Raw genomic sequence first — 135315 nt, forward strand, 5'->3', positions numbered from 1 at the left:
TTTGGCGTCTATAGTTTTCCAGGAATCAGGGCTTGGTGACATAATATGTTTAGTTTTTGTTTGGGTTAATAGTCAAATACATGTAAGGCATCTTGCCTAAATGCTAGTAATTTAATTAATTTATTATGTTTAAAATAACACAAAATTATTCTTTTTGAGCCATTCAGTTCTTCTTCCCCAAGAAAATGAAGTTCCTCAAGTTCTCTCTTCTATCTGCATATGACACCGACTTTGACCAAATTAAGCTAATTAATTACCAATTGCATTTGAAATATTGCATGCATGGTCTAAACCATACGGCCGTCTTTGATTAGTACAATTGCAGCCACCTAAAAGAAAAGGAGGTTTTTGAAAGGGGTGGCAGATTTTGCCTAACTGTTGAAATTCTCCCTTTGCGTTTCTTGCACGACGACTTACAAAGTTTGAACTGCTATTGCCTTGCATTTTTTAGCATGTTGGTGAATTACAAGTTGACATAAGTTGGGTCGCCATGTATGCCGAGCCATAGTTCATGGCAAAACTGCAAGAGGCAACGAGATCGAAATCGGTTTATTAGCCATGCATAGTAGGAATTAATTTTTGGATGTGATAATGAAATTTATCCCGGCGACATTATGGTGCACATTATAATTAGACCACCGCCGATATTCAGGGATGGTGGCAACTAATTAATTCACAAATAGAATAATAATAAGCTTGCTAGCTATCAAGTCACATAAAGTTGCGCAACCGCGTAGAATTCCGGCAGGTTCCATATATAAGGCGGGCAAAAGAGAGCAAAGAAAGCGACTATATAAAACAGTGAAAGTGAAGGCTTTCTGAGTTTTCTTTTATGTTTGTTTTATGGAATTAATGTCAGCTTTTCTGAAGAAGAAGAAGAATCCAATGGCTATTGAATTGAGATCATATCTCAAAGCCCATGATTTTCCAAGAAGGTGCCAACCCTTAACCCCCAAGAGTGCATTCAAGCTGTCTAACTTTTCTGGCACAAATAAGAAATTACATATATGCACATATATATATATATATACACATATACAAACATACTAAGCCTCATAGCAATGTTTGAGATTTGATTAAGAGAGTTTGGCATGCCCTTTACTTCTATAGGCATGCACGAGATCTCTCTTTTGCCTTTATCTTGTTCTCAATTTCACTATTTTATTCGAAAATCGGTATTATAAGTACCCACCCTTGGCTTATTTTAGAGAATAAAGATAACTTGGAACAATTTAATAGTAGTCAATGCACCGTTAGGTCGACCAAAGTACGGTCATGGGACCAACGTGGATTGGGTTTAAATGATTCGGTACTTGTTCCTCTTAAATAAGGTCACGGGTTCGAGTCTTGTAAATGGAGAAAATCCACGCTGGGAGAGTTTTATCCTTCAGTGATTGACCCGGCTCAACCGGATTAATTGGGACCCATTGGGCTTTCAGATACCATGGTACACTCCAAAAAGAGTGGTCACGGGATTATATAATACACATGCATATGGACATGTGTCAGGTTAGTACAAGACATAAGATTGGTCGATATCGAATAAATTTTCGGCTTGGCCACGGCTCTGATGAACTTTCCTAGACGGTTCTAGAAAGAGGTCTTCTCTTCACACTATACCCGGTAAATAGAATTACCTTCCAGCATACTATAACCTGTTCGTTCATTGGCAACAAAGTTAATCACAGTAAGCTAACTCCGACACGCCCACGCCCCTATAACTTTTTATTTTTCTCGGATTAATTCTATCATCCTGTGGAAGTTAATTGGGAAATTCATTGTCCCCTGACAACGAGAGATAACGAGCTGAGGTAGATGCAGGGTAGTTGCACCATCTCGAACATGTCCCAAGAAGGAACCTTGCTGGGCCTATATTCGCAATTCCCTCCAGTAGCCTTTGATCATAATATTGTTTTCACCTCATTATTAGAATGTTGCATTGCTATATTCATTATGCATTAGCACCCATGAGGTCCAAGCAGGTGCACTCGCCTTCATTCCACTCTACTCCACTTTGGTTGAGCGCTGCCAATACAGACGTATCGTGTTGGTGGCTGGGGTAACGATATCCCAGCCACCAGTAATGCCAACTGTGCTAGTAATGTTGTTCGGGAGCGTGTAGGAGGGAATAACGCAGTTACGCAGCTAGGGTTTTGCGCTGATGGGTGAAGCAGGCTGGGCTTCATTCCTTGAATATTTGGAGGGTTTGTTTTGTTGCCTTTCTAAGATTATGGTTGTGGAGTTTCGGCCGATATAAGATTGTGGAGTCCCCTGACATGTTCCGATTATAATCTTTTGGTGGTAGTTCGAGCTCTGATTATGAGTGATAAACCTGGACAAGGGCTTTTCAATGGTTCAGTTCAGCTTCTGATTCCAGAACCTGCAAGTTCAAATGAAACCAAACATACTATAAAAATGGAACTAAATGAACTCGTTGTGGTTTCATATCTCGATTTTATCTTTGACCAGTTCTGTGCTCATACCTTTTTTACTAAATGGGGCCGGCTCTGAATTGAGTTTGTTTATGTTTTAAGAATTTCAAATCGGAGAACTCATTACTTGAACGATCCACTTCGAGCCACAATCATATTACACCTGCGAGCTTGAATTTCATTCTTAAGTAGTTTTTTTTTTTTAACCCCTCTTGGCCATGCTTGGCAGGGTGGAATGGCTATTGAATATGGAATTGAGTCAATATATAGTCATATATACGACCATTGTTTTCTTTTCGGTTACATATGCGATCATTGTTTTACTGTGACGGTCCTATATATTCTATTTTTCGTCATACCAATTATTCACTTATTCAGATACACCAGAGAGACTATAGTCAGTTTGTATGTAATCAATATAGCTCCAAAAGTACAACGTACAATGTAAAGAGAAGGCGTCCGCCTACGGCAGAGGATTTCGGACCGATACAATTTCTTCCATGTCCATCATGAAGGTATATAGAGCTTTATTATTTTTCACTTTATTTCACAGCATAACACAGCAGATAGAAGTGGTACGGTTGATCTATCCTCAGATGATGAATACATATATATCAAGAACAACGCTGCAACACAGCGCTTGAATTAAATGTCAATCGACCTTTTATAAGTCGATGTGATGGAAATAAATAATTCACTAGACAAACTCATACTTGGAGCTCAGCAAGTAAGAAAGCAGATCAGTGATACTGATACATAGCAGATGTATCTTAGAAGAGAGATCAAACTATTTATCTCAAGGCTCTTGGGTTTCATGGAACTTCTTGATGAAATCAGTGGCTTTCTGGTTGATACGAGGCTCGATGACCCACCTGAACTCGTCCTCCCCAACAAGGCGAGCCCTCCCCCTATTCACGGCGCCATCATCCTCCTCAGACCAGTCATATATCGAGTCGTATGACCTCCAGCAACCTCGGAACATGTTCAAGAAGGAGAAGCATGAACACTTCTTCTCTTTGCCTTGTTTTCTGCCACCTCCTCCCATACAATGGATATTTGTTTGGTGATGAAGATGATGTTCTGATAACAAGGAATTAGCTAGGGTTCATGTGTTATATAGAAATGAAAGTTGTCTTTCTTAGATGTTGCCAATCATGGGACGGAGACAGAGAATCTTTTTTTTTCCTTTTTTTCTGGTTTTTTAGCATTTGCAATGAATAAAAAAGATGCTTATATATACCAATATGTTAAATTCAAGCGATTCAGTATTTGTTTCTTTTTAAAAGGGTCTTATATTCATCCACCGAAAAAAAGAGGTCTCATGTTTTTCGTGAATAGAGAAAATCCATTATTGGGAAGAACTTTGTCTATTGGTGAACCGACCCATTTTGAATTGGATTGGACGAGACTAGTTGGGGTTTTGGATACTAAAGTCTATATTGAAAAAAGAAATGCTTATATAAGCCGGTACCAATGAGGACTTGAATAAAGGGGCAAGGTGTTTGTAATAGCGAATAGGTAGATATAGATTTCGATCTAGGAGAGGCGATTATATATAATTTCATAAATGATTAAAAATTTTATCTAATTTTTTTATTGTCCTACACGGAAAAATTGAGAAATAAACCACAAACTTATGAGACTTGGGTCCAACAACCAATTAGCTTAATTTTTGAATTGCAGATGGACTCAAATCCGTATAGGTCTAAGTGTACATGGTATCAGAGCAAGTTACACTTTCGTGCACACGTGTAGGCTCACATCACGCCGGATTTGGTTTCGAAAAAATCAAGAGTGCACCTCATGTCAGTCAAGCCCGATAGTGGTTTAAAGGCACGTGCTGGATCGCCTTTCTTAATCCCCCATGGTCCATCTCTCTATATAAACACAAACATTGTATAAGGGATATAATATATTCAAGTTCCAGAATAACTTTTATTCATTTTTTCAGTATTATAATAATTATAAGCTTGCGAATGACGATCCAATACTATTAATTAATCAGTAGTTATTACGTGGACCATCCTATAATAACTAAAGAAAAAGCATAAACCTTAGCTTAGCCATAGCAATACGGCTTAGCTACCACCGTCCAGCACGATGATCTCAATCGAAACTGACGAAGCGGAAGCTAACGTTACATCTGAGAAAAAATCGAAGCATTTTATGGTGGAAATGAATGCTTCGATCTGTAGGTTATGTCATATGATGAGCCTTGCTTGAAAATGATTATTAGAATATTGCGATATTCGACGATAAAGATGATGAGGAAGATGGACACAATATGATAGCAAGATGTTGCAGGCCCAGTGGGTGGGCATTCGGCCCAAGCCCATTAACTCTATGGTCCATCAATTCCAATTTTTTTGGTATTAAACCGTCATACACTGCTAAAATTGTCTTGATTATCGAGGAAAAAATCCCTTAGTAACTTACCGTCGCATATCCACCGGTAAGCCATCAAAAAGGCATGGGAAAAAGTTATCGACGATTTACGTAGGGAAAAAGTCGCAGCTAAGTTACCGAGGTCCTCGATAACTCCTCCATAAATTCATTATAAAAAAAAAAAAAAAAAGGAATGTGTTGATGGATTTTTTCTCTCAAAGGAAAAAAAAATCCCTCGATATTTTACATTTTTATTTCTTTTAATTTTTTTCGAATTTACTGAGGGAATGGAACCCTCGGTGCACAGCCGGAAATCTTTTCCGACGGCATACCGAGGAAATCTTCCCTCAATACTTAAAAAAAAAAAAAAATCAATTTCAATCAAATTGACCGTTAGCCTCGTATCCTTCTCAGAGCATGCCTTCTCTGCTCTGTTCTCTCTGTCCCTGTGCTCTCTCAAAATCCGATGCCCTCGTCTCTGATTCGTGCCTTCTCTGTCTCTGGTCTATTTAGATCTCCGCCCGGCTGCTCTTGTTTCCTCTAGGTGCTTGCAGCTCCGACGACAAGAGCGCTCTTGTCTCGTCTCCTCTCTGGTCTTTGCAGGTCCAACGAGAGGATGGTTGTAGCTCCCTCGACAAGAGCACTCTTGCTCCCATCTCATCTCCGTGCATTACAGCTCCGCGCTAGCTGCCATCTCCTCTCCGATCTCATCTCATCTCCAATGACGACTCTACTCAGGACGTCTCTGCTCTTCACGACTCTGCTCTCTCTTTGACGTCGATAGCAGGGCGCTCTCGTATTGTCTCCACAAGCTCTCTAGATCTGCACTTGCCACTCTTGTCTCCCAACTATTGAGATCTGCAGCCCCCTAGCGGCAGCCATACGCTCTTTCGAGCTGCCCACTTGTAGCCGCGGCCAGCCATGCACCCATCCCGAGCTGCCCCCTAGCTAGCTAGCCAGTCGTGGCCAGAACCCTGCTTCCGACCACAATCGAGATATATATACTAATCTGCGATATATATATATATTAATTATATATACCTTTATATATATATATATATATTTTATTTTTTTTTTGTTGAATATATATGTAATTCATATATGAATATGCATGTTGAATATTATTTGGAATAATTGTTAATATCAAAATATGAATGTATTTAAAATTTTGATTTTTTACAATTAGTTATAATTTAAATCTAATTTTAAAATTACTTTTAAATTTAAAATGAATTTTTCATGTAATAATTTTAGGGTTTTAGGTATTGAAAGAAATGAAAACAATGGAACTACCCTGGCTAGCTTAGGTCCTATGATCCTTATTAATATTTGATTGGGCTTTTCAATTCGGCTCGAGAAGTCTATACATATCTCGAGAATCAGTTTGACTCGGGTAACATATCATCGAACTGTATAATTAGAAAAACTCCAAAAGGTAAGAGCTATATGCTACACCACCTGAATCAGCTTGGCCGAATTCTCTTGCAAGTGGAAGTTATATATGAGTTCTTAAAACGGAAACGATCGGAGGGACATCTTCAGCATTTTTGGAGGAAATTGTGAATTTCGTAATGTAGAAAAGAAACATGTTATCAGTGCCCCAAAATAAGCTTCAGTGTGAAAAAGAACCAAAAATAAATAACAATTTTTTATGTTGAAGAAATTTAACATGCTTTAAAAAAAAAAATAACAACATGAAACATAAGAATAGGTGAGATCGCCCATTGAAAGAATCATCTGAGCGGGCAGGTGCCATGTAAAATTACATTGATATTATTACGTCCTCATACTTATAAATATATATACATATATTTATGTAATATATTCATATTTAAATTCAATTAAACTTATTAGGTGCATCCTTATAATAATAAGTGCAAACATGTTATTTACAAATTATACTATGGAAAGAAACAACTGAAGAATTATATAGTAATTGTGAATTTCTTTTATAATCATAGCTAGTTATAAAAAGCCCACGGCAATGCCACGACTTGTTTTTTTCTCCTTCTATGCTACAAAACTTGTTTAACTAAGTAATATACTATGTTTTCTTTTTTAAAATAGGAAAAAAAAGAGTTTGACATGTATAGGAATTATAATATGTCCCATGAACTTGTGGGGTATTCATGAAAGTTGTGGTGAATAGTCGGTTAAAACTCAAACACCCTTCATTATGTAAAAAAAAAGGTGTATACTCGAATTATAATTTGTCCCATCATGAACTTTGTAGGGAGTTCATGAGAATCATGGAAAATAGTCGAACACCCAATAGTCACCAACTCAAGGACGTCAAAAATCCTATATATAGTAAACATGTATCTCTCTTACTGCTAATGAAGAAAGATTCTACCAAAAACAAAAACAAAGAGGATCTACTACTATTAGTAATTGGAGACTTATTATTGTGAGATTGCCTCGGCTTTTCTACCAAAAACATAGAGGATCTAGTAGTAACAAAATTCTACATAATTTTAAAATAGTCACATGACATTTTTTTAACTTATAAAAAATCTATTACTATAATTTCAAAAATAAAAAATATATATTTTTAAAATAAAAAAAAATATTTTTGAAATTAAAATAATAATCTTTTAAATTTCAAAAATGCCATGTGTGCATTTTTATTGGAATTTGAGGGGTAGAAGTATAAGAAACAAAACTTTTAAAATTAAGAAAAATTGAACCAAAAGAAACTAGGATAAAAAAATAAATTTTAAAAAGGTTAAGGACCAAAGTTTAAATATTCTCTAATAAAAAATTGAATAAAAGGATGAAAATAGAAAACTAATTAAAGGTATTGGATGAAAACGAACAAAAAAAAAGAAAAAAATTGAAATAGAAAAGTATTGAAAGGTGTATGATTTAAACGATAAAAAGTTATATAAAAAAACTAAATTAGAAAGTATCCAAACCTGAAAAACCAGATGTTTAGTTTTTTCCCCAAAAAAAATACTAGGTATTTTGTAATAAGGATACAATCAATGTTGATAAGAATTGGTCTCAATTACTTACCTAGAAATATATTGTGATATTACCATTGAAAACTAAAATTTAATATATGTCTGATACTAAGATAAAACAAACCGATTCTACCGGAAAAAAAAAAGTAGAAGATAAAACAAACCGATAAAAGAAACTAAGGACCCATTTGATTTCACATAATTTTTTAACTCTACTCCACTTATCTTCAATTCAACAACACAATTATTACTTTTCTCTTTTTCTTCAATTTATTTAACTATTCAATTCAAATTTTAATATTAAATTTTCTCAACTATTCATTACTTTTTTCACAATTCAACAATACGATCATTATTTTCTTTTAACTATTCATTACTTTTTACACAATTTAACAATACAATTATTACTTTCTCTCAACTATTCATTATTTTTTTATATTTTTTTCTCATAATTCAATAACACAATCATTACAAACCCATTAAAACCAAAATTCAACTCTAAAACCAAACACAACCTAAGAGTTTTATATTGTTCCATATCAATTTCACCTCGTATTTTTTCTAATGAAAATCTTGAATTATGTTCTAACAAACAAAATACATTAAGAAAATGAGGAATAGTTCTTAAAAATTAACACTAGAATAACTTCAAGCGTTTGGTTTCGTAATTATGTGAATCTCCTAAGTCGAGCGTGCGTAGCATACTAATGACTCAACCAAACAGAATGGTGAACTTGCGCAGATGCATGGCTCGAAATACTTGCAAGTTGACCCAATGGTTACATGATCGCAGGTTAAAAACAAAAAGAAAAAGAAACAGAAAAACCTCCGTGGAATGGTTGCCCAGCCAATCATAAAATGTATGCACAAATCTATTTTTTCCATTAGCTATCAAGTAATTCTCCTGGGTTGCTATCAGATAATTCGACTCCTGTCTCCTTAATTAAATAAGATATTGGATTCGAATTTTATTAATGAACCGATCGGTTTTGAATCTAGATTGATCGGAACTTATTAAATTTTTCGAATGTAAAGTGAACACTGAAAAAAGGTTAAACCCCCTCTTTCTCTCCCTCCCTCTCATCAGACGAAGGAAGCGGGAAAGAAACTGCTCTCTGCTCTGCCCACTCCTCTCCTATCCTCTCCTCTTCTACAAATTTCTGCAAAATTACCAGAAGCAGAGAGATTAATGGAGGGCACATCATCACCATCTCCTCTGTCTGAAATCTTCGATGTCCCGCTGAGTGCCATCGGGTTCAACTTCGAGGAGGTATCGCCGCACAGGGTCACCAGCAGCCTCCTCGTCACCGAGAAGTGTGTCCAGGTCAGGTTTATCACCACGACGACCTCCCCCATCGCCCTAAAATTAGTATAGCACTTTAGGTCACGCCGATGTGGCAAATGGCACTGACATTATTAATATGTGGATGATGAGGTCCATACGTTTGGCTTTATGAAGTGCTAGGAAAATGTTAATTTCTATACATGGAATGGCATGGCATGGAGCATTCCTAATGTCCCACCGGGTTCTCTCTCTCTCTTTCTTTCTTTTTTTAATTTACTGGGGCGAAGCGTTTATTCCAATGTTTTCTTGCGGAATGAGGCGACATATAACCTCTGTTTTCGATGCAGCCGTTCAAGGTGCTACATGTAGGGGTGTCCGCGTTGATAGCAGAGGCCGGCGGGCCTTGGGTTGGGGCTCACTTGCTGACCGGCTACAAAAGGGTGGCAGGGATTCAACTCAGCATCAACCATGTCAAGAGCGTTCTCCTGGGGAAGTCATCAGGATCTCGATCCAACTCTTAAGATTTTACGATTCTACGATTCAGGGGCAAGTCTCAGATCCTGATCCTAGTATGAGGATCTAAACTGCAAGATCTTAGTGAAATCTTATGCCAACTCTTACGATCGTACGATCCTGTATAAGATCCTCCGATCCTAGCGATCTTACAACATATGAAAATTTTAAAAAATTGACCTAAGTATTAGTTGATATGTCAAGTCCATTGATTGACCACATCATTGATTAATGTGATTAGCTTCTGTATTTTTATTGGTTATTTGATACTTCTATTTGATAATATCATTTGTTAACTTTGAGTTGTTTATAGATAACTTGTGTATGATGCCTTCTGTTTTTCTATAACTTGTTATTTGATGGTTGATCTTTTCAGAATTTAAAATCATATGAATAGGAATTGATACTTTATGATAGATAAAAAATCTAATGATAAAAGAGTACGATGAACAGAAAAGCATGAACTAATACTTCTACATATATATATTTTTAATTATAGGCGGGATCTTACAATCCTTTATTCGATCCTACAGTTCTCGATCCCATGACCCCCTTCCGATTCCAAGTAGGATCGCGATCCTGACAACCTTGATCCATGCTGAAGCGACACCAGTCAATCGAGGCAATCCATCTAGGTAATTAAAACCCGGAATACCGTAATCCGCTTGAATTTGGTCTAGCTAGGAAAAATTGGATCGTCTCAAGATATGGACGTCAGTGCCTTCCTCATGGGAGCCAATTACGATCGACGGCAATGAACGCAATGCAAACATCGACTTATAGTTTCTTACATTTATAATCATATCCATAGACTAATTGGCTCATGTATCTCCTATTCGGTAGTCGGTAGTCTAAAAACATAGCTTGGCAACTTTGTGCATCAGTCAGTCGAGTCGATATACATAAACGCCTAGCCCAATGCCATAATCCATTCAGTACCAGGATTCCCCCCCCCCCCCCCCCCCCCCCCCCCCCCACACAAAAAAAAAAAAAGAGCTTCTCGCACCGATGAGTTCAACAAAAGCTTAAGTTGATCACATGATGAGAATGTCTTTCTTCGCACTCACCATCCAATTTGCAGGTTTGGGAGGTTCACCTGTGGAAGGCCAATCCCCGGAATACTCAGGAAAGATTGCCGGTCTCGTCATCCCGGTTGACCCTGCTGTGCAACATGCCTTTGCCCGAGCACATGAAAGGCCGTGTGGACAAGATTATCAAGAACTGCGCCAAGTTATGAAGTCATGAGGCAAGCAGCTGTTCTTTTTTCTGATCAAGTTTAAAATGAGTGGTCTTCTCATCCTCCCGTTGGATGCTTCGTCTTGTCTCTGCTCACCGAGTTGACAAAAGATGTTGCAGTAAGCTGCAATGTATATTCGGATAATAAACGATGATCTTATGGCAACTGACCGACCCGATGATAACCTTATGTGTGAGAGAAAATCCAAGCATGTTATGGTCAAGATGAATGCATCGATCTGTAGGTGACGTCAGCTTCGAAATGATTGTTAGAAGGAAATTTCTATGATACATAAACTTGAAATGCACATATACATATATTTACTTGAAAATTGTCAAGTAATTTACTTATAACTCAAGTACATTATGTAAAAAGCAAGTTTCTTTCTTAAAAAAGAAAAAAAGCAAGGAAATTACTTGAAGTCAAGTAATTTATTTGAAAAAATACAAGTAACTTACTTGCATCTACTATACAAATGTTCTCAACCTTATGTATTTTAGGCCAACCCTTGTTAGAATGATACGATATTTGACGATGAGATGTTAAATGGACTGGGCCCGAGATTGGGAATTGGGCCCGGAAGTAAAATTCTCAATGGGCCGGCCCAATAACAAAGAAAAGGCCTGAGGCCCCTTACTTCGGAAAAAGGTCCTACCACGGGCTGTGACTGTAAATAGAAGCTTTCTCTATGAGAAAAGACACTTAACGCTCCGTTTGAATTCAAAGTTAAAATTTTAAAATTTTAACTTTAACTTTAACTCAACACACTACACAACTAAAACACATATTTCTCAAGTAAAAAATTTTAACTTTTAACTTTAATTCAACACACCACATAATAAAAACACATATTTCCCAAGTCAAATTTATAATCTTATCTCATTTGTCATTTTTCACAATCAAAATCACAGTTACTTTAACTCTGAAACCAAACGCACAGTTAACTATTTTTCGGCTAAGCAACCCCCTTCTCCCCTCAGCTCTCTCTCTCCCCATCCCTCGTCGGAAACCACTGCACCACCGCCCCGAACTGCCATTATCACCGCGATGCAGAGCTCCGTGACTATTGAGATGAGAAGGAAGATGGTTTACTGCATGATAGCTAAGCAGTGCAGGCCCATACTAGTGGGTGGGGTGAGGGCCCAAGCCCATGAACTCTAGGGTCCACCATTTTCGGCTTTTCTTTGTAAGAAACCATTACATAATAGACCCAGGCCCAAAATTGTGCCAAGAATACGGGAAGAATCGGGGGGACATCTTTCGAGCATTTTGGGAGGAAAGAAAAATGTCATCAATGGCCCACACGTTCCTCCAGCCTTCGTTATCGAAATCATTGATTGGTTGGTGCAAAATAAGATCAACATGAAACGGAACCGACGATAAATACTAATCTTTTTAGTGTTGAAGAAATGAAATAAAATTTTAAAAAGAAAATGTGTAGCATGAGACAATGAGATCATCCGTCGAAATTTCCAAGACTCGTATAATCTGAAGAGGCGAGTGCCGTGTCAAATCACATAAGTATAATTACTTCCTCATGTGTCATGTTAAGTCTTGTAATCTGTCTATATTATAAGGGCATAAGTTAGAAAATTTTTATATATAAATATTTTATATTATATATACACATTCAATTAATAAACATTAAATATATGTGTATCACTATAATAAGTACAATTAATTTACTTATAAATAATAATATGCAGGGAATGATGGAGGGGGACTAGGGGTGGTAGTGGCCTCTTAAAATTTTGATGTTATATGAAAAATTGTAAGATTTTTTTTCTTTTCTTTTTGTAAAATTACTTATATTCGTCACCTAACTCAACAAAGATACTTTTCATTTTGCCCTCTCCCCCGACCAAAATCCTGGATGCGTCTCTGATAATATGGAAAGGAACAATCCACTAGTCAATTTCACTCTTGAATTCGGTTTAGGAGGATTTACTATTTTTTTCATTTCGACAATAATCTCATGTGCAGTAGCAAAGAACCATGTGGAAATTTGGGTTTCCAAAACATGTATCATGCTGGTCGTTTGAGAACGACACCCATTATTTCTAATAAAATTTTCATGCCAATCGAAGTATAATTAAAGGCAATCTCAATTTAAATTCTAGTAATTTTTATAAATTTTTATTAGGATTATACGGAATTGAGACAATATGCAATGAAGAAATTTCAATATTGGGTTGAATATGAGACAAACGTGACATGCATAAGCTCATGGAAAATTTTACAACATCGATCGTACTTGACTATGCTCAATGATCATATTCTGGAGATAACGTAAACAATTGACAACTCCATCTCCTTAATACATTTTTTGCAACACTTATGTGCTTACCCAAGACCGACTGCCATTATATAAAAACCTTAAAATCTTAATGGGCATTGTATTAGGAATCCCATCTTCGAGTTTGACAACCTTATTCCTAATGATTTTATTATTATATTTTTCTCATAGAAAAGATATTAAGAAAGCAGGGCATGGTGCATGCATGTCGGTGTGGTTACTCGCACTATTTCGTTAAAATGACTCATCGGCAACATATAACCTTCCCGCAAAAACGTTGGAAAGATAAAACATCCATTACAAAAGTATTGGACTTAAAACACGTCCTTTGTATAGTTGAACCAGTTTGTGGGGACTTAGGACACATATTTGATATTGTTAAATAATGTTATCAAGAGAGAGGAGGCGTAGTCAAAGTTGTCATCGACTTTGAACCAAAGTGTTTTTGTAGTCGAGTCTCAATAAGAGGAGGCTTTTACATTGGAAGATCTAATATGTAATTACTTTACGATTATACTATTTAAAATTTTAGTAAATTATTTTAAAATCAAAGTAGAACATATGTATTTCGAGTCAGGTATATATATTTTAAGAAATTGATTGGGGTAAATTATTGTCTCATCTTGTTTGGATATAAAGGGGTGGAGGTTTGGGGAAGGGAGGAAAGGCAAGGATGAGGAGTGAGGAAGGATAGTAAAACCCATGTTTGGAAAATAAAATATAAAGGTCGATGGGGAGGGTTGGGACAAGATAACACATCTATTATATGTATAGAAAATTTAAATGGTTGGTGGGAATGATAACTTTAATAGAAATATTTTTTTCCCTTATATCTTTGTAAAAGTGGGTAAAGAGGGAAGAATATATTAGTCTTTTCAAAATAAAATACTAATTTCACTGATTCGGTGGATAGCTAATCCCTTGTTGCCACGAAGCGAATGAATTCCTTCTAACTCTTCATTCTTCCAAAATGAATACCTACCTATAAGTTAAATAATTCCACTTTTTCAATCCCTAAATCCAAACATATTATAGGTAATTAGGATTAAGAAAAAATTTAACGTAGGTCATAACTAAATCATCTAGATTTTTAATGAATTTTACTAAAATATTTAATAGACTATTTGAGTGCATCATACCACCATTTTTGAAAACGTCATCGTAGAATTTCTCTCTAGGAAAATGATCATTTTTCCCGGTTCGAATGATGATGTGGCATGCCTACTCCCTCGCAATAATTTATTACCCTCGATATTGTTAATAATTACAAAATTATCACTTGTTTCTATTCGCACCATTTTTAGGAGGATTGACTTGGAATTGAATAACATTGTTCTTTCCCTTTATTATCATTATATTTTTTATCAATATTTTTAGAAGGTCTCTAGATATTTTTCTTAAAAAAGAAAAACAAATAAGGCATATCTTTTGTTGAATTAAGGCATATCCTTTGTTGCCGGAATTGGTGAAAAGGGTATATAAATAAAAAGAGCAGAGGTAGATAGGGAAGTCGTTGGCGAGAACAAACAAATCGAAAGGAAACCAAAGGAGACGAATTCTTCTCGTAACCGACAAAAAAAAAAAAACTTCTATCTGGCCATATCATCCCCTCGTTGTGTGGGCTTATTCGATTTGTATTTTAAATTGATTTTTCTTATGAATTTGTTAATATTATCCTGTTTACAAAAATAAAATTGACATAAATAATATTCTCGAAGACATTCAATTAGATTAATACATTGTGGAAATTTGAAAATTAGTTATAAAAATTTTTAAAAAATAAATTGAGGTAAATATTGAGGGTGAGACTTGAAGGGACAATAAACCATAAGTTTATGGTTTATCTAAAACCCTTATATGTAAGACTCCTCACATTCGAGGTGGAATTCCTTGAGTGTAGGAATAGGCATATGAAGAGACATTCCATGATGAGCCGAGAAAATAGTAAAAAATATGACGTGACAAGTTATTATCGAACGAACGGATATCTATCATTGTTCGGTCCAGAAAGTCAGCTTTAATGTAATATAAATAAATTGTATCAAAGAGGGTTGTAGCGTGGTGGCGCATACTCTCACCTAGTAACCTAAATGTTCCAGATTCGATACTCGATAAAATTACATGTACCCCTTTATTTAGCTATTAAGATTTATATTTCATATACTAGATTCATGAGCCTCTCTTATAGTCGAAAATAGATTGTCACAAAAACGAATTCTCTTAATTGTCAAACAATAATATTATTCAATATAAAAGAATAGAAGCCAACTATGATAATATAATAAAAGTGCTTTCTATTTTTGTTTTCGAAAAATTACAAGAAGTTTGAGATTAATTTTCGTTTGAATATTAACGTGATTTTGACCATAAAGACTTTGAGTATGTTTGAAATCAATAGATGATAGATGACGCCCGATCATATGGAGCGGAATCTGGCAATCGCCCTGCACCTTGCAGTTATAGGTAGTTCCTATTTAGGATCGAACCTATATCACCTCGAAGTTTGTTTCAAAAAGTAAAATAAATTAAGATAACGTGGAATAGTTTTTCTTTAATGGAATTAATTAATTATCTAAAATATTTTTGGATAAATCACAATAGTAATAATTAAATAAATAACTCCGTGGAATGGTTGGGCCCAACCAAACCAACCACGCACACACAGATCTTCTTCTACCATTCGGTACCTAACCCCTTTCTCTCATATCATCAGACGCAGTTAGCGGAAAAGCTCTGCAGCTCTGCTCTCTGTCCTGTCCTTTGAATTCATGCATTAATCTTATTAATTCCCAGAAGCCCGTTGAGTTTTTGGGATGATCCATACACACCACGGCTGATTCCCATATTGATCGTGTCATCGTTATCGCCGTCACGGCCAATCCGAGGAGAGTTCTAGCATCCCGCCACTGTAGGAGAAGACCCGAAGAGTCTGGATTAGCCTGAATTGGTATCTTGGACTTGGAGGGGACAGGGATCAATGGAGGGCCCACCGTCGTCTTCTTCCTCTTCTCCTTCGAAGACTGAGCTCCTTGACGCCCCGCTGAGTACCATCGGGTTCGTCATTGGGGAGGTGTCGCCGCGCAGGGTCACTGGCAGTCTTTCCGTCAACGAGAAGTGCGTCCAGGTCAGGTCCACCATCCCCTTGTTGCCCCATAATTAATGAGTGACGCTTTCGGCCTAACCGATATGGCAAATTCGCAGTTTCCGGGCCATTCCGCCATTAATATTTGAGTAGTCGACATAGGATGAGGTCCACATATTTGGCTATAAACTGATAGGAAAATGTATATGTATATGGCTATAAGGAATGGCATGGCATACCCGAAGAATAAGGGAAATTTTAGGGAAGTTCGTAGGTCCTACTCAAATTGCATCTCCAATGGGCTGCGATCGCATCATTTTTTTTTTTTTGGCGGAAGTGTTTAGGCCAATGCTTTTCCCAAGGGATCGGTTCCTGAGCCTCCAATGATGGTGATATAGAACCTCTGTTTCCCGTGCAGCCGTTCAAGGTCCTACATGGAGGGGTGTCGGCGATGATAGCGGAGGGGCTGGCAAGCCTGGGGGCTCACATGGCGAGTGGCTACAAGAGGGTTGCTGGGATTCATCTCAGCATCAACCATGTCAAGAGTGCTCTCCTGGGAGAAGTTGTCCATGCCGAAGCCACCCCCGTCAGTCGAGGCAATACCATCCAGGTAAAACCCGCATCCATATCACAAAACATCCAGTAAAGATGCATGCTGGAGGGGGCTAGCTGACCCTGGTGACAATTCACGTCCACCAACAATATCGTAATCCCTGAATTTGGCATAGGCAAAATGGATTGTCTCAGGATATCGACATTACTGCCTTCCTCATGGAAGCTCTTACGATGCAGAATACTGCCGACATTGAATGCAACGGGATGTTGTTGACAATGAACAACATTAGCCTATATTCTTGCAATAATGATATCTATAGACTACTAGGCTTATATTTCTCCCATTCAATAGTCTAAACGACTGCTTGGGAACTTTTCAATCATGGGGATATATATGGTCAGTTCAATTCCATAATCCATAGTCAGTATTAAGATTCAAAAAAACTGCTTCCCGTGCTGATGGATCTGACAAAAGCTTAGGTCGATCTCATGATGGGAATTTCTTTCTTTGCACTGTCCAAGCAGGTGTGGGAGGTTCAGCTGTGGAAGGCTAATCCTCAGAACCCCAAGGAAAGGTTGCTGGTCTCCTCTTCCCGCGTGACTCTGCTGTGCAACATGCCCGTGCCCGAGCGCGCAAAAGACGTGGACAAGATTATCAAGAAATACGCCAAGTTGTGAAGTCTCAAGGCTGCTGTTCTTTCTTTCAAGTTTGAAATGAGTGTCTTCCTCGTCCTCCCACTGTTTGCTTCTTCTTGTCTGCTCAGGGTATGTGTATTCAAGTGAATCCCAACCGGAAAAAGAAGTGGCAATGAGTTGCGTTGTGTATTCATATAACAGACAGATTTGAGCTTCAGCTCATAATGTATAAAATGTAATTCGCATCTGATTGTCAATAGTGGAAAAGTTTCTCCTCGGTTAATGTCATGCAACCATAATGCTCAGTGTAATTGCCATTTACGTTACCTCGACTTGAACTGCAGAGACTATCAGTAGAAACACACCAACTGTTGGATTTTTTAATGGATGAAAATTCCAACATTGGGTGACATGGGACAGATTAGATCGTATACACAGGTACGTATCTAATGTGCATTTTGACAGCATGGAAGAATCTAATTACTATGCGAAGAACAGGATCTTTGTTGGACCAGACAAATCTCAGGAGTTAGTCGGCAACGCATTCATTCTTCTTGACCCTTCCTTTCTTCCTGCGACTCCCCGGAATCTTTTGCCTTCAAAAGGCCAAACACCAGAATTGTCACCATAACTGGTTGCAATCAGTACTTGAGATTTGCGGAGCTGAGAAACATCATACCTGAGATTGCTGAGCTGCCGGGTCAGTTCATTGACCTCGAGCATGGAGAGCCTGAGAGAGGACAAGGTACCGGGCAACTCCTCAGAGGCCACCTTGGAAAGGTCCTCCATTGAAGCTGCCAATCTTCTGAAAGCCTAACAGTTGCAGAAGACGGTCACTTCAATTGCCAAAAGCTCGTTTAAGCATTTTGTCGAACAGGTAGCGGTCGGTTACTCACTGTCATGGTCGGGATAGAAACAATGGCCATGCAGAAAATTGAGCCGATTGCCTGTCGAGGAGTTGTCAAGAATCAGAACTTGGCAAAAAGACACTAAAATAAGAATCGACATATTCACATCGACCAAGTTTTCCGCACTTTCTCGTTCATCAAAATCACATTCTTTCCGGATTCTGCAAGGGGTAACCTTCTCAAACACGTATATCCTTACCATTGAGAGCACGAACAAGAGAGAGAGAAGACCCAGTTCAGGAGAAGGCCGAAAGGTTCGAGCTTTCACCCCGTCCATGCGCGGAGGAGCTGAGGAAACCAGACATGTGTAAGTGGACGAGACAGCTTCTGGTTTCGGAATCTTCTTGGCGAAATAAACCGGCGGAGCTGAGGTCCCGCCCTCGGAGATGGAGGAAGCTGAAGGGGCGGCTCTCAGGGGAACTGTGGACGCCGACGGCGGGCGTGGCCTCGCCGGCCGCAGAGGAAAGGGACTGGCGAGAAACGCGTACGTAAAGTTCCGCATCGGGACACCGCTCTGCTTTGGAGGGAAAAAATTAAACAAGAAAAAAAAAAAATTCTCCCTTCTTTTTTTCCTTTTTCGTTTTTTTTAAGTGAATAGAGTCAAACCGATATCCGAACGAAAAATAACTTTAGTAATAGTACGAGAAAACCGTAAGTGCTGAATATTAGCCTAACCGTAAGTGTTGAGCAGGATTTGGATTCTTAATAAATAATTCTCTTCGATCTTTTTAAATATAATGTCCTAATTGTCCCCAAACATTGGATATGAATTGGAGAAATTCTATCATGCCATATATTGAATCGACCAAACCCATTCCTAAATTACGTTAGAGCTGGAGAGAGATGGGACAAGGTTTTAGGGGAGGAGAGATGTGCTTGTTCCGATAAGGCATTTGGCCATAAAAGGAAGGTAACAATTGAGCACTTACCAGGCTGCATTCATTTCATTCACCGGAAAACAAAAAAAAAAAAATTCATTTCTCTTTTTATTTTTTCAGTGGAGTTCATTTCCCATATTTTTACTTTGAATACCAAACCCTAGACATTACATTATCTTTCATAGTTTTAGAAATTTAATATACTTTTCAAACACGATAATTTCATATTTTCACCCATATTCCAATGATCCCGACATTCTTTATGTTACTAGTAGTCTAACAATATTCGAATCAAACGGCCTAGGGGAAAAGTGATCTCACCGAAAATTAAAGGGCTAAAGGTGGGCAAGAAAAGAGAATGAAATAGGAAACTTCTTGAGGCCTCTGCCTTTATCGGTTTCCCATGTGGAATACGCGTTTTCCCATCTTCCTGGTCAACAAAAGTCGGTTATAATCATGAAAGGAGATATACCAGATTAAAAAATTTTAAGTTTTATATTTATATGAAATTATCCGTACCTTTCTATTAGATATTTGAAAATTTTATTTCGTTGTACTAAATTATGTCGTAATCGAATAAAAGAACGATATTTAAGGAAAGATTCCCTCGTCCTTTGGTACTCAACGTCACCGAGAAGGGACAAATTGTGGAAGAAGAATCAAGACCCACATTGTATTTAAATAATCCACCTACTCAATTTTATATTTGTCTATACATATCACATGGAAAAGGAAGATAATGATCCAATCGTGAATCGTGATCTGCTGATACAGTGGAGATTCCCCTGCCAGCACACCGCCCACTCATACGCACCCCAGATCTCTCCAGTCAAGTACTAATTAGCAATTACTCCCACAACCTTAAATCTCAATCGTCTAACCATTCTCATCTCTTATGTAATTAAACCCGAGCGAGCGCGTCAACTTTGAGACGTATATCACTTGTTAGGCTCACATCATATCGGAACCGACCCACCGAAATGACAGAATTGGGCATCACATGTTCGTTTTTGTTCATTGATGCGATTAATCCGAAACCCGAAAAGGAGAATGGAACAAGCATAGATCTTCCACGTGAGAAACGTAACTTATAATTGACTTTTTTTTTTGGGGGTGAATTAGGAATTGACTCTCCCGATCAGAGGAGCACAAGAAAGAACACAACCCTCCAAGAAAAATGGTACTTTTTTGTCGGTTCCGGCGATCGTTGCATTATAAAAAGCAGCAACCGCTGCGCACCGTTCGTATGATTCAGAGAACGACACTGTATCCAACTCCGTTGCTGGTCCTGTCCGATCTTGAAGCTGATTGCCTGGGGGCTTTGCGTGGACCCTTCTTCTCTGCCTTTTGTACGTACCCATCAAGAAAGCTGCTTCCTTTCTTTCAATTTCATCCACTACCTCCCTCCCTCTCCCCCTCTCTCTTATATACGTGTTTGTGATCCAAAGGACAGCCATCAATTTCGATTTCCCTTCTGTACTTGCACTGCTAACGTAGTCGAAGGGTTGCCCATTTGCAGGATAACGTCGTTTGGATCCGCTTTCGGAATCGATTCTTGGGTTCTCCCGTCTTCTTGGGCCCATCAGCATGGAGGAGGCTAAGGGTAAGCGTCCCCCACCCCCGCCCCCCCTCTCTCTCTAGCTTTTTGTGCAAGTTTGGATCTTCCATCATGTCGTGGAAAAGCGATGGGTTGTGTTGATTCTCGTAAAAGGGGGATCGAATCTTCTTTCTTTGAAATATGATTCTGGGTAGTCCATTCTGTTCATTGGGGATTCATGTGGGCATCTCTTTTTCCGGCGATTCCAATCAGCTTCTGTCTTGTCAATGATGCGTGCGGGCATGGTTGTTGTTCGAAGGCCTCTAGTCAAATGATTCTACTGATGAGTGTGTGCAAAAACTGTGTTTTGATTGGTTCTTTCATTGGGTGAATGCATGCAGTTCTTTGTGATATTGCAGGACAGGACTAATCAATCAAACAGCAAATTTAACTGTGTGTTTTGATTGGTTTTTCATAATTCTTGTGTTTGACCATAAATTCATGACTGATATTGGTATTGTTTCCAGTTCTCGAAACCAAGGATGGGACCATTTCTGTAGCTTCTGCATTTGCCGGTCATCAGGAAGGTAATTCAGCACTGAGTTCTCTCTCTCTCTATACTATTTTTGTGGAAGGTACAGTGTCCTGTAAAGTATATACAATTATAGAATCGATATTGATCTTTTCTCGGAATGTGTTCTATCAATTACGCATAACACTCTAGTGTTGTGCTGGGATTTGAAAGCGGTGGGAGTATTAGTTGGTCACAATTATTAAATAGCAATTTAGGTTCGCGAAAATTTGGTACCGGTCGTATGATTCTCTGGTCAACCCTTGGAATTAATCTCTGCTTCTGGTATAAATAAAAGACTGCTTTTTGTTGTGAACGTATTGGAGGCAATCTTGTTGATCTGCTAAGACTTTTGATAGTAGGAGTTATTGTTGTCTTATCAACTTCCCGACCGTTACGGCTTTGTGTATAAAGTCTCTGTATGTTTTGTGGACCAGTTGTACAGGACAGGGATCACAAGTTTTTAACCAAAGCAGTTGAGGAAGCATACAAGGGTGTAGATTGTGGGGATGGAGGCCCTTTTGGTGCTGTTGTCGTATGCAATGATGAAGTCGTTGTCAGCTGTCACAACATGGTTCTGAAGCACACTGACCCAACCGCCCATGCAGAGGTTACTGCCATTAGAGAGGTTTGTGAACAAAAATTTAGCTCATTGAATTAAACTGTATATTGGTGTCAACTTAGTCTCTCATTTGGTTGAAGGCCTTCTCTGGAGTATCGTTACAAACATATATAAGAGCTAAGATAAGAGTCTGTGATAGAACAGGAAGCAAACTTTTGATGTTTGAGTAGATTGGTGGATCAAGTTGATGTAAGTATGCCCTGCATGGTCACATGGTGAAGTAAATGAAATAAAAATAGCAGTTTTGAGGATGCAATGATGGAGGTTAGCAGACTCACCAAACTGTAGATCATGTTGTCAGTGGTTCCCTAGTCGACTCCTTGGAGTTGATAGGAACCACTAGACCCGCACATATCGATCATTTTCACTTTTACGGTCCATATTTAGAGAGAATATGTCTTTTGTTCTGTTGATCATTTCTTTATGCTAGAGCAGACAAAAATGTGACAACTTTGCTTAGATTCGAGTCTTCTTGCTCCACATCATATGGTTTAGCCACCCACTTTGGCTACATAAAAGGAGTCTGGACATACATGCATCCATGAGCTTAATGGGTGTTAAAGGCCTGTGGGATGATCTTTTAATTTTTAACTGATCTGATGATTTTTCGTATTAGGCCTGCAAAAAGCTGAACCGAATTGAGCTCTCAGACTGTGAGATCTATGCCTCTTGTGAGCCCTGCCCCATGTGTTTTGGTGCCATCCACCTCTCAAGAGCTAAGGTCAGCATTCCCTCTATGTCTCTCTAGTGTTTATTTGTACTGGTTAAAGTTTCAGCATTGGCTTATTTACAAGGTAACGCATTACTGAAAGTTCCCTTCCATCGCAGAGGCTGGTCTACGGAGCCAAAGCCGAAGCAGCCATCGCGATCGGGTTCGATGACTTCATTGCCGATGCACTTAGAGGCACTGGCTTCTACCAGAAGGCTTCCTTGGAGATCAAGCGGGCTGATGGGAACCAGGCCATGATTGCAGAGCAAGTCTTCGAGAAGACCAAGGCAAAGTTCCAAATGTACTGATATTGGCATCTCTTCATTCAGTTACCGTTTAGCTGATTCCCTGTAACAACAAAACTGTTCCTACTCATTTTAAAGGGTTCGATCAGTTCTCGTGTTGCTATCGTTTAATAAATTCACCGGCAACTCTACGGAATCAAGATTTGTGAATGGTTTCTCACTAGGCCCGTGCGGGTCTAGATACTTTTTTTTTTTCACGATATTCGAACCATACCCAATAAGGGACATGTTTCAAGATTTTGAAATTGGACCTTACCATGTTGAGTCATGAAATCGGAACCTCCTTGGAATCTGTATTAATCACATATTTTAGGTACCCTGTTAAAACCTGTAAATAGCACACCACAAACCACACAATAAGATGCATGCAATCGAATTGAACCTCAAAGAGAAGCAACAGTCGGCATCAGCCACACCATACCACAGATCACACCACACACAAATCACAACACCAGCCTCTAATCGAACCTTAAAGCGAATAGTAGCCGGCACCACACCCGAGGAGAAGAAACCAACAGCCATTCGAAGCTCAAAATCCAGCGAATAAGCAAACGGAGAAGTAGCAATTGTCACCGTCGATTGAAAATTTGGAACGGAAGGGAATGAGAGAAGGAGAAAGGAAGGAGAGTCATACCGTACTCGTTGTCGTCGGAAGGAGAATGATGGAATTGAGTCAAGGACAATCCCAGGGGAGCCGTGCAGCTAGTGCTCGTTGGAAGGAGAATGATGGAGTCGAGAAAGGGGGAAGAGAATGGAGAAGACTGAAGAGACAGAGAGAAGAACGATAGGATAGGGTTAGGTTTCACATTTTCTTTAATGTATATAGTGATTGTAGTATTCGAGTTCGGGTATCAGTTCCAGTTTCGATTCTGGGTACCCTATATGCAAGAACCGAAACTGGAATCGATTTTCACTGGTTTTTTATTTCAATACCCGGACCCTATCATGTTTTCAATACGAGCTACCCGGACCCTATCATGTCTTCAATACGAGCTACCCGGACCCAATCCTAACGGGTAGGTTCCGAGTATATCGGTATTCATGCACACCCCTATAATTCTCACCATTACAGTGTCAAGTTTAGGCTTATGAACATTATCTTTTGCTGTTTTTTTCCTGCCGTTCTACTCAGTTTTTGCTCAGATTTGTACTGCTGCTCCGCTAAATCATTCGATCATCTGAACTGTATTGAAGCTTAAGGTTCACGATAATCAGTTTTTCGAGGGCGGAGGATGGCATTAGCCGCGAGAGAATATGGGAAGAAATCGATCGAATCAAATGTACTGATTCCATCCCATTATCTTGTACCCATCACGAACCGAATGATCGGACCGTTCGGAAACCTCAAGCCCATTCAAATGGGCTCTAAACTGTATGGCCCAAAGAGTCATGGAGTTTCTCCTGCCCTACACATACAAAACGGTCTCCTTCAGTTCCAGATCAGGTCATTAATGAAGTAGCATGCCTCACAAGCAGGCTAAAAATCAAACCCGTGACAAGGTGTCGCGATGATCGTTATCGGGGGGGGGTAAGGAAGAGCAAGACTCGAGCGAGACCACAGATTGGTGCACAGACTTCCCAAATTTATCTCGCTGCTCCCACTTGAATACCGAATGTCACATTTTGATAGTTCCTTTATTATACAAGAATATTACGTCGATTGGTTTAGCTAAGCAACACGAGTATATATCCGGGCACGTGATCATCTAGAAAAGAAGAGTATAATACGAGTAAGTCGAGCCGAAGATGACACGCGCTTCAAATTCTGTGCAAGTCTTCTCACGACTCCAATAATTTGCCCATTTGCGACAATACGCGTCCCTCTAGAGATTCAAGAATATTATACAACCATTAACACCTGGTCAAGAGGGAATCAAAGAAGAGAAAATGGACTTTCTAGGACTAGTTTGAAGCCAGATGATCGATGAATTGTCTTCTTGTATAATACGTTCATTTTATTTTTCTTTTTATAGATAATTTTTGCATAGATTATTATGGCCATAGGAGATGGTGCAGCTGATCGATCAATTCGGGAGGAATTGTCTGGGGCCATTTCCGTGGGTAGACGGGAGTCCAAGTCAACGGCATGGAGAAAAACGCAGACACTAATCGGAATATCCTTTTTTTTCTTTCACAATTTGCACCACTCCATTTAAAAGTTTTATTAAAGTGGGCTGATTCAATTAATTCAGACATTTATTTCAAGATTTTTGGTTCAAATCTAATCTCTATTGGGAGCTTTTACCTCTTAGAGAATCGACCGGACTCGAATTAGATTAATCGGAACACATTGAACTTCTAGATATCAAGATGCACACCCAAAAACAAAATGGAAAAGAAAGTTAATTTTTTTTAACTTATTATTTTTTTAATAATGCCATTGAAAATGTACATAATTAAAATTCATTAGCTTTCTAATGAGAAGTTCAACAGCAAACATGTAACTTTAACTTCTTTTTAAACTGCTCTCTCAATTTCTTCTACAATTCTCTATCCCCTTCTCTCTCCAATTTCCAACATTCCCATTTAATCTCTCTTCTTTCTCTATCATCACCACACCAATTAATATACCATAATTGTTTTCTTTAAATATTTTTTCTATGAATTCCTTGCAATTTTTGGATATCAAACTGACCTCCCCAGAAGGTAATTAATATTTTTATCATAAAACTTCAACATTTATAATTTAGACAAGTCAATATATGTTGCTTTATATTATAAAGTATTATCTTTAAATTCACCCGAAAAGAGTAATAATATCTTTAAAATATAAAACGACTAATTTTACAAAATATATTGAAATTAGTATGCATGTAATTTTTAAACTGAAATTCGTGTAACTCTACGCATAATGCAGGTCGCGCTTTAATCATTTTATAGCAGAATAAAGTGCATATATATTCATGCATATAGATATATATTCATATGCCTCTTAGCAAAAAATATTTTTCTTTCGATGTAAATTCTGATATCTTGAAGTGCAATTGGACCGCGACTAATTCAGTCGAGCCGGATTGAGTCACTAAGAGATAAAACTTTCTCAGAGTAAATTTTTCACATTTACAAGGATTCGAATTTGAAATCTAAGGAAAAAAATATTATAATTATCTATGTGTGTGTGTGTTTGTTCTTATGAATTTCTTGGCATGTCATCATGTTATCTCTTTAACAGACTTTGAAGCGCCGCCGCGGGCGCCGCTTTCTTTTACCGACTTTCCAAGTTTGGTTTCCCTAATTTCAATCTACGTTCTCTCTTGCCATATCATCAATTGATTTCTTTCCTGATCACTTTTGATTTTGACTCCCAAGTAAGCCTTTATATACTAAGATGATCATAACATAATGTGTATGTGCATGTGACAAATCTCTGTCCTAAAAGAAATTCTTAAATGATCATACCTCATAACAATATAGTCGTCCAAGATTTGATGAGAGGTATATGAATATACCTAAACAAATTATCGTTCTTCAAATTCTTATTAATTGAATGACCGGGGCTGGATAAGGAATAGCAAGCTAGAAATGGTCTGAAATGTGAAAGGAATATTAGAAGAAAATATGCTCAAGATAGCTATAGCTATAGCTAGCGCACACGCATACATCTTTGAAAACTTACAATTTATAATAAATTGTGTTTTAACAGATAATTAATTGAAGCATCAGACCTATAAGATGCACATTTGCTGATCTTTCAACCCCAGGGAAGACAAAAGTTGTATACTTGCAGGTCGCACATTCGCAATTCCACGAGAGATCTCTTTCATCGTCGATGTCGGGAAATTACCGGGTTTGTTCCTAACTAATTTTTCTAAGAGCGCATCAGAAAATTTGCAGCATTAGTTTGATGATTTTAGCTAAGACGAAGAAGAGTAATCCGACGACAAGTCCTGACAGTATTATTGCAGGGCGGGTGCTAGCGGGTCAATGTTCGCGTCACCCCGTTTCAACACTGCATTGATGGAGGACGATCGAGAACACATATATACAATGACCAAAGAGAAAGCCCTAGCTAATTTCCTTCCCCCATTACTTAGGCATTTCTTTGGAGCAAGAATTTCAGCATGTTTTGAATTCTATGACACCTCATAGGGAGCCTGAATAAACGCGTAGAACGGTTAATTTACCGTCAGATTATTAATTTATGCAGTATGCACATGTAGATATGACAATTTTTTTTCTCCGGTTACGATGGAGTTCTATGGAATTAATACAATGAAATAGAAATTCTATATATCTAATAAAAGAGCACAAATAATCTCATTTAAGTATTGAATTGGGAGTCTCGTGAAAAAAATCCTAAATAACTAATAAAGGGACGTGGGTAGTCCTACAAGGTATTGAGCATGTGACATTTAGGTCAACGAGTGAGGGCGTGCACCACTGCGATACACCGTTTTTTTTTTTTGACAAATTTTATATATTGAAGAAGAGAGGAGAGAAATAAAACCGCACGCGATTGGTGGCCCATAGACATATAGGTATAGGCCGGGTTTAAAAGACCAATTTAACTATTTTATAAGCTTGGTGGTTAGAGAAAATATGAAACCATAAAAATTACAAATGCACCAGATATTTAAATCTCTAATGTATAAACGGTAAAGTTCGGCGATGTCCCTATATTTGTTTAATATCGAACAGATTAATTTTTCTAATAACAATAAATTAAAATCTCAAATAATGTATATCTATATATACGGAGCATAGTCATATTTATAGAGGGATAAATCTTTAATGAAGAAGTCGCAGTTAGTGGTGTTATAATACAACAGAAAAATTGGTTTTTGCAGACGTTTTATCCCAACGCGATCACAAATATCGGGAAAAATTAGCCGAAATTGTTATATCCCTACATTTTGAAAAATGTCGGATTGATCACCTTTTAGCCGACATTTTGGAAAGCATCGGATTTTGTTAATCATATGCCATCGTTTTTAAGTTTAGCTGATGCAAAAAAAAAAAACATTGCCTTTTGTTTAGCCTATTCCGACGCTTGTAGAACTTTTCCCAACGTTTCAAATGTCGGCCTATTCATGGGTGTTGTTAAAGTCTACCAACAGATTGTCATTTCGCCACTGAATGTTATCAAAAGTGTAAGAAGAAATGCGTTGTCACCATATTATACAATTTGTCGTCGTTGGTATTCGAGGCTAATAATTGAAAGGGTAATGTGTTATTTCCTTATGAAAATACTAGGTTGTTGAACCCGTGCTTTTCACTGATTTTGTTCAAAAATTTTCATAATAATTGATATGTATTAGAGAGTTTGAATAGAATAAATTTTAAATATTACAATGAAAACTCGGTTCATGTCTTCTTTGACCGAGATGATTCAAGCCATAACTCAACATCTTGATACTCTTTCATGTTTAATTACATGAAAGAAGAAAATTAATTCACATGAATATGAAAAGCATGAAGTCAATTAAAACTCAATTAGCAATGGTGAAATTGAGTTGTAAGAGACTTGTTTATCCCAAACTTGACTGGATCACACCCAAAGTTAGAACACACCAAGGTGATTGGCCGCATTCCGATCATACAACACTTTTGAAGTCCTCATGTATAAATTTCCAAAAAATCGAAAAGAAAAACAACCCCGAGAAGTATAATCACATATTACATAGCTTAAGCAGTCTTCATTGTAGTCTCCACAGCCTTTGATAAGGGTTGGTCAAAATTTGAATTGACAGCAATCTACTTGTCGAGGCAATCTCCAACCCCTAAAATAAAGTCTCCTTAGGAAGTTAGATCTCTTATTTTGGATATTTTTCATTTTTTTTTTCTCATTTTTTGAATTGGAATTGTTCTAGAAGAGAATTTTCCTGCCAAAAACTTTGGCCAATTTGGTTTCATGTCAAATTTTGATGCTCTTTGCATGTATCGATGTTATCATTGTACTTCGAACTCTAGTTTCTTATTAATGCATGAACTTTTGTTTACTAAGACATTAGTTTGGTCCCTTGCCACATCAATAAGGTTCTGCAGTTAAGTATGAATGATGACGGTGATAAATGCTGGAAATTGTTATATCAATTTGGTCCTCTAAAAGAGTGCTGAGAAGAGGATTTGGAGAGTTTCCCTATCTCAACTTGGAGCCAAGACTATAGATTGAGGGCATTGAGCAGTGTCTTTTTATAAGATTCAAAGGGAAAGAATGTCCTCATGGGGCACAAGAGATGGAACAACTCCCAAATCTCCATAATAAATACACTGGGGGTTTCTCTCAGCACAAAGAATCAATCAAAACAACCCTAGAAATGGAGAAAAATTCTCCTCCCTCCACCCCACACTGGAAAAAAAATAACAAAAAACAAAAAATTTACTGAATTTTATACTCTCAGCTGCTTCTACCCGATGAAAATGATCTAACCCCAGATAGAATGATCCAACCCCATATAGAATTAGGGCTTAACTATCCTTCCTAACCTTAAAGAAACCGAACTTTACGCAGAAATCTACAGCAATTCCAAGCAATTGAGGGGGCCACGAATGGAATTGAACCTACGAGGAGCTGAACGATTAGCAGCAGAACAAGAAAATGGCCCAATACCCACCAATAGTTTGCGCGAGATCTCTACCAAACCCACATTATACCCTCCGAATCTACTCAAGATGTAACAGTTCAAAAGTCGATGACCAAACTGATGTAACCAAAATATTGGGGATTAAATTGATATAAATCGCGAAAGTCATAGACGAAATTGCCTATTTACTCTTCTACAAAAGTAAGAACGTGAATTTATTGAATAGACCGCATTTTAAAACGTCTTCTTTGCCCGATGAGTCCGGCAATTTAATAATCTCTTCTAACTGGCATCCATTGCGGACAGTAAATGTATATCTTTCCATGGGCATGGAAAGAAGATATATATATATATAAGCTTTTTTTTTTTTTTGGGTAGAGGCTATGAAATGTTTTGATCTTTTTCAGGATATGTTTATATTTTTTCCTTTAATACACTTGGACTTCGGCGCCTCGTAATTCATCCAGAAAAAAAAATGTTGGATTTATTATTACTACTATATATTACATATATATAATACATATACGTACATATTAAGAAGAAAGATTATATAATCTTTGGCGATTATAAAATATTCCATTTCAGCATGAATGCAGCTTAATTACTTACGGTCTCTATGATTTTCTCTCCTAAATAATCTAAGATATCTAAAGGTGATAAAATTATTCGGGGGAGGACTGAAAGGTCAATTAATATGAGCTGGTTAATATACGTAGTCGTCGTGTAGTAACACTTTCACCATATATATTATATTCTAAAGAATTAGGTTCGTTAAAGTAAACCTTTCAATTTGAAATAAACCGCCGTTTATCTTAATTCAGACTTCTGTTTTGTTCCCTTGCTTGTTTTTGTCCTTGCATGTAATATCGATATTAAAACTCAGAGAAAATGGGTGCGCAATGACGCGGACTCTCGATCGTTTGATAAATAAGAGGTTTAGATTTCATTCTCGTCATGGGAATAATTTTATTTTTTTGTTAAATTTTCTATTCCAAGTTAGGGACATGCCTCTAATTTCTTATAACCATAAAAAATAATATTTAGAACTTACACATGAAAATATGATGTATTATAAAACGACTTAGAGTAGACTAGCCCTAGCCCTAGTCACCCTAACTTGTTCCACTAAAATACGGCACAGCTTCAACACACTGCTTGCACTGTCTTTTGATATATCTAGTTTAATACACCTAACAAATGAGATTGAAAGAAAGAAGTTTAGTTTATGTCCATACCCTTTTGTCGGATTACGCAATTATATAAACACGGAAGACTCAATTTTACCAGAAATACACATGAACCATAGTCTACTGAATCAATATATAACATTGTGATATACATATATATTCATGCTAAGAAAATTATGGTATGCCAAGTTTAGGAAAATATGCAAATCTATAACCAAGAGAGACCTTCCTCCAAAGAAAAAGAGAGAGAAAAAAAGGTTAATTTTCTATGTCTATCTTATTATTCAGAAGTCAAACGGATCATGTCTAGTCTAATTCGAGTTGATCAGTTTACTAAGAGAGTAAAAATCTCATAACATAATATTTCTTCATTTATAAAAATTTAAATTCGAGATTTTATTTAAGAAAAATAACAAGAGTCCAGAACGGCTAAATTTAAAAGGAACGTAGGCAATTGGGGTTGACCTCGAGGAGACGCACACGTGCACTCCTGTCATCCAATAGGAGCCCTTGCAACCGCAACGGCGTCGTTTTGGGTGTCGTTCTGTTCCGTTAGAGCGCGCCAGCAGGCAGATGGGCCCACGTCACCGTTCTGTCACCAGTGTTTTACCGCGAGAAAGGCGGGCTGGTCTTGGTCCTCTCTTACGACATCATGAAACCTACGTCGATGACTTCCCCCCGCCCCAGCAACCCCATTTTCCATTTTTTCGTCCTTCCCCATTATTCTATATCTATATCTATATATAAAGAGTAAAGGGAAACACTATAACACCAAGAAGGCTACAGGTTTTGATCTCCCGAACATCGGAGAAATGACAACGCATCTCACTGGCGACGACGACCAGCCTGAGTATCAGCAGGTGGATGAGAAGCGTGACATCCGAGAGTTTGTAGACTTCTTCTCGGGTGAACGTCACGGCCGTCCCGATGATTCAGCTCCTGATGTTGATCTGCCAAAGGAGAGCTCCATCACCGAGGTAATACTACTAGCTATATATTCAGCTTAATCAAACAATTAACTCGTTTTGCCGATACCTGTTCTATACTGGTGGATCGGCCGTGCTTACTTTGACAAACTTGCAGAGCAGCATCAATCAACGTCTCACCCTAAATACGGGCTGGCTAACTGAAGAAGAAGATCGAACCGTGACCAAGCCTAGTTTGCACCAAGTGAGTATCCGTTTGTCAATTTCCAGCCGTTAGTTTTCTGGGAAAAATGAGAATATGCCAGTTATTAAAATTAGTTTATTAAATTAATTCCTTTTAATAAAAAAAAGGGTAATTAATTACTAATGTTATCTTTTAAACAATAAGTAGTTAATGAACTCGAATCTGAGGGTAAAGCTGGGGGAGTTGAAGGACGAAAACCAAAATCTCAGAAGAATGTTAGACCGTGTCACCAAAAGTTACGCTGGCCTTCAAACTCAGCTTGCTTTATTGAAGCAGGTACTTATACATCATCGATATCATCATCATCTTTTTTCATGAGTGCTATTCAAATTAATATATGTGTGTATATATATATATTATACTAATCATGCCTCAAGTCAATTTTCACTCGGATTAACCTCTCATATTCGCGGTAACTAAGAAATGACATCGACTAGCTTGCAATTAATCGTTGAACCTGACTTCATATGAACGTATATATATATTGGTCTTTTTTGATGAATATGAACATACATATTGATCTTGGTTGATCCACAGACATCACGGTAAAAGTGTCACAAAACCTAGTTTAAGGTGGAAGTTATGTTCGAGCTTTTAGCATCTAAACCATAAAGAATACAAGGCATTATACATTCATGGCATAAGCATAGATATGATCTTGGTATACTGGTACCATTCTTGTCAAGTTAGCTCTCGGGTTTAATGAATAATGTCGCGAATAATGTAGATGAAGTATTTTGACCTGACTAGATAGCACAATAATGCTTAAGTTAGTTAATTTGATCTTTTACCTCTTCTGGTCAAACTGATTGTTTGAATTGATCCAATTGGTTATGCGATGACTGAAGGATGAGGTACTCAAACTTGCAAATGCCACTTACTGTGCTGGTGATGATTCGCAAGAAAGGGCGATGATCTCTCCTCCAAGAAAAGTCAAGCCCGCATTGTTTTCGGAACTAGAAGCTGGTGAAGGTAGCAGCACCATTAAGACAGAAGGAGACGATGGTACCAACAATTCCATTGTTGATAATCAAATGCCTCCATGTCATGGAACCCTAAAGAGCATGACAATGCCAATGGCACAGGGAAAAGCCGGCTCCATGGAAGAAGACGTGCCTGAGGGTTCTCTCCGGAGGGCACGGGTATCAATAAGAGCTCGATCGGATGCTCCCATGGTTCGTGTTTCACTTCCCATATAGCTAATTCAGCTGATTTCTTGCGAATGGAATATTCAATATTGTACTTCTTGCTATATGTATACACAAGGGAGGATTTCAATCAAACTGCTTCTTCAAATCTAAGTCTCTGGAATGATCGCCCAAAATATTAATCTTATACAATGTGTAAAGATTAAGCTTTATAATTTTTTTTTTTGGATTATTTAATTACATGTGGTTTTTTATGCCCAGATAAGTGATGGGTGCCAGTGGAGGAAGTACGGTCAGAAGCTCGCCAAGGGAAATCCTTGCCCTCGAGCTTACTATCGTTGCACAATGGCAGTTGGATGCCCTGTTCGTAAACAGGTATATAGTTGTTGTTGACAACTTCATTAGTCCGAAGATCTGAATATTATCCGATGAACTCAAAAAGTTATGAAATGTGATCCTTCGTGTATATATACTCTCTTGGCAGGTGCAAAGATACGCACAAGACAAGGCGATTCTTGTGACAACGTACGAAGGGAGCCACAACCACCCCCTTCCAGCCGCAGCAGCCGCCTTGGCTGCCACTACATCGGCAGCAGCTGCCATGCTGCTCTCTGGCTCAACCATCAGCAGCGGTCCTACCCCTTTCCTTCCACCATTTGTTTCTCCTCATCATCAATATGCCACATCAATGGCTTCCTATTCTCCTTCTTCTCCCTACCCGACCATCACCCTTGATCTGTCCCACTCTCCTCTTCTTTCTGGGCCGAATATAATTCACTGGCCACCAATGCCTCCACCGCCAATATTTGATACTTACGTTTCCTCCGATTCCCATGTCCTTCCTGGATCATTACTCGGGCATCCTCAAAATAGCCATTCCTTTACACAAACAGTTAGGGCAGCCATTAGCGCCGACCCAGCCTAACTTCAGCTGCCCTTGCCGTGGCCATCTCTTCAGTTCTCGGAGCAAATCAAAGCTCATGATATCTGTACATGTCAACTTTATTTTCGACTAGCTGTCAATCTTGTGAGTCGAACAAGCTACATACAGCCAGAGACTCTTTAACGTTCATGTAATATATATATATATATGAGATTTTTCTGTGGTGACATTACTATTGTTAATACTTTCTTTAAAAGTTGTAATACTTCCTTTGAAAAGTATATAGTATTTTATTTGAAGTGGTCAATACAACGATGAATTGTCAAAATCACTAAGCATTTGAATAGAAATACTAACCTTATAGCAGTGACATCTTATAAAATCCCATATATATATATATGTGTGTGTGTGTATTGAGTCACTGCATTTCTTCCCCCAATTATATGCATATTAGTGGAGAGACCATTTTGTTATTTTCATCTTTGTATGTATATATACAGAAAGAAGAAAATACTAAATGGTCATTGCATGAAATCCATTTGTAGCATATATATCAAATCTATCTACATAAATTAAATGCAGCGATGGATCCAAAAGTTCAATCAAGCCAGCTTCCTACACTAACGCAACAAGGAAACACCACATAAGCATTTCCTTGGTACCCTAAGCTCGGGGATAATGATTAAAATCAATTATTTTACTGGAAAATTAACAAACTTTTCGATTCTCAAAAAAATAATAAATATTTCTTTTAAATAATAAAAAGTTTTAATCATAAATAAATATAAAAAACAACATTAAAAAACTTTATAGAAAAGTACAAAGATTTTCCATACGCCGCGTAAAACGTTTCATTAAAATTTTTGGTATTCGTGCGACATGCAGGCTTGTTCTTAGTTCTTCATAATTGTGATGTCATGATCAACCAATAAAAAAAGATGCTCCAAAGAGTTAAGGTTTAGAAATCCTAATTTTCAGAAATATTAAAATTAACGACCTAATATACCGTTAACAGTCGAGTGTAAGAGCTATTGGAAGCCCCCTGTGATAAGGAGAAAGCCAACGCAGAAGTCAGAATCGGTTTCAATCAATATGCTGAGACTACCTTGTACTCTCACGAAAATTCTATGGTACATACAAGCATTTGCTTGAAAATTTTCAAGTAAATTACTTATAACTCAACTAAATTATATAAAAAGTAAGTAAATTTTGGTAATCTAGAAAGATAGACAAATGTCTACTTCATCGAATTTTTAACCAGTGGTCTAGTGGTAGAATAGTACCCTGCCAAGGAGGTACAGACCCGGGTTCGATTCTAGAAAGTGACAAATGTGTCCTCATCGAAGCACCAGTGGTCATTGTCATTTTTTTATTTTTTCAAGTTCGGTCGGCTAAACTTGTCTCTTTTTGGTTAATCTAGAAACTAATTTTCATTGTCAATCCAGATAACACTACAATACTGATGACAGTTTTTGCCGGTGAAAGATATCACAATACTCTCACTGGGCGGCTTCTGCAAATCCAATCCGCAGATTCCCGAAGTCGAACACTGTGTGGTACACTTCCATGAATATATCTCCTAGGATCCTGCAGGTAACACGTGACATGACTCCTAGATATAGCAACTCTTAGATGTAGTGAGTTAGAAAATGACGCGATGATTCTCATGTGCAATCGACCAAAGTTCTAGAAGAGATGTACCAGAGGGGTCCTTGAGGCGTAGGCACATCTAGAGGCACAAATCCACTGATGCAGATGGTGGACGACCCTCGTACGACTTTTACTATGTACTGATTGAACAATGAGAAATAAAGCATTAGGCAGCACGCAACAACCAACAGTTAATTGAGAAGAAATCGGTCCTCTCACTTACCTGTTGAGGAGTGAGATGGAACGACCTCTTTCCGATAATGAAAGAAACTGGTGGAAAGTCCCCGATGTTATTGCAGTCTACAACTAATTCTCTGGCGGGATTGGGCAGATTGTCACACAGCTTCAACAAGGTAAACTCATGTTGGTTAGGATTTATTGATGAGACGAAATACAAGAATGCGAGGAGTAAGAAGTTCGCTAACTCTACCTTGTTCACGTATTCGAATATTATTTCCTTTGTAGTGTTCTGTAGCAGCTTCTTGTGTATCCACATGAGCATCATCTCACAAGTGGAACAGAGGATACCTCCGTGAACTCCAAATTTATCCTCGGGTTTTTTTTCAATCACTTCCTTAATTATCTCACTGAAATCACATGTACATTTGGATCTTTAGTATTGGAGAGTCCGCAAACGATCTAGTGTACTTGGAGAAAACTAAAAGAAGGATCATGTTTACGAACCCCGAATTGTGTGTTCCATTATAAGAACAGAGCCCGAGACTCGAACACACCTTTTCTGGCTTCAACTGCAAGGAAAAACAGGACTTGATCTTAATGGAATCAGACATTATTTTCTCTGCATCTGTCTAATCAAGACGAGTTTCAAACGAATGTAGATGTATCTACGTAATCTAACCCCGGAAATCAGGAGCTGCCACATAAGGTCCCCGTACTGAGATACAGCTTGCTTGCACTCCATGCTCATTAATCCTCTTGCTCCAATTTCGCGGTTTATGTCGGTCAGAATATCCTGAAGTTTATCAGATGCAGCGCGACATCACCTGAATGGACCGAATGAAGAAATACACATACCAGTGTACATTATAGCATCATGCAAATATATATGTACCTCAGGTCCCGCGATTAAAGACGTGCCTGAGTCCACAATAGCAGCACAGCCACCGGCACAGACACCTGAAACTCGATTCCATGATTTTCTTGGCTTCTGGTACAATTTGGTATAGCATCTAAAGAGCATGTTTCCAGTTTGTTCTGTTCAACTGATATCACTACCTGAAGATTGGTTTCTGACAAGAAAATCTTCAAGTCGAATCTGCAAGATATGACAGCTGAAGGCTTCATTTCATTTTCGTTGAGGATGTCCGCTTGACACAATGGAGACCAGAGAAGAAATTGATGTACCTGCCAATATCCATTTCGTGTGATCTGTGTATAAGTGTGATTGCCCTTGAAGTGTTTGGGATTGATACCTCCGAAAATGATCTCGCCTCCCTGGGCCGAACCTGAGCCTCGATTCAGCCAGAATGAGAAGACCTTCTGGCTCACGAGACCTTGCAGCACCATGTTATACCTGCGAAAACGGCAAAGAGAATGAAAATCACTCTCTGTAATGAAATGACGGACAGTACTATATTATGAAAGAGAAGTATATATTTTACCAAAATGGCAAAGTTCTCCCAGCAGAAATGTCTTGGAAGCCAAGCCCGAGTATTCCGTCGAACTGTGCCAACGATAGGCTTAGACAACCTTCAACTATAGCTTCGATGAACATCTGAAGAAATAACAAGAAATGGGATCACGGAGATTATGAGATGAGAACATCAAGGAGTGAAGTTCGATTCGGGCAGGGATGGGCTGTACCTGGTTCTTGACAACAAGGTTTCCTACTTGCACATCATCTTTGCTGAAGTAGCCCAATATTGAGCCTGACCCGTAATGTAGATTGCAAGGTTCTCCTGAAGAAGAAGCATGACAAAATTTCAAGAAAAATCTTGCAGAAGAAGTAAATAATTTCTGAAATTTTTTTATGTGAGTACCGATTGGAGTGTGCGTGGTGGACTTGCTAGCATTGTACCTCGAATGGAGATAACAGGCAATCTGCAGTAATTTTGGACAAACAAAACTTCATGTCTGAGTTAATTTATTTCCTTTTAAAATCTTAAAGGCATATGATATTACTCACAGAAAGGAAGTAGCAGTTTGATGACGGCACCCAAAGGTTGGAGCTTCCAGTGTCGAAGATGACTGTGAAGTTCTGTGGGGGAGAACCGATGCTGATCTCCCCAAAGTACTGTGCATCCAAATAGCTTCTCTCCTGCAAGGCCAAATTATCAGAGTCAATGCTGCTGCTCGGTATTCCCTTGCTTCTATGGTCCTGAGCTGTGGCATAGGTTCGAGCTGCACTGGCACTGATGACATTGAACGTTCGCTTTATCAAAGGGACTCGAAGTAAATTCCCCGAGGAAGGAGGAGTTGCAGAAAGGAGGATCAGAGTCCACAGGGAGCAGGCCGCAGGCAGAATCATCTTCCCCATATTCACACTGCCTCAAAAAGATTAATAACACATCAGGCTCGGGTTTTCAGCAGAAGAAGATATCAACGTTCGAGAATGAATCTGCTCACCTGACTGGCGATGACTGGGGAGTAAGAAGAAAGTGAAACTGAGGTCGGAAAGTTCGTAGGACAACCAAAAGTTGGCTGTTTTATAAGAGCAGTAGTTGCATTAATATGGCTCATGTCCTGACAACAGAAACGGACACAACATCTTCCTTCTAGGAACATTGCAGGAAGCTTCCTTCTTACACCATCAAACTTTCTGCATCATTTCAAATATGGCCTCTTGCACATTAACAATTGAGAATCCGCTGCTTCTTACTTACTCGTAGTGTCACCTTAAGAACATAATTGTGTGTAAGGACAGTTGAGGAGGGTAAGCAGTATTCGTGGCTCTCCTGTACGTATCAGAAGTGATCGAGGTGCTGGAGCCAATTGTACCTTCAGAGACTATTTGAAATGTCATTTTTGTCTCGGTACGATGATCATCACGCTGCAGTACTAAATTAATGATCGGGAAAGTTTCCAGTATGAATCCCTTAAGCACAGAGTACTGTTGTTTCTTAAAGGCCTTGAAAGATGGAGGATAAAGAGGAAGACATGGGACTATTGAGTGGGGAGGATTTCAATGAAGTCGAGCCGGACAAGGACTGTACCAGATTTGATGCATTGACAGAGGCTTGCTCTGCCATGTTTTAAAAGCTCAAAAAAGAGAAGGGAAAAAAAAGGGCAACAGAAAATTGGAGAAGCCAGTTGTAGCTCTTGAGAAGAAACAGCCTATTGAAACCGGAACAGGAGGTTAAAGCTCGAACGTTCTTCAGGTCTCAAGAAAACCGAGGAATCAGCCGAAGAAGGCTAAACCTTCCTCCTCCAATGCCCAAGAGGAACATAATCCATTTCCAAGGTTCCTGGGACATCTGGTCAGAAAGAGAGTGGTCACCTGGTCGAGGAACCAGGCAAAGATGGATATAGAAAAGGACCAACACCAGGGTGTCCTGCTCCAAGGTCTGAGGGATCATTCCTGACATGCCTCTCGGACTCATGGCTCACATGAAAGTTCATCTTTGAGTAGAGCCTCTATGAAAGCGACGCAACTGATAACGATAATGGCTCCCGATTCCAAGGAAGCGGGTCAGGGAGTTGTCCTTGTTCCTGACGACGAGGAGGATCTGAGGTCACAACAGCATAAGGGACAACAAGCGCAAGGAGGAGATCATAGTGACCCTGGTCGACCCAGTATTCTTGACAGCCCATCTTTGTCTCAGTAGACTCTTTCAGTGGCATGTTTCGGCCCTCTTCTCCATTACTTAGAAAAAGTGAGCCACCGATTCAGGTAATGACTCTAAATTCATAAATGATTTTTGGATTTGAAAAGAGATTCTTTAACCAGAAAGAATTCAGTTCAGATGTGGGGTACCTATCTAGAAGTTTTCGCAACTCCATCATGTATACCATTTCGAGCTCTATCTGTAACTCGCTATAGGTTCGGGAAACAAAGAGAAATGTGTACGAATGAGATATCGAGCAACAAGTCCATTGGATATTAACCATAAGATAAGTGGAGAATAGAAAGCAAAGGATTCTTTGTCTTCTTAGTCTTCGATAAGTAAGGGAATTTTGCACATTCCTTTCTTGTGTCGACATAACAGTAGTTTTTGTTCTCGTTCCTCAAAGATTACTACTCTTAAAGATTACTGTTCTTAAAGATTACTGTTCTCTTCTTTGTTTCGATTTTTTATTTGTTCTGGACCATTAGTTGAATTCCTCGTCGTTGAAAGAGTGCCCAATAAGCTTTAGGAGGGGGGACACGCCGAAGCCGAACAAGCCTGCATCTGTGAACTTCATTCTGGCAGGTTCATGGTATAAAATGGCGAGGCCATAATCTAAATTTCGCCTCGACAGTCTTGATCAGGCAGACCCCGGCAAATTGGTTAGAGGAGGGCCCCATCGCTCAGCGAGAGGAGTGCAATCGCCGAACAAGATGACCGCAAGCACCGGGACATGCGATTCGTTATTTAATGGTACCAATGACCGGTATGTAATGTTTCATCGCTCTCGAGCTGTTCTCGACTAAGATTATCTGTTCCGACATCGGTTTCCCCCTGTATAAAATACTTTGATGTTCATCAATGCATACAGAAAACTAACAAATAGTTTATTGATCATTTAATTAATAAACTCAATTAAGAGTGAGTATTAGTGACGATTAAAAAGATAATTCAGAGAAAGTGGTGTAGTGCAGTGACTAACATTCTCACCTGTTAATCTAGAGGTTCCAAGTTCGATTTTCATCAATAAGACTATCCTTCCTCATTTATTTAGATTTTCTTTTCATTTTCTTGTACCATCCTCTTATTCTAATAAAAAAAATTCAAATTGGATTTGTGGATTTGAAAGATTATTCATTGACAGGAAAAAAAGAAAAAGAAAAACATCCCATCGCACTTTCTTTCTCCCCGCAAGAAGACGGAGGAAAACGGAAAACCCAGAGAGAATTTTGAACAGAAGAGTTGAAAGCTCAGTCTCGAAGAAGAACAGAGCAGTGGCAAGAAGAAGAAGAAGTAGAGAAAATGGCGTTGGAGGATGACGACTGGGATTTGAGCGCGGAGGACTTGGATTTTATCGAGCGAAACGCGCTCCATCAGCTCTCTCAAGCCCGCAGCAACCCTTCCCCTCCTTCTCCGTCTCCTTCGCCCTCTTCCTCTCTCCCGAATTCCGGTCAGAACCCACAAAAGCGGGCCCTCCTCGACAGCGTCGTACGTGGTTCTGTGCCCGCTCCGGCAGGTTCTTGCCCCAACCAGGTAGGACTCTCCGGCGTTTTCGAGGGTTGATGATTGTTGTTGGGTCGGTGCTGGTTTCAGGGTTTTTGGTTGTTCTGTGGTTTAACTCTGAGCCCTTCTGCAACTTTACTCTTTCGGTAGATAATGATTTCCCGAGCCAAAAAGAGTTATTTTTGAGTTGCTTGGAACCATACCAGAGACAACAGGACAACTACATTGTGTTCTTGAATTGTGATCGTCATTGTTGATCTGATTCCTCGGGATGACACTCTAGAGCATACTAATTTGAAATTCATTCTTGGGATTGGGAAGTACATGGATAGCATTCATCATGTCATACATGATCTTCTATATCGAGATTACCAAGAGTTCATGTTATTTCGTTTTCCTTGAAGGGACAAGATTTATCAGCAGAAACTAGAGCAAGTAGCGGTAATAATCTGATTCTTTCGATTTTAGCTTTAGATGCTGTTAGTTTCTCAATTTGGTTATGCCCAGGTTGCAATTCTGGTTCATCCAATTCTAATTTGCTATCCTTTGTATTAGTATAGATAAACCTTCAGTGGAGTTGCAGAAGTCCCCTGTCACTTTTTCACTTCATTCGAGTGGAAATATTGCTGCGAAATTTGCTTATGATCAGGTACTGTGATTATCTAGTAGAAGAAGTTGTGTGCACCATTACCAAGAGCCTTATGACGTTCCTTTATTGTTTCCTGATTATATTGGACCAGGTAATAGTTGGTGCTTTTCGCAAGATCCCAAAAGCTACATGGAATGCTAAAGAAAGGTATTCTATCTCTTGAACTGTATAGGTGCACTGCCTACAACAAAATTCTTGGATGCTATTAAATAGCACAGGCCCATACTTTTTATCATGAATGACTGGTTTATCGAATCTGCAGAGTTTGGATGTTCCCTGTATCTTCTTTGTCAGCAGCTGAAAAAGTTCTCAGTGAAATATGTGGTTCAAGTGTTGAGGTTGAACTTTGTAACTTTTGCTCTTTCATCGAACATTCTTAGTGCTATCAATCTTCCACGTTTAAGCATTATAGTTTTGAAAGAACCAACTTCAGTGTTACTGAGCCAAACCATTGCCTTAAAAAGGGAGGAGAAAAGAGAGAGAGAGAGAGAGAGAAATTTAGGGTGTAGCTGCCATTTTCTCTTCCTTTGAGGGGCTGACATGATCTTTATTCTTTCCTCTAATATGTGACCGACACATTGTTCTGGCTAAGTATGTGACTAGGACAATTGTCATAACATGATCATGCTTTTTGAAATACATGGTTTTTGTGAAGTTGCATTATTCTATTGATCTTTGGCCACTTATCATTATTTTATTTGGCTTCATAGATAGTCAATTTAGATCCATTGGTTCGTCGTGCAATTGCTGCTGCCTCGTCACTACCAGACCTCCAAGGTAAAAGGGTTGATGAGCATACAAAGTGTGCCCTACAGCATGATGAGCACTGGCCTTTCATTGTTTGGTCATTTACTTTCTAGAAATAGACCTGCTTATGTCCGCTTTACTTGTCTTATTTCTTGATTTTATCCTGATTTCTTTGTCTACTTTGTTCCAAATCAGATCGCTATGAGAGAATTCCGAATGATGTTGAGTTGAAGCTTCTTCCTTTTCAACGGGATGGTGTTAGGTGAGTAAGAAGTGACCTCTTGATTGAGAATCACATTTTGACTTTTGTCTGGTCTATAAACTTTTGCTATTGAGGTATCTTATCCTCGCTATTTATCTAATACTATGTAACGAAAATTTTGCCTCTTCAGGTTTGTGTTGCAGCATGGCTTACGTGTACTTATAGCAGATGAAATGGGACTGGGGAAGACATTGCAGGCACTAATCATTCAATTTAATATGTGCCTGTTTATCTTTTTAATGATAAATTTTTTGATATGGAACTTTAATAGACAGGAATACATATCAAGAAGGTATATCCAGTTATTCCAGCATTTGATGATCTTGGTGATTTATGCAGGCTATTGCTGTTGCTGCATGTGTTCGTGATTCTTGGCCTGTTCTTGTTCTCTCGCCATCTTCCTTGCGTTTGCATTGGGCTTCAGTGAGTTTTCTGTATGATATTTATTTCTCCTTTAAAATGCAAATTTTTGCCCAACAAGTTGTTCTTCTCTCTGCAGATGATTCAACAGTGGCTGAATATTCCACCCTCAAATATACTTGTATGTATTCTTAAACTTAAAGATGCTCTTTGGACTCTTTATCTCTCTCTCAATACCTACTTTGACCTTTCCTTTTTCCTCTGAACAATAATTGTCAGTAGGTTCTTTTGTCTCAAGGTGGTGGGTCCAATAGAGGAGGATTTAGGATAGTTTACTCTAACAACAAGCACGGTGTACATCTTGATGGGTTATTCAATGTAATTTCTTACGATGCTGTCCCCAAGATTCAAAATGCCCTGCTATCCTCTGACTTCAAGGTATTAGCCTTCAAGATCCTGTTCTCAGAAGTTGCAGCAGATTTACCACTTTCTTTGTGTCAGAATATTTATGCACTCATATGAACTGTGTTTTGTTTCAGGTTGTGATTGCAGATGAATCACATTTTCTGAAAAATGCACAAGCTAAGAGGACAACAGCCTCACTTCCTGTCATTAAGGTTTTATTTAAGCTTGCTAATTAATGCGGTTCAAATCTTCGAGCTTTTATTTTATGGTTATAGTATATCATTCAGTTCTCGAGTTAGCTTTACAAGTTAAACAGACTGAAAATAGATTTAGATGGGATTTTCCATATCACTGAATTATCAAATTGATATTGTGGACGGTGGACTCCTTGTGGAGTCATGTTCCTTGGGTTTCATGACTTGTTTGATCTTTTTGAATCAACAACCGCAGAAAGCTCAATATGCAATTTTGCTAAGTGGAACCCCTGCCTTGTCAAGACCAATAGAGCTTTTCAAACAGGTGCTTGTTTTTCTTCATAAATCATATACTTAAAATATACATATAAGAGAATAATGTATAGCTAATCTGGTGCGAATGTTTATACCATTGCAGCTCGAAGCGTTGTATCCTGAGGTTTATAAGAACGTGCATGAATACGGCAATAGATATTGCAAAGGGGTGCGTGTTTTTTATTCCTTGTAAAATCCATGCTTCTCTTGAGCATCTAGTCCTAAGGATCAATTTATGTTCATATATTCGTGGCCATCGAATTCTGCAGGGCATTTTTGGCGTTTATCAGGGTGCAAGTAACCACGAAGAGTTGCACAATTTGATGAAGGCAACTGTCATGATTCGGAGGCTTAAAAAGGATGTTCTTAACCAACTTCCAGTAAAACGGAGGCAACAGGTAGATAATAGTGGAATTTATCAGTTTTGACTTTAGGATTTTGGCACCTCCATGCATATGTTCTCATTCCTTTCCTAGTACTGTGGTTGATAAATTTCATTTCTGTTTTCAGGTTTTCCTGGACTTGGCCGAAAAGGACATGAGAAAGATCAATGCTCTCTTTCGTGAGGTAATAGTGCATTGGTTTTCTAATGACTGAAAATAGTTCCTTATCTATGCAGTCTAACGTATATGACGATATGGTGCTGCTACTTTATGTGACAATATGCAGTTAAAGACTATAAAAGAGAAAATCAAAGCCTGCACATCCAAAGAGGAGGCTGAATCACTTAAGTTTACTGAGAAGAACCTTATCACAAAGGTAATTCTCTCTGAGATATAAAACTTCGGAGTATCCAATAAATAGTAGGGAGAAATGTACTTAAATTGTCAATTGCTTTACCTCCAGATATATACCGATTCTGCTGAAGCCAAGATTCCCGCGGTGATAGAATATCTTGAAACTGTGGTTGAGGTAATGAAACTGTAAACACTTGACATATCCCTTAGAGTCACTTGAAGATACAAGTATCTAACAGTAGAGATGCTTTGTAGCAAAATAAGACAATAATATCGTAAAATTCTTGCAGGCAGGTTGCAAATTTCTTATCTTTGCACATCATCAGTCCATGATTGGTGCGATACATCACTTTCTTCTTGTAAGACCACTACTAATATTTGTTTAGCTGTACTTTCTTTTTATATTTTTATTTATTCTCAAGTCATCTTTATGACAACTGCAAACTTCCAGAAGAAGAAGGTGGGATGCATACGAATTGATGGGAGCACCCCTGCAGTGGCAAGGCAATCCTTTGTTACAGATTTTCAGGAAAAAGATACAATAAAGGCAGCAGTGGTAATGACAACTTTTTATTTACGTTTTAGTTAATTTTTTTGATATATTTATTACTTGTGCTATTACAATTTTCCTTAAGCAGTCATTTCTTTCCTTCCTTATTTACAAGCCCTATTTGTTATTGACCTTCTCTTACTTTGCAGCTGTCCATCAGAGCTGGAGGAGTTGGCCTCACTTTAACAGCTGCAAGCACTGTTATATTTGCGGAGCTTTCATGGACTCCAGGTGACCTGATTCAAGCGGAAGATCGTGCTCACAGGATTGGTCAGGTAGATAATATAAACATTGCTGATCGAGAACTTCCTGCACTTATATTATGTATGTAAAAATGGTATTCGAAGTCCAGAATGATAATAAGCCTCCACTCTCCCCGTGACTTCCTTCAAAAGAATATTTTTGCTTATGTTGCAAGCCTTGATTAAGTTACGAGGTCTTTTCTCATGGTAGGTTTCATCAGTCAATGTATACTACCTTCTAGCAAACGACACTGTAGACGACATAATATGGTATGCAGCCTCCTCTCAAGTCTTAGTTGGACGATTTGATTATGATCCTTTTAATGATTACTAACAGGTTATTGTCTTTGTTGTAACGCATTTTATTCCAGGGACGTTGTCCAGAGCAAGTTAGAAAATTTGGGTCAGGTAGTTTGCCCTACCATTCTGCTGTTCCATTCCATTGTTGTTCTTCGAAGGGACGGAAATCTCTTTCTTTTCCCATATAAAGGATTGCTCCAAGTCTTGGCTGTGAATTGTTCTTATCTGTAAACTCTCTTTTCCCTTTTTGGTTATTAGATGCTCGATGGCCGTGAGAATACCTTGGAAGTTTCTGCAAGCCATCAGAGTAGCACCAGTCCTGCAAAGCAGAAAACTCTCGATTCATTCTTGAAGCGCTGCAGTAATGATGAGAATTCTGAGCACCAGTCAAAGCTAAAATATCCGAGACATTGATTTGCAAGAGTTTCAAGAGGTAGGGTCTCTTTTATGAAATGATGCATGCTGATGCTTTCAAATATGGCATCCGAAGTAATGAGGTCAATCACTTCTCTCTTTTGTTCCGCAGAAATGCAAGATAGGATATTGTATTTTTCGCTAGAAGATGAATAGCAAATTGTGAAGCGGAAGTGCTCTCGGAGATCTTGCCTAACATTAACGTTTCTAACCGTTGAAGGTCATGAGACAAACAACAATAACCGAAAAGGGAGAGCATGAAAACTCCTCCAAAGCCTTGAGATAATAGAGAATGTATTACGCATGGAATCGCTATTCATGACGGGTCTGTAAAGTGTAATGTGCAACATGACCAACCCACTGCCGGAAGGGTCAGAGAAAAGCAAGAATGTACCACATGTTGATATTCAACATGAAGTTGGAGCTTCTCGTGTGCTTTTAGAAGAGACTTTTTTTCTCCTACTTCCATAAAGGAAGAAAAATGTGACGGATACCGGATAGTAGGGCCTCAAGCAGTCCTTGCCTTGTAGATACTTCTGCTGCATATGATGTTATGGGCACACATTGTCCTATCAAACTCTCTCGGTGATGTCGTATAGCACGCCCCGTGCATCAATCTGTATGATCGTTATTGTGAATATATATCATTGTCCTAGTAGATAAGTACTTGCTTCCCAAGTCACTTCCATGAGTTAAGCAGTAAGATCAAAGCTATATCAATGAGCATATGGCGACTCCTCCAAGATTCGATTGCCGCAACATACATTGAACGCATGATAGATAGTATAAAGCGCAAAGGAGAAGAAAATTTGTACTTCAATGCAATGTGAAGCCATCTCTTTGCTATTTACATTAAAGAACTGTCTCAGAAACCTTAATTGAGTTCCCTAAGCTGCTGGCGACAAACCTACATCTAAATCACTCTGTTCAATCCCCAAGAAATTAGAGACAATGACACCTACATCCTCCAATCCAACTCCAATGCAAAGAGGGTTCACAGGAGGAGCAACCCTAACAGAAGTGTCACCTTCAACTTCCCTTTGGGCTCGAGCCCCATTGCAGACCCGAACATTCGGACCGTCCCTGCACTTCCCCATGCACTTGCAGCCCACGACCGCCCCTTCTATCCCGACCGCTCTCTGCAGCTCCTCCAACAAAGCTGCCCCTCCCGACTTCCTGCACTTCCCACCCATACACACCTCTATCTTCTTCGCCGGTTCACTGCTCGCATTACTCGAAGAACTGGGAGTCTCAATTGCAGTAAGCTGGCTAGTGCTCGGCTGGCTTGGAGCAGCTACTCCTTGGGTAATGGACAGGGACTGTTCCACTGGTTTCTGTGTCAGGGATTCGATTCTCATCCGGCTCATATCAATAACATCACCGGTTTCGCTGTCGCTTGACTCGGATGAGGAGGAGGTCATCACGCGCTTCATCCTTTTAGCCTTAAGCTTGGCTCTCTCTTCTTTTCTCCTCCTCTTCATCTCCTTCTCCTCTGCTTTCAGCTGTTCGAGCTGCACGAGCAGAACTTCCGCTGCTTCCTGCACAGCGACCCGCAAAACAGATTCAGACGGATAGAACTAATCAAACAACCATGCGTACAAACCCACAACAATGAATGCCCATTCAAGAATAATGGTTGCTTAGCAAGAAAATCACGGGAAAAGAGGCATTTTTCGGTGAATTTGATCAAGAAAATTCAGAAAGGAATTTCATTTATGATCCCATGAACAGAAACTGCCATTCACCGCCACAGTAAATTCCAAATCAAGAATTGCACAGATTCATCATTCAAGAACTCACCGACATCCGCGTCCCCTCTCCGGCACTTTCGTCCATCCCGAATCCCATCCGGGAAAACATGTACAGCTCCTTGTACAAACCCTTCACCAATTTCAGCTTCTTCTTCGCATTCTTCTCCGCTTCCTTCTCCACCTTCCCGCCACCGCTGCCGCACCTCGCTCCCTCAATGTAATACTTCACATGCCCGTCGTCACGGAACCCGCACCTCATCGAAACCCCGCCGAAGTTCCCACGCAGCCCGATGCGCGGTCTCGCGCGGGCGCTGCCCACTAGGCAGGGGATTCTCCGGGGGACGACGCCGGAGGAGAGCTCCATCATCCAGCGCCGGAGGAGTGCTCAGACGAAGACGAAGAAGAACAGAGGGCGGGGAAGAGGCTTTGCACAGTGAGAGGGGATCACAGAGACGAGGCTTAGAAAGAGACCGATTAAGCTTTTCCGGGGTTCAGATCGTTTGACGGAGCGGTTATTTATAGCGGGAGCTCGGAGGTGGGGTCGGCCAGGACTCGTGGGCGTCCCCGATTGGGTGGGATTCATGAGGATCCGACGTGTCAGGGCGTGTGACAGGTTTCGGTTAGCCATGATTTTTGCGCGGGAAGACATGCGCCGGCGGTCGGTGTGGGCGGTCGGATGGTCTGGTGGTAGATGGACAGTTGGAGATCCATCCACGTGGACGCCACGTAGACTGAGTGGCTCGGTGACTGAGCTTGGAATGACTCTTATGCCCTTGGCTTGGCTTTTTTTGGGATGAGCACTACTCGGTCTCAGCTTGTGTTACCAATCCTATCCGATTTGGAGATGATTAGGAGATTGTTCATCGATTCGAATTTAGATTATCGCATTAGAGGTCTAAATTGTCCGTACATTGAAAAGCTACCATCGAGTCCAAAACAATTTCATTTTAACATAAAAATATTCTAAATTACAGAGCGAATATAATTTCACATACACGAATGACTAAATCGATATATGAATCGTTCTAGCTATTAGCTTTTAAGGTAACAAACATATTACATGGGAAAGCCAGCTACAACTACCTTTTGTTTCGAATATTATTCGAGATACAACTTTCGAAGAAGCATGACTCCCTAACTCTTGGCAAATAAAGGCGTACTTTCGTATAAGCTACTCTACTTCCTTCTCGATAAACAGATGAACCTGTCTTCCAACTCGCGTAAATCATCCATCCGGCTGGTGGCCTCCACCTGCAGATCGGTTCATAAGATACTTTCACGATGTCTGATAACACTCATGTTAGTGTCTACTCGCGATGATTCTCGGGAAAACCGTTCCAGCAAATTGTATATTACGGGCGATGTTATTAGGATGATGGAATTCCTGCGAGCAACCCTTGGGATCCTCCCAGGTGCCTCGGGACCCGCTGTCTGATCTCCTCCAGGGCGCACAGCGTCTCCGAGTCGAGTCCTCCCACAAACTGCATCATTAGAATTCTCATTGAGGAGCTTGAACTTACTGGGATACGGTAATGTTAACTCAACTTATACCAAAATATATCTCATCCAACATAGCCATGTGATCACCTGATGAGCTCTGTACGCAAAATGAACACCCTGGAGCAGAAGAGCTTCTTGAGATGCCTCTTTGTCGGATTTCCGAACTGATTCAAACTCCAGAGTCACTCTTTATAAACCAACCGATATTCAGCACAGTAAAACGATTAAAAAAATTTCAGCAAGATGCAGCACCAATTGCTTGTATCGTCAACTTAGATATGCTCAGCAAACGTACCTTATTTACGATACCAGAGTCGAGCATCCAATCAGTCGGGATCTTGTGTTCTTGATAAGATTGCAAAACAGAACTCCGCAGTTTAATCAGCCTTTGGATGCTTCTCTCCGACCTAGCATGGTAAGAGGAGGAACCAAACTCATCAGTCTGAATCCTGAAGACCAACAAAAACTCGATTGATTTGCTACATCACCAATACTTACTTGTCCAGTAAGTTTGCCATCTTCTTCAAGGCAGTCCCACAGGGAACGATGGGATTGTCCTTAAATGAAGATATCTCAGTTTCCAACAACTTTAGGCTTCGATACTCAACTGCAGCTTCTCTCATGGCATCTGCTTTCCTCTCAGGCCAGTTAAAATGTTTCAGAACAGCACGCTCATCAGCCTATCGAACAAACAACTATGTTCAAATCTGCTGTCTTATTAAAATAAGTCATCAAAAGGAACTCCAACAGATGCAACAACTGTAGCATAAATCTTGAATGACACCAATTTACCAGTGTAGAAAGTTCACGGTCGAGCCAGTTCACCAAGTTTAGGACATCCTCAATATCAGTGTAAGCAGCAGCAAGGATCTTTCGGATAAGGCCATTGATAAAATCTCCTTTCGTCTCAATGTCTGCTTTAATCTGCAAAGCACCATCCATTAAACAGTTTAGAATCTGAAAGAGATCAACTAGCCGTGATATTGAGGAGTCTCGGCACTTACAGCCAAGAGATGAGCAGAGCGATTCTGAATTTCTCCGACTATGCTGCTGTGGGCACTAGTGGTGGCAGGCATCGGTTTACTTGTATTTCCAGGACAGGATCGATCCCTTTTCCCTTCTTGCTTTGTCAAGAATTGATAAAACTCAACGATTGCAGGAGCCTTCTGAGTTGGAGCCCCAGCTCGAGCACGAGGCCGTGATGCGGGCAGAGGTGGTGGAGGAGGCGGCGGTGGAAAAGAAGGGCACGGTGGTGGAGACTTTCTCACCGAACTGTCGGGAACTCTAGCAATTGGACTCACAGGCAATTCGGATCGGATAGTGGCCTTGATGGTCACCTCGTTCGGTCCCTCCTTCATCACCTTCGGGTTCTCGAGCTTGCTCGCAATCAGTTTCTGGATATCTTTAAACTTGGGGCTCTGGTATTCCCGATTCAACTCCTTCTCCCTCTTCATTAAGAAGAAAAACAAGTAGAACACACCCAATGAGAAAGGCAAATGACATCGAAAGTCCGAAAATCCCAACAATGAAGGATACCGACAGAAATCCTATCAGAAATGATGGCAATTCATAGTTGATATCATCATCATCATCCCATAAATGAAATCTTCAAGAAATCCAAGAAAAAAGCAGAAGAATATTCACCTGCAATTCACGGCTAGAAAGAGCAGCAATCTTGTTCTCCGCAGCGGCAAGATCCTCGGAGAGCTTCTGGTTTTTCGACTCAAGCTCCGAGTTCAAACTCCGAGCCTTCTCCAGCTGCATCCTCAACCCCGAAACCTCACATTCCAAGTTCTTGATCAGGTTCTCGCTCATCTCCACCTTCTCCTTCATCTCCCTCCGCCACTTCTCCTCCGCCCCCTCAACGGCCCTCACCCGCCTCGGCCGAGCGAACTGCTCCGCCGTTGCGGCCGCCCGGGTCGGCCCCGCCCGAGCTGCCACAGTCACCGCTGCCACAACCCGAGGCTCCTCGGCCTCCCTGCTTTTCTGGGGCCCACTATGACCGTCCCCAGATTTCGGCCTCCCGAACAAAAGTCTCCGGACCACCTTGGAGCTGCTGTTCTTGATGTCGGGCGGCACCGACCGGGCCCTATCCTTGGGCAAGTCCTTGACTTTTGAGGTGGGTCTGATGAGTTTCGGCGGGTTAGTTGTCGCCGGCGGCGGGGTGGTCTCCTGTTTCATGGTTCACCCGACAATGCCACGGACAAGGAATCTGACCAGATGGGTCTGCGAAAAATGAAACAGAAACCTGGGGAGCTTCACGGGAGAAGTGGTTGCTGTCTGTGTGCAATTCATTGACCAACCAAAATGAGACAAAAAGAAGGCATCATTGCAAAAATCTTGGGGGTCACCACTGAAGAAAGCAAAGGGGGAGGACCCAAGAAGGCAAGCAAAGCAAGCGGCGCCCTTTCTGTCCCGTGGAGGAGTCCAAGTCTACGGTCGGGCCATGGAGATGATAATTAGCTTAAAAGGGAAGATGCTTCCTTATTAATTGACCTCAAACATTGAGTTTTTTTCTTTAATTCTCCATTAAAAGCTCTGGACAATGGACATGGAAGTACACTACTTCCCCTCTGGTTCTACCAATTCTAGTATACTTCATTAAATTCCGTCCTCATACCGTACCGGTGAGACCCGGTTCGAGATAACACTTGCACAAAGACACAAGCAAACGCACCGTACACTTAGCATAGCATGAGCCTGCATATTGCGATCAGATTGAAGATCATTGTGTTAATCGGGTGCACAAATACGACTATGCGAGTTAATGTTTTCAAAAGCATGCCGTGGTGTGTGTGTGGTGGTCTGATGGCAAATGATAAGGTGGGCCACCGAGATTATATGTGGGACAAGCACACGTTACCCTTTGGAGGATTAGAAAGTGACAGGTTACTGAGAGGAAATATGGAGCCTTTGAAGAGAATTTATCTGAACAATAATTCCGGTATTTGATTATATATCAATGCCAAGGAATTATAGGTACATTGATGCCTTTGATTGCTTTTTCGATACATTGTTGGTTCTAAGCAACGTAAAGGGTCATCTAGGGTCTTGACTCAAAACAATCTACTTATAATCTCTCTTGTTCTCTCTCTTTACAAATTTAAAGTTCGTCTCAGAATGCAATGGGAAATTTCATAACACTTTTTTACCGATTCTTAAACAAAAGTGATGTTTGGTGAGGAATTTTGAAACCAAAAGTTTTAGTTGAATGGGATGGTTATAAGCACGATTTACTCTAGTAGATTAATTTGTGTTAATAAAAAATTGTTTTTACTTATTCATTATTTTAAGTATAGATATTAATTAATCATTAATTTTTATTTTAGTAGTTCTAAGTTAGTATCTTCTTGTCGACATTAGCCATCTAACATCGACGACTATCTTTTAGCAATTTTTTTTAGGAAAAAAAAACTAGCAATTTTATTTTAGTGTTTTCTTATTCGCAACAACATCTAACTTGGTTTGCGGTTATCAGGTTGTTTACATGAAGAGCGAATATCATTCATGTTCAACGAGCATTGAGTTAAACCTCATTGGACAATTTTATAAGCTCTTAATAATGGAAGTTTACGTCTATCGACTTGAGAAATCGAAGAAAAAAAAATACAAATCCTAACTACATCGGGGTTTTCTCATTAATATAGTTCAAAGGAATAGTAATGGAAGATCCTCATTAAATTATCTAAATCTGTCTAAGTGTGACTATAGATTGCTCTATCTCTACGAAATTTAGAAAATATTGTACATGATTTATAATTCGATTTTTAATGTGCTACCCAAGAACATGAACTAACACAAGAAACGGAAACCTGTCTGAAGAATTCCATAATAATGAAAAAGCAGAATTACTTAATAATAATAAAAGGGCAAAAAAATGGGTCCCCCCTTTGATAATATCATAATTAATCAACAATGTCAAATCAACTTTGATTCTAATGGAGGGATCTTATCAAATTCTATGTCGTGTCTTTCAAGGAAAACCAGACAAGGGAGTTTATTCCTTTACAATAAAGACAGCCACTATATAGCACATAAAGAAAACGTTAGATACTGATTACAATAATTTGTCACTGAAAATAATTAGTAGTGTAAAGAATTTAGTCAATTATTTCACCAAAATTTTATTTCCTAGTTGAACATGACTTCCCGAATGCGCAAAAACATTCTTCCTGATAAAATAAAAAAAGCACTAATTAAAATATTTGGCTAAATTACATTTGTAGGAAGGGATACAAACGATTGCATGAATCATTTCACTGCTAAATTACTATCAGATTAATTTTTTAATTGAGGCAAGTGCTTAAAGAACGATTTAAACCGTTCTCTATAAAGACCGATCCCTTATAGTTTTAATGGTAGGGTTAAATTTAAGAGATATCAAGACCCCACAACTGATTATTCAATTCGATCAGAAAACATTGAAATTGGAATATCTTGTTACCTCCGAGACATAAACATCTAATTATTTTACCTTATAATTTTGAGATATTATTTTTCAACTTTCTTAGATTCTTCTTCTTCTTCTTCTTTTTTGCATAAAAGGTATTTATAAAAAGTGAACAAAAGCAAAAGGAGGTGCTCATCAAGAATCTACCATTCCCTCTCTGAAATTCTATTCTGCGTGGTTTCCATCTGTAAGCTGTGAGAAGCTGCAAAGTTTGGATTCATCCCAATGTCCTGACCCCATGAATTGCATTCAGTTTTCCTAAAGGTTCAAAAGAGACCTGTCATCACGTGGAGATCAAGTTGTTGGAATTTTCCTCCTTCTGCAGTTACTGCAAAAGGGGACTCTGTTCACATTTGGGTGCGTTTCTCTTTCCTAGCTAAGCTAGTCAATCGATACATTCAATGCGAAGATATATGGACCACCTTCACGCGCGGATAGGATGTTTTACCCATCTGATCGGTAACATTATTCATCAGCTGTCAGATGTGTACCATGACAAAATTGAATGTGATCGAATAGCCTCTAGCTCATGTTTCTTCCTTTCGGTAGTTAGCCCTATATCCACTTTGTAGAAATGCTTTCCGCTTTGCCTGTCCTAAACCATAATCAATAGCTATGGAAAAGGAAAAGAGAGAAAGCTATCACGTCTAATCATTCGGTCATTCACCTAACCATTTAAGGATGAGGCGGCATAAGATAAGACTCCTAATGGAATGTTTTCTATGATGGAATAAGAAGACGTACTGGTTCATTCGTTTCGAATTCTGTTATGGCACGTTTTGGTAGGATAGGATGACTGGAGATGGAACGAAGTAAGTACAAATTGTGTTGAGGGCAATTCCAAGCATACCGAGCCAGGGCCTGCCCTTGTTTGGCACAGGGAAATGGAAAGGAAAACGAACATAAAACGCTCCATGAGCTATAAGTTTTTTTCTATTCGTTCATGTCAAACATGTCGCCATAACAAATGAAGAGTTTGATAAGTTACACTTACGTGAGGGATCAAAGGCTCCAAGCAGCTACATGCACCTTAGCTGATTACCGCTGCCTCTTCTTGCAGAATGAGAGAGAGGGAGAGCTAGGATCTCTGAGCTTGAAGAGGGTAAGGGAAGGAACTTCTCTCTTTCTGGATAACAGACGAGAGGAGGACTTCAGGTACATAAAGAGTTTAAATGCACATGCGGGGGTGGGAGGGACAATGCTTACATCTAGTTAATTTATGTGATTCCGGACTGAATCGGGTCAAATATACTTAGGATCAGGATACATACGTTCATGTACTTAGCAACCGAATGGCGAATGGAAAATGGTTTGTGGGGGTGAGATGAGATGAGATTCCCTTAGAAGGCACATTTAAAAAGTTTTCACACAAGAAAAAGAAGAACTGAAAAAGAAGGATTCTTTTGGTCGTGTAGTTGCAACTTCACATCAGAATATGAAGTGTCATTAGCTGCTCTGATTGTGATATATAACAGAGTCCGTACATCTTTCACGTTTGTTAAATCTTATACAAACTTCCAATGTTGATATAAATACATGCATGCTGCCGATTCAGCTTTTAAACCCACATGCCGAACGATCGATTGGGTTGCAGTAAGCGACGAGCTACTGAACGGTTGATGGGCGACGATGACACTCTTATATGCCATGGTCCAAAAGCTTTCCTGAGCTGTTCTCTTCTGCTTCTTTCTTGTTTTAGTAAAACAGGACATGTTCACTCAATAGGATGTCTCTGTTAACTCTTCGTTTTCGTGGTAATAGGAGACAAAATCCGAAGCTGTGCACGCCATGGAAGTGATCCAACAAGTTAGGTGAAGCTTCATTTGGTATGAAGATGGTGAAAGTGGCGATGCAGTCGATGCTCAATTCAATCTTTATTCCATTTAATCATTTTTCCCTGCTCTCTTTATGTCTTGAGGCTGCTTTTCTTTTGGACAATGCTTTTCCTTGCTTTTGTGAAAAATATAATGCTTTGGATAATTAATTTATTTCTGGACGAGCTTTGGGCCAATCGCGACCCTGACAAGCGAGTCCAGCAGGCTTGACCTGAGTCCTAGACGAGGTGGTTTAGGCACATTATCAATAGTGGTTACTAGCGGTGACATCTATGGATCTTGACCTGGGCCGGCGGCAGTCACATCTACCGCTGCAGTATCAGCGCTTGGTACGCTGGCGCAGTCATTTCATCTGTAGTTTTGCCCAGGCTTATTTTAATACGATTACAATTAAATTACCTGAATTCCAGACGAATAATTGCTCCTACCCCCAGGAAACCGGGGGAAACAAAGGAGGGGAAACAAAAGTTGGCCTATAAAAGACTTTATTAAGTTTGTTGACCGCTGATGGGTAAGCAAAAGGCATGATCTCTTTATACCAAAAAAGTCATGTTTTGCACCATAAGCAATTTACCCTAAGAAACCTTTTGGCACATTTATTTTTTGGGTTTAGTGAATTGTACAGTTGATGGGTCAGCAATCAACATGTAATACGCCGTACTTGCAAGTGCCATGATGTGGATAATTGAAGGACCAAATTAGAAGAAAAGGAAGTTCAGTGGACAAAGTGAAACAAAAAGCTTTTAGAGGGGCCAAATGGAGGAGACTGGAAAGTTGAAGATGGCAAGTTGACGCCATTTCTTAAAAGGCTTCTGCTTAGTTTGGAAACGGCAAGAATGAAATGGAAAGACCGTGCATTTGGACAATTTCTCGATGATTTCCTTGTGCATTTGAGACAGTAAATGAATAGCAGCTCATCTCATTCCTTCTGTTACGGTCTACAGAAGTAGGGCGACAGAGAGAGAGAGAATTAGACTACAAAAAATTTCGAGGATGTTTATGGGTGTTGATGTTGGTATATCAAATTCAAAAAGCCTCGACAATGAGGTCGAATTGTACCCTTGGTATTTTGCTAATTTTGACTTTGGGGACTTCCTAAGACTACAAAAATTACATTGAATTATATGTTGGAGCATAGCGGCTTAGGTGGACTTTTTGGCTTGTAAAATTGATTTGGGGATATCAACGTTGAGCTATTGTTTGAGAATTTGGGCATAAGTGTATATATTGAATTAGATTTGAGACAATAAGTTGAAAGGTTGAAATTCTAGATGTCATTGAGCCTTCGATTATACGGTTTGGTTTTTGAGCTGAGTTTAACTAAATGGGATGTGAAGTTATAAGAATTATGGAAATACGATTTGAGATTCCCAATTAACGCAATGAGATTGTTATGGTAATTTGGATTCCAAACGGCATATATAGGAGTAGAGGATTTTGGAAGCCTTTCCTTGGAGTTTGTTGTGACAGCGTGTTACCACAAAATGTAGGTCCTAATGCAGATATGGAATTTTAAGTGTGAGCAAGCAGCTGGACAATCATGATTACTTACTGAGTATGAGTTACTTACTGAGCAATGGGTTATCTCTTATTCTCCCCACAGTTTCAGAGTTAAAATTAAATTGAGAGGCTAGACTGCAGTGGATGGACGTACTCGAAGTGCCGAAGATTCCTAAGGAGATTTTATCGGTATGAGTTACTTATTGTGCAATGAGTTCTCTCTTATTCTCCCCACAGTTTTAGAGTTAAAATAAAATTAAGAGGCTAGACTGCAGTTGATGGACGTACCCGAAGTGCCGAAGATTCCTAAGGAGATTTTATTGGTATGAGTCAAAAACTGTATTATTGGTCATTACGAAAAGTTTGGATTGAGTTATATTAAGCTGTTTGCCTGTAGGCATTAGAAAGGAAATTTTATCAAAGATGTGGAGTTTAATTTTGGACTTATACTAGAAAATATGGGCGATATATGATAGGCTTTGCTTTCTGTTGGACTGGATCCAACTGTTAGTGGCCGGTCGCATCTCAAAAGGAAAAAAAAAAAAATTCTTTGAAAGTGGGGCGTGACACAGCAAGCAACATCTGATGGCAATTTCCCAGTCCCCATCACCGGCCAGGATCGAAAAGATATGCAAAGGATTAGGCTGAGGATGATGTTATATTCGGGTGAGATCTTGCTAATTGCCTGGCGTTATCATTAATTCATGATTTCTCCTTCACCGCGAACATCAGACTTGTCAAAAGAGATTCAGATGTCACTGTTGCATCACAAATTTGGTATGTTTTAGGAAATGATGACCGGCTCGTTCTCCGGGAATAGAGCGCGACTTTATAAAGCCGGAGGGTGCAAGTGCAAGCAATTACAATGAAACTGCGAATAATGGGCTTGCAAGAAAAGCAAGGTGTGCGGGCTTGACTTCCATGGCAATGGAAGGAATGAGTAGAATCATCCAAATTCTTTATGTCAATGTACATAGAGGGGGAGAAAGTAGTCTGTTGAGGGGACACTGTCAGATGTTAAGGCCCAACATCCTCCGTTTCCTTTTGCAATGTTATAGGAGCCTGAACATGAGGGATCTCTTGTGCTGTCCAACTGAGATTTATATAAGAGATGGAAGATTATGAAGGATGTGCATGTCGGAGAGATTTTACCATTAACTGTCTATTGGAGGCAATTCAACGTAGAACTATTGATCGGCCAAAAAAAACGCAGAATTATTGAAGGATAGTCACTTTTCTGTCTGCATCAAGACTTTGGCCTAATCGTCAAGTCATAAGCGGTATTTAGCCAATCAGCTTCCCCAAATTCCTGGCATCGTCTAGAATGTATTTGAAAGAACAGGCTACGAGAGCGGAAATGGACGGAATAAATGCATAGCAGTGGAGGTTTATATGGCATATGATTCAAGACTGGGATTTTATTCTCTGGCACCGAATATTCAGATTTCTGATTTCCTCGAGAAATTGCGTGCTTATTAAGGTTCACAGCGTTCTAAAATCTTCCGTACTTTGAACTGAAATGACATGTCCACAGAGAACTTTGGTTATCCACTAACAGGCTACTTGTCAGTACAGTTATAGAATATCCAAGAACACATCAGATTAATGAGTGGCAATTTGCTGGAACGAGCATTTGTGGAAGAAATCTTAAACTGTGTATGCTTTTACACTCTTTTTACTGAAGATTTTAGATTTCTTCGTCAAAGAAATTTCTGCAGCATCCTAAGTGTTATGGATTACTTTGGGTTGCAAATTGCATTCCAGTAAGAGTAACGGAAATTATGAGTACAGTTCTGTTAGAGAGGTGTAGTCACATCACATAGATCGGCATGTTCAGTTTAGCTCGCGAAAGTGGCTTTACATGGACCTACCAAGGAGGCATATATTCCATTCCTGATGCTAAGCAAAGTTTCGCGTTTTCCTTTCTCGACGATGGCTCCATTTTTTACCACTGCTATTATGTCGGCATTCTTTATGGTGGATAACCGGTGGGCCACAACCAGTGTGGTTCGGTTAACCACGGCTTGGTCCAATGCAGCTTGGACCACCCGCTCTGATTCAGCATCAAGAGCGCTGGTTGCTTCGTCTAGGAGTAGTATTTTAGGAGACTTGACTATAGCTCTTGCAATTGCAACCCGTTGCTTTTGCCCACCTGAGAGTTGAATCCCCCTTTCGCCCACCACAGTTTCGTATCCCTGCATTGTTCATTTTTTATTGAAAAACACAAGTGAAAAGAAAGGAGCATTAAGAAATTGAGATAATATGTAGGAAATCTGATCAGCAATTCATACCTGTTGGAGGCTACTGATGAAATTGTGGGCATTAGCCAATTTGGCAGCAGCAATGATCTCTGCCTCCGTCACTTCTCCATCTTTACCATATGCGATATTCGCCCGAACTGTTGCATTGAACAAGACTGGTTCTTGACTAACAAGACCAATTTGCTGCCTCAACCATTTCAAATTCAGCTTCCTTAGTTCCATCCTGTCCAATGTTATGCTGCCCGAATCAGGGTCGTAGTACCTCTGCAGCAACGATATCACAGTCGACTTCCCACACCCACTTTCTCCAACCAAAGCAACCGTCTGATTCACAAGATATTAAGGTCAGTTCATGCCATAGATATTAAATTTACACCACATTCAAATGTCTTTGCCAGTTGCAAATATTCCTATTACCTGGCCTGAGTTGATAGACAAGCAAAAGTCGCATAACACTTCGATATCAGGCCTAGTAGGATACCTAAAACCCACATGCTGAAACTTGATATTTCCCTTCACTCTGTCCAATTCAATCCCTGAGTCATCGCTTGCGTCGATTTTTGATTTCTGGTCGAGGATTTCTAGTACAGAAGTAGCCGAGCTCCGTGCTTTACCAGCATCAGGCGCAAGAGAGTTCGAATGCGAAATCCCAAGAGCCGTCATACAAAGAGCGAAAACCACCTAATGAGTTCATCAGACAATGGTTCAATTGGAAAATGTCAAGTGAGAGAAGAAAGCGCTCGAGAAGCCAGACACTTACACGGAAGACCTTGTGGAAGTTCGTCTTGCCTTGATCTACTAGCTGGGCCCCGGAATAAAAGCTTATTGCATAGAAGAAGAAGATAAAGAAGAAAGAAAAGCCGCAGCTGACCCCGCTTATTAAACCTTGCCTGATTCCCGCACTGAGAGGGCCTTCGCATTTTTCCCGGTAAAGCTGCACTGTCCTCTCCTCCGCACAAAAGGAGGCTACCGTCCTAATACTCCCAACTGCATCGCTAGCCACTTGACTAGCCTCCTCATACATTTTCTGTTAATAAGATAGTATATTGGCCTCAATGTCTATGATTACATAAACATATACATATACGCGTAGATATACACACACACACACACACACATATATATATATTTTGCTTTGGACATGAATTGCTGATGTGCAACTGTTAAGTGACCGACTTCTGTAAAAACCGTGAAACACCCTTCATAATATGAGCTGGTTTTATGAATGCGGACAGAACTTGAAAACAGAAGCAATTGGAACAGATCAACCTATAAGAGAAGGTGCAGGGTGATAATGCTCTATACCTTTGCGTCTGCACCGAAACCTGTCATGGACTTGACCTGAACGTAACCGCTTATTCCCAAAAGTGGTATCAAGAGGAGAATTATGAGTGCTAATTCCCAGTTTGTAGTAAATCCAATGAGTAAGCCAGCAACTGCTGTAGCAATGTTCTGCACAAGCAGAGCAAGAGTGTCACCAACCAAATACCGAACCGAAGTTGCATCCCCAGAAAGCCGCGCACCAATAGAACCACTAGAGTTCTCAGCTTCGTCGAACCAACCTATCTCCATATACACCATTTTCTCGAAGCACATAGATCTTATCCTCTTAATCAACTTACAACCCGCCACTGAGAAAAAGAAAGTCGCCGAGGGAGTGGAGACTAAAGATGCTATCCCGAGAATTACGAACTTCACAGCCCAACTTTCAGTACCCTTTCGGAGCTCGTCTGTCGGTTCGAAGAAAGTCTTGATAATACTCGCAAGCATCGTGCCGAAAACCGGGTAAATGACTCCATTCCCTGCTGCAGCCAGAGCTCCTAGAAGCATCACAGGAATCTCAGGGGTGTTGAGATAGGCGAGACGGGTTAGTGAAAGTTGTGCTTGCTGGGTCTGCACTTCGGAACCGAGAGTCATCTCGGACACGTTGCCTGGTGTTCCTACAGAAGCACTGACCATCGGGGACATACCAATGGGAACCCACAACGGGAGACGATTGTTCTCGGGATCTAGTGCAGATGTCTTTCTCGATGATTTCCCAATTTCTTGTAATCGGATGAGGTTGCTGTACGCTCCATTGGGATCCTTCAGCAGCTTCGAATGCTTACCTGCATATTAGGTGGCCAGCAAGAAGTAATTCAAAACAAGGCAAAACAGTATTTCTTGAACCATTCTTGATATGAGTACATCCATGGAGTTTCTTTTTGCCGTGATAAGCTTTCGAAAAATCGATTATCGAGCATTACTTTACATTGAGCGTTAAAAGAGTGGCTTCACCAAAGAACCTTTTACCTTTTTCAACAATCTTGCCTTGATGAAGAACGTAGATCGAGTCAGCTTTCTTCACGGTACTCAACCGATGGGCCACAATCACGGTAGTTCGGTTCTCCATAACTTGGTCTAATGCCTCTTGGACGATCCTCTCGGATTCTGCATCAAGAGCGCTTGTTGCCTCATCCAGAAGCAGTATTTTGGGGTCCTTTAGAATTGCTCGAGCAATCGCAATCCTCTGTTTCTGCCCCCCTGAAAGCTTTATCCCGTGCTCTCCGACCATAGTATCTAATCCCTAGAGAAAAAAAAAGAAAAAGAAATCCTAGTCATTTCGTGTAAGTAGATGAAATAACTTGAGGCAACCAGGAAGGTTCTCTCATTATAAGACCTGAGGTAGCATGTCTATGAAGCCTGCAGCATTAGACAGCACGGCAGCGGCTTTAATTTCTTCAATGGTTGCAGTCTCCTTTCCAAACGCGATATTATCCATAATGCTAGTCGAAAACAGAACCGGTTCTTGACTAACTAGACCAATCTTTTCTCTGATCCACTTGAGTTGAAACTTCTTAAGATTGATTCCTCCAATCAGAACTTCTCCACCCTGCGGATCATAAAACCTCTCGATGAGGTTAATGACTGATGATTTCCCGCTCCCACTGGGACCCATAAGAGCAGCGGTCGTGCCTCTAGGAATGAAAAGGGACAGTCCTGTAAATATCATTTCGTTCGGTCTGGTCGGGTAACTGAAGTAGACATCTCTCAGCTCAATGTCTCCGGAGATTCTCTTAAATTTCCGTCCTCTTGAGTCTGAAGCATCGATTTTGGGCTTCCTGTTGATAGTCTCAAACATCTTAAACGCTGCGGCTTGTCCTGCTGCAAATGCGCTTAAGCACGAGGAAGTCTGCCCAATTGATCTTCATAAAAAAGAAACCGCATGTAAATGTAAAATTTTATCGGCTTAGTTATTGATCAGGAGATTCAGTCGAAAAAGTGAGTGGATAAAATTTTTGTGACTTACAAAGAGCCAAGGACTACAGCAAACATTACATTAATGACAGTTCCTCCTGTGTATCCCTTGTTGATTATCATCTTTCCGCCGATCCACATAGCATACGCGTAACTGCAGAACAATATCATCATTAATGTCCCGAAGCCCAATCCCGAGGCCAAGCCCTCATAAAGCCCGGCCCTATAGACCTTGACCAAGGCCTTATCATACTCCTTGATTGCCCGCTTCTCGCCCGAAAATGAAGCGACCTGTGTAAATGAACTCGTTTTAAGTCCCATATGGAAAGAAAAAACAAAAAACAGAAAAGAAATGTGCTCGTTTTCACATACGGTTCTGATCGAGCCAATAGTCTGTTCTACAATTGTTGCTGCAACCGAATAAGAAGATTGTGCTTGGGATTGGATCTTTCCAAGGAGCATCATCGTGATTGCTCCTGCAAAAACAACTGGAGGAATCGTACAAATCATTGCAAAAGTGAGAAGCCATCCCTTGCTAAAAGCCACAATGAAGCCTCCTATGGCTGTAACAAGTAGCTGGATAAAGTTTCCGACCTGAAAATTTTAATTCCTGAAGCAAATCAATAAACAGATACGGCACAAGACAGCTATTATGGTGGAAAAGTTATTTACCTTGTCACCCATTGCGTCTTGGATAAGAATAGTATCACCAGAGAGCTGCGAGACTATTTGTCCGGTGCTCGCTTCCTTGTCAAAGAAGGCAATGTCTTGTCTCAAAATCGCACGCAGGTAGAGAGCTCTTATTCGAGCAGCTTGTCTCTCTCCAGTTATCATCCAGCACGACGTCCCTGCAAGATTGAAAAATCACATTCATCTTTTCACGCGTTGATTATTTCAATTACATTCACGTTGATGCTGAGAAGAACTGGATCTTTCTTACGAAGAAATGACGCAAACCCCGAAGCCAGCGCCAAATACATGAACTTAAGGGACACCTGACGGCAATTAAAATAGCAAAATTTTGATGAATTTGGTAAGAAGCGTGGACAATCACAAGCTTAAACTGTGCGCTTTCCAATTAAATCAAGTACCACACGAGCTTCGTGGACTGAGTCCTTTACATCGATGCTTCCCGCCATCACTTGGACAAGATCTCCAAAGAATATAGTCATGAGCGGCGTGCAAATCCCATTACCGATGGCACCAACTGTGCCGATGAGCATGAGGGAATAATCGAAGGAGTCTGCGAACGAGAACAGCTTGTAATGGGATACTGTGTTAGCCCTGTTATTCTGCTTCTTATCTCCATTCTCTACAATATCATTTTCAGCCGGGATTATTTCGGGACCTCTGCCTTCATCTACATACAGTGTTCTCTTCATTTTATTCCTCTCACCTTCTTTGCTCAACCAAAATGCTTATTTTTTGTTCAGATGCCTAAACGAAGCGAAGTCATTGGATGAAAATCTGCATAGAAGATGCAATTTATTCCATCGTAAAGTCACCTTGAGTCCTGCACAAGTTCAAAGAACACCTTCTTTACTCTAACCTGATATTATACATGCGGACTACTTGGAAAGCTGCAGGTTCTGTACCTAACAAGCACATCCTCAATTTCATCGGAGCACCAAATGATCTCGAGAAATGGATCAAGGGACAGGTCAATGCTAGAAGAATCCAACAGCGATGGAATTTGCAAGAATTATGTGGGGCTTCGATATGAACGAAGGAAGCAGGACCTGCTTGTGTAGTAAATTGCGCCGAGTTTTTGGAGCAGAATGGTCCGTTTAAATGGAGATAAAGCTTGTCTTAAACACACAATGGAAACGAAGCAGAAGGAACGGCGCAAGTCTTGATACTAAGTTCCGGAAGCAGATAATTTTTCGGCACTGTATATTATAAGCTGGCGCTGCAAGCAAGGAATGGAAACGGAGAGGTGGGAAAGAGGGAGCCAGAGTAGAGTCCAACAAGGCAAGGACTATAAAGAGAGTGCAGAAACCGATCTTGGTCGCAACTGTTTCAAGCGATAATGTTGATGGCTTTCCGTTGATAACAATGCTGCAATCTTGCAAAGACACTTCTCCTATGATCCTGAGACTGCCTCGAAGGATTGGATACAGATGACAGGAACATGACAAGAAACTCCATAAACACATAGATGATAATGTCAAAAAAATAAACCATCGCTGTCATGTACTAAAATTATTAAGCATTCATTCTCGGTTGCTTCACGCGATACATTCAGTGGCAATCTTTTTGCGCAACTCTCGTCGGCAACATTCACGACAAAAGGCTTAAATTTAAATTGTTACATAGTTCTTTCTTTCTGCTCATCACCTTCTGTTGGGAGAGGATGCTTGAACAATCAATTGTGCAGCGATAATCTACCTTCCTTACTAGTGCAATCGAGATAAAGAATTAAGCAAATAAACCAACAATTACGAAAGGGACACCGAGGAATGTTTTACATGAAAACCCTGATGTAAGAAAAAAATCACGGGACCAACTCCGGCGCAATTTCATTATATCAAATGCGGTAACATTTTGTTTTTATCAAGGACAAGCCCTTAGATTAACCCAAACTCAAGAGAAAACTCTCTTGGACAAACCTAAAATTCATCACCCAAAAAGATGGATTACAAACACAACAGAAACAACTCCTACAGAGCTCCAATCGAAATTCCGATCGCTCAAAACCTAGCCCTAGAAGTCTAAGAGCTGCCAAAATTTTGTCTTGACGTCCCGATCGAGGCTGGATCTCATGCTGGTTGCAATCCCCACACCAGCTATTTTCTACCCGTCTTTCTTCTGCTCGTTAGCTGCTCCATTGCAGCTTATGTGCGGCTGCTTTGCAACAACTGATTAGTTGCTCTCTTTCTCGATTATATTGCTGAGAAAGAAAACCCAACAAACTACCCCTTCCGACTATTTAAAGAGTTCCACTGGCAATGCTTTGACAACTATAATATTCACTATGTTCCTGAGGCAAAATCTTTTCCAAAGCTTGGCTTTCCACACTTGATCTTCTTGGTAGATTCTCTGCTTGTACCTGTTGAGTCTTCTGCTTCACAGCATCGTTCATAAGAAACATCACCTGCATGATCTACTTTGACACGCAATCTCTTCTACCCCTGAGCAATAACCAATGATTTTCATGGAAGCTTCCACTTTCCAAGGCTAAACTGGGTGTCACATCTTGTAAAATTCAAAAATTTTATACCATAAAAATCGATAATTACATAAGATTTTTTCCATACATATAAAGATACTCAGTAAATTATAAATTCGATTGGACAAGTGAAAATCCCAATAAAATGTCACGATTTCACCGCCATTCTAACTTTATATTTTGGAGAGTGAGCTTGACGTCTAGTGAATAACTCCTAAACTAGTCGAATTATAGTACGGGTTCAATATTATCATGAAAATATTGTCGAGACTTCTAGAACTTAAATCATCCATGTACCCCTTCCCAGCTCTTGACCACATCACAGTAGTGGCTCCACACTGACAATTCGCTCCACGTAACCCTTTCAACTGCTCGGCTTACGACTGACTCGAGGCGCCACATGACTCACAAACTTTTGCCAATCTTAGTTACACAACTCAAAAATTCAATATTCATTTTCAAATATCGTAATCGATCGAATAAAAATACATGCATGATTCGGGACATTAACATAGACATGACAATGCAATTTTAAAAATGTTAACATAACGATAATAAAAATACTAATTTAAGAATAGATTACTGACTTTAACAAGCCCCCAAATCCCGAAACATCGAAGAACAATAGATTTATTTTCTTTTTCCTTTTTTTTAAACTCAAATCACTCTCAGTTCCTCTCCATTCTCGACCTCTCCCTCAATCTGAAAACTGAATGGAAGGATGAATAGAGAAGACAATATATAAGGAATCATAAAAGAAGGCGGTGGAAGCCAAGGAAAATTAGTGGCCGGCGTGGAATAAAGGCACAAATTAGAATTATGTGGGTAAGCTTAAGGAAGAAAGAACACGTGGAAACAAGCGCTTTGTTTGTTTTTCAAATTATAATTTCACTCAATTCAACTCAACTTTATTCTTATACAAATTCAATAATATAATTATTACTGTTTTGTTAATAATTTCTCACTCATATTTTTCTTAATCATTTTTTAATAATAAATTTATTATCTCCTTTTTATAATCAATTTTTAATAATAAATTAATCATCTATTTTCACATTTATATATACATATTCTATATATTAATATATTTATTAATATTTACAATAATTATACAAAATTAAGTTGAGTTAGATCACTAATTTAACTCAAAAACCAAACGAAAGCTTACTTTCTTAATCTATCTTTATGATAAAAAAAAATATAAATATTATAATGATCATTTGTAACCCAAAGTACTGAAGACTTGAAAATGGAAAAAGGATACGTGAATAAGCACGTTTTTCTTGAAGCCATGCATGAGCTTCCATCATATTTGAGTTCAACAGTCCTCCAGAATGGGAGACCCCGTCACTGGGCCGGGCCCCCGGAGAGATGGTCAAGGATTTTTGTCCATGCCGTCCATCAAACGAAACGAGCCAGCCCGACCCGACTACCAAAATCAAATTTTTTTTTTTTAAAAAAAAAAAACTTTGACAGTCAACCTTGACCTACGGCGTTGACTTTCCGGTTGTTCGCACTGGTGAGCTCTCACCAAACCTGGCTATAAAAGCCCAAATGAAAGCAGAGTTAGGTGAAAACAGAATTAGGTTGGAGCGTAGTGCAGCGATACAATTAGATTTCGTATTCGATTTTAGTCCGCGTTCACTATCCGATTACGGGATGCAAAGAACGTCCCGGAATGGAGAGCAAGGAACATGCCGGAACTCCGATTTGGGAGAGATTAAAGAAGGAAGAATGTTCATGGTCATAAAGAAAAAAAGATTAGAATAATATAAAAATATCTTTAAACAAAGACCGGCTTCTGCTATCAGGGCGGGGCGAAGAAAGGGAAACCGACAAGGAATATCCGGAGACACTACTACTGTACGGTGTCACTTTCTCCCTTTAAGCGGTCTCACGTCGTATAAAGCCCGATATTTATTTTCGGGCTCTCAGCTTCACAGGGTGCTCAGTCGCTGAGTGAGTGAGCAAGAGGGTGATGCAGTCGGCCGCTGAGGTTTTGGGCAAATTCTCTGCGCAAAGGGAGACCCCTCCTTCAATGGCGGCTGCCCACTTCATCAACAATCATGGGGTCTTTGTAAGACCCAATTTTGCCCAGATTCCTAAGGTGGGTGCTCGTAAAGCTCCGACTTTGTGCCTCTGCAGCAGCAGCAGCAGCAGTGTTGGGGAGAAGTCGGAGGTTTTCTCTGTGACGTCTTCGAGTAAGTGCGATGTCGATTACTTGGGAGAGAGCACAAAGGGGGATTTGAACGTGAAAATGGAACATCTTGAGGCTTTTGGTTGGTTGCCTAAATTCTGAAACTTTCTCTTGCAGCTCCTTCATTCATGAACTGTGCTTGGTTTTTGGATTTTTGCTGTTGGTAGTTCCTTGACAATGATGACGGTTAAGCTTTTCGAATCACCTGTGTTTGGCCTTTTTTCTTTTTTTTATTGGTAGGGATTGATGGACAGGTTACCCTGGAAGGTCCAATTGAGGAAGTTGCGAAGATGGAAGCTGAAGAAGCTGAGGATCTTTTAAGAAAGTTGGGTATTCCTGTATGTGTCTGTCCGTCTGCAGTATGTGTTTCTTGGTAGCATGTATTTCATGGGAAAGTTATGATTTTTTTTCTTTTAATTGGCATTACCTTGTGCATTCATATGTCAAAGCAATAGAAAATGGTCCGACTTGCTTTGAATTTCATTTTGTCACTGTATTTTTGCTTGTATGGCTTATTTGCTGAACCTTTACTGTCCATTTCCTGTTTTCATATTCCTGAAGTGCAAACTTCCGTGTTGTGCAGAGTCCTTTCTCATCAAGACATTCACCTCGTGGAATATTCTGTACTCGCACATTGAATCTTCGGTCTATCAGTGCTATTGGCTATGACATGGATTACACCTTGATGCATTACAATGTGATGGTAATTTCCAAACTTATTTACTTCATCTAGTTTGATTGGAACTTTATAAAGTGCACATAATAGATTGATCTTTGAGCAACTACTGCTATGATAATGGCACTAATATCAACAAAACAGTTGCAATTTATCCATGTTATGCTAACTGTATTCTAGAGGCCCTGCAAATACAGCGTCTGATCGCAGATTCCCTGCCTTAGTTTCTTGCTCAGTATTCTATTTTATTATGTTAATGCTCATGGCTTAGTGCTCTTAGGAGTTCCTTGACCTTTTTTCTTGTTTAAAGCACTCCCCACTTGTGCCAGTAGTATTGCTAATGAATCGTTTGTAATTCTACAGGCTTGGGAAGGGCGGGCTTATGATTACTGTATGGAGAACTTGAGGAACATGGGTTTTCCTGTTGATGGGCTCGCGTTTGATCCCGACTTGGTTCGCTCCTTTCTCTATCTGCTTGCAAACTATAGTTATATTTGTTGTGACGAGAAGTTATGTAGGTTTAACAATTGTTGTTGATTTTTCACTTATTTCTTATCTTCTCTTCTTTCGGTTCTATCTAGGTCATAAGAGGACTGGTCATTGACAAGGAAAGGGGAAACTTGGTCAAGGCTGATCGTTTTGGTTATGTGAAGAGGGCCATGCATGGTACAAGAATGTTATCTACCCGAGCTGTAAGGTACCCTGCCCGGTTTATTCTGCCAGTAGCTGGAATATCATCTAGGATTGAAATCAACAGGGTTTTCTAGTAAGTAAGATCAGAAAACTTGTGAGCCAGATCATCATCATCTAGACAAGTAATCATAATCTTAGAATCTATTCTCAGCAGTCACCAACTGCAATGTTACATATCACTAAAGTGTTTTTGCAGATTTTTTTTCGCTGCATTTGGTGAGTCTACATGTTACCAGTTCCAAAATGGTGTGGGTTCTTATTTTTTGTGTTCCCAACTTGATGAATTCAGTGAGATTTATGGGAGGGAACTGGTGGATCTAAGGAAAGAAACCCGATGGGAGTTCCTCAACACTCTATTCTCAGTCTCAGAAGCTGTGGCTTATATGCAGGTAAAATTTCCCAAAATGTTCTGTGCCTCTAATTCTATACTTCACTTATTCATTTAATCTTTACTGTCCTTTCCTCATATAAATCTTTGCAGATTGTTTTGTTGCTTCTTCGGGGCCTTCTTCTTTGACTTGTCTCTACATGTTATAGCTGCTGATATCTTATTTGTTGTGTAACTCGCGTTTTGCTGTATTTTGTTGATATAATAAGATGTGCATTTAACATCCCTCTGAGTCCTTCCAGATGGTTGACAGATTGGATGATGGGTCGGTAGCGGCAAAAGTCGGTCCACTTGATTACAAGGGCCTTTACAAGGCAATGTTACTGTACTAATCTTTCTTTTGTGCCGATAATCTTTTTCCCCCAATTAACTCAAGAAATGCTCTTCAGGCTGTTGTGAAGGCCCTCTTCAGGGCACATGTAGAAGGTCAGCTGAAGGTAATAAATTCATCTCTTTCTTCTTCTTCCAGCTCTTTTTGTCCTCTTTTAATCAGCAAAGTTTTAATGACTTGTGGCTTCTGTACAGAGTGAGATAATGTCTAAACCCGAACTTTTTGTGGAGCCGGATCCGGAGTTACCTCTGGCACTTTTGGATCAGAAGGAGGTATTTCTCATAATTTTATTGCTGTTCTATAGTTGGTGAAGACACTCTTGTCCTCATTTCTGAGGTATATCTTCAATCAGGCGGGTAAGAAGCTTCTGCTCATCACCAACTCAGATTTTCTCTATACGGACAAAATGATGAAGCATTCCTTCAACAGATTTCTTCCCAATGATATGGGCTGGCGAGACTTATTTGACATAGTGAGTGGAGCTCCCCTCTTCTTCTCTATTTATTTGTTACTTTAGACACACAACTCCAAGGTTCTGGTTCTTTCACTGGAAATAACTAATTTTTTATGTCATAGACACTTGAATCATGACACTTCAGTCTGAATATTATTTGAGAGATCTTATAATCTCTTGATAGTTTTGTTGATTTTTGCTTGAAAATGAAAAGATTGGTGTTTTGATAGATATTGGTGGGGATTACATGAATATTTATCACTTTTTTGGTTATACAGGTAATTGTGTCGGCAAGGAAGCCCGAGTTTTTCCAGACATCACATCCGATGTATGAGGTGGTGACTGGAGAGGGCCTGATGCGTCCATGCTTCAAGGCTAGTACAGGTGATCTGCTTTACACAACCTTTATTAGAGGGGACTTTAACTGAAACTGCATCTGAAAAATGTTCTTTTTGATTGGAACTATTTTTATTTTTATTTTTATTTTTTCTAATGCTTGTTGTAGCCTACATTCACAATCAATGTGGGTCCGCCAGCATTAAATGATCATAATTCACTTTAGCAATGGGATTTTATTTCCTTTCATGTTCTGCTTGCTGCAGGGGGTGTGTACTCAGGGGGAAGCGCTCAGATGGTTGAGAATTCCCTCAACATCCACGGAGATGAGATCCTTTATGTGGGGGACCACATATATACGGATGTGAGTCAGTCCAAAGTTCATTTGCGGTGGCGAACTGCATTAATTTGCCGAGAATTGGAAGAAGAGGTGAGTATTCTTGGCATTGAACGAGTGAACATCCTTCTTTAATTAACAGGCAGTAAATTAAACTATGCAAATGAGTTTTCATATATATATATTTTTTTCATTTTGTGAAAACGCAGCAAACAAGTTTAGGAAGTGGGTTGTATGTAAGGAAATCTGTTTTTCAATGCAAGTATGATTCCTTCTCCCTATTTTGTCACAAAGAAAACGAAGAAAGTAAGGAATTCAAGAGCATTTTTCATGTTACGAAATCAGAAGGCAGGGCATTTTACATAATCAATTAGGCACGACGAACATCTGTGTTTAAAGGGTGCATATTATATTGGTGATTTTAATATTTGTTTCATGTATTGTAAAATTTTTGAAATTGCAGTATAATGCTTTGATCCAAAGTCGGGATCATAGAGAGACACTGATAGATTTCATAAACCAAAAGGAAGTTGTTGGAGACCTTTTTAACCAGCTTCGGCTTGCTTCTCAGAGGCGGGCTAAAGGACGTCCTGCTCAAGTGAGTCATGACAAAGAACTCTGTCTCTTTTGGTGTTCAACGGAATTATATATAATCAAGTAGGCTAGTGTAGTATTAGTAATGAAAGAATTCTCTGGGTTTCACACAGACACTATCCACTACAAACATGGACTATGAAGAACTGACTGAAAGCATGCAGAAGTTGCTGATAGTTATGCAAAGACTGGATGAGAAAATAGCACCAATGTTGGAAGCAGACGGAGAGCTGTTTAACAGAAGGTAAAGGAATAAAATTCGTCAGAACATGCTAAGGATCAGCTTCCGGTTTTTCACTTTTCTCGAAAGTGGAAATGCACGTTGATCTGATGTAAGAAAACTGAATTGCTCTAAATGTCTTTATGCCCGATTGTCCGTTAGGTGGGGTTTCCTATCGAGAGCAGGTTTGTGGGATAAGAGCCATTTGATGAGACAAATTGAAAAGTACGCTTTTCTGCTTCATAAAGACACCTTTTTTATTGATATATGATGAAGTGTATATTGTAAACAGCATGCTTACAATGATGGTTGCATGACAGGTATGCTGATATTTACACATCAAGGGTTTCCAATTTCCTGCATTACACACCATTCATGTACTTCCGCTCACAAGAACAGGTACTTTGAAGCATCACTTTTCCTCTTCTACAAATCATCGCGTTTTCATGCTCCAGTGTGGGTGTTTTGAGAGCTTGAAAGGACTCTACTCCACAAAGTGATTAATGAAGTTGCCACTTTCTGACATAGTTTTAGGGACCCAAAGCCATCTGGTTGGTCAGACTGTTCCGACTGGAAGCAGGTTTCCTGCCCGTTCCAGGTTTTGGACATTGTCTGTAGATGAACCCACTGACTAGTTAAATCTTCAAAATTTGATGGTCCAATCTGATTTTCTTAGTGAATTGGTTCGTGTTGTTTTCATCGATTTCTTATTAGTTTTGTATTATATCTGTGTGTGTGTGTGTGTGTGTGTGTGTGTGCGCGTCTTTGTTGATCCTGGTTGCAACCTAGGCCAAGTTCGATGTCGGGTCTGGATGAGAAACTATGCTTTCTGGAAATTCCCGTCTTGATCCCGTTCATCTGTCGTACGATAAGATATTTTGCTACCATACCCTATCTATGCCTTGGCTATTCATCAGCTCATTCTAACTAAGTATCTTGTGCTGCTTCATCTGATGCAGACGCTTGCCCATGATTCGTGCTCTCATTACAATTGGCAGCATGATGAGACCGAGGCCAGTAGCTAAGTTGGATGTATGTACTTTGGCAACAAAACCTTACCAAAGCTAATAAGTGGTGGTGCCATTGTAAGTTATCACAATGTCCTATGAAAGACACGAGGATATTGGCGAACAGCTAAACGGGAGCTCGTGTAGGAGGAACATTATGCTTCTAACGAAGTGCCCATTTGCTTGTAGTGTACCCTTCTGGAGGCATCTGTTTTATACAATCAGATGAAGCTGCTCATGTAACTGATAGAGAGATGCTTAATGAACCCGTCATCGATGGCTCTGGATGCCGCATAATTTTCCTGTGGCTGTTCAGTAAATAAAATGACGGTTTCGTAATATACGGTGAATACATTAGGATCTGAAGTCAGAATCCAACTACTTGAGCGCCCTAATTTAAGATGATAATTCTTTGTTGCAAATGGAAGGAAACAAAGACAGACATAAGTTCCATTAGCTCGAATCAAATTTGGAATCTCTTAGTTCTAAGTGGAGTATTACGTCTCCTTTATTTGGAGTATTTGAATTTCGATGATTTAGATTGACAACTAAGCTTATAGCGAAATAAAATATTTACTTTTACCACCTAGAATAAATTAGAAAATGACAAGCTTTGCCTTTTGGTTCGTATGAGTTGTAAGACGGACATACATAACGTATGATAGCCCGGCCACGTGTAGACGCGTGACTTGCACGATGATGCTCACGTGGAAGCAGGTGACGTAGAACGAGGTGCGCCTTGGTGACACAGAGGGGTTCCCATTGATGATGCTATCGAGGATTCCTCCATTGGATGACTATAGCACGATCCAAGCATTTAACCATTAGCATTAACATTTCATTGCTCGATCAGACCAATCTATGTATTTTTAGATCAAGAGATGTTCTTCACTGAAAACCTCGGATATGCGGGACACGTGTCGCTCGCCCAGGTGGCCAATTCGATGGATTGTGGACGGGGGGAGCTCGTGATTTGAACTTGCAATGACTTCCAAGACTCTATCCAATCAGAAAAGAGAAATATCAAAGGAGGTGTCAGATCTGGGCCACGTAGTGCTTCCAAAGTCAAGATCTCCGAAAGTCAACGTGATCAGCGGTCCTTAAGCCTCGGAAGATTCTAACATCCGTTCAGGCGGCGCTGCTGATTCTTAATTCGAGTATAATTGTATTTCAAGCCCTGAAGTTTTGACGTTGAATCACTTTGCACCCTGGAGTTTGTCCAAGAGCAACTTAAAATACCTTTAGTTTTTGAATTTAAATTAACTTATACCTGAAATTTCCGCGACGCCGATTTGCACCCTTAAGTTTTAATGTTGGTTTTAGTTTATGGCCAACATCATTAGCTATAATACCGTTGAAAATCATTGACTAAAAATTAATTCGCACATATAAAAATTGTGTGATTGGTATGGTAAATCATTTATTTTTTTCTATTCCAAACTTAGCTTCATTATTATGTGAGCCATTGCAATCATGTCTTCATTTTCTCTTAGTTTTAACGTTAAATAATTAATAGGAAGCGAGTCTGAAACATAAATTTAGGTATATGAGTTTAACTATTTTGACGGAGCATAGATTGTCAATGTGGAGAATAATATTATGAGTTCGTGCGAAAAATATTTGCTGAGAGAATACTTATGAAAAAAATTTTAAATTGAATTGTTAATTTGTAAGATATAAGATATTTAGGAAAAATATTACTTTAAAACAACTGAAATTAGGGTTGGGGATTAATTAATATTTAAAATGAAATAATTTTGGTGATCGGTTATTAATTGCTTATAAGAAACAATGTTTGGAACTTCCAAATTTTGTTAGAGATTATGATTTTAAAGTTTCTAATTAAACGTCGATTCAGCTCGAAGTTGGTGGAAACATACCTACAAAGTCTCCTATGGTACTTAAAAATTTCGAAGTAAAGCGTGCAAATGGCAATATGCAAACTTTGGGGTGCAAAGTGGCACGTATGCATAAATTAAGGGTGGAAATCACAATTTTCCTCAACTTTGATATCGGATAAAGCGCAGCGTTTGACCCCTCCTTTTTCTTTCTTTACCCTCAGGTCCCCTTACCTCGCGCTCGCTTCCGATTCTTGCCGCTGCGGTGAAAGACGAAAACCGAGAGACGGAGCTCAAGGCTGTGGGAAGATCAAGAAGTAATCCTCTCGCGCTAGCTTAATCAGAGGTATCTGCCCTTCGAGACCAGTTCGAATTTCGCCATTGTAGCGTGTGGGCCGCATGACATTCTGAGTCAATTAGGGTTTTTCTTTTTGCTGGAATTGTGGGGCGTTTTCCTCCATGCTGACCGTGTCTGACGCTTTATTATGCTTCTGGCTCTGGTCTTAGTTCATAATTTCCATCTGGGTTTCTGAAAGTTTGGTCCTTTTGGAGGCTGGCAATATGCTATGTGCATGTTCTTGATTTAAGGTGGAGCCCTTTAGGAGTTTCTGCCAGTTATTCTGAGAAAGATGTAAACTTTAAGGTGGTGATTCCTATACATGGTTTTATTTTGATTTTGACAATGATTTGATGCCAATGTGCAAAAAATTTCGATACTTTTTAGCTCAATTGGATTGCGATATCTCGCGGAATGAGCAGATGCGCAATTTCTGTTCTATGTGATACAGAGAGTTTCACTCATACAGCATCAGTCACTCAATATGACCGAGTCATAGTAGATTTTCGGATGCATGCAACGAAGTGGAATCGGTTTTTTGAGATTTTTGTTTACTCTGTTTTGATGATTCTTGTGGTTTCTTCTGCTAGGTCATGGCGACCAAGAAAATAATAGCTATATGTCAGTCGGGGGGAGATTTTGTGACTAACAAGGACGGGTCGCTCTCTTACACCGGTGGCGATGCTTACGCGATAGACATTGATGAGGAGATCCAGTTGCAGGACTTTAAGAATGAAGTGGCTGAGATGTTCAGCTGCAGTGTTGGTAATATGACCATAAAGTACTTTCTTCCGGGTAATAAGAAGACCCTCATCACGATCTCTAAAGATAAGGACTTGCAGCGCATGGTGAGCTTTGTCGGCGATTCTGGCTCAGTCGATGTGTTCATATTGTCTGAGGAAGCTGCCGCTCGGAACGTGTCCAACATGCCTGCTAGTAGGTAGTTACTTTTACTGGTCTTGATTGTTTCTTACTCTCTTATTGTTGGTGGTAGTTTACATATATCGTAGATTTAATCCAGGCTGCACTTTAGAGCTTAGAGCAATTATTAAATCTATTCTATTATAATGATTGCATAATAGTGTTTGACGAGAGATTCGTTTGATGATTTAATAGGAGTGTATGCCAATATCTTTTGAAAACAGATTACTGGGAAGCCAATAATGTATTCCACTGAATTATTTTAGCTAGCCTGATTAGTGGTAGAAGTTGTCCTGACTACTTTCTCATGTATAACATTATTGCTAAACTAGGCTCTTTCTGGTATCAGAGCCTCTTTCTTTGACCTTTTCAGAACACACATACAATTCTTCATGGTTCTGTTGAATATTGCACCTTTTTATGTGCAACCTGATATTATAAACTTATTTTATGTAGAAAACTATAATAAAAAACATTCTTTCGGTAACTGCAAATTTTTGTCTGAGGAGAGCCTGTCCAATAGCATGATATGTGGTGAAAGCTAGTGCTGTAATAATGTGAAGAATTTCTAATCAGGAAACATCAAGGCTGACTCTTCGCTGTGCAGGTCCAGTAGAACAACTGTTTCAGAGGCAGCCCCCCCAGCCGCTCCCGCTCCCGCTCCCGTTGACGTGCCATGTGATATGCTGATGGAGACGCATGAAGAACCTCCTCTGAAGAGCATTCCTCCAAGTTCCAGTGACGAGAAGAATCGCAAGGCTGCGCTGCAGTGGGAAAACACAATAACGGGAGTCGACCAAAGATTTAATAGCTTCCATGAATTCAAGGAAGCCCTGCACAAGTACTCGATTGCCCGTGGTTTTGCTTACAGATACAAGAAGAATGACAGTCACAGAGTAAGCGTTAAGTGCAAGTCCCAAGGCTGCCCATGGAGGATTTATGCATCGAGATTGTCCACCACTCAGCTGATATGTATTAAAAAAATGAATGAGAATCATACTTGCGAAGGAGGTAATGTGAAGGCTGGGTACCGAGCGACTAGGGGCTGGGTGGGGAATATTATAAAGGAGAAGCTGAAGGAATCTCCAAATTATAAGCCGAAAGATATAGCTGCGGACATTCGGAAGGAGTACGGGATTCAACTGAACTATTCACAAGCATGGAGGGCAAAAGAAATTGCAAGGGAGCAGCTTCAAGGGTCGTATAAAGATTCTTATAAGCTGTTACCATTTTTCTGTGAGAGAATTAAGGAGACCAATCCAGGAAGCTTTGCTACCTTCAGCACGAAGGAAGACTTGAGCTTTCACCGTCTCTTTGTCTCATTCCATGCCTGTATTTCGGGTTTCGAACAGGGCTGCCGTCCGCTTCTGTTCCTTGATAGTGTTCCACTGCTCTCAAAGTACCAGGGAGTTCTTCTTGCGGCAGTTTCTGTGGATGGGAATGATGGGATCTTTCCAGTAGCATTTGCAATAGTCGATGAGGAGACTGAGGAGAATTGGCACTGGTTTCTTCAGGAGCTCAAGTCTGCACTCTCAAACACTCAGCAGATAACATTCATTGCTGATTTTCAATATGGGCTGAAGAAATCTCTGCCTGAAGTATTTGAGAACTGCTACCACAGCTACTGTTTACGCCAGTTAGCTGAGAAGCTCAACAAGGACTTAAAGGGGCAGTTCTCACATGAAGCGAGGAGGTTCATGATTAATGATTTCTATGCTGCAGCTCATGCCCCTAAGCTGGAGGGCTTTCAGCGGGCACTTGAGAACATTAAGAATATTTCAGCTGAAGCTTATGATTGGGTAATACAGAGTGAACCGGAGCACTGGGCAAGTGTGTTCTTCCCTGGGGCAAGGTATAATTTCATGCAATCGAACTACGGGCAGGACTTCTACTGCTGGGTTGGAGAGGTCCAGGAGCTTCCAATTACCCAGATCATCGACTCACTCCGAGGAAAGATGATGGAGGCGATTTACAATTGGAGAGTGGAATCGAACCAGTGGGTCTCAAAGCTAACGCCCTCGAAGGAGGAGAAGCTCCAGAAGGAGGCCATGGAGGCTCAGTCCCTTAGCGTTCTGATCTCTCACGGGAGCACCTTCGAGGTTCGAGGAGAGTCCATCGAGATTGTCGACGTCGAGGCTTGGGATTGTAGCTGCAAAGGTTGGCGGATCACGGGCTTGCCGTGCTCCCATGCGATCGCGGTCTTTGACGGGATTGACCGGAGCCCTTACGATTATTGCTCAAGGTACTTCACAGTAGAGAGTTACAGAGCTACCTATGCCGAGTCAATCAATCCTGTCCCGAACGTGGAGCCGCCACCCACGGGCGATTCGGGGGAGTTGCCAATTATAACGGTAACTCCGCCGCCCATGAGACGGCCACCAGGCCGGCCCAAGGTGAAGTCGGCCGATCCGCTGGACTCAATCAAGCGGCAGCTACAGTGCAGCAAGTGCAAAGGCCTGGGCCACAACAAGAAGACCTGTAAAGCCTCCTAAGTCCATATGAACATGTCTAGTGCAGGGTAAGGAAATTTTAGTACCCTCATTCAAGCATTGTTAGTGAGAGCTCCTTTGCTCTTCCACTGGACACGATTCGATGTGATTCATATAATCTTGCAGGTAGAGGACAGAGGTGCGGGCCGAATGAAATTGTGTTTGTGAGGAGGCTCAGAGGACGACCGCAGCGAGCTATTCATGTCGGGTCTGCAATTCATTCCAAGTGTAATTACCGTGTGGCTTCTGGACCTAAATTTAGAGCATGCTTGTAATTGTAGGTTCTAGTTAGCTAAGTCATTCAGATCTTTTGCCCCTCTTTTGTTTGGTCGGTAGATTTAGATTAGTCACGCGGATATGCACTTTCGGAGTTAGTGACAACTGCTCGATTTTTCTAATACATGAGTTATGCAGAAATTCTTGCTTTGATCGAAAAGAATAGCGTCGAACAAGTCACTCGCTCGAACATCAACACTTTCATGCCGTGAAATACAGGACTGTCATGCAAGGCGAGATAAGAGATCGATCTCGTGAAATATCGGTTTCATCGTACAAAATGAAGTGAAGATCGAATTTCGCGGTAGTGTAACATTCAAAATGCAGAATTGGGTCCGAGCTTATAAACTCCTCGGATTTTGTTGTATAAGATTTGTGGATAGTTCCTAGGAATCGGTCGTGGGTTGCCTGGAAGCTCCGTTAAACAGATGAGCATTCATCCCTTTTTTGCGCGAATATTGAACTGATTGTGTGGGCCCGGCTGTCGGACACCATCCTCGACCATTTCCAAAACAGGAAACCAAGAACTGACACCTGGGATTCGGTGACACGTGTCATCTAGTCCGACCAACTTCCCTCACACTTCCACGTAGCACGACACCTGCCAACTTGCCCACCCCCTCCCTCCGCACGTTTAAATTCCCGCGCCGCACGAATGGCAAACTCCCACATTGCCAAAGAAGTCGATAAGACTCGTCAGGTTTCTGGAGTTTGTACCGACTTCTAGATCGGCGGTTTTGATACAATTCGGTGCTTGCAAGATCAAGATTCATGGCCTTAAGACGACCCTTTTGGTTCCTCTTCGTGGTGGCAGCAGCGGCCGCAGTGGTGCTTGCCGCCACCTGCAGCTGTTCTGGTGTCGGCCACATGCCTTCGAACAAAAACGACGAGGCAGAGGACTTTGAAGAGTTAAAGGTGAGAGCAGGGCAGGCAGGGGAGACGGCGGCAGATGCCGGGAAGGAGGCCAAGGAGGCATCGGAGTCGTGGGCGGGCTGGGCCAAGGATAGGCTGTCCGAAGGGCTTGGGCTTAAGCTCAGCGATGACGTCAAGGACACAGCCAAGACAGCCTCCGAGAAGGCCGGTGACACGGCCAAGACCGCTAAAGACAAGATCCAGGACATGGCCTCTGGTAAGTGATGATCAATCGACCAGTACTCGTGTTTGTATCACACTGGTGAATTCATATCGGTTGTCATTGCATTTCTCGGAGTTACTCGATCATTCGATCATGGGAGTGTATCGATAGTATCTATCGCAAGTTAATAATTGGATTTGCTTAATTGTGGTTTGATGAAGCAGGAGCAGCTCATTACACGGCGGAGAAAGCCAGCGACATGAAGGATACGGCGTCGGAAAAAGGCAGCAGGGCTTATGAGAAGGCGGGCGAGATCAAGAACTCAGCCTCGGAGACTGCCGAGAACATAAAGAATGCAGCGGAGGAGAGAGCCCAGCACATGACGAGCACTGCCACGGAGAAGGCAGGAGAGACCACCGAGGAAGCAAAAAGAAAGGCAGAGGCGACGAAGGATAAGACCGCAGAGAAGGCCCAAGAAGCAAAAGACAAGGCCGCAGAGACTGCCGAGCAGGCAAGGCAGAAGGCTGCAGAGACGGCTGAGGAAGCAAGGGAGAAGGCCGCGAGGACATCTGAAGAGGCGAAGGAGTCCGCCAAGGAGGCGAGGAAGAACGCGGGGGAGGAAGTGAAGAGGAAGCAGGAGGAGGCGGAGGAGAACATGGGGTGGGCCAAGGAGGGTTACGAGGCGGCCAAGGCAAAGGCCGGGGAGGCAGTGGAGAAGGCCAAGGAGAAGATCGCGGCTAACTATGAGGCCGCGAAGCAGAAATCCAAGGACATTAAGGATGACTTTGCCGGCCGGGGAAGGGACGAGGAGCTCTGAGGTTGTTTGGGCTGTAGTATTTTGTGTGCTGTCGGGGTTTGATGGAGAGTTGAGGATGTGTACATGTGTTTTCTAGTATGTTAAATGTTTTCCTTAAGAGATGTTTTACCTTACAACAATTTTCGAAATCTTTTAGGTGTGCTCACAAGTTAAATACATCTTAAATGATATCGTAAAACAAATTGGAAGGTCCGATCGTTGTTGAATAATACAATGGCTGATGTACGTTCTCGACATGACTTGTTATTGCAAGTGCTAACTATATGTGTGTGTGTATATATATATAATCTCTTTTTCTTGATAGCAATGAGGAATTTTGTGAAAACTGAAAAACGAGTATACAGAAATTACAGAAATAAGACGTCCAAGGAATCCTCCGAGGCAAATTACGACGACAGATACATCCATACAATAAGCGTAGTGCAACTAACCAATTACTACAATTAGTGTAGTGCAACTAACCAATCAATGCTTAGATCGAACATCTCGCCGATTACTAAGATCCACGATGAGATTAAATCGAGAAGGAATGCTCTTGTCTATTAAATCCAAGTAGTCTCAGCTTTTAACGCGAGCATAGGGGGAAATTCTAAGAATCAATCGACTGAAATATCAATCAACTGTTTGTACGACACAACACACTGTTTGTACGGCACAGCTTGCCTAATTTACGACAAGATGTCGTACTTGAAGTTTCAAGAAATTAATTTCAGACCCAAGAACTTTTAAGAAAGTTTATGAATCTTTTGTTCAAACATTTGCGTCGAAATCTGTTCATGAGTCCTGGAATAGACTTAATATTTGTTACTAAGCTAATCGGGGATATTATAGCATATCTTAAATCCTTATCAGATGTTATTTTAATTCTTCCAGAAAATCAAGGAGTTTGTTCTTGCACTTGTACTTTTACCGGATTGCTAAGGAAAGGACCACGGTAGACGAAGTCAGCTCCACCATCTTGATTTTCGAAGGAGTACTTCAGGTACTAGAAGAACAAAAGAGAGATAATTTCATGAAGTTTCTTTAAATGATCCATGAGCACTCAAATACCTCAATATCATAAGCCAAATCCATTAGATCATACTTATTATAAACTTGGTAGTGTGGGTAGTTTTTATGATGACAGTAGATGATTGGATGCCGATGCAATTCAGGGCAATGGCATGAGGTCCAAAGACTATTTGAAAAGATGGTGCAGAGGGGAATACGTGCAGATGTCAGTAGCTTCAGTATTTTGGTGGATGCATTTTGTAAACAAGGGCAGCTTTCGGAGGCGGAACGCTGTGTTTAAAATGATGGCCCAGAAAGGTGTGGAAGCCAATTTATTCACATACAATTCACTGATTAATGGATACTGCCTTCATAATCGCGTGAATGATGCTGCTAAGTTATTTGACGTGATGGTTGAGAGGAATTGCCCTCCTGATGTAGTCACTTATAACGCATTGATCAATGGATTTTGTAAGGCCAAACGAGTCAATGAAGCACGGATTAAGTATCAGGCAATGCTCGACAAGGGTTTGAGTGCTAATGTCGTGACATACAACACCCTCATAGGCGGCTTCTGTCTCGTGGGGCATTTTCATTCTGCCGAGGAACTATTCGAGGAGATGCAAGTTACTGGGCAACGACCAGATCTTCAAACATATGCTGTTTTGCTATGTGGCTTGTGTAAAGCGAAACATATGGATAGGGCAATGGTATTATTTATGCACATGCAAAACCATGGTCTGAAACCCAATATTGCGATCTACAATATCCTCATTAACGGTCTGTGCATCAATGGGAGACTCGACCGTGCAAGAGAACTCTTCGATGTTTTGCGTGAACGAGAGGTGGAACCTGATGTCAAGACTTTTACCATATTGCTTAATGGATTGTGTAAAGAAGGTCAAATAACTTAGCTTTCGGATTGTTTAATGAGATGGAAGGAAGGGGATGCGTCCAGAATGCAGGATCGTAGTATGTCCTGGTTAGAGGATTTCTTCGAAAAGGAGATAAGTTAAGGGTGGAGCAGCTCCTCCGCCAAATGAATGAGAAAGGCCTCCCTGCAGATGCATCAACAGTAGAGCTCTTGCTGGATCTATCATCTGAAGATCCATCAATTCTACAGCTAATACAGGATCTTTAATGAATGTGGTTGATGTCACTTTTTCTTCGAACCCGAGGAGAATTGAAGCAGCTGACTCATTTCTTGGTAAATTTTTTGTACCTTATGTTATGTTAATTTTTCTTGAAGCATGCAGGAACTAAGATAATGACGTGCAGTTATGTTAACCTCTGTTTGATGCTATTCCCTTAAGTACATAAGCTTTTAAGGCAATTGTTTAGCTCAGTAGGAGGAATTTATAGTAATGACTTCCAACTTTCCAAACCATCCCTGCTTATATTATAGTCTATAACAACGGGTGAACAACACAGAGAATTTCTCCGACATGTCATTCCATCTGATGAAGGCTGTATATTTTGCAGGTGATGTTTATTCTGTTCTCATTATTGATTGGCACCGCGCATATCAGAGGAAGGCATCCCATTGATATCAAAGATGATTCTATGTGAAGTATGATCATACCAGCAATATTCTCGAACTCTCCACATTAACCGCAAGCCGAAGAATAGCTCCTGTTGCAAAGGCGAGTTAAACTTAAAGCTGCAATGGAAACCGGGCTCTGAGACTGCTTTATATTGAAAATCAATGCTCTGCAAACCTTGTTGAAGGATCGCACTGTCAAATTGGAGAGGACGCTTAGTTTAAAAAGAAATGAGGGTAAATTGCACTGGCGGCTCAAAATTTTTTACAAATGTTTCAATATGGTACAAAAAGTTTTTTTTGCTACTTGATGGTACAAAATGTTTCAAAGTTATTTCAGTATAGTGCAAACTGTCATCTCACTATTAACGCCGTCAAGCCGTCCTTTACAAGACTGTAAATTTTGTACCATCATGTAACTTACGTAAAACATTTTGTACTATTAAATTACAACTTCAAAACATTTTGCACCATCATGTAACGTCCCACAAAAACCGATTTTGCACTATCAGCGTCGGCTTGATGGTGTCAATGGCGAGATGACGGTTTGTACTATACTGAAATAACTTTGAAACATTTTGCACCATCAAGTAGCAAAAAAAACTTTTTGTACCGTATTGAAACATTTATAAAACTTTTTGGGTCACCAGTACAATTTATCCAAGAAACGACAGTAGTTTCTCTCTCTAGCAAATGTCATAAGAGAAATTTGCATGGAATCTACGCAGAAGTATAACTCATGCCAGGTAAGAATAAGAAGCATTCCCCCATTCATTGATGAATCATAAGTCATTTACAAATTGACATGTGAATGTTACATATTTACACATGAGAATGTCGAGAGAATCAACAACTCAGATTCCACCAGTGACTGAGTAAACGGAATGTACATTGCAGAAAGTACAGGTTTTTATTCACAGATGTTCACAGTTTCTCTTATTAGCCAAAGGTCTTCTCAGTGCTATAGCACATGTACAGAAACCCATCTTCGTCCCTGAAGGACTGGTAGATCGAATCCATTCTGCTCGCTGCAGATCAGTAAATGTGGATAAGTAATAATATCACATCGCAGGAAAGAAAGAGAGCAGTAAATGAATCCCATAGGTGATAGAGCATGTTGAATTAAAAAGTGTGTGAACAAAACATGCTTTATTACCAGTCGATGGCAAGGTATTCTTCACGAACACGAAGAGGGCTTTTCCAGGAGCTATGTGCAGCCTGCTACTTAACAGGTGGATGAACTGACCAACAGACATATCCCGAGGGACCAGAAATCTAAAAGAACAGATGGAAGAGGGCAGAAGCGTAATAAGTTCGGCGAAGCAATATAAAGTTGGAGATGCAATCAAACAATCTTGACCGAGGCAAATGACAGCCGGCAATTCAGTCTTGTCATAAGAATAATGAAATGAAAGCAATGGTTTAAGATTACTTTTTCTTTTCCATCTCAGGCAGGTCGGTCCTTGAATATCTTTCAATGATCACCTACAAAAGTATCAAACAAACGAAAACTTTGTCAAAATTGCAAGGACCTAACAGCTTCTCCAAAACACTTAAACCATAAACGGGTCAAAACAAGTTCCTTTTTGAAATTTTCATGTCAGATAGACTGGACATCCAAGTTCACTAGACATTCACTTCGACCAGAAAACATGAGCCAACTCATTCCTGAGGTCCTCCCCCACCATTTACATTGGACAATACCATTCACTCATATAAATACCTAAGGCGCTCTAGAGATGATAATTGGTTTTTGAATTTTTAAAACTGAAATGCTACATGGCCTCTGGTCTTGAAAAACAACAATATGCAAGCCCCCTTAACAAATTGAGGGGGTATCCAATTTCTCATGGGCTGCAGATATATGTGATAGAGGCATCCAGTGAAATGAGGTAAAGTTCGACTCCAATTCAATCCTACCTGAAGACGGCTGCAAATGAACACTACACAACATCCATTCGTTTTCTGGGCAGCAACACACAAAAGAACCGAGCATATACAGCACATGTGATCCATTTGCACTCAAATTGACCATCATGACACTCAAACTTCACACCCAACCAAATATCAAAACAACTCACAGGTTTACGACCAAAATGCCCGGACACACTACCGAGGCATATCTCTTTACACAGTGCAAGCCAAGCTCTATCCAAATTCTTTTTTCTACTTTCATTTGCGAGCAGACTTGAAACAAGGAAGAATCCATTTTTTCTTGCAGAAGAAGTTAAGTCTGCAACTTTGCACGGGAGCAACCTCGCTGACCCAATGAATGATCCCTCCCTATCTAAAACTTAGGATCCAAGCAGAGCTAGGATTTTCATCCAAGGGGGGCAAAAATGTTACTTGATATAAATATTTTTTTTTCAGGGATAAAATACTAATTTTACATAGAAAAACTCATAAATACACATACTTTTGGACAAAATTTTAAAAAATTCAAAGTTAGGGGCAATTGCCCCCCTTTCCAATACATTGGCTCCGCCCCTTCCAACATACTCATGGAACTGAACCAATTCAGCATGTCTCGTTTACCACCAACTCTGCTGAAGCAGTAATGGAAGGACAAAACTGAGAGGAAAAGCACAACTTTGGGGAAGAACTTACAGGAACACGATCTGGGTATTTGACGATTACGCTCTTGGATTCTTCAACACGCTTGTCTGCACCAATCGACAAGACCCGAATAAAAAACACTACAATCCTCGCAGCAAAAACCAAACAAAAGAATGGAAGTGAAAAGGAATGGGAGGAACCAACCCAAGGGGAACTCTTCCTTGAAGGACTTGATCGTAATCTTCCCCATTTGATTTGAACACGCTTCGACGTTGGAGAGGAGACAATAAATAGAGACGTAGAGAGAGCGGCGAGAATGAATGAGGAAGACAAGGGAGAGAGCGAAACGTGTGATGCTGAAGAACCAGTTTTTTTTTTATTCCTATGAATCGGTTGCCGAGAAAGAGACAGACACAGCTCACAGCCAAACGCGAACAGCGGAAACGGCAACCACACGATGTCGTTTTCTTGCTCTTACCGTCGGCCGCTGATTACGACGACGAATAATATAACAAGAATAAAGTAATGATGCCGAGTAGATCCGGTTTCAGTTTGGGCAAATCCGAGCATGGGCCGGGCCCATTGAGCTACGGGCGTTTCTGTTAAATGCTCGATTTTGACTCTTGGAAATAGAGATGTTCATGGACAAGATTTCGGACGGCTGGATCCTTCCCAAATCCAAACTCTTAGGAAATGATCGATCTCTAAACTCTTTTCAAACCCATTAAGAATTTAGAGAAATATTTCAAACTCTTCCCACTAAGTTAACGGATTCTTACCCATCTTTTACTCGTAAATACACTCTTAGCCATCATTAAAAAAAAAAATTTGAATAGCAGCGACAACAAAGCAAATACTATACCAAACGAGTTTCAAGAATAAAAACACTTATTAAATTAATGTCACTATCGAAAGAGTTCAATGACATCAAGTTTTACCAATACAACGAGGAGGAAACAATAGATTTTGATGGAACTGTGTAATAGCTCGAGAAGATCAGTACTTGACCGATGAGCAGAGGCTGGAATAGCAGAGAGAGACGCGGGGATGATAGGCATGAGAATAAGATGTCAAGGGTAAGGGTGAGGGTGATGGGTGAACACTAATTGAATATATTTTGTAAACTTAACAAATGAATGGGGGAATTTTAATAATTATACCTCAATGGATTTGGAATAGATTTTGATACAAAGTATCAAACCCTTCCCAAATCCTACGGGGTTTAACAAAGAATTTCTAAACCCTTCACGTGACCGAACGAGTAAAACCCTTTTTTTTTTTTGGTGTGTATCTTGGTATCCAAAAGTCTAATAGAGTCTGACTAATTTAGTTGGGAGATCGAGTATTAAAGGTTATCCCTTTAATTACCTATTAGGGTCTAGGATGAGTCAAAACCCGTTTACAGAAACCCACGAACATCCTTACCTAGAAACTTGCGATTTTATGTTTTCAATTTTTATGGCAAGTCAACTCATCATAAAAACTTAAATTTGAGAGCCTCATATAAAATGTGAATTATTCCGAGGAAAAAAAAGTGGAAACTTGAGTCTACCAAATCAAAGTCGAACTAATTATTGCCCTTTCTAATCTAATTAAGGGGGGAAAATAGCATGAAGATTGAACTTATAATATTTTGTAAAACTCACTTCTGTGGGAAATCAACGTTTGAAAACTATATAAGAAGGAGAAAATATTGTTTGTTTTGTAGGTCAAATAAGGTTATTTATTCACAAAAATTTGATTTATAATGTATAAAACTTTTCTTTGAAACATCATATCCATTGGAACTCATGATTTTACGGGCTTTGAAAGAAAACAAACACGAAGCTTCGTTCCTCTCCTTTTATTGGAGTTACTTCGTTCCTCAGCTTCGTGTTCGCTTCTTTATGGGACTGCTAAGGACTTCAAGCCATCTAGTTCCATTCCTTTGCCTTTTCAAGCAGTCTTCGTACCATTCCCGGGTGACACTTTATATATGTCCAATGCGAGTGAAGGTATCAAGTGATATACGATTTGATTGGATTTTCTTTTCCTGGAACCACCTCTTCTGAGCCTGTCCTCTTACCATGTGGGGTCCCTTCTTCTGGAAAATCTTTAGTTGCAACTGGTCGAGCTAGTTTACTTCCAAGACTTCAGCACAAACGAACTCTGATTTCTCTCATTCGGTTCTATATTTAAATTTTATGGATGATCATCATTTCTATTTAGAAATTCGATTTTGCCTTGGTTCTGGCTCCAAGTTTATAACGCCCCACTTCTTATTTTTTTGGCAGACCAACTGTTTTTTCACCATAAAAATTATGAAATTTTCCTTTGTATTAAAACATGGAGAGTTGAATTGGATGCTGAACCTTGGCAGAGCTTTTCGGCTTGATGATTCCAGCACCACCGGCTTCTGCCATGAACTCGATGCGTTGATACACCCAGAGATCTCAAGGACGAGGTTGTGGCAGTCGATCGAGGATTAGAGCCTTACCGCAGGTGACACCATTCGTTATTGTTCAGCTTGGACCAAGACATCAAGAATACCGAACTAGGGCGGAGCGTATTTCTTTCTTTTCATTCTTGCAGCTCAAGGCAATGACCCTCTGCCAGGGGAACCTTACCCCATTCTAGTCATTGGAATGAAACTGATGGCAAGAAGACACAGGCTCCAGAGTGATGAGGTCCGCATTCACCCCGGAATTTCATATACAACAACTCGGGAACCCCTTGGATCAGTATCTGGAATAAATGTAAGACTATACTCATGAGTCGAAAAGTACGCTGTAAGATCAAGACATATTTTATTTTGTTGGCTCTTTCACAACATCTAACGACTTTCAATGACAAAAAATTCAGGAAGATAGGAAAAAAATACACCACCTTGTTCAAGCATAGGAAACAATAAAAAAATTGCTTGTTTAGGCATAGGCTTCAGGACTCGCAAGAAGGCATTCCTGGACGACTTTGTAGAGTCCCATAGCCTTGTCCTTGCCCTGCTTGATATCTTCCTCCTTCAGCTCCACACTTGCCTTGACGTGGTACTCGCTCGTCATCTTGCAGAGGCACCCTCTGTCGCCCAAAGCTTCGAATTTCACCTCATACACCACTGGCTCAATCTTATCGAATGTGATATCGCTCTCAATCCGGGTGTAATTGCAGATGAGCTTCTCAGTGTCAATAGCATCAATCCTGTGCTTCAACCACTGCAGGTGGCCACCTATTATAAAGAAAAGTAAATCAGAAACGCTCCTACTAAACGGAGCAATCAAGCTAGCATGGAAAGAGCATATAAAAAGGTGAACAAACGCTACTAACCACTGGCGAAGTTGGTCTGCTTGATGCTTTCCAACACCGCCATCTCTCTTAACAAATCCAATGCTCTTAATACCCTGAGAGGCAATCTTGGGGAAGAGGTTGTGGGAGTCTGAGGTTCAGGGCTGAACATCCTCGATGGAGCGATGGAAATACTAAATTCCTGGGTGAAGCAGGTAACCGCCATTTCTGTGTCTTAAGAGGCGATGAACATTGACAAAGGACGTGCTAGATCGGGTTCTAGTACTTTATTATCAAGCTCTGATTGTGTGCAGAGATGAGGAAGATCACATGAGCTTATATAGGTGAAAAAACTGCAGTATTCACTTCCAACTCCACGGTTTTCGTCGAACTCCATATTGGACTGATCAGCAATGGCTTTGATCAGTATCTTTTATAATGCAGAATTGTTTTCATGTCTTTAGTAATCACAGAAGCTGAACTATCATTTGATGGATCGTTAATGATTCTTCATATCTTGCAAGAAATTTGTCGGCGTCAAAAGCTAGTTTTACTGCAGCTGCTTCCTCAAATACACTATGAACAAAGAAACCCAAAGAGTACAAAACAAAGAATACCATATAATTATTGTGTTCATAGACCTCCCTTATAATAAAAAAAAGAGAGTATATTATATAATCAAATTATGATCCTATATCGATCGAAAAGATTGTCACTATGCAGTGGAATCGAATCCGCCCATAAATCCAATGGTTTCTCCATGTGACTGGCGTGCGATATGCCTCAAATTTTGAACAGTTTCCCTATTAACTGAAAAATAAAAACGTCACCGACTTCAATTTTGACTATTTCTTTTTTTTTTTTTTGCGTTGAAGGTAATTCTCAATTTTGACTATTTCAGATGAATTTAATATGCAAAGTTTCACTTGTTAATGATCATGGTCTGTTTAATGATCTGAGGATTCAAACGAATTCGGACGTGGTTCCATTCATCAGCACCATATCTCATCCAGTCTGAGCACGTAATTGAAAAGGTCGCGACATATCAGATTTCTTGGGGCATCGTTCATCAGTGCAATATACGTGCGAGCTCGTCAGGAGCACATGCGCTCCACATGGACCTTCCATGATTTTGATGGTTCAATCAATTAATAATAGGAGAAAATATCCATTGTTTAAAGCTTGGCATTGTTTATTTATTGTATGACTTCTAATCCATGACTCCTTTTATTTTGGGTTATTACGCCATATATCCATTGGTATCACATGTTTCTTAAATGTATCACATGATTTAAAAATTATTTAGAAAAGTCCATGGTTTACATTTAGTTCCAAATTTATCATGGCATTAATATTTCTGTTAACATTTAACGGTATTGATGACGTGGAACGTAAGTGAGCCCATTCTTACCACTATGATCCTTTATTCGGAATAAATTTGAGAAAAAAATTAAAATTATGAGATAGATTTGAGAAAAATTAAAATTATGGAATAAGTTTGGAGCCCACTTACGTTTTATTAACAAATAAATTTACAGCGGGATAGATTTAGAACAAGATATAAACCATTGGTATTTTTGAGTAATTTTTAAAGCATGAAATATATTTGAAAAAAGGTAAAACTATAGGATATGTGGCTTAATAACCCCTTTATTTTTAAGGCGTGCAGACCATGATATTTTAAAAGTCCTATGGATTTGGAATAATTGAGATATGATGAAATGAAATTCTCCCACCAATAATTGAATTTTCTCTGTTTATAAAATTCAAATCCAAAATCTTATTTAAATGAAAGAGAGATTAAACCACGAGAATCAATTCATGTCGACGAATCCTTTAGTTTTTTTATAATTAACTAATAAAATTGACTAAATATTTTTATTTCGTAAATTAATATAGAACGTATCCCTGCAAGTCAAGTTGACGAAATCATTATTAAACTTTAAATACAAATTCTACATTGCATATTTTGGGTTTTTTCATATTATGTATAACTAATATAGATTCTTAGATTTCCTTCAATCTAATTTAGACTGTCCATTTTCACACGTTGTAAAATTTCAAAAATATTTCTGAAAAATCATGATTTTGTCCCTTCATTATATAAAATGTGATTTTCAACCACAATTCTTTTCATAGGTTTTCGATCCCATCACAAATCTGGGCTGATGATGTTGATTCATGTTATTTCAACAAGTGTAATGGCACATGCTTTTCATATATCTGTTCATTTATAAATGTTAATATATATGTTCAATTCTGTTAGTATATGAAATTTAACACGAATGAAAAGAGCTAATTTTGTTTCAATTACTTATGGTAGTATGCATTTTCATCTATTAATATGTAGTATTTAATAAATGTCGGGTAGTAAAATATGTGTATTAATTATCTATTCTACTATAAAGGCTCATGAGTCATGACCATTTCTTTTCCAGGTAGAATGAATCATCACCATTTTATGACTATTAACTGTTTGAAAATATTTAATGCCAATTAAATATACTATGTGCAATTAGTTGTTTGGTAATCTCTAACGATATTTCATAAGACAACATTTTATAATGGATGTGCGATATTTATTAATTGTTGCGTCATTATAATTTCTCAAACTTTATATAAGAAGGGATCTATAGCAACTTTTATCCAGAAAGCCAAACCGGACACAAGAGGGGAGAATTGTACAAGCCTGAGAGCTGCTTCATCTCGAAGGCAAGCTAGGAGCCCTTGTTAGTATTTCTAGAACAAATGTTATAGGGTTGATTTTTCCAAATCGATTGACGTGGCACTTCCTGATTGGTCCACGTATGAGAGTCAATTTATAATAACGTTGAAGGTTTATGGGATAAAAATATGAAAGTAAAGAATAAAAATACTTAAAAAAAAACATTATATACAATGGAATGTCCGTATTAACTAGGGAGGATTGAATTGCTCATATTGATTTTATATGGTACGAAAGATTTAAAAATTCGCATGGAAGAAGTAGCCAACTTTAAAAGGGAAAAAAGAGTGCATATCCAACATATGTGGTCCCTATGCGATATCACTTGAGGTTTTTTTTTTTTTTTTTTGAGATCTTACTCATCATTTAGTATTATAAAACGATAACAATTGCAGCAAATCAGGGTATCCCTTCTTAAGATAGCAAGATGCAAGCTCATACCCACTTCTTTCTTTTCTCTCTTGAAATTCTTTGGAAATTTAATTATATAAAAATTATTATATTATAAAGCCAGTCCTTGCAATTTAGAAATTTCACATATAGGATGGACATTCGTAATACGGAAATGAATTAGAAAGATGCATTTTGGATTGTAGGAAAAATGGAGGGGAAAGCAAAGGAGTGGAGGGTCTTATTATATGGTGAGGATTATGGGCCCATTATTTAATTTTATTCATACATACGTAGGATTATCATGCTTCTTGCGATAGATTCATGAATTTGGTTGCACGTTGTAATCATGAATTCATTAGCACATTTCAATTATTGAAGGCAAGACACATGTCCGTGATTGTGATAGATTTATGAATAACCCGAGGCGATTACTAGTAGCGATGAGCTTAGTCCACGTACCACGCTGATTTTTAGGATATTCCAAATCCATTCTATCAACTATCTTGTATTACTATCAAGAACAAGTACCTACCTCATAAAAAATATGTTGAATTGATGGGATAATCGGCTTCCTTTCCGCGTACATATTTGTAAACGAGTTAGAAATATATAGATGACAAAATATGAATGCAGCAAAGTCATTCCGTGTTAAAAATATCATATCATCTCCTCTAATCAGAGAGCGGGAATTCGCTTGCGTCGTGGTCAATCCAGAGAGCAAGAATGCAAAAGCTATAGCTTGGCAAAAACTTTATAGATGGGTTTTCGATTCTCGATTCTTCAGAGCGTGTTGCCCGAATCTACACTGAGTTTTGCTAATTACTCATTTTCGGAATCGGAATCCAACCGTTACGGATTGCGCGATAACGCATCATCGATTTATAGTCAGAACCAAAGTAGGGGAGCCTACAGTGACTGAAATCAAGACCTTACAGCGATGTATGTGCTGGTTGTTCAGCTTCACCGAGATGTATACGGTGACACGTCCGCTTTATACGGATACGGATACGGACAGCGGTGGACAGGCTGGGGTTGGGGGGGTCACCGGCTGTTCCCGGTACCCTCCCACCGACCGGCTGATCTCCCCCTTCTCCCATGTCACCAAATATCTCCCGTCCCCCACACATCGACGGCCAGCACCCTTCCACCCCAGCCATCGAGAACAAATCTCAGCCGTCGATTGTCATCCCTCAAGCCTCCCAAAGTCATTATCCTCCTGCTCCCGGCGCACTATCTGCCGACGTTCGTGAGAGATGGTGGGGCCCGCATTCTTATATGTTAGGTGCTTGTGCACCGGGAGCATCATCTGTCTGCATACAGGGACATTGGCCGGACGAGTTTCCTCTATAAAAGCCCCGGCCATAGATCGTCTCCCTCGCGCCCTCCCCCATTTCTCTCTTCCGTCTCTCTCCTTTGGACAAACTCTCGAGAATCGCTGCCCGCTTCCCTCGGAGGTCCGTCGTCTCTCTCTCTCTCTCTCGTCTCCGTCTTCTCTCCACCTGCGCTGTTTATTTTTCGTCGATTTTGCTGTTCTTTCGATGTCCTTAGCTGCGTATTTGCTTGCGTTGAGTGTGATGTCCGCCTGTTCTCAGATCGGACAGTTCCAGCTCTCTCTCCGATGATGTTGTTCATTTTCTCCAAAATTTTGGATTTTGAGCTGATATCAGGTGGGATCTGATGTCGGGTGTACCGTAACTCTCCCGTGCTTTTTCTTTGAGTGCTTTCAGTTGCCAGTATGAATAGTAGTCGACATATCACTGTCGGCGCTGATTGATCCTTCTCATGCTGTCTTGCTTGAATTAGGCAGAAGTTTGTTTGGTCTTCGGGAAATTAGGTCAGTCATGCCTCTGTTTGAATGTAAATTTTTATATCGAACCGCTTGGATCACTCCTTACCAAATGTCATGATAGATCTGTCGAAAAGAACGACGTTTTGGGTCTTGCTCAAGTCAAATTGATCAAATCTAAGCTCCTGAAGGCAAAATACTGCAGGGAGTAGTTTGAGTAGTTTAATGTCTCCAGATTCACATCAATGTTCAGTGTACTTAAATTAGCTTGCGTTCTTTATGACTTTGATTTCTTGCTTTGAGCCGTTCTAGCTGCTTTTTTCGGGGTACTGATTGTTATGTTATGTTGCACTTTCAGCTTGAACGCAATGGAGACCTTCCTATTTACCTCTGAGTCTGTGAACGAGGGGCACCCCGACAAGCTCTGCGACCAGGTTTCGGACGCTATCCTTGATGCTTGTTTGGCGGAGGACCCTGACAGCAAGGTTGCATGTGAGACCTGCACCAAGACCAACATGGTCATGGTCTTCGGTGAGATCACCACCAAGGCCAAGGTGGACTATGAGAAGATCGTGAGGGATACTTGCCGGGAAATTGGCTTTGTCTCTGACAATGTGGGTCTTGATGCTGACAACTGCAAGGTCCTCGTGAACATTGAGCAGCAAAGCCCCGATATAGCCCAGGGGGTGCATGGCCACCTGACTAAGCAGCCTGAGGAGATTGGTGCTGGAGATCAGGGCCATATGTTTGGATATGCCACTGATGAGACTGCGGAGTTCATGCCGTTAAGCCACGTGCTGGCCACCAAGCTTGGTGCCCGCCTCACTGAGGTCCGCAAGAACGGGACCTGCCCATGGCTCAGGCCTGATGGGAAGACCCAAGTCACTGTTGAGTATCACAATGACAATGGCGCCATGGTTCCGATCCGTGTCCACACTGTCCTCATCTCGACCCAGCATGATGAGACTGTGACCAATGATGAGATCGCCGCCGATCTCAAGGAGCATGTCATCAAGCCTGTGATCCCCCAGAATTACCTCGATGAGAAGACCATCTTCCACCTCAACCCATCAGGCAGATTCGTGATCGGAGGTCCTCACGGAGATGCCGGTCTCACTGGCCGGAAGATCATCATTGACACCTATGGCGGGTGGGGAGCCCACGGTGGCGGGGCCTTCTCTGGGAAGGACCCCACCAAGGTTGACAGGAGTGGGGCCTACATTGTGAGGCAGGCTGCTAAGAGCATCGTGGCAAGTGGCCTAGCTCGGAGGTGCATTGTGCAGGTCTCTTATGCTATCGGTGTGCCCGAGCCCCTCTCAGTCTTTGTAGACACCTACAAGACTGGGAAGATCCCCGACAAGGAGATCCTCAAGATCGTGAAGGAGAACTTCGACTTCAGGCCCGGGATGATCGCAATCAACTTGGACCTCAAGCGGGGCGGCAATGGCAGGTTCCTGAAGACTGCTGCCTACGGGCATTTCGGAAGGGATGACCCCGACTTCACATGGGAGGTGGTGAAGCACCTCAAATGGGAAAAGCCCCAAGCTTAGAGAAGCAGGCGAAATTAAACCCGCTTATTTTTTTATGTTCCTTTTGTTATCATTATTATTTGGTCCGTTGCCATTGCTTAGAGATGTTATTTTCGGGTTCTTAAGAGTAGAGGGAAATATTCTTGAAAGGGGAAAGAAGAATTGCCTGTGGCGATGGGATAAGATTGAGGTCGGTCTTGTATTGCTTGTTTACCTAAATGGCATATTACCTTTGTACGACCATTGCGGTAGTAATATTTTAACTATGGGCTTGCCAATGAGCAATATTTTTGTGGAATTCCATAAAGGTCTTGTTCTTGAATTCTAGTATGGTTATAGTTCAAATCGAATATTTTACGCTGGCTAATGGAGGTTTTGCAGTAAGCTTTGGGCAGGACCTTGCGTGTAATCTTGATTGCAAACCCGGTTCAAGCGGGGGGTTTCTATTCTAAAGACCATATCCTTGAGCCATCCTTTTCTATTGGGCTGCTGGGCTTTCTCCTCTCCATCGGGCCTCCAACTTCATATCAAGCCTCATACGGCCCCCTCAAAATCCCGTGTCTTACCCGACTGTATGGTCGCATCCAAAATCCCGTGAAGTGTGAAAAATGAGCGTAAACACTAGTAAAAGGCAAAGTTTGTATGGAAAAACTTGCATGCCCCCTAGTGTGAAAAGCAGACGTTGTGCAACTAGGTTTGATATATAAATGAAGTGAACTTCCAATTTTCACAAACCACTTGAAATTAACATCTTATCACATTGTCCTATCACCGTATCATTTCTTTATATTAGATGCATCGTGGTTAATCCCAGCATTTGGTTAATGGAGTTGAATCGTCACCGAGTGACAAGCACTTGGGCATAACAATAATTTGCGAATAGAATCTCAAAGATAAAAGGTCCTTACCTAAGTTTCTCTTATGCTCCAAAGTGAGGCAACATGCGTTTTTTCTGAATTTATGAACCACCATTCCATGAACTATTATGTTCCAGAGTGAGGCAAGAAGAAATGAAAGTTTTGGTCTTTCTTTTTCTTTTCTTTTTTTGTCTAAATTTGTGAATCACCATTCCATCAACTAACGTGAACTAATTGAAGACTTAAAAGCATGCTCGCAGTGGAAAGTGGAGCTTTAACATTTTGAAAAAAAAAATGAAAAATGATTAGAAAGCACCAAAAGATGATCGTGGCAGAAAAAGCTGATCGTGGAAAACTTAGTTCCACTAATGAATGTTAGTGGAAATGATAGTGTGTGAAAAAACACACCCATTGAAAAAAATAAAATGCGTTTGCCGGGAGTCGAACCCGGGTCTATTGCTTGGAAGGCAATTATCCTAACCGTTGGACTACAAACGCAAGCTGGCGTCTTGAATTGAAGTCTGCCAAACAAGTTTGCAGACAAAGAGATCAGAAATGATTGTACTGAAATGCACTTTGACATGAAAAGCGCACATCCATGGAGCACGTTGACGTGGCCAAATGACCATTCCTTCTTTTGAGGACTAAGGTTATGTTTGTTTGGATTTAATTTTAGATGTTTAAATTTTAAGCATTTAATTAAATAAGTGCTTAATTAATTAAATAAAAATTGTTTAATAAAGTTAAATTTTGAAAGTCTAGAGTTTTTGATGCAGTACTCATATGCTAGTCCACTATTTTTTTTCTTTTCACTTTTGACCCCATCTTTACTATTATTTTATTTTTATCATTTCTCAAAATAATAAAAATTGAAAATTAAAAAGAAAAAAGAAAAAAAGAGGAGAGAGCATATCAAGATTTGGGAAAGGGGGCAATGATAGTCATCGATTCCGACCACCACCGCCCTAATCTAGGTCACCAGCGATATCGTGGGTCACCGGCGTCAAAATCTTGCCCCCTCTCTCTCTCTCTTTCTCAGAGAGGGAGGGGATCCGAGGAAAATTCCCATTGGTGACTTCACTAGAGGGGTGGTTGTCAACGATTGGCCCATCGATGCCGAGAATCAAGGATGGAAAGGGGGAGGGCTCAGTCGCCTCCTCCCTCTCTCTCTTTCAAGTCTAATGCTAAGCAGTGGATTGATTTGCAAAACTTGAAAAGTTTAGGGACACTGCTGTAAGGAATAGACAATGGCCACCCAGCAGAGCGAGTTAGCTCAAAATGATTGAATGATTAAGTATGTTTTCATTTACTTAATCATTAAACACTTTTTTGATTGAATCATTAAGTTAACTAAATTTTTTTTTGGTATTATCAAATGTGCTAAACTCAATTAAGTGCTGAATGATTAAGTTCAACACTTAATTTGAGTTATCAAAAGCATCCTAAGTCGGGTTGAATATCGTGGGGACAGGTTAACTTTCATCTGGATAAAGCTGCTTTAATCACTTCCTTTGTGTCATGGCCCAAGAAAAAATCCCTTTCTGCGTGTCTGGTCAGTGAAAGCATACAAAGTTGGAAAGCTACATGTCGAGAGAGGGACATAGAAAGATGATCACTCTATGGCGTGTAAAACAACTTGATGATGACTCGGGTTTTCTCGTGACTAAAAACAGTACAGAAATGTTCGTGGAGTATAAAATAGCTCCTAAAACTTACCAACACAAGCCATCTCAATAACTGGAAAAGAAGAAACAATCCATTACAATGGAGCTGACTGCTGCAGCAGTAAACCTTCGCTCCGTGCTTGGACGCCAAGTTTCAGAGCTAAGCAGTGCGGCAGCGGCAGATTCGCATGTGGAGGAGGAGGTAGACGACGAGCTTCGGTTACAGTGGGCTGCCATTGCCAGACTGCCCACTATCAGGCTCCTCAGGACATCTCTCTTTGACCAAGCTGAAGCTGCAGGGAAGAAGAAGGTTGTTGTTGATGTCACGAAGCTCGGTGCCAACGAACGTCACTTGTTCATCGAGAAGCTCATCAGCCACATCGAGAGTGACAACCTCCGGCTCCTCCAGAAACTCCGGGAGAGGATTGACAGGCAATATAACTACTTTCGCAGCCTTTATTTAACTAAATCAACCAGTGCACCGATTGACTAGAAAGAATTCTTCTTTGCAGAGTTAATGTTAAATTACCCACTGTGGAGGTTCGGTTCGAGAATCTATCCGTGGAAGCAGAGTGCGAGGTAGTTCGAGGAAAGCCCCTCCCCACACTGTGGAATTCCCTCAGGAGATTGTTGTCGGTGAGTAGCCATCGGTTTGCAAGATGCATTAACTGTAGTCCAAGCAGTTTTGACTGCTGTTGAATCGACCCGAAGAATTTCCAAAAGTTTCTAGTAGACTTATCGGGATATCATCTTCTAAATAGATTTCCATGGAGGTCATATCTTGCAAGTCTCAAGAAAGAAAGATCAGGATTCTACATAATGTCAGCGGAATCATCAAACCATCAAGGTAACCAAATTACTGATCGACATAGCGGGACTTTGTCTATTATTCATGCTCTATCACTAGCAGGCCAAAAAAAAAAAAGGTTTCTATAAATGGGATATCTGTATGGACGCGATCTATAGGAAGATAATCACCGACTCACCAGTAGTTTTAGCTGCAAGAGATTGAGATAAATTGCTCTTCACAAATGCTTGCTTGCTTCTGGTGCAGGTTGACACTTCTACTGGGGTCTCCCGGGTGCGGAAAAACGACTTTACTCATGGCTCTTGCTGGAAAATTAAATCACTCTCTTGAGGTCAGGATAGCAAATTTCATTTGTCACCTTTTACTCTGTTCACCTACTAGGAAACATTGTATTGATCATAAATGTCCATGACTGTAGTGTTTCGCCTCAACAATTAACATCTATACGTAACGGAATTTGTGGCGCGCCATATTGGAAACATGACCCATCCCTGTTACCTCTTTCCATTAGGTTAGCGGAGACATATCATATAACGGTTACAGGCTAGATGAGTTCGTTCCTCAGAAAACATCCGCTTACATTAGCCAACATGATGAGCACATACCCGAAATGACAGTGAGGGAAACCATCGACTTCTCAGCACGCTGCCAGGGCATTGGAAGCAGGGCTGGTACACACTTCTTGTTTCTTTTTTTATCTTCCGTTCTGTAATTTATGAACAGCAGTAACTTTTTCTTGATTGCTGCATTTGAAGACATGATGATGGAGGTTAGCAAAATAGAGAGAAGAGAAGGTATTGTCCCCGATCTGGACATCGACACATACATGAAGGTAACCGTAGGAGTTTGGGATCATTTCCTACCTTTCTTTAACTGAACTTGACGGACTGATAATGCACGAAACAGGCCATTTCTGTTCAAGGACAAGAGAGAAATCTTCAAACCGACTACATTTTAAAGGTACAGTGTTGTTCCAGGTGGAACGAAGAGAGCTACATTGCTCAAAAAGAATTTTCTTTCTTTTTTACAGACTGAAAATGGACAAACAAAACTTTTGTCATTTTAGATCCTTGGACTGGATATCTGCGCCAATATAATGGTCGGTGATGCACTAAGGAGAGGAATTTCAGGTGGCCAAAAGAGAAGGCTAACAACAGGTGATAATACGAAACAAAAATTCTGCAATCTATATATCATTGCTCAACACTTAGTTTTCTCATAGAAAGCTTAAGTTGGTAATTTGATCTAACCAGGAGAGATGATTGTCGGTCCGATGAAAACTCTCTTCATGGATGACATCTCGACTGGGTTGGACAGCTCGACGACCTACCAGATAGTGTCCTGCCTTCAGCACTTAGTGCACCTAACAGATGCAACAGCCTTTGTCTCACTTCTTCAGCCTGCACCTGAAACATTCAATCTGTTTGATGATTTAGTACTGATGTCAGAGGGAAAAATCGTCTACCATGGTCCACGAAACTCTGCGCTCGAATTTTTTCAGCACTGCGGTTTCAAGTGTCCCAAAAGGAAAGGTGTCGCGGACTTCCTTCAGGAGGTAAAAGCTCTCTCAGTTTTGGAGAGTTCCTAGATAGAATGCCATGCGGAAAAGTTCCCAAATGCATTGATCAGTATGAATTGTAGCTCTTACAGCACGGAAAAAATTTGAAAGGCAACTTATTTCAGATCAATTTAAGAGCTCGAATTAATTAAAATGCATGGTAATAGATTTACTACATAAAAGTAATGCCACTTACGTTCAGGTACTTTCCCGGAAAGATCAAGCGCAGTATTGGTGCCGCTCGGACATTCTATACAGCTACATTTCGGTGGATCAGTTCTGCGAGATGTTTAGGAAAAGTTACATGGGGCAAAATTTACAGGATGGGCTCTCTGTTGCATACGATAGATCTCAATCCCACGAAGTTGCCCTTTCGTTCAGCACCTATTCTTTGAGCAAAAAGGAAATATTTAAAGCATGCATGAGCCGAGAGTTGCTTCTCATGAAGCGTAACTCCTTCATCTACGTATTCAAAACGATGCAGGTGATTTCTTCATCAGCAAATCTTCATATACGATTGAAGGCATATATTATTGATAACATATGAAAATTTCCAGATGACATATACTATTGAAGGCATTTGCATATTATTGTATAGTATAAACATTTTCCAAGCTCATTTGTTTATCCTTACCTTATTCCATAGCTTATTGTCACGGCGCTCATCACAATGACGGTATTCATACGAACTGAAATGCATGTGGACTTGACCCATGGCAACTATTTGATGGGAGCCCTATTCTACACGCTCATCAGGCTTTTGACTAACGGAGTGGCTGAGCTTACACTAACAGTGTCGAGACTTCCTGTATTCTACAAGCAACAATCGTTTTACCTATACCCAGCTTGGGCTTACTGCATCTCATCCTCTCTCCTAAAGATCCCGTTTTCGCTAATGGACTCCCTTTTGTGGACCGCAATGACTTATTATGTTATAGGATACAGCCCCGAGTTCTCAAGGTAAGAACAAGCACACACTGCTCGGTATATTCCTCTGCGAGAATGTTACATAACTTGCAATAAAATGCTTCCTGACTCTTCTGTACTTGTACTAGATTTTTCTACCATTTTCTTCTGTTGTTTGCTCTGCACCTCGCCTCAACGTCAATCTGCCGTTTGATTGCCTCCATTTTCAAGACTATAGTAGCAGCAACGACTTTCGGCTCTTTGACGTTAGTGCTAATGCTTATGTTTGGAGGCTTCATTCTTCCACGTCGTAAGTACACTTATTTGCAACTCTTAGTCATTAGTTTGGATGCACGGAAAAAGTACTCAAGCGTAACAAAATGAGTTCATCTACTGGCTGCAGCATCTTTACCTTCGTGGTTAAGGTGGGGTTTCTGGCTTTCTCCAATGACGTACGGAGAAATCGGCATAACGTTGAACGAATTTCTTGCTCCCCGCTGGCAAGAGGTGCATTTGCTGCTCTTCTGAACCATTTCATTCTTCTTTTCCCCATTTCAATAAAATTTTCTGGTATGTAGGTTTCGAGCAGAGGTACTACACTTGGAGGGGATCTCTTAACTAGCCATGGGTTAAACTTCGATGGCTACTTTTATTGGATATCATTAGCGGCACTTTTTGGTTTGACAGTACTGTTTGATGTCGGCTTCATTTTAGCCTTAACATACACAAATCGTAAGTCTTTATAACCTTTCTTGACATTGCCAGCTAAATTTGCACCGACTACTGACATTAATGAAAACTAACCACTTGGTTACAGCTCTGGGGATGTCTCGAGTTGTTATTTCTCAGAAGAAGCTCAGCACATTGCAGAGACAGGAAGCACATACAAATAGCACCCGATCAGAAAATAGTTCAACCATTCATTCATCTGCTAAAACGTCCAAAGAGAGGAGTGCAAGTACAGGTGATAGAAACTCATAGAACGAAAAAGAATTGCATAACCCGAAGTAGTCGGTTCATCTTATATACATGACATTATTATGATCGTGACATGGTTTTGTTTTCAGGAAAAATGGCCCTTCCATTCGAACCTCTCTCGATATCATTCAAGAATGTGCAGTATTATGTCGATACACCCCCAGTAATGACAAACATCTAATCATATAAACAAACTTTTAGCGAATCCACACATACAGAGCGTTATATGTTTGAGCTTATTCTTTTCTGGACAGGAAATGATGGCGCGTGGTTTCAAAGAAAAGAAGCTCCAACTACTCTGTGATATCACGGGAGCATTTAGGCCCGGGGTTCTGACAGCCTTAATGGGTGTTAGTGGGGCTGGAAAGACAACCTTGATGGATGTTCTCTCGGGACGGAAAACAGATGGGACTATTGAAGGAGATATCAGAGTTGGAGGGTTCCCGAAAGTTCAGAAGACATTTGCTCGAGTATCAGGCTATTGCGAGCAGTTCGACATACATTCTCCCCATATTACCGTAGAAGAATCCATCATGTACTCCGCTTGGTTGAGGTTACCTGTGGAGATTAGCTCTGAAACAAAAACGGTACGACTTCCCCTTGTGAGACTCTAAATGACCATTTGCCAGTTGATTAATGAATGTGGCACTATATGTATTATTTTAAGTACTCGTTGCTTAACGTGAAGCTGATTAGATAAGATTGTCAGATAAACGTCTTCTAGTAGAATCTCATTACCATAACAATTCATCTGGCTCGGTTTCTCTGGCAATAACTAATAGCATCCTGCATGTCTAACAGAAGTTTGTAGAAGAAGTCATTGAAACGATCGAGCTCGATGATATAAAAGATTGTTTAGTTGGTCTACCTGGGCAAAGCGGCTTATCAACCGAGCAGAGGAAGAGGCTAACTATTGCGGTCGAGCTTGTCTCCAACCCGTCCATAATATTTATGGATGAGCCCACATCAGGTCTTGACGCAAGAGCAGCAGCGGTTGTTATGCGGACAGTGAAAAATGTTGTCAGCACAGGAAGGACGACAGTGTGCACAATCCACCAGCCGAGTATCGATGTCTTTGAAGCTTTCGATGAGGTAATTCATTCGACCGGAGAAAACATCAATATCAGCAAAAATACGAGTTATTGTTAAAAGCTAAATCCCATTTTTGCAGCTGATTTTGATGAAGTTAGGAGGGCGAATTATCTACTCTGGCAAGCTCGGTCATCACTCAAGTGAACTGATAAAGTATTTTGAGGTATGATAATTCACCAAACACTATCAGTGTAGGATTCGACTCGTATCTAGCTAGTTGTCCAAGAAATCCCCGTTTGTTCCAAGTGACTATTCCATGCTAAAGTAGTTAAGCTGCTCCACTTACTTATCTCATGATTTTCTGCCCCATAGGAAATTCCTGGTGTCCCGAAGATAACCGATAATTACAACCCAGCAACATGGATGCTAGAAGTTACTTCTGCATCGACTGAAGAAAAACTCGATTTGGATTTCTGTGTCAAATACAAGGAATCGGACCAGTACAAGTGTGTCGATAATCAACTCTCACTCCTAATTCTTAAGAAAGTACATGGAATCTTATTTTGATGGTTCTTGAAACTCTCTGCATCCTATGTTGTTTGTTCATAGGGCAACTGCTGAGCTGGTTCGACAATTAAGTGAACCGAATCCCATTTCAACAGACCTGCACTTCCCAACCCGTTATCCTCAACGTTTTCACGAACAGCTCACTGCGTGTCTGTGGAAACAACACCTGTCCTATTGGAGGAGTCCCGATTACAACTTGGTCCGCCTCATGTTTATGGTCATTTCATCTCTGCTTTTTGGGGCCTTGTTTTGGCAGAAAGGACAGGACATGTGAGTTAGCCGATTTCTTATACGGAAACTTATCTCAATAGATGATGAAATCTACATTACTACTTTACAAAATGATAAGAATTCTGACATGTTTCCCTTTTTATTGGTGCCATCGAAGTGCGAACGAGCAGGACCTGTTCAATGTTTTCGGGTCCATGTACATTGCTGTCATCTTTTTGGGCTTGAACTACTGTTCTTCGGTGCTTCCACTTGTGGCAACTGAGCGGACTGTCCTGTATAGGGAGACTTTCGCAGGAATGTACTCTTCGAGTGCTTATTCGTTTGCACAGGTTTGATTTTGTCCTCGAATTCATGAGTATGAGGAAAACATTACGTCTTCACAAATAACATAAACAGAAATTGGTTTTCACCCCTTATGTAGGTGATTGTCGAAATCCCATACATGCTAGTCCAATCAATTTTGTACACGGCAATTACCTACCCAATGATAGGGTTCTACTGGTCTGCACACAAGATCCTCTGGTACTTCTACACGACATTCTGCACATTCTCGTACTTTGTCTATCTTGGGATGCTGATGATGTCAGTGAGTTCAAATCTGCAAGTGGCTTCCGTTTTAGCATCTGCTGTCTACACCATATTGAATCTCTTCTCGGGATTCCTTATACCTGGACCAGTAAGCCATTCAAAACCGACTTCTTCATGTCAATTCATTATAGTTTTCATTCATTCGGTTGGTGAGAATCGACTTTCTGAATACATTGTCCAGTGAACAGATTTAGCTGAAATTTATAGGGGGAGCTAATAGACATATCTATGTGCAGAAAATTCCCAAGTGGTGGATATGGTGCTACTGGATCTGCCCAACATCTTGGTCCTTGAGGGGCTTCTTGACTTCCCAGTATGGAGATGTGGGAAAAGACATACTCATCTTTGGTGATCGAAAACAGATCAGTTCCTTCCTAGAAGATTACTACAGCTTCCACAACAGTCAGTTAGGAATCGTAGCTGTTGTCCTTGCTGTTTTCCCGATTGGTTATGCATCCTTGTTTGCATACTGCATCAGCAAGCTGAAGTTTCAAAGGCGATAATACATAGAATCGACGTCTGGGTATGCATACTTCCTTATCAATGTCTCTGTACTGTGAAGCGAATAGCACGTTCATCAATCATGATGTTGGCGGAACATAATACAAGAATAGTTCCCATTTCGGGATTTCTTGTTACAACAAATCATATCTTTTTCAGGCAATTCTCGAGAATGCTGCATTTATTCCCTGTATAAATCTGTTTAGTTGATTGCTGGTTTTGGAGCAATAAATCCACAGAACCTGAGGATAGTGTAAGAGAATGAGGCCAGATCGTAACGACCAGAATGTCGAGTAGCAAGAAACAAGAAGCATCCCGAGGTGTTTGAAAGTAGAGGAGGGAATGAAACAAGTCAAACTGACAGAAAACTTTCTGTAGGCGGATCAATAGAACCATCACAGAACGCTGTATGAGTGCAAACAAAACTGTTTTAATTAGTACGTGTTGAGTTGAGCATTTCATTTACGACAATGGATGAAACTGAAAACTGCAGCCCGACCAAGTAGGCAAGGAAGCTGCAATGAGAAATAGACCCTTGACGACACTCACCTTCCCAACTCAGGAGGATCTCAGGGGGAGAGGGCAAGATTTCAGTATAGTTCACAACCTGTTTCTTGGGCTACAAGCTTCCTCGCATTGATGACGTGACTCCAATCCTCTCGAGGCTTTTCTACTCATCCTCACCGACCTCTTTGAACAGAGGAGATGTGATCCTCTCAAACATAGCAGTCACTGTAGCCCGCTGCAGCTCGGATTCCTATTCTCTGATCTGCTGAGCCACTATCAGATCATAATAACACGCAGAGGAGGAAGTGTCACGTGCGATCTTCGGATCATCTGATTTGTTGACCAGTGACCAGAATTGTTGCTCAAGGCATCGAAGAATGCTATAATTTGACATAAGCCATGATCAAAGTTTCATCATAGTTTCCTTTCTTCATTACAAAATTCTGCAGAATGCAGATGCCTCAGATGCCCCTCGGACACATCTCAAGGCTCAACTGTCTTTTTGTCCTAACAATTTATTACCAATGTTGGAACTGCCCTGATCCTTTACACAATCGCAATACTCTCAACATAATGAGTAGCTTTGATCATGAGCGCCACACTACATGTTTCATTCTTCCATCAGTATATATAACAACAGCTAATATCTATCTAACGGTTAATTAATAATTCGATCAATGGACATGAACTTCATATACCACCACACATACAGTGAATTCTCCACATTGATCTAAATTTTCCAACAATCTATAAAGGGTCACCACATCCTAGATAATTCGGCGAGCAAGAGTGCAGACAGATGAAGAAAAGGATATGATTACATCGACCCGTACTTCAACCTCTCCCACCTGAATGGTCGGAAACCATAGACAACCTCCGGCGAGCTCTTGAACAGCAGAGCCACACAAACACATACAGCAGCAATCGCTACCATCGAGAACATCATTGGACGATACAAAAGGGATGTCCTCCCAGCAGTCCCATAATGGAACCTCTGTCGCTCACACAATCTGCATTGTCCCTGCAGAGCTCGGAGTTCAGAGCTCGTCTTCTTCTCGGTCTCAAAGATTGCGGCCTTCTCATTGGTACCGCTAGTATGGGTTCCAGACAAAGAAGTAGGAATATTGACTACTGAGTGCCCGGAATTGGATGTTCGGTTGATCTTCCTCTGGACCAGATGGATGTAGGAGTAATGGCGTCTTAGGCAAGCGTAGTCATTAGGGGTTAGGCCTGTGTTATCACGAGCAGTCTTCCACGCAATGAGGCCAACCTGAATAAGAAAGGTAAAACATGAAGCCTTCAATTTGATTGAAATGTATGGAAACCACAGAAATGGTCCTCAATAGTCTTCAGTGGATAGTATTTGAATCTACTGCAAAGGTTGTACTTCCACAGGGTACGGTCTCCGTTCAGCTGATAGGTTTGCAGTAAAGGATGGTATCTATTTTTTAATTGCTTAGAGCGCCAAATCGCTCAAAATTAAATGTAAAGGGCCTCCAAAACTTGTCATGTTTTTCTATTAGTTATTCAGTTTTTGAAAGAACAAAAATCAGAAAACCGGATCATTCTTTTCTGAGTTTTCATAAGCAAACAGAGAGTAAAGACAAGAAGCAAAGAGGAAGGAATTTTGTAGGAGGATAATTACCGATGTGGGATCATTTGTCAGGGCATCCAAAACAAGGTCAGAACCAGCTGTGCTAGCCGCTATGTGCAGCGGAGTTAGCCCACCAGGTCCAGCAGCATCTGGCTTAAATACATAGCAGTTCTGGAGCGGATCAGCCTTCGATTCCATCTCAGAACCCAATTCTTCACTCGGGACATAGCGTAATAAAAATTCAACCATTGCCCTACAATTTCTCTGCACAGCTCTGTGAAGAAGACCCATATCCAACAACACTCGATTGATGGGTTGGTGTTCCTCAGGGCCCACCACCCCACCAAAGAGAATGCCCAGAAGCTTCTTAACCACGGCACACCAGTCCTTTTCGACTGCAAAGTCCACTAGCCACTTGAACCGTTCAAGAGGGAAGAGACTAAAATCATACAGGTCTACAGCTTTAAGTCGAAGTTTCAAGTGGTTGCATTGAAGGAGCCAACCCATCTCGTTTATAAAATCAAGGGCTTGATCTCTAGCTTTGGCCCTTTCATGGTCTTCGATTACTGTGTCAATTGCATTCTCCAGTGTACGGATTTCTGAACAGACTTCTTCCTCCGCAATGATAAATGGAAAGAAACTGCTGTTGAAACTGCAGTCCTCGACCTAAAAACAGGGTCCCGTCATCAAAATTTTGACAATTTGCAAGTAAAACAAAGAAATTAGAGCGACAAGTAACACCCTAAAATGGGGGGAATGATTATCAAATGATACTGAATCAAATTGTCAATGAATAAAGCTTTTCAAGCTCCCGGAAAGAAAAGTGAGGGGCTTCAAAGAAATCAGAGTGACAAGAAATGACCTAAGAGGGAGGAGGGGGGGTGGGAAATGGTTTTCAAATGATACTGAATCAAAATGTCGATGAATAAAGCTTTTCAAGCTCCTGGCAAGAAAAGTGAGGGACTTCAAATAGCCAAATGCTAAAACAAAAAAAGTAAAGCTGGAAGAAATGGCTAGAATGTAACCTCGATAAACCCCCTCCCACAAACTCCCGGTATAGAACAGCGAAAGGTAAGGCACTGGGGCTCATCAGGATCCTCAACTGTTCGATCTACTTCTATAAGTTCATTACAATTTCTCTGGGTGAGATATTTTCCTTCGAGTGTGCATAGTAACCTGAACAAGGAGACCAAAATTAGTATCTGTTGTAGCCTGAGTACTTTGACATATTGAGAACAGATAAAATGGGGTTACCTCGAGGTGGATTCTAAAAGATTAAAGCCTTTGACTAAAAATTGGGCACTCTCAGAAACTGATACTGCGATAGGTTTAATGATCGCAATCCTGCAGTTCTCATTGTTTCTCAGTGGCAACAGTGTGTCCAGAACAATGCTGCCTGCAAGACAAGTATCATAGTCAGATTTTACTTCTTTTCCTGCTAAGTTGAGAACAGTCATTTCTTTGAAAAGGGAGGAGAAAAACTACAGACCATTATAGGCAAATGCCACGGAGCTTCGTACCCTAGTGAAAACCCACCCTGTTCTCCAAAAAGAATCATTCGATGCCTCTAAAAGCCTCCTCAAATTGGATCCAAGATCACGGCACAGCTGTAGATAAGAACTATAATCAGACACTGGTATTTTTTTTTTATTGCATTGAATTATTTTCAGTAAGTAAATTAGATGCAATTGTATATGAGTGCACCTCCTCCCAGATGGACTTTTTGAGACGAAGATATACAGTCAAAATGATGCACCCAGGCCTAATGTAGCTCTCAATGTCCGTTGGACTCTGGGATAGCCAATCAAGAATCTGAGCATTCGAAGTATTGGAAAATAAATTATTAGTTCTGAAAAAAAAATATGAAAGAGGCTGAAACCGAAAGACAAGACCCTAAGAATCCAGCCAATATATTGGAAATCACCTGTTTCCGCAAATCATGAGGAAGATCATTGGGATCTTTCCCAAACAATTTAAACACGATTCGATCAGTCCGGCTCTGAGAAATCATATGACAAGAATTAGTCTAAAAATGACCCATGATGCTGCCAAAAAGTAATCTAATTTATCCTTCCAAAAGAATCAGATAAGAGCAAATCATACACAATAACTACGAGCTGTACCTGAGCTTCTCCACTGGAGCTAGATGGAGACCCTGTGGAAGTTGAATTTGAGGTCGAACTATTCGGAGCTGGACTCACTCTTTGATAGTCTTTTTCTTCTATTTCAGGGACACCTGGAGACCCATTTCCTAGATTGACAGCACGCTCCTTGTGTAAATTCTCCATGCACTCCTCCTCGCAAACATTATTTAAGTCAAAGTTATTTATTCTGCTCCTCCCAACTATAGCCTCAGTCTCGTTCCGCTGGGGAAGGTGGAACTCTGTAGAAGGAAACTGCACCATGGACTTTAAAGTCGATGAATTTCCTAGGTTCTTGCCCTGAGCAGTAGCATCAATATTATGGGCAACATCAGATGAGGGTTGTTTAATGTTTAGCTCGACCGGCCTGGCAGGTTCTTGAAAATTTGAGCCACTGGCTTTTGCAGATTCAGGACCAGTTGAGGGCACAGCATTCTTCGCTTCCTGCAGTAACCTTGAAATATTCTGCTGGTTACCTGACCCAGCAAGGTTACTCAGCAAATGAGAGAGAAGATCCCAATCCTTGGTTTGATCTGAACAACTTGCTGCAAGTCCAAAGAAGCTGAAATCACACATGAGTTCCTAAGAACATCTCTTTCAGCCAAAAGAGATGGAAAAAAATGCCGATTAGTTCCTAAGTTCCTGAATACTCCTCATCACATGCAATGTAGGATTAACATGATTGGACAGAAGACCGAAGAAACCACAAAAGAATAGTCATTACCATGACAAGGAACCAGAACCTGCCTTCTAATTTTGCATCAAATTACTAACTTTCCACACGGACTGACATGAACACACAACCATCAACCTATTTGCATCAAATGACTAACTTTGCACATATTGGTATGGTCCAGGTATCGTGCTCTCATAGCCTTCACTTTTGTCTTTTTGTCTTATTTTACCCCTTTTACATTGGCAACCATAAGCTTTCATTGCTGTATATAGGGGCAATAAAAAGAGCTTAAGTATTAATAGCATAACTACTTACATTGCATATTAGCTAGTATCCGCAATAAACTAATCAATACATAATTGCCATCCCTTTCACTGTTGAAAGAGACTCCGTTAGCTATGGGATCAGGATGCGTTTTCCTCCTCCGCCTGTTATGTCCTGCCAAACGGCGACGACAGCTTCTCTTTCCTTCATCAAACTCTTGAAGAGCATGAAACCTGCCACAAAGTGCAAGAGAGTCATTTCTAACATTGGAGGAAAACTCGCAACACTATTGGACCATATTGGGGCGCTGACTGAACCATAATTGACAAGGAACTTTTGGGTGATCTTTCCAAGCCAGGTGCCAATTAAGGAGGTCGTTAGGATGGTGTCACAGGCTTGCTAGCATGAAACTAGGTAATGGTCTGCATAGTGCATGGCTAATTGGGCATAATTAACCGAATACGAGCATCTAATTGCTTCTCCCTTGCCATGTCATTGACGGGGACAACATTTGAAACTTTTCCGCAGTGAGGACATTCGGTCATAATGTAAACGACGAAATCAAGAATAAAAATCTTTTTTCAGCTGTAGGACCCGACTAACCTGCTACACTGCTGACAGAACCGCTGCAGAACATTCCCCACGATCGCTTCCCCTGCCTTAGAGTGCATCTCACAGACTTTATGCCTTCTGTGGTAATCCTTGGAATTGCTAAGATCGGCCTTACACCCTTCCACTTGACAGACAACGGCACTCGAAATCGAAATGGGGCCCACACATTTGGTCTTCTTCCCCACCTTGGAGTCCCCATCTGTGACGGGATAGACTTGCCCACCAAGCTTCAAACTGAGACAGCCAGCACCCTCGCCGAGCTCTTCATCCTCAATTAAAGCACCTCTCCTCCTCTTCTCCACTTCCCTTTTTTCACTTCCATAAATTGGATTGGCATCCTCTAAACTAGGCGGTTGGCCCTTCGAGAAACTACTGCTGCACGCCGCGTTATCAGGTCCTATGGGAAGAAACTGCCTACTCCTATAATCTAACTGTGCCGAACCTAAGGGACTCGCCCTGAATAGATCTCCATCCCATTTCCAATCATTCAAGTCCCACTCCGAGCTCTTCCTATCCACCCCTGCATCCGAAACCACGGGACCATAGAAATGCTGCGCTTTCTCTCCAGTAATCTTAGCCTCCATTCACTTAAGCATCAATCGTTCGAAATAATCCGTAACGCCACAACCCAATCAGCGAAACAGAGATCATGAAAGGAGTCGAAGGAATTCACATTTTACTGGAAGAATCAGGAAGCTCCACTGCGTAAAACAATTCAGCCTTGCAAATCGTACTGCTGAGTCCGAAATCCTAATCATCTGTCATTGAGACCTCCAAGAAATCAAGAAACGGCACGCTCGGATCCAATAGAGGGGCCCCGGAATCACAGAACCCCACAAGAACATAACTCCAATCCTTACCCACAAATCTTCAGTACCATATCCGGAAACCCACGCGATCCCTGAGACGAAAGATTGAAACTTTAGCTCAAGAAATCGGATTACTCCCCTGGGTGGAGATAAAACGAACAACAGGAGCTCGAAATGCCCCTACGGCGGTAGGCTGATGGACTGGTGAGCTGCAGCAGCTGGAGATTCCAGATATAGCCTCACGGAAGGGAGAGAGGGAAGGAGGTAGGGAGAATAAGCAAACAACAGTTGCTGCTCAAAAGAGCTGACGGGCAGAAATTAGGAAAAGGGCAGAGAAAAAGTTGATGGGAGAGTCGGGTTTTGGTATATTTCATTGCACTGTAAAATCCATTCACACCAATCACAGACAGAGACTAGAGAGAGAGAGAGAGAGAGAGAGAGAGACGGGTCAGGACAGAAGACGGCAGTGGGCTAATTATTTTCTTGCAACGACATGTAAGGGAATCTGAAGCCCCGACCGACCCAAGCAGACAGAGGGAACCAGAGAAAGAGAGAGAGAGCAGTACGAGGAGAAAAGAAAGACAATCTTGACGAAGACGGTGTGAACTCCGATGTATGTTCAGGTTCTGCGGGCAGGTCGAAACCGGGTTGAAGAGACCGAAACTTTTTAATTGACATAAGAGGATCTACTGTTCCTCGAAAAGGATCTATCGTCGCCTCTGAAGCTCATCCCCACCCGACACGACACGGAATTAAAGTAGGAGGATACGGCAGTGTTCGCCGTTCGCTCACTCGCGTCTCACACATCCCCCCCCCCCCCCCCCCCCCCCCCCCTCCCCGACTCTGCTTCGCCACCGTTCTTCACCAATTATCAATCATCATGTATGATAACAAGAGAAACACGACTAATTCGATGAAGAAAATAGGTAAGGGGATTGAATTGAAAGTACTCTTTTATTCTTTATGTCTTTATTCATCTATTAGATTTATGTGTTTTTCTCCAAAATAATAAAACAAAGACTTCCATCGATAAACACAGTTTTTTTTTAAAAAAAAAAAAAAAAAAACCACCTAGCTGCATTTTCAGTGTGTATTTTTTGAAATCAGGTTGGAATATTAAAAATGTATTACTCGTGAGCTTGGTATACAAATAAATAAAAGAATATAATAATACAAATCGAATTCACAAACTTTTTAACTCCTAAATGAGAACATGAAATTCTACGTTATGTTCATTTTTTTCTATTTTTAACACCAATACAGTGTTTTTTTTTTTAAATTTTCTTACTATAGTAAAATGCCATGCGTGACAATGAGGTTGGCTGTGAGCACTAAAGTCCACCTGAAGTTGGTAAGAATCGGAGTAAAGGATTCTTTCTATTTCAGTATTTCTCTTCAATGATTATCCTTCTTCTTCTTCTTTTTTTGTTGGGGGGTAAATCTTCAACGATTATTTTTACTATTTATGATATCTTTTAACTTTTAAAAAAATGCTGACTTCGGCTCTCTTTCTTTTTTTTCTTTTTTCTTTTTTTATGTGTTTCGTCAGTTATCAATTAGCAAACTACGGAGATGGGTCTCTTCTCATTGCGTCTTCATAACTAATCAGGTGGCGTAAAACGAGGATGAACCTGACCAGTCAAAACTAATTATTAGACTCTGAATCTAATCGAAAATGTTGAATCACAAAATTTAGAGAAAATCACTTACATATCTCACGCTGAAAAAAAATTTCCAAAAAATTCAATTGTTGCTCCATATGCAGTTGATGAATGTGTACACAGGGACGGAGGGACATGTCAGTGAGGGGGAGGGGGCAATTGCCCCTCTTTGATCCTCCCCAAAACCCCATTTTTACATAAATACTGTGGAAGATAATTTGCTTTTATAATATCTAATATCAACTCCTCAATTGACCAAAAAAGGTTTGCCAATGACATATATAAATATAAATTAATATGTTAGTTAACAATTAACTCAACGGTAGTTAAAATTTATAGATAAATTAATATAATTTAAAATATATAGAAGATTTTTTTTTCAAAGAAATTAAAGGTGCGTTTTGTTTTACAGTTAAGTAAAGTCGAGTTTTAATTTTAATTGAGTTGTAATGATTGTATTGTTGAATTATGAGAAAAAATGTGAAAATGTAATGAACAATTAAGAAAAAAATAATGATTGTATTGTCGAATTATGGAAAAAGTAATGAATAGTTGATAGAATTTAGTATTAAAAATTGAATTGAATGGTTAAAAAATCGAAGAAAATGGAAAAAGTAATAATTGTATTGTTGACTTTTGTTATATAGTGAGTAGAATTAAAGTTAGAGTTAAAATTTTAAAAATATGATTGTCAAACCAAACGGAATGTAAAATAATATATCTCTATCATCCTATGAATGAATGACATGTGGAGGCTTTAGGGATTTTTAGCCTAATATATAGATATAGATTTTAGCCGACTATATAGATATAGATATGCTTGTTATTTAAAAAGATAAAGACTTTGCCCCCTAAATGTATGTGAAAATGGATTATTTATGTAATTTACCCCCTAGTTGATTTCATTATGTGAAGAGATTGAGATGTAATATCTTATTCTAATAGCTCCAGCGTTTCGTTAAGTGGCTATTATAAATATACAAAGATTTATTTCCCCCCGCTGACTAAAATTCATGATTTCGTCCCCGTGTGTACATCGTTTGATTAATAAGCATCACGAGGCAGTATCATGTTTGGAGCTAGTTCGGGTTAGAAGAATGAAATGCACCATTCAACCACTTTGTCATTGATTTTATGACTTGAATAAGATCAACATCAAAACTTGATGGTATTACATGTTCCATGTGCAATGCACGTAGCTTCTCTCTCCCTTTTTTAGCGACGCAGGTACGCCCATACCGGGGTGAAAGCTCTAACAGAGGGAGGGGGGGACGGTACACATATATATTGCATGGGGTCCCTATAGAGACCAAGTGGTGTGCAGAGTCACATGTGAATAAGGTATGGTGGGGGTTGGAGTTATGTTGCAGGGTTTGGACTAAAAGATTGCGTCCTATCATATGATCTCCCTTCATGATTATCATCCTTTTCTGCTTCAACAGACTTCCTTTCTTGGTCTCCAAAACAAAACAAAAAATATTAGGCAAGACTAACACATTACATATATGCGCCCCTCCATTAAGAGTTTGATAATTGATTCTAGACTCCTTCAAAATACGAATTAGTCCCCGACGAAGAACGCATTATATTTATACAAATATTGTAAACCGAATCTTGAGTTAAATAATCATTATATGGGGAATAATTCCAAAATTGCTTTTTCAAATTCATTTTTATTAGATAATTTTATTTTTCAGTAATCTGTTATGGGATAATTTTTATATAATTCATTTTTCGTCATTACTTGTCAATCGGAAAGATTTTTCCAGTTACTACATTGGATATCTATTATATCATATTGCTCATACCTCGTCAGTGATTCGAAAGCCGGGCATGTGGTTATGGTTTAGGGTCCCCTAGAAAGATTCAAGACATGAGGATTTGTTTTGCTCCATCTTGCTGCACATGGTAACCTTGAAAAGAACGAGGACAAGGAACATGCAAGGAAGTTTCATATATTACAAGCCATCAATGACGCCCATCAAGTAATCAAAGAGGGTATAGTACAGTGATATACGCTCTCGACTGATAACCAAGAGGTTTCAAGTTCGATATTTATTGGAATTACTCGTGCCCCTTTATTAATTATTAGGATTTCTATTTCCTTGTATTACGTCTATAAGCTTCCCTTATAATAATAGTAAAAAATCTTTCAAGGGTAAAACAAATTTAGGTTTGTGTTAGAGCTAATTCCTTTCACGAGATTATCGTGTACCGACTTATATATCACTTAAAATGAGCATTAAAATTATCAACGATCGTCACATCTATTAATGTTCATAATCAGAACTGAGTTGTTATGTATAGCTAAAGGATGCTTGTATATCAATATGAATTAACTCAAACAAGATCTCAAGTTTTAGTCTTGTCAATGGAAAAATCCATGATTACAAGTGATATTTCATTCTTCAGTAGATCTACCCGATTCAAACTATAAAATTAGTTCGAATCCGTTGAATTTCTAAATACCAAACTACACATCGAAAAGGAAATAGATAAAAGAAACTTGCATGGAGGACCCGATTCATAAAGTAATTCCCTATAGAGAAAATCTGTCTGATTTCCTCTGCTTTTTGAAAGATAAACAAAAAAGATGGCAAATATATGTATTCCAATTGGATTAACTGAAAATTTTAATTAGTTTATTAATTGGTCCTGATTTTTAGCTGTAGATTGGAACTGCTTTTCCATTTTTTCGAGCTAATTCAGGAGATTTCCCTCGTGAATCGGCGATTTTTGGACTCTTGGGTGTGGTGGTGGCATCAGAAAACAGAAAGATATAATTTATTTTAGTCTTTTTTTCCCCTAAAAAGAGATAATAAAGATGTTTGAATTCGATTTCTTCGTGAATTTCACTCGTGAAAATATGTCGTGGTGAGTGGGGACAAATCAAGTGGTTGGCCTGATAATTATGCAATGAAATGTTTGCTTGTCCCTTATATAAAAATGGGAAAGTAGATATCATAACACAATATTTTACTTTTGTGTCAATTTTATCACAACTTTTTAAAATTACACTATATAGCACAACATTTAAGGTGTAGTGTCAATTATGGCATGACGTTAAATTTTCCATGAAAATAAAACAGAAGGCCGATGCGGGGCACATGTGAATGAGTAGTGGGCTCAGACTCTTGCCACACGCTGAATAACCCATATTCGTAACAGCTTGGTATCCTTGATGTGGATTCATCTCTACTATATAGGCACTACATAAATGAGAGACACATCCAAGAAAAAAGAGATTTTCCACTCCAATAGTTGTCTCTTTTTTTGGTTTCTCATTAGGGCTCACAAATATATTATATTAATTAAATGAATATAGCTAATATTATATTATTAATAATGGTTAAAATTAATTAATAAAATATATAAATCATTTAAATCAATAATTAAAAATAAATCTAAATTAATGACAATAATAGAAATTAATTAAATTAATTGAAATTCATTATAATAATAAAAATACATGATGATCAAGAAAAAAATTACAAGATGAACGGCAATTTTGCGGGTATGGTAAAATTGTCAAATATGTTTCACCAAGTCAGCATGTAGTTATCGATGCTTTTCTCTATATGGAAGCTTGGATATGATTCCGAATATATTCCTCATACGGAGCAAAAGTTTTCTCCCCAAGCTCCAGTAATGCTAAGCCATTGGGCGTATTATCATAAGAGCGCAGCGAATCGAAGTTCGCATTATACGTTGGCGTCAACGACCTTTTCTAAAAAAAATTAAAAGAGGAAAAGCGACAACCATATAGGCTCTACGGCTGTCACGCTGTAGCTGTAGACTCATCTCTCTACAAAGGCACTTGTCTCTCTACATAGGGACAAGTGTGAGAGACAAGCCTAGCTCTAGCGAGGTGCATCTCTCACTGCGCGTCTCTAAGCGGCCACATGGCCAAGAGAGATGGCCAAAAGTGGCCACTGGAGATGGTGTAAAGCTCTATTGCCTTAGATCCCCATCACCATATCAAAAATTTTTTTTTAAAAAAATTGACATCATATAACATGATTTTACCTTGCACATGTACAAGGGTGTCGAAAGTGATGTGCATCAGCTTTCCCTCACATTTGACGGAAAATTGATATTATTTTATTGGAAAAAGTATAAAAATTTCCATTGTGATTTGAATTTGAGATAAATTGGATCCTATGATTTTTTGAGAGGCAACTAATGCCCTGTGATTTATTTCGTGAGATATAATGGACTTTACTGTTAGTTTTTTTGTCACTTTTGATCATTAAATTTTTTTTTGCCATTATTACCCTCAAACTTTCAGCATTTTGCAGTTTGATCATAAAATTCAAAAAAAAAAAAGGGAAAGATTTGGACAGCTGATCGGCAACCTCGACCCTACCACCGAGGTCGCCCACACCTACAGAGGACGTCGAAACCTCGAGGGTGGGGTCGGGATCGCCAATTGGTGGCTCCAACTCCTAAATCGACCAAGATTTCAAACTCGAAATCCCGGTCGATTCGGGGGCGGGGGTTGCCAATCTACGACCTGACCCCACCTCCATGGTCGCCAGCATCCTATGTGGGTGCGAGCGACCTCAGCAGTGGGGTCGAGGTCACCTACCAGCGGCCCCAACTCCTACCCCTTTCTTTTTTCGAATTTTAGGATCAAATTGAAATAAAAGTTAAAAGTCTAAGGGTAATAATAGCAAAAAAAGGTTTAGACAAAAAAGTGATGAAGAAACTAACGTTGAGGTCCATTATGTCTCACGAAATAAACCACAGAGTGTTAGTTATCCCTCGAAAAATCACAAGGTCCGATTGTCCCAAGATCAAAGCACAATGGGGTTTTTAAAATTTTTTTCCAATTTTATTTAGATAAAAAAATTAATATTTTTGTACTATCTAATAAAATTAAAATACTGACTAGTGAAAAAAAAATCAAAAAATGGTGTTCTACGACATTATTTACTTGCTCTTTCTATATCTGAGGGTGATCACCGTCTACCACCACCTTAGCTGAGGTTGCAGCGACCACCTGACCTCCTGGTTTGGGTCCCTAAATCTATGTAATTAACAACAGTTGTGCTAGTGTTTTTTTTTTAAACAAGCTAGCGACGTTTAAGACTAAAAGTTACTTTTACACACACATATATATAAAGTTACTTTTACATTTTTCATAAGAAAATTAACAAAAAAGGCAGTCGGATGTGACTAAATGCAATTGATCTAATGACATTAAAGTTGTGAATTATCAATCCAAATTATTCATTTCTTCTTGATGTGAAGGTTACATTTTTAAACGGCAATGTTGATGGACACATCTGTATGACCTGTCGGAAGATTTTAAGGTTGGCAAGAAAAATGATTATTAGTTATGTTTTTCGAAGAAGCACATGTATGCAATCCCACAAATAATTTGCTTCTTCCACAATGAGCATTGATTTTTCAAGAAACGAGTACGTTTAGTTGTGTCTACTTGCACAGAGACATAATGTTATTTTGACAAGTTAAACAAATTAATTTGTGATGGGCGAACAATTAAAGAACAAGCACAAAATGAAAATTAATTATCATATTTTTCACAATTCATTATACGCTTGTTCTTTATTTAATACACTCGAAGTTATATTGTTTCTTCTTTTTTTCGGTGAATAGTTATATTGTTTCTTAATGTGGGCCGATCATTGCCTAGTACAATTGATTGATTGTGGAACTATAATTAATTTAAGTTAGTTATCGATGTAGTTATCGATGTTTTTCTCTATCTGGAAGCTTGGATATGATTATGAATATATTCCTCATACGGAGCAAAAGTTTTCTCCCCAAGCTCCAGTAATGCTAAGCCATTGGGCGTATTATCATAAGAGTGTAGCGAATTGAAGTTCGCATTATACGTTGGCGTCAACGACCTTTTCTAAAAAAAATTAAAAGAGGAAAAGCGACTACCTTATAGGCTCTACGGCTGTCACGCTGCAGCTGTTGACTCATCTCTCTACAAAGGCACTTGTCTCTACACAAGGACAAGTGTGAGAGATGAGCCTAGCTCTAGCGAGGTGCATCTCTCACTGTACGTCTCTAAGCAGCCACATGGCCAAGAGAGATGGCTAATAGTGGCCACTGGAGATGGTGTAAAGCGCCATTGCCTTAGATACCCATCGCCATATCAAAATTCTTTTAAAAAAAATTGACATCATATAACATGATTTTACGTTGCACATGTACAAGGGTGTCGAAAGTGATGTGCATCAGCTTTCCCTCACATTTGATGGAAAATTGATATTATTTTATTGGAAAAAGTATAAAAATTTCCATTGTGATTTGAATTTAAGATAAATTGGATCCTATGATTTTTTTAGAGGCAACTAATGCCCTGTGATTTATTTCGTGAGATATAATAGACTTTATTGTTAGTTTTTTTGTCGCTTTTGATCATTAAATTTTTTTTGCCATTATTACCCTCAAACTTTCAGCATTTTGCAGTTTGATCATAAAATTCAAAAAAAAAAAGAAAAGGGAAAGACTTAGACAGCCGATCAGCAATCCCGACCCTACCACCGAGGTCGCTCACACCTACAGAGGACCTCGAAACCTCGAGGGTGGGGTCAGGATCGCCAATTGGTGGCTCCAACTCCTAAATCGACCAAGATCTCAAACTTGAAATCCCGGTCGATTCGGGGGCGGGGGTTGCCAATCTACGACCTGACCCCACCTCCATGGTCGCTAGCATCCTCTGTGGGTGCAAGCAACCTCAGCAGTGGGGTCGAGGTCGCCTACCAGCGGCCCCAACTCCTACCCCTTTCTTTTTTCGAATTTTAGGACCAAATTGAAATAAAAGTTAAAAGTCTAAGGGTAATAATAGCAAAAAAAAGTTCAGACAAAAAAGTGATGAAGAAATTAACATTGAGGTCCATTATATCTCATGAAATAAACCACAGAGTGTTAGTTATCCCTCCAAAAATCACAAGGTCCGATTGTCCCAAGATCAAAGCGCAATGGGGTTTTTAAAATTTTTTCCAATTTTATTTAGATAAAAAAATTAATATTTTTGTACTAACTAATAAAATTAAAATACTGACTAGTGAAAAAAAATCAAAAAATGGTGTTGTACGACATTATTTACTTGCTTCCTCTATATCTGAGGGTGATCACCGTCTACCACCACCTTAGCTGAGGTTGCAGCGACCACCTGACCTCCTGGTTTGGGTCCCTAAATCTACGTAATTAACAACAGTTGTGCTAGTGTTTGTTTTTTTAACAAGCTAGCGACGTTTAAGACTAAAAGTTACTTTTACACACACACATATATATATAAAGTTACTTTTACATTTTTCATAAGAAAATTAACAAAAAAGGCGGTCGGATGTGACTAAATGCAATTGATCTAATGACATTAAAGTTGTGAATTATCAATCCAAGTTATTCATTTCTTCTTGATGTGAAGGTTACATTTTTAAACGGCAATGTTGATGGACACATCTATATGACCTGGCGGAAGATTTTAAGGTTGGCAAGAAAAATGATTATTAGTTATGTTTTTCGAAGAAGCACATGTATGCAATCCCCCAAATAATTTGCTTCTTCCACAATGAGCATTGATTTTTCAAGAAACGAGTACGTTTAGTTGTGTCTACTTGCACAGAGACATAATGTTATTTTGACAAGTTAAACAAATTAATTTGTGATGGGCGAACAATTAAAGAACAAGCACAAAATGAAAATTAATTATCATAGTTTTCACAATTCATTATACGCTTGTTCTTTATTTAATACACTCGAAGTTATATTGTTTCTTCTTTTTTTCGGTGAATAGTTATATTGTTTCTTAATGTGGGCCGATCATTGCCTAGTACAATTGATTAATTCTGGAACTATAATTAATTTAAGTTAGTTAAAGATGCTTCAACAAAACACAATTCCTTCGGCAAAAAAAAAAAAAAGGAACAAACATAATGAAATCTTCGGGAAGATTTTATTCCAAAAGACTAGCACTAAACTAATCAGCTAATCAATCTTCCTTTTCGTTCTTAAACATTTGACTTTGTGTTACGTTTTCTAAACTTTCTACTACATTAACCTATCAAAAAAGAAAAGAAAAAAGACCTACTTTACTCTCTTTGTCATTCTAGCCAAAAATCAACTATTACAAATTGATACATGTACTATCAAAAAAAAAAAACAGCCATGTGTAACTTTTGTTAACTTTTAGAAAAATAAATTTTTTAATTTCAAAAAATTACAAAAGAATTTGAAAAATTACAAATTTTGAAAAATAAAAATAAAAGGAAGATGCTCAAATAGAAGTTAATAGCAATGGTAGGGGACCCCAGTTTAAAAATAAAATAAAGTATGTATTTTAATCTTTTACGAATTTTGTTTTGGCTATATTTAAGGAAAAAAAATGTGAAGTATAATTCTTTGTTTGAAGAACTTCTTTTCGAGAGAATTGATAATTTTACCATCCAATAGAGATTGCATTTCAAAGCAGGATTTTCTAGAGGGCTATTACATTACATGTGTTAAGCACAGGTCATAATCCCCGGGCGAAATTCGCTTTACCTTTCGATCTTCAAGTGCATGCCATGTCAACGGATGTCGTGATCGATGGATTAGTCGGTTGTATCATCATCGAATGATGATGGTGATGCTGACGAATACAATTTCTTTTCTGTTACGAAGTATCCTAGACTGTGTAACGTCATTGTCCACCTCAGGACAACAATCTAAGTTCGGATTGTTGTCGAATTTATCAATGATGATGCTGAAGAAAACAAGCCGACATTTTCCAATCTTCACTTGGGCTTGGAAGTGGGCCACAGCCCAGTTCAAACGGCCCAAAATAAAATAAAATTACGGGCCGAGTAGGAAAAGCCCACTTAGTCTATACGCCAATGACACTCTGTGATCTCACGGAAAAATGTCTGGTATGTAAGCATTGGGAAGCTGCTGTTCAATGTTTACTGCATCAAGGTCCGGTGTGAATGGTAAATTTGGAAAAACGTCTGTTTTGTAAGCATTGGGCAGCTGCTGTTCAATGTTTACTGCATCAAGGTCCGGTGTGAATGGTAAATTTGGAACGGCCCGCTATGGAAGTAAGATCAATCGGAATGGTTATCCTCTTACCAATCAACTGAGGCTAATGATAATACGACTGCTATAATTTCTTTTCGATCACTGATCAGGAAAATATTACTTTAGTGCCCAGTAAAGGCGACCTGTGGAGTAATCAGTTTCGAAAATGGCGCAACCAAAACTTGGATACTGATGGGAGCAGTTGCTTTCACTTGGATCACAAGTGAAACAGAAAGCAAAATTCCAAAGCAAAAGCATCATTTTCATTTTTGATATTAAATAAATAATTCATTGAGCACCAATACATAATTGTATTCATTCATTCCATTCATTCATTGATGACAATGAAATTCCTCCTAAAGCAATCACAGCTCACAGCACTAACCCCCCTTTCACTTCACAACATATCTTTGAGAAAATCATTACAACTCAATTCCTTCACAAAGCCTATACTTTATAAAGTGAAAATTAAAAAAGAAAAATACAAAAAATCAATCATTAATAAAATAAAAAAAAAGAGAGACTATACACACAACCCAGTGGTAAAGGAGAGTACCATGCCACTCTTCTTTTTGAACCTAAACGTATGTATTTAAATAAGAATTCATATGACTGTGCTACTTACCCTCCACCAATTGCTTTTCATCAAATCAGTTCCTCGATCTTTGACGTGTTAACACGGGAGAGACTGGCCCAACTATGGGAAAAGGGAACTTGCAGAAATGCAAGAATTATTATCGAGCTCGAGTCTCTGAAGAAATCTTCCCGTGGAGACCACCACTTTAGCCCCTCTCCCTGTGTCCTGCATTAACTCTAGTGCCTGACCTCAGACTCGCGTTACTAGCCTGACTTGTTTCAGAATTCTCCTGCTGAGGCTGGGTTTCAGTGTTCCCAGTCTGACTCCTCCTTCGTCTTCGGTCCTGTAAGATTGCAACAAGTAATGTTAGTATTATCAAGAACTCCTTGTTGGGCTGTGCTTATGTTTTCCGTGCACTTGTAGGGAACAGGCATTTCAATTGTCTGTTACATGAACATTAAATATTAATTCAAAGAAGATTTTCAATTCTCACCTCGCGAGGAATAGGGTACTCCTCTGATTCGAGCATCCGGACCACCTGACTCATCTTTGGTCTCTTGTCAGCATCTGGGTCGAGGCATCTGAGAGCAGTCAAAAGGGCTCGTTTAAGGGCACTTGTCGATGGTCGGGTCTCAATGTTGGGGTCCACTACCTCTTCGGAACGCCTGCTTCCAACCATCATCTTGAGCCAGTCCACCAAGTTCACCTATAAGAACAAAATAGGACCTCCTTAGAACAACATAATAGACAGTTTTCAAGATCTTGAATAAAACTGAGTTTTGCGCCAATACAAAAAGATTTGAACAAAGCTGAAGCTCTTCTTCTTACCTCAGGGGCAGGGCGCTCATAATCAACAGGATCACGTCCTGTTATCGCTTCTAAGAGCACGACCCCGAAACTGTAAACGTCACTCTTCTCATTTAGAAGGCCAGAGTTAGCATATTCAGGAGCCACATACCTAAATAATCACAAAAAGCACATAATAAAAGGAAATTTTAGTGAAAATTATCAAATGCCAATCTGATAGTTGCAGTTGATTTTCATGCAACAGAGCCCATCCAATGATAAGAAAGAAGACTGAAAAAGAAACACCAAATAAACTCACCCAAAGGTGCCCATTACTCTAGTTGTGATATGACTCTTCCCAGCTCCAAGCAATTTGGCCAGTCCAAAGTCAGAGATCTTGGCATTGAAGTCCTCATCAATCAGTATATTGCTAGACTTGATGTCACGGTGGACTACCTTCGGCTCGATTGCCTCATGGAGGTAACCAAGCCTGCAATGTAATATTGCATTCACGAGTCAAAATTCATAAGGAGGGAACCAAAATACATAATTCAGCCCAAACATACAGAATATCAACTTACGCTTTAGCGGTGCCCAGAAGAACCTTCAAACGAGCCTCCCATGTGAGATACTCATGCTGGCACATCCCTCCATGAAGCCACTGCTCAAGATTTCCGTTGCTCACATATTCATACACCAACATCCTAGTAAATCACCACAGGAAGATAGTAAATAAGAATTTTCAAGCACCCAGATTAGGCTACTTTACTATTCTGGAAATTTCTTTCATGCTTATAGATTACTCCAGTCTGTTCATTAGCGAAGAGGATTATAATACCTATGTGTCCCCTCGATGCAGTACCCAAGAAGTCGAACCAAGTTCTTATGCCGCACATGACCAATAGCCTCGACTTCAACCCTGAACTCCTTCTCGGCTTGACCTCTATTAAAAAGAGAGGAAAAAAAAAAAGAGAGAGAGATAACTTTTACTCAAAACATTACATTAGTGTTTTCTGTTACTTAAATGGTGTGAAAGGGGTCATTTTTCACTTACAAGTTGTTAAGGAGTTTCTTTACTGCCACAGGTGTTCCATTAATAAGATATCCTCGGTATACCACCCCATATCCACCCTCACCAATAACATTCTCCTTAGAAAACCGGCCAGTTGCAATCTCCAGATCTCTTAGGGTGAACCAGTGGCCCCATCCAAGCTGAGAGAATTCTGGCAGTCCTGAGAGTGGTGAAGGGGCAGTTACAGGGTGTAAGGAAGCCCTATGAACAGAAACAGAGACACGCCCTTTCTTTCCATCTTCTCCTAATTGAGACCCGGCATTATCCTTCTCGAGATTGGTAAAGGAACCCGACTGACTGCAATTATCTCCATTCTTCAGATGGACTGACTTCTCCGAGTCCTTGTCGCTGTACTTCTCATTAAGTGCGAGAATAACACCTTCATGGGAGATGAAGTTGTTTGCTGAAGCTTCATCGATGCCGATCTCTTTGATCTCCTTTGAGACCTTTGGAATCTGGGTGAGAGGAAGAACATCTTTATCCCTTCTTGACTTCCTACGTGGAATGAAGCACAGCGATAATGCCATGAGGATTACCACGATGACGACCCCGAAAAAGATTGCCACCAATTCCCACACCTTGAGACCGAGAATAGATTTCTTAGAAAGTTCTGTGTTTAGATCAGTTGCCATAAAATACAGTAACACTAGTTCCTGCTTGAGAAGAAACAAACAGGACAATGAGATCAATAGGTAACCCGTAACTCAACTCTTCTCAAAATCCTTCTGTTTTAATTTATTAAAACAATCCGACCTCCCATTTCCTCGCCTAAATTCATAGATGCACTCTTCAATTTGACCAGATTTTTCACGTAGGAAAACAGATAACTGAATGATGCTATCTAAATAAGAAACCGAACTAGTTCATCATTCACAAACAAAATTAGAGAGTTCAAATAGTGGCATTATGACCTCTTCTTCCTGGAGCCATAGTCTCGGCTATATATGAATCAGATAAGCTAAATCATCAAATTCCCCAGCTATAAACAAACCGCGATAAAAGAGAGAATTTGATGAATACATAACACACTGCCCCAATCACAAAAAATGCAGATATATGTGTTGTTTGCCCAATCAATATAGTAACTAAACGACAGCCGAAAATCAAGAATCACAATTAACATTCCTCCCAGCATTCTCTCACCAACCAAACAGGACTTTAGCCGACATAAACACAAGAAACACGCCACAAAACATCACAGTAAACAGGTTCCGATTAGAATGTCCAGTTTGCTGATGAATCAATTACCTGCCAGCAAGAGTGATTGCTAATGTGCGCTCAAGACACAATTACTCACCGGAAGTCAATCGGATTCAAACCCTGATCTCTCTCCCCAAGAAACTAATGAACCGCTTGGCAACTACCAGCTCTTAAGCTCATTCACAGCAACCCAATTGTCAGGCATTGGACTGTTTCCTTCATGGGATTTCTTTGTTCAGCAGAAGGGTCCCCGAATTTCAGCTCAAAATTCAAACTTCCCGGCAGAAACTTCTGTTCTGCAGATTGACACTCAACTCAGGAGAAATGCTGAGCAAGTTACAAGCAAATGGAAACAGAGACGGTGCTATTTACAAGAAGAAGAGGAAGGAGTAGGAGAAGAAGGAATAACGGAGTTATCAGAGGGGGTAGGTGATGATGAAGGAAGAGAGAAATGCCTTGCAAGGAGGCTCTACATATTTTGCTGAATGGCTCTACATATACTATACATGCATTAACATTACAGCAAACACAAGATAGAGAGAGAGACAGACAGAGAGAGAGCATGAGAAAATGGAAACTTTCTTTGCTGTTTCGCCTTCACTTTCTTTTCTTTTTCTTTTTTCCCTTTTATCAAATTAATAATTTGAATTTATTTAATTAAACTATGAGATCAAATTAAATTAATCAAAAGCTCTGTGATTTTTCAAATCTTTGGGGGGAGCCAAATGGGTGTCGGATGTTACAGTGAATCGGACCACAATTTGATTAGCAAAATTGAATTCAATATTTTGGGGTGTTATCCTTCCACAAAAAAACTTTTTGTGAGACCAATAACGATTACCAATTCCCATTTCGGTGTACATTTATCCCTAATTACGAGTTACTTTCTCGAGTTTTGAACTCTTGCACTGCACACAAAATTTGCTGACATGAAATGCAGTTTGCCAACTGTTTCACACGTTTATAGTCATTTAAAATTTAATGATTTCGTATTATTAGCATTTAGCAGTCAAACCCCTAATTTTGCTGCATACCGTGGGTGCAAGACGGTTCAATAAGATTTTCATTATAAACTGTAACGATTTTGATTTTTTGGGACAAGAATTTTGTAAACCGTAACGGAAACTTTTTGAAAAGAATAAAATCATAGTAGAAAAAAGATCAGTTCTTTGGTTCGGTTAACCAAATCTTCCCGATAAGGAAGAGTTATAGATCAACATTTAAAATCGCAAACTCAAAGTCATTCACAGCTTAATAGAGACCTAAAATAAAAACTCATTTAAAAGTCCTATGAGTTAGTACTTATTACAATTGAATAAAAAGAAAAGCCAACCATATTTTCAAACTAAATTGGACCTCCAACAGTCACTCAGAGGAAGTTATACTTGCACACGATGAGGATTGAGGAAGAGGAGAGGATTTAATTATTGGCTTAGATGAATTCATCAAGAGGGGAAAAAAAAAACAGTTCTAGGTGGGTATATAAACGAGCCGAGCCTAACCGAGCCTGAAGATACAAGGTTCAAGCATGGCCTTGTCAAACTTTTCCTAGGCTCAAGCTTAGACTTGAGCTTGATCGAGCCTGAAAACCCAAGCTTGAGCTCAGCTCGTCAGACAAATCAAAAGCTTGAGTTCGACTCGTATAAAGCTTAGTCAATGGGCAAGTTCAGTAGAAAAGTCAGGGTCAAGCTCGCTCGGATCGAGCTCGAGCTTGGGTCGGGCTTAGGCTTGAGTTTGGCTCATTTAGGCTCGGGAAAAGAAAATGACTATAAGCTAAATTTTAAAACAACAAATATTATACAAAATATAATTCAAAAATATTGATTACAACTTGATAGTGGACTTAGCGAATAGTGTGTGAAAGATTTGTGTGACTATCAATATCAATTTTGAACTTAGGGTTTCATTTTGTTATTTTCCTATAATAATAATAATAACTCGTTTAGGCTCGCGAGCTTAGCGAGTTGAACACTATTAAGTTCAGCTCGATTTATTTAACTGACAAACTCGAGCTTAATAAGAGTAAATCAAATACAAGCTTTTATTGAGTCGAGCTCAAACTATTCGCAAATAGTCTTGTCTCATTTACATCCCAAGTTATAGGCTCAAAAACGAAACTCTTCCATATATTTAAGGAAAAAGTAAAGATTTTACTTCACCCTTACTTTTTTAAATCTCCACTTCCATTACACATAATATAAATATTTTAAAAAAATTATATGTATATTTTATAAAAAAATATATGTATATGTATAATTAGGATCGCAATGGTTAAAATAGCAAACCGGTAACCCCTTGAAAAGCGATTTTTCTTTGAAAATCTAAATAAAATATTCGCGAAGGTGATTAATTCAGTCCTTTTTCAGTTCGATAAGAAATGGTTTGACAAAATGATATCGATTCTTTTTCTTTTTTTTGGACTCGGCCCTATACATCGGTTGGAAGACTGAAGAGAGAGGTATGAATGAATGTGATAAATATTTGGGAATGGACAGGTAACTAATTAAATCAGTGTGTTTGTTTGATTAGTAATTGTCAAATATTCTGACCCTTTTCTCTGTTCTTTTTCTTTTTCTCCCTTTGCTGAGGTCAAATATTGAGACTCAACATCAAATCATCAATTACAAGTTATCTCCCGAGACAAGTGCAGTGAATAGTGCTCGGAAAATTAATTGGTGGAATTTCTCTTTTTCTTCCTTTTCCCATTAGTGCTTTTTCTCTCGTAGGATCTGATCTATAGCCTGGCACGACATAGATTGCTTTGCTTTTAAGAGGATTCAAACTTGAAATTCTGAGTGCACAATCAAATATTAAGAAAGTTGATCATTGAATAGCCATATTTTGCTTCGTAAATAGTAATGGAATCAGGATTTATTCTCATTGATTAAACCGGTTTGGAGAAATCGGTTCATGTAATTAAATATCTGATGAGGCGGAAGCATATGCATGATTAGTTATTTATTAACATGCAACGCGATTTAATGGAATAGTGCATGGAAGGGCGAATCAATAAAAATTTGTAACATCAAAGACGAAAATGACAAAAAAAAGAAGAAGAGTAAAAGCATGGAGGAAAAGAAGTAGGAAAAATAATCGAGGACCAAAGGGTATATTTTTTCCATAATATGTTAATGAAACATGTCAAGCAAATATGCAAGAAAGGGAATTAAAAAATAAAATAAAATTGAAATTGAGAAGAATAGTTGGTTGAGCTAATATCGAAACAAGCTACCAGGACAGCCCAGGTATTATGATTAGAAAACAGTCAATCGAACATGGGGTAATGGTTCGACACGTAATTAAAAAAAAAAAAAGGTCCATACGAATCATTAACGATAATGAACCATCGGAACATTGAAACAAGCTAAGACATATATATATATATATATATATATATACACACACACTTACGATCTTTTTTATCTAAATAAAGCCACGGTCTCATTGACGAATTTGCAAGAAAAACTATATGCATTGTTAAGTATAATGTCAAATGTATGCAAGGATATAAATTAAGAAAGCACATCAATGTAGCCACAATTAAGTATAGCAACTTATTAATTAACCCTAACTAGCTAGCTAGGTATTGTATGATTATATATATATGCTGTGCAGATGATCATTAATAGTCAAGATATTTACGATGTTTCCCATCTACTTCGCACCATTATCAGCTGTTCGTGAACAGGATCGCTGAGTATAGATTCTAAGAGACATGATGTGTGATAATTTTGATATGACTCATTTTTTGGTCAATAAGAAGACATGATAAAAAATAACCGAAAACGTGCCAGCAAATGAAATTAATCCTATTTTACATGCATCTGCGTCCCATCAAAATACCATATGTAATATCATGAACAATCATACAGTTATATTTTTTATGATAACGTGGTCGAAATACAATATGTATATATAATTGACTAATAACTAGACAAATCGAAGGAATTTTTTTTTTAAATAATAGAGAGGGAGATGAAATGTCTACGTTATATGTGTGTGCACATTAAAGACGCATGCCGAGTCTAAGATTAGATTGGAGATTAGGTTAGATTAGACTGCCGTTTATCGTGTTGAAGCCCTTTGTTTTTCATCAATTTGTCCAAGCATGCATGTTGATGAGATGTATACCATTGTCCTCTCTCCCTCTCTCTTGATATAACATAACAACTACAATGGTCGACTATGTACTTCCCCTATATATCCTCTACGTCATTAATACATCAGTTGCATTTATTAGGAAGAGACCGATACAACGTTTCCATTAATAGAAATATTAAAAAGCATTATTATTATTGTCATTATCGATCATTATCATTATTTTTATTATTATTTGCATTTAATATATGTTTTACATTATTATTATCATTATCGATCATTATCATTATTAGTTTGTTATTATTCGCATATAACATATATTTTACATGATCGATATTAAGGCATTGTAAAGTACTGCTTAAGGGTCATGCATGTCTTCGACTGATATATATACATATATGCATATGCTAATCACTGAAAGACATCGACATGTGTCTTGTAAGATGGTGACAAAATATTACGGTTTTAAGAATTAATGCGTTAATTAACTCATGCCTCCTCGTTCAAGAAAGAACAATACGAATTAATTCAGATAAATTTTCAAATGTGCTCGGTTCTTTCGAACGAGCAATAATACTTGTGTTGATTCAAAGAATTGTGATTTGGAAATTCAAGAATTATTTTTTATTTATTGTCCCTCCATTTTTCTTGTTTATTGCATATAGTGAGATCAGCATGAAGAGCATACTATATATGTCATTGGTTGTGTTTTTTCTTTATTTTCATTTTAACTATACTATATATTGCTTGAGAGAGAAATATGTATAATTGAAAAAGAAAAATCATAAATGGGATGAGTTGGGGGAAGCTTCTTTGGGCGTGTGGAAGCCGTGTCTTTGCTTCGAGGAGATCCTCCTCTTACGGTTGATGACAGTGAAATTATGAACTGATCATGAACCTTTTCTCACTTTGAAGCTAAGAAACGCAAATTCATATAATATATATACATGTATATGATATCTGATATATATATATATATATATATATATATTTATAGCGCTCTCAACAACATCCATTTTTTATGGCAAAAAAAAATCTAATTTTTCATTTTCCCTTCCTTTCTCTTATCTACGTTGATTACAAAATTGAAAATTTTTGAACTTGTGGACAACGCAGTTCTTCTAGAAAAACTGCTTTGGGAAGGAACGCATCCACATGTATGTGACCTTTTGATCTTTAGAGGGCATCCTAGATGATTAAAAACAAGAAAGAAAAAGTCAATTAATCAAAATGTGAAATAACATTGACATTGTTGCAGAAACATTGACAATGACCTGTATTCTGTTTTAATTTTTTGTTAAAGAACAGCCAATATTCTGTCTATACCATACTAATCGTCTCGCACACGCTCCATGCCTGTGAGATTGCTCTCGCCTTTTTACGTAAATTTGAGATTGCTTGTTAAAAAGAATGACCCGACTAATTTTTTTAAAAAAGTTCAGAGGTACAAGTTTTTTTTTATATTTACTTTACAAATAAGAGAAATTTTCGTAGATTGCGTATGGAATAAAACTTAACCGTGGAAAAAGTTGCGGTGGTTACAAAATGAAATGCTTTGTTAAATAATAACATAAGATATGATAAAGATATATAAACCTTCATAGAAGAGATAGAGACCCAGTGCATGTTGATCACATTTTTTTTGGTGATTTTTCGTTGAAGTGATAACAATTAATTAATTAATATAATTTTTCTTTAATCAATTAGCTTTAAGTTCAGTGCCAATTATCATCATTGGTCATATCACAAGGATACGTATCTGCTTCAATATATGTATGCATATTTATAGATATTTATACCGCAAAATTATAGCAAAAGTATATATATAATGTTATCTTGACCTGATAATTAACAAAGCATGATTATTTTTATTTTTCTAATCCAATTTCCAAGTGACTATAGAACTTTCCCGGTCCGCTATTTCCGGGGGCACTCGCTCTTAAATAATTTTGGGAAGATTTTGGAGGAAGTAGGTCCCGTCCAAAAGGCTAATTAGAGTAATAAAATTCGTAATAATGGGAATGTCTTTTGGAATAATGACCTTCCTCTTTAACCCTTAAATAAAGTCCAAAGCAAGTTTAAAGTGGAAAATTAAATAAGCCACCTGTCTTATACGTCTAATCATATCGAATCCAATGAGGTTTAAGAATAAAGTCGATATATACACTTTTCCCGGCCGGCCGAATAGTTACTTGAATTGGTCATTCTGTGTGATCTAATGTACGAGAAATGTCTTATTTTAGTCCTTTCGTATTTATAACAGATCTTTAAGTACTTCTCATCAGATACAATAAAACGAACAAATCAGCATCCCGTGAATGCTCCTAATTTAGGGGAGTAATCAATGAACTTTATTGTTGGATAGTACAGCACAGAATGATCATTTTACCATACATATGTAATCATCATTCTCCCTTGTGAAATTGATTAGATAGGGTTCATTATTAATCGGCCTCCAGTTGTTTTCTAATTTGTACCTTATGATTTCACCCTTAATAAAAGGATTAGCTGCGTCTATGAGAGGCAAAGAATGGAAGAGTAGTCAGTACTCAGCATATAACATGACGATGATCAATTAAGCTGAATTACACAACAGTTTGCGTCAAAATTTTGAAACTACATGGAAGAATACAATGGCGAGTCTGTTGCCGCAATTATACATGTAAATACGAATTTATTCGATTTTAATACTACTGGAGAGAATCAAGGATAATACTTATAGATTCAGCCAAAAAAAAAAAGGTTAATATTTACATAATACTTAATTCTTCAGTCGTACGTAGTGTATACTTTGTCGAAGTATCCTTGAGCATATAATCTGAGTGCAAGATATCTTAACACATGCAACTTGACTATTAATCACATGGTCTTGTATCGACCGGGAAACATTACATAAATGTTCAAATTCTCAATACATGTGATGAGCACCTAAATGTATTATGCATAGTCAACAATGGAAGGACTCTTTTGCTATTTAAATTTATTTAAGTTGCGCCACAATATTATTATTTTTTAATTACCTAAACAAAAAGGACAAAAGAAAATTTTCACAAAGAACAATATTCTTGGTGGGAACAGTGAACACCATAAACAAACACCAAACCAAAAGCAGGCTTTGCCCTTGAATTTCTTCCTTTTTTTGTGCAATTATTAGAATATGTATTACATATATTTGTCACAAGATAAAACAGGGGTCAAATGAACTTTAATTTAAATAAGGAGAAGGACATAAATATATGTGGTTTATTTGCCCCTAACCCCTTTGCTCTGCCCAGGTGACTTGATTTCATGTTTCTGTACTCTTTTTATGGCAGCTGGCTTGACTGCGTCTATTACGATCATACCAATTATATAAAATAAGATTACAATACCAACGTGGGCTAGTTCAAGTGATTTGCCTATTATTTCGCTTAAGCAAGGCCACAAGTTCGAGTACTTGTGAATCTATAAAATCTACGCTAGTGAAGTTTTACTCGTTAGTGGGCCGATCCGGCTCTACTGTATTAGTCAGAGATTTTCGGATACCAGACCAAAAAAAAAAAGAGATTGCAATATATGTTATATATATATATATATATATAAATTTATTGTTACAGTAGACATGTTCGGAAGATCTTCTAGCTGTGTCTTCTATTCAAGAGCATACGTCTGGTCTCTGAATAGATCATGCAATATCAATATTCTATATAATTGTAACAACAAAAAAGGAAAAAGAATTTTATATAAGAGATCATATCCCTTGGTTCCAAATCGATGCGTTGTGCCACTGCACTAAAACTCCTTTGTCATATGCACCTAGAAATTTATGGTAAAACTTTTGATTCTGCTTTTTTTTTCAATTACATGAAAATCAATAGATCTAATATAAAGAAATTAAAATTTAAATAAAAGGAGTACGAATTGTCCAATTGGTGAGAATCGAAGATAAAATCTTTTAATTATTAAGTAAGGATGCATGCCAGTACATTAATCTTCTTTTTTTTTTCGATTTCACTCTTCTTTATTATATGCATTCACGTGCATTCACGATTTCCTATACTTGTGAGTACGATATTATCACTGGGATTAATTAATCGGTCTGCAAAACTACAAGTAACCGCGATCAACATTCAAATTTTCGAATCTTTGACATATAGACAAGCCGTTTGCTATAAATTTGTCGTAAATTAACCATTTGTATGGTAGTTTTTTTATATGTATAGATAGTTTTGTTAATTGAATAATGATATTATGCTAATCAATGTTTGAACAGGAATCTCGTTGATGTTGGGAGTTTGGTCCCCGGAAGCCACGGGGGAAACCCACCGGTCTCTCCTTCCGTCGGCCGACTCCCCGCCGCTTAGCTGGCGGTTTCTGGCGATTAGGATAGGACATCATGGTTAATTATTAATTAGCCCATCCGTGTGCACAGAAAACTCAATTTTTTTATAATGTTTTTAATTTTATCCATAATATATAATATATTTCTTATTTACTTTATGTTCTTTGTGTCTGTGGCCTTGTTTCCGCTTCGAGATAAATTTATTAATTAATTAAATATTGTGATTTAGTGGTTGAAACGGCAAAGATAATCGGTAGTTAGGTGGTGATGTCAAGCTGTCTGATTGGTCTCTAAATGTGACAGAAAACCGATTAATTTAATCAAGACAAGTAAATTAATGCCCCCTCAAAAAAAAATTAAGATAATTTGAATGCATATAATTGTGCTTATTTAAAACACCAACTCAATTAGAGTTATATGATATACGTCTCACCTACTTGCCGGTCCAATTAAGCAGAGGAATATCTTGGTACATTAAGTGACACCAGAAACCTCTAAATATCATTCAATCATTCTTTTTCGACCCGGGAAAACAAAGACACTATAACGAATCGGACCATATTGGTCTCATTCTCTTCCGATAATAATATTCTCAATGTCGGTCGACTTCTCATCCTCTTCATGCCTCTGCTCATACATGGCAATATAATTGGATCAGCGCATATGTGTGTTAATTATAATCGGTAGGTTGAACCACATGTCATGCGGAACCGATACATAACATTTATGGTGTATTTGATTTTAGAGTTAAGTAGAGTTGAATTTTGATTTTAATTGAGTTATAATGATTGTGTTATTGAATTATGAGAAAAAGTGTGAAAAAATAATGAATAGTTGAGAAAAAAGTAATTATTGTATTTTGAATT

General features: G+C 39.4%; 20 protein-coding genes, 3 long non-coding RNA genes and 1 other non-coding gene across 41 annotated transcripts; 13 read left to right on the forward strand and 11 right to left on the reverse strand.

Annotated features, from left to right (window-relative positions):
- Window positions 1-8853: 8853 nt before the first annotated feature.
- LOC116209297 (1,4-dihydroxy-2-naphthoyl-CoA thioesterase 1-like) lies at window positions 8854-9766 on the forward strand. Its single transcript, XM_031542896.1, has 2 exons — window positions 8854-9104; window positions 9413-9766. Exons 1-2 carry the CDS (start codon window positions 8970-8972, stop codon window positions 9584-9586), a joined length of 309 nt encoding a protein of 102 aa, XP_031398756.1. The 5' UTR covers window positions 8854-8969; the 3' UTR covers window positions 9587-9766.
- A 6003-nt stretch (window positions 9767-15769) lies between these two features.
- On the forward strand, window positions 15770-17659 carry LOC116208838 (1,4-dihydroxy-2-naphthoyl-CoA thioesterase 1-like). The gene is made up of 3 exons (XM_031542401.1): window positions 15770-16235; window positions 16612-16803; window positions 17274-17659. Exons 1-3 carry the CDS (start codon window positions 16089-16091, stop codon window positions 17424-17426), a joined length of 492 nt encoding a protein of 163 aa, XP_031398261.1. The 5' UTR covers window positions 15770-16088; the 3' UTR covers window positions 17427-17659.
- Window positions 17660-17663: 4 nt separating this feature from the next.
- Window positions 17664-18985, reverse strand: LOC116208837. The gene is made up of 5 exons (XM_031542400.1): window positions 18968-18985; window positions 18492-18806; window positions 18281-18331; window positions 18064-18197; window positions 17664-17980 (listed from the first exon to the last, which is right to left on the reverse strand). The coding sequence occupies exons 2-5, from the start codon at window positions 18792-18794 to the stop codon at window positions 17914-17916; spliced, it is 555 nt and encodes a 184-aa protein (XP_031398260.1). The 5' UTR covers window positions 18795-18806; window positions 18968-18985; the 3' UTR covers window positions 17664-17913.
- Window positions 18986-20359: 1374 nt separating this feature from the next.
- On the forward strand, window positions 20360-23062 carry LOC116209416 (guanosine deaminase). The gene is made up of 6 exons (XM_031543047.1): window positions 20360-20519; window positions 20690-20773; window positions 21235-21294; window positions 21716-21906; window positions 22517-22621; window positions 22729-23062. Exons 2-6 carry the CDS (start codon window positions 20758-20760, stop codon window positions 22915-22917), a joined length of 561 nt encoding a protein of 186 aa, XP_031398907.1. The 5' UTR covers window positions 20360-20519; window positions 20690-20757; the 3' UTR covers window positions 22918-23062.
- A 5-nt stretch (window positions 23063-23067) lies between these two features.
- Window positions 23068-23674, reverse strand: LOC116209417. Its single transcript, XR_004157217.1, has 2 exons — window positions 23549-23674; window positions 23068-23242 (listed from the first exon to the last, which is right to left on the reverse strand). It is a non-coding gene; the product is annotated as an uncharacterized LOC116209417 (long non-coding RNA).
- A 7616-nt stretch (window positions 23675-31290) lies between these two features.
- On the forward strand, window positions 31291-34055 carry LOC116207082 (WRKY transcription factor 6-like). 3 transcript variants are annotated; one of them, XM_031539943.1, is made up of 6 exons: window positions 31295-31602; window positions 31709-31795; window positions 31943-32071; window positions 32644-32970; window positions 33205-33318; window positions 33428-34055. In XM_031539943.1, the coding sequence occupies exons 1-6, from the start codon at window positions 31438-31440 to the stop codon at window positions 33866-33868; spliced, it is 1263 nt and encodes a 420-aa protein (XP_031395803.1). In that variant the 5' UTR covers window positions 31295-31437; the 3' UTR covers window positions 33869-34055. The 3 variants fall into 3 exon arrangements, with proteins under 3 accessions (XP_031395805.1, XP_031395803.1, XP_031395804.1); XM_031539944.1 differs by having other exon boundaries at window positions 31415-31602; window positions 31714-31795; XM_031539945.1 differs by lacking the exon at window positions 31943-32071 and having other exon boundaries at window positions 31291-31602.
- A 1091-nt stretch (window positions 34056-35146) lies between these two features.
- On the reverse strand, window positions 35147-38205 carry LOC116207046 (cyprosin-like). Of its 3 annotated transcripts, none has more exons than XM_031539905.1 (14): window positions 38063-38205; window positions 37623-37980; window positions 37477-37537; window positions 37301-37395; window positions 37099-37211; window positions 36842-37010; window positions 36713-36752; window positions 36549-36613; window positions 36336-36449; window positions 36161-36225; window positions 35907-36063; window positions 35700-35819; window positions 35528-35616; window positions 35147-35413 (listed from the first exon to the last, which is right to left on the reverse strand). In XM_031539905.1, exons 2-14 carry the CDS (start codon window positions 37971-37973, stop codon window positions 35326-35328), a joined length of 1527 nt encoding a protein of 508 aa, XP_031395765.1. In that variant the 5' UTR covers window positions 37974-37980; window positions 38063-38205; the 3' UTR covers window positions 35147-35325. The 3 variants fall into 3 exon arrangements, with proteins under 3 accessions (XP_031395765.1, XP_031395763.1, XP_031395764.1); XM_031539903.1 differs by having other exon boundaries at window positions 35147-35438; XM_031539904.1 differs by lacking the exon at window positions 38063-38205 and having other exon boundaries at window positions 35147-35438; window positions 37623-38050.
- A 205-nt stretch (window positions 38206-38410) lies between these two features.
- Window positions 38411-40028, forward strand: LOC116207733. Its single transcript, XR_004156969.1, has 2 exons — window positions 38411-39326; window positions 39750-40028. It is a non-coding gene; the product is annotated as an uncharacterized LOC116207733 (long non-coding RNA).
- Window positions 40029-40405: 377 nt separating this feature from the next.
- On the forward strand, window positions 40406-46602 carry LOC116207731 (SWI/SNF-related matrix-associated actin-dependent regulator of chromatin subfamily A-like protein 1). Of its 2 annotated transcripts, none has more exons than XM_031540813.1 (25): window positions 40406-40794; window positions 41169-41205; window positions 41325-41413; window positions 41505-41560; window positions 41676-41751; window positions 42124-42190; window positions 42356-42422; window positions 42553-42619; window positions 42762-42845; window positions 42922-42963; window positions 43065-43220; window positions 43322-43399; window positions 43638-43706; window positions 43800-43865; window positions 43966-44094; window positions 44207-44263; window positions 44366-44455; window positions 44543-44608; window positions 44724-44792; window positions 44885-44989; window positions 45133-45258; window positions 45437-45495; window positions 45597-45633; window positions 45784-45958; window positions 46052-46602. In XM_031540813.1, exons 1-24 carry the CDS (start codon window positions 40564-40566, stop codon window positions 45937-45939), a joined length of 2079 nt encoding a protein of 692 aa, XP_031396673.1. In that variant the 5' UTR covers window positions 40406-40563; the 3' UTR covers window positions 45940-45958; window positions 46052-46602. The 2 variants fall into 2 exon arrangements, with proteins under 2 accessions (XP_031396673.1, XP_031396674.1); XM_031540814.1 differs by having other exon boundaries at window positions 46160-46597.
- Window positions 46603-46720: 118 nt separating this feature from the next.
- On the reverse strand, window positions 46721-48196 carry LOC116207732 (diacylglycerol O-acyltransferase 3). The gene is made up of 2 exons (XM_031540815.1): window positions 47740-48196; window positions 46721-47477 (listed from the first exon to the last, which is right to left on the reverse strand). The coding sequence occupies exons 1-2, from the start codon at window positions 48055-48057 to the stop codon at window positions 46827-46829; spliced, it is 969 nt and encodes a 322-aa protein (XP_031396675.1). The 5' UTR covers window positions 48058-48196; the 3' UTR covers window positions 46721-46826.
- Window positions 48197-48617: 421 nt separating this feature from the next.
- LOC116206854 (protein CHUP1, chloroplastic) lies at window positions 48618-54987 on the reverse strand. 6 transcript variants are annotated; one of them, XM_031539681.1, is made up of 7 exons: window positions 50835-53737; window positions 50195-50638; window positions 49983-50114; window positions 49689-49870; window positions 49463-49597; window positions 49278-49377; window positions 48618-49171 (listed from the first exon to the last, which is right to left on the reverse strand). In XM_031539681.1, exons 1-7 carry the CDS (start codon window positions 51369-51371, stop codon window positions 49058-49060), a joined length of 1644 nt encoding a protein of 547 aa, XP_031395541.1. In that variant the 5' UTR covers window positions 51372-53737; the 3' UTR covers window positions 48618-49057. The 6 variants fall into 6 exon arrangements, with proteins under 6 accessions (XP_031395541.1, XP_031395538.1, XP_031395539.1 ...); XM_031539678.1 differs by lacking the exons at window positions 48618-49171; window positions 49278-49377 and adding exons at window positions 54635-54766; window positions 54847-54987 and having other exon boundaries at window positions 49388-49597; window positions 50835-51470; XM_031539679.1 differs by lacking the exons at window positions 48618-49171; window positions 49278-49377 and adding exons at window positions 53788-53898; window positions 54635-54943 and having other exon boundaries at window positions 49388-49597; window positions 50835-51470.
- A 121-nt stretch (window positions 54988-55108) lies between these two features.
- LOC116206856 lies at window positions 55109-56747 on the forward strand. Its single transcript, XR_004156809.1, has 2 exons — window positions 55109-55290; window positions 55402-56747. It is a non-coding gene; the product is annotated as an uncharacterized LOC116206856 (long non-coding RNA).
- Window positions 56748-58769: 2022 nt separating this feature from the next.
- On the reverse strand, window positions 58770-63805 carry LOC116206855 (ABC transporter B family member 21-like). The gene is made up of 12 exons (XM_031539682.1): window positions 63574-63805; window positions 63414-63468; window positions 63146-63321; window positions 62846-63067; window positions 62526-62764; window positions 61896-62421; window positions 61529-61802; window positions 60542-61344; window positions 59997-60263; window positions 59654-59917; window positions 59267-59560; window positions 58770-59170 (listed from the first exon to the last, which is right to left on the reverse strand). Exons 1-12 carry the CDS (start codon window positions 63694-63696, stop codon window positions 58814-58816), a joined length of 3600 nt encoding a protein of 1199 aa, XP_031395542.1. The 5' UTR covers window positions 63697-63805; the 3' UTR covers window positions 58770-58813.
- Window positions 63806-67453: 3648 nt separating this feature from the next.
- Window positions 67454-73216, forward strand: LOC116206853 (5'-nucleotidase domain-containing protein 4). Of its 3 annotated transcripts, none has more exons than XM_031539673.1 (17): window positions 67454-67921; window positions 68080-68198; window positions 68423-68542; window positions 68879-68968; window positions 69097-69212; window positions 69498-69597; window positions 69839-69910; window positions 69986-70033; window positions 70122-70199; window positions 70280-70399; window positions 70660-70765; window positions 70984-71147; window positions 71518-71652; window positions 71762-71892; window positions 72031-72093; window positions 72189-72267; window positions 72828-73216. In XM_031539673.1, the coding sequence occupies exons 1-17, from the start codon at window positions 67621-67623 to the stop codon at window positions 72891-72893; spliced, it is 1908 nt and encodes a 635-aa protein (XP_031395533.1). In that variant the 5' UTR covers window positions 67454-67620; the 3' UTR covers window positions 72894-73216. The 3 variants fall into 3 exon arrangements, with proteins under 3 accessions (XP_031395533.1, XP_031395535.1, XP_031395534.1); XM_031539675.1 differs by having other exon boundaries at window positions 67455-67921; window positions 68080-68165; XM_031539674.1 differs by having other exon boundaries at window positions 67456-67921; window positions 68080-68177.
- A 1715-nt stretch (window positions 73217-74931) lies between these two features.
- Window positions 74932-78896, forward strand: LOC116207510. Its single transcript, XM_031540480.1, has 4 exons — window positions 74932-75059; window positions 75641-75990; window positions 76579-78489; window positions 78587-78896. The coding sequence occupies exons 2-3, from the start codon at window positions 75644-75646 to the stop codon at window positions 78461-78463; spliced, it is 2232 nt and encodes a 743-aa protein (XP_031396340.1). The 5' UTR covers window positions 74932-75059; window positions 75641-75643; the 3' UTR covers window positions 78464-78489; window positions 78587-78896.
- Window positions 78897-79392: 496 nt separating this feature from the next.
- Window positions 79393-80864, forward strand: LOC116207512 (late embryogenesis abundant protein D-29-like). 2 transcript variants are annotated; one of them, XM_031540481.1, is made up of 2 exons: window positions 79393-79865; window positions 80033-80864. In XM_031540481.1, exons 1-2 carry the CDS (start codon window positions 79508-79510, stop codon window positions 80626-80628), a joined length of 954 nt encoding a protein of 317 aa, XP_031396341.1. In that variant the 5' UTR covers window positions 79393-79507; the 3' UTR covers window positions 80629-80864. The 2 variants fall into 2 exon arrangements, with proteins under 2 accessions (XP_031396341.1, XP_031396342.1); XM_031540482.1 differs by having other exon boundaries at window positions 79395-79865; window positions 80036-80864.
- Window positions 80865-81923: 1059 nt separating this feature from the next.
- LOC116208947 (pentatricopeptide repeat-containing protein At3g22470, mitochondrial-like) lies at window positions 81924-82759 on the forward strand. Its single transcript, XM_031542524.1, has 2 exons — window positions 81924-82518; window positions 82623-82759. Exons 1-2 carry the CDS (start codon window positions 81924-81926, stop codon window positions 82757-82759), a joined length of 732 nt encoding a protein of 243 aa, XP_031398384.1.
- Window positions 82760-83905: 1146 nt separating this feature from the next.
- Window positions 83906-86085, reverse strand: LOC116207513 (autophagy-related protein 8i-like). The gene is made up of 5 exons (XM_031540483.1): window positions 85919-86085; window positions 85766-85821; window positions 84591-84643; window positions 84315-84433; window positions 83906-84186 (listed from the first exon to the last, which is right to left on the reverse strand). Exons 1-5 carry the CDS (start codon window positions 85962-85964, stop codon window positions 84098-84100), a joined length of 363 nt encoding a protein of 120 aa, XP_031396343.1. The 5' UTR covers window positions 85965-86085; the 3' UTR covers window positions 83906-84097.
- Window positions 86086-87854: 1769 nt separating this feature from the next.
- LOC116208780 (pathogenesis-related protein STH-21-like) lies at window positions 87855-89295 on the reverse strand. The gene is made up of 2 exons (XM_031542339.1): window positions 89015-89295; window positions 87855-88916 (listed from the first exon to the last, which is right to left on the reverse strand). The coding sequence occupies exons 1-2, from the start codon at window positions 89196-89198 to the stop codon at window positions 88618-88620; spliced, it is 483 nt and encodes a 160-aa protein (XP_031398199.1). The 5' UTR covers window positions 89199-89295; the 3' UTR covers window positions 87855-88617.
- A 4177-nt stretch (window positions 89296-93472) lies between these two features.
- LOC116207764 (S-adenosylmethionine synthase 5-like) lies at window positions 93473-95727 on the forward strand. The gene is made up of 2 exons (XM_031540854.1): window positions 93473-93544; window positions 94235-95727. The coding sequence occupies exon 2, from the start codon at window positions 94245-94247 to the stop codon at window positions 95424-95426; it is 1182 nt and encodes a 393-aa protein (XP_031396714.1). The 5' UTR covers window positions 93473-93544; window positions 94235-94244; the 3' UTR covers window positions 95427-95727.
- A 961-nt stretch (window positions 95728-96688) lies between these two features.
- Window positions 96689-96760, reverse strand: TRNAG-UCC. Its single transcript has one exon. It is a non-coding gene; the product is annotated as a tRNA-Gly (tRNA).
- A 1209-nt stretch (window positions 96761-97969) lies between these two features.
- Window positions 97970-105323, forward strand: LOC116208484 (pleiotropic drug resistance protein 3-like). 2 transcript variants are annotated; one of them, XM_031541960.1, is made up of 24 exons: window positions 97970-98358; window positions 98439-98562; window positions 98688-98773; window positions 98981-99065; window positions 99246-99405; window positions 99490-99566; window positions 99641-99694; window positions 99801-99891; window positions 99988-100289; window positions 100495-100776; window positions 100939-101252; window positions 101348-101508; window positions 101602-101705; window positions 101777-101930; window positions 102016-102162; window positions 102266-102339; window positions 102431-102763; window positions 102978-103268; window positions 103348-103431; window positions 103581-103714; window positions 103818-104045; window positions 104164-104335; window positions 104403-104682; window positions 104831-105323. In XM_031541960.1, the coding sequence occupies exons 1-24, from the start codon at window positions 98027-98029 to the stop codon at window positions 104944-104946; spliced, it is 4185 nt and encodes a 1394-aa protein (XP_031397820.1). In that variant the 5' UTR covers window positions 97970-98026; the 3' UTR covers window positions 104947-105323. The 2 variants fall into 2 exon arrangements, with proteins under 2 accessions (XP_031397820.1, XP_031397819.1); XM_031541959.1 differs by having other exon boundaries at window positions 97972-98358; window positions 104428-104682.
- Window positions 105324-106002: 679 nt separating this feature from the next.
- On the reverse strand, window positions 106003-112237 carry LOC116208485 (squamosa promoter-binding-like protein 1). Its single transcript, XM_031541961.1, has 11 exons — window positions 111883-112237; window positions 110881-111790; window positions 110329-110510; window positions 109320-109882; window positions 109121-109195; window positions 108901-109008; window positions 108686-108803; window positions 108451-108592; window positions 108222-108372; window positions 107248-107862; window positions 106003-106872 (listed from the first exon to the last, which is right to left on the reverse strand). Exons 2-11 carry the CDS (start codon window positions 111471-111473, stop codon window positions 106420-106422), a joined length of 3000 nt encoding a protein of 999 aa, XP_031397821.1. The 5' UTR covers window positions 111474-111790; window positions 111883-112237; the 3' UTR covers window positions 106003-106419.
- Window positions 112238-122686: 10449 nt separating this feature from the next.
- On the reverse strand, window positions 122687-126589 carry LOC116209212 (probable receptor-like protein kinase At5g18500). Of its 4 annotated transcripts, none has more exons than XM_031542796.1 (8): window positions 126079-126589; window positions 124813-125483; window positions 124597-124701; window positions 124340-124462; window positions 124078-124248; window positions 123801-123930; window positions 123466-123678; window positions 122687-123315 (listed from the first exon to the last, which is right to left on the reverse strand). In XM_031542796.1, the coding sequence occupies exons 2-8, from the start codon at window positions 125460-125462 to the stop codon at window positions 123178-123180; spliced, it is 1530 nt and encodes a 509-aa protein (XP_031398656.1). In that variant the 5' UTR covers window positions 125463-125483; window positions 126079-126589; the 3' UTR covers window positions 122687-123177. The 4 variants fall into 4 exon arrangements, with proteins under 4 accessions (XP_031398656.1, XP_031398657.1, XP_031398659.1 ...); XM_031542797.1 differs by having other exon boundaries at window positions 126128-126588; XM_031542799.1 differs by having other exon boundaries at window positions 124813-125408; window positions 126128-126586.
- Between the last annotated feature and the right edge of the window lie 8726 nt (window positions 126590-135315).

The sequence above is a fragment of the Punica granatum genome, chromosome 5, assembly GCF_007655135.1.
Source record: "Punica granatum isolate Tunisia-2019 chromosome 5, ASM765513v2, whole genome shotgun sequence".
Classification (NCBI taxonomy): Eukaryota; Viridiplantae; Streptophyta; class Magnoliopsida; order Myrtales; family Lythraceae; genus Punica; species Punica granatum.

Excerpts from the sequence above, each read along its gene's own strand:
- LOC116208484 (XM_031541959.1), top strand. The coding sequence starts at position 98,027 with ATGGAGCTGACTGCTGCAGCAGTAAACCTTCGCTCCGTGCTTGGACGC. Across the intron at positions 101,509-101,601 it reads AGGCTTCATTCTTCCACGTC|CATCTTTACCTTCGTGGTTA; the intron begins GTAAGTACACTT and ends TACTGGCTGCAG. Across the intron at positions 101,931-102,015 it reads AGCCTTAACATACACAAATC|CTCTGGGGATGTCTCGAGTT; the intron begins GTAAGTCTTTAT and ends ACTTGGTTACAG.
- LOC116207082 (XM_031539943.1), top strand. The coding sequence starts at position 31,438 with ATGACAACGCATCTCACTGGCGACGACGACCAGCCTGAGTATCAGCAG. Across the intron at positions 31,796-31,942 it reads CCAAGCCTAGTTTGCACCAA|TTAATGAACTCGAATCTGAG; the intron begins GTGAGTATCCGT and ends AACAATAAGTAG. Across the intron at positions 32,971-33,204 it reads CTCGATCGGATGCTCCCATG|ATAAGTGATGGGTGCCAGTG; the intron begins GTTCGTGTTTCA and ends TTTTATGCCCAG.
- LOC116207513 (XM_031540483.1), bottom strand. The coding sequence starts at position 85,964 with ATGGGGAAGATTACGATCAAGTCCTTCAAGGAAGAGTTCCCCTTGG. Across the intron at positions 85,822-85,918 it reads CAAGGAAGAGTTCCCCTTGG|ACAAGCGTGTTGAAGAATCC; the intron begins GTTGGTTCCTCC and ends CGATTGGTGCAG. Across the intron at positions 84,434-84,590 it reads CCTGAGATGGAAAAGAAAAA|ATTTCTGGTCCCTCGGGATA; the intron begins GTAATCTTAAAC and ends CTGTTCTTTTAG.
- LOC116207512 (XM_031540481.1), top strand. The coding sequence starts at position 79,508 with ATGGCCTTAAGACGACCCTTTTGGTTCCTCTTCGTGGTGGCAGCAGCG. Across the intron at positions 79,866-80,032 it reads GATCCAGGACATGGCCTCTG|CAGGAGCAGCTCATTACACG; the intron begins GTAAGTGATGAT and ends GGTTTGATGAAG.
- LOC116208838 (XM_031542401.1), top strand. The coding sequence starts at position 16,089 with ATGGAGGGCCCACCGTCGTCTTCTTCCTCTTCTCCTTCGAAGACTGAG. Across the intron at positions 16,236-16,611 it reads TCAACGAGAAGTGCGTCCAG|CCGTTCAAGGTCCTACATGG; the intron begins GTCAGGTCCACC and ends TTTCCCGTGCAG. Across the intron at positions 16,804-17,273 it reads GTCGAGGCAATACCATCCAG|GTGTGGGAGGTTCAGCTGTG; the intron begins GTAAAACCCGCA and ends CTGTCCAAGCAG.
- LOC116209212 (XM_031542796.1), bottom strand. The coding sequence starts at position 125,462 with ATGGCAACTGATCTAAACACAGAACTTTCTAAGAAATCTATTCTCGGT. Across the intron at positions 123,679-123,800 it reads ATGAGCGCCCTGCCCCTGAG|GTGAACTTGGTGGACTGGCT; the intron begins GTAAGAAGAAGA and ends TTGTTCTTATAG. Across the intron at positions 123,316-123,465 it reads AGTACCCTATTCCTCGCGAG|GACCGAAGACGAAGGAGGAG; the intron begins GTGAGAATTGAA and ends GCAATCTTACAG.
- LOC116208947 (XM_031542524.1), top strand. The coding sequence starts at position 81,924 with ATGGCCCAGAAAGGTGTGGAAGCCAATTTATTCACATACAATTCACTG. Across the intron at positions 82,519-82,622 it reads TAATGGATTGTGTAAAGAAG|GAGATAAGTTAAGGGTGGAG; the intron begins GTCAAATAACTT and ends TTCTTCGAAAAG.
- LOC116209297 (XM_031542896.1), top strand. The coding sequence starts at position 8,970 with ATGGAGGGCACATCATCACCATCTCCTCTGTCTGAAATCTTCGATGTC. Across the intron at positions 9,105-9,412 it reads TCACCGAGAAGTGTGTCCAG|CCGTTCAAGGTGCTACATGT; the intron begins GTCAGGTTTATC and ends TTTTCGATGCAG.
- LOC116207046 (XM_031539903.1), bottom strand. The coding sequence starts at position 37,973 with ATGGGGAAGATGATTCTGCCTGCGGCCTGCTCCCTGTGGACTCTGATC. Across the intron at positions 37,396-37,476 it reads CACCACGCACACTCCAATCG|GAGAACCTTGCAATCTACAT; the intron begins GTACTCACATAA and ends CTTCTTCTTCAG. Across the intron at positions 37,212-37,300 it reads ACCTTGTTGTCAAGAACCAG|ATGTTCATCGAAGCTATAGT; the intron begins GTACAGCCCATC and ends TTATTTCTTCAG.
- LOC116206853 (XM_031539673.1), top strand. The coding sequence starts at position 67,621 with ATGCAGTCGGCCGCTGAGGTTTTGGGCAAATTCTCTGCGCAAAGGGAG. Across the intron at positions 71,148-71,517 it reads GCCGAGAATTGGAAGAAGAG|TATAATGCTTTGATCCAAAG; the intron begins GTGAGTATTCTT and ends TTGAAATTGCAG. Across the intron at positions 71,653-71,761 it reads CTAAAGGACGTCCTGCTCAA|ACACTATCCACTACAAACAT; the intron begins GTGAGTCATGAC and ends GGTTTCACACAG.
- LOC116207732 (XM_031540815.1), bottom strand. The coding sequence starts at position 48,057 with ATGATGGAGCTCTCCTCCGGCGTCGTCCCCCGGAGAATCCCCTGCCTA. Across the intron at positions 47,478-47,739 it reads GAGAGGGGACGCGGATGTCG|GAAGCAGCGGAAGTTCTGCT; the intron begins GTGAGTTCTTGA and ends GTCGCTGTGCAG.
- LOC116209416 (XM_031543047.1), top strand. Across the intron at positions 21,907-22,516 it reads AGGTTACTGCCATTAGAGAG|GCCTGCAAAAAGCTGAACCG; the intron begins GTTTGTGAACAA and ends TTTTCGTATTAG. Across the intron at positions 22,622-22,728 it reads TCCACCTCTCAAGAGCTAAG|AGGCTGGTCTACGGAGCCAA; the intron begins GTCAGCATTCCC and ends CTTCCATCGCAG.
- LOC116208485 (XM_031541961.1), bottom strand. The coding sequence starts at position 111,473 with ATGGAGGCTAAGATTACTGGAGAGAAAGCGCAGCATTTCTATGGTCCC. Across the intron at positions 109,009-109,120 it reads CTCATGATTTGCGGAAACAG|ATTCTTGATTGGCTATCCCA; the intron begins GTGATTTCCAAT and ends TCGAATGCTCAG. Across the intron at positions 107,863-108,221 it reads GTGGGAGGGGGTTTATCGAG|GTCGAGGACTGCAGTTTCAA; the intron begins GTTACATTCTAG and ends CCCTGTTTTTAG.
- LOC116208837 (XM_031542400.1), bottom strand. The coding sequence starts at position 18,794 with ATGCGGAACTTTACGTACGCGTTTCTCGCCAGTCCCTTTCCTCTGCGG. Across the intron at positions 18,332-18,491 it reads TCTTGTTCGTGCTCTCAATG|GCAATCGGCTCAATTTTCTG; the intron begins GTAAGGATATAC and ends ACTCCTCGACAG. Across the intron at positions 18,198-18,280 it reads TTTCTATCCCGACCATGACA|GCTTTCAGAAGATTGGCAGC; the intron begins GTGAGTAACCGA and ends TGCAACTGTTAG.
- LOC116206854 (XM_031539681.1), bottom strand. The coding sequence starts at position 51,371 with ATGAAACAGGAGACCACCCCGCCGCCGGCGACAACTAACCCGCCGAAA. Across the intron at positions 50,639-50,834 it reads TTTCTAGCCGTGAATTGCAG|AGGGAGAAGGAGTTGAATCG; the intron begins GTGAATATTCTT and ends TTCTTAATGAAG. Across the intron at positions 49,172-49,277 it reads TTGCGTACAGAGCTCATCAG|TTTGTGGGAGGACTCGACTC; the intron begins GTGATCACATGG and ends CTAATGATGCAG.
- LOC116207510 (XM_031540480.1), top strand. The coding sequence starts at position 75,644 with ATGGCGACCAAGAAAATAATAGCTATATGTCAGTCGGGGGGAGATTTT. Across the intron at positions 75,991-76,578 it reads TCCAACATGCCTGCTAGTAG|GTCCAGTAGAACAACTGTTT; the intron begins GTAGTTACTTTT and ends TTCGCTGTGCAG.
- LOC116206855 (XM_031539682.1), bottom strand. The coding sequence starts at position 63,696 with ATGCTCATCGGCACAGTTGGTGCCATCGGTAATGGGATTTGCACGCCG. Across the intron at positions 63,068-63,145 it reads AAGACGCAATGGGTGACAAG|GTCGGAAACTTTATCCAGCT; the intron begins GTAAATAACTTT and ends TAAAATTTTCAG. Across the intron at positions 59,918-59,996 it reads ACTTCCACAAGGTCTTCCGT|GTGGTTTTCGCTCTTTGTAT; the intron begins GTAAGTGTCTGG and ends TGAACTCATTAG.
- LOC116207731 (XM_031540813.1), top strand. The coding sequence starts at position 40,564 with ATGGCGTTGGAGGATGACGACTGGGATTTGAGCGCGGAGGACTTGGAT. Across the intron at positions 41,414-41,504 it reads CGAAATTTGCTTATGATCAG|GTAATAGTTGGTGCTTTTCG; the intron begins GTACTGTGATTA and ends ATATTGGACCAG. Across the intron at positions 44,609-44,723 it reads ATCTTGAAACTGTGGTTGAG|GCAGGTTGCAAATTTCTTAT; the intron begins GTAATGAAACTG and ends AAATTCTTGCAG.
- LOC116208780 (XM_031542339.1), bottom strand. The coding sequence starts at position 89,198 with ATGGCGGTTACCTGCTTCACCCAGGAATTTAGTATTTCCATCGCTCCA. Across the intron at positions 88,917-89,014 it reads GCAGACCAACTTCGCCAGTG|GTGGCCACCTGCAGTGGTTG; the intron begins GTTAGTAGCGTT and ends TCTTTATAATAG.
- LOC116207764 (XM_031540854.1), top strand. The coding sequence starts at position 94,245 with ATGGAGACCTTCCTATTTACCTCTGAGTCTGTGAACGAGGGGCACCCC.